This window comes from Mauremys mutica, chromosome 25 (genome assembly GCF_020497125.1).
Source record: "Mauremys mutica isolate MM-2020 ecotype Southern chromosome 25, ASM2049712v1, whole genome shotgun sequence".
NCBI lineage: Eukaryota > Metazoa > Chordata > Testudines > Geoemydidae > Mauremys > Mauremys mutica.
Window position 1 is genome coordinate 11,508,332 of NC_059096.1, and position 144,179 is coordinate 11,652,510.

Consider the following 144,179-nt stretch of genomic DNA (forward strand, 5'->3'; position numbering starts at 1 on the left):
TGCCAACCGTCTGAGCCAGCTTGTTCCCCGCCCCCCACCTCTGGCTATTCTAACACTGGAGCCATGGAAGGGAGTTTGGCCACTCCTGGCACCAGGTTATCTGCTGCAGCCTTTCCCTCATGTTCTCCCAGACTGAACCAAACAGCCGTCAGGGACCAGCTCAGACTGGACTTGTCAGATAAGCTTCCCCTCTACTCGCCGTTCTCATCAGTGCTTGAGAAGAGGTCTCGGTGCCAAACTCAGTGACCAGGGACTGAACTGGCTGCTGATTTTGGAGGCCTGGGCTTCTGGGTGTCCAAACCTGGGCCTGATTAAATATATATATATAGAGAGAGAGAGATACCTATCTCATAGAGCTGGAAGGGACCCTGAAGAGTCATGGAATCCAGCCCCCTGCCTTCACTAGCAGGACCAAGGACTGATTTTGCCCCAGATCCCTGGGTGGCCCCCTTCATGGATTGAACTCACAACCCTGGGCTTAGCAAGTTGATGCTCAAACCACTGAGCTGTCCCTCCCCCTGGTTTTTATGGGGGCTGGGCACCCATCAGGCCCGTTGCCATCAGTGGGTGTCCATCACCCCAAGGTGCCTCGCGCTGGATGCCTGGGAGCCAAGTACCCCCCAGCGTGGAGGCCACTTTGGGGATATGAAGCATCACATCAGTATTCGATGTGAGCTTAAAGCCAGCATTCCATCTCCTGCAGCCTTCACTCTCCGCAGCGGCACCTCAGCCTCAGGAAACTGCAGGAGACGCTCGTGCCAGAGGGCCACCCTCGGCACTAACAGTTGTCTGATTTCTTTATGCTGTTGCCTGACACGTGGAGAGAGCCACCCAGGCACAGGAGGTCATTAGCGCTCTGCGGAATCCAGCCACAAGAATATACAGGAAACTGAGGACATGCAGGAGCCATCAGCTGCCCGTGTGCTGGTGTCCGGCTCGAAGGATATTTCACATCTCCAATCTGATTTCCAGTTGGCATTTCAAAGCGCAGCAGTGCCCAGCCTGCTGTTGCTGATTGGTGCCACCTCCGTCTGAAATGGATTTGTTCCAGTATCCCAGAAGTTCCCAGGCATTAAGCTGGCTCTTTCTCCATTGCTGTGTCAGTCGGCTGCGGTTCCTGTTCTGTCTGCCTCGACACGTCTCTCCGTGAAACGCCAAATGCGCCACTGATCTTCTTTCGGGCGCCGAATTCAGAAAGGCTGCACGGGAACGTCTGACAGAATAATTGCCTCTCGCTCTCATACTATTTGCACTGTCAAACTGTTTGATCATTGCCACAGTGTGGAGAAATGGCAATAAAGGACGTGATTTTTGAGGACGAAACTGAGCAAGTACGACACTTCAGGAAGCACTGATCTCTCGGTCCCTCACCCTGTGGTCCTTACATGAAAGTGCCGGTGGATCCAGCCCTAGTCATGTACATTGGCTGCCTTCCTTTAACTCAGTGGTCCCCAACCTTTTTGTGGCCAGTAGCACATTCATGTTTTCAGAAGAGCGTGGCGGAGCGCCAACAATTTTTCAAGGCTTATTTTGTATTTGTACATTAAATAATACGAAAAACATCATATTTAATATTCTTCCCACTCTGGGTTGAAATAATACGTACGTTGGCTCTTATTTGAACCACTCATTTTGGAGCAAAATGTTAAAAAAGTAATAAATTGCAAAGCACGAGAAACCAGCAGTATCAGTGCAGGAAGAATACTAACATACAGGCACCAGTGGAGCAAGCAGGTGCCTGCGTCAGCACATGCGATGGGGCAGCATTCGGTCCATTCTGCAGAGGCGGAGCGGTTTTTTGTTTTGTTTTGTTTTTTGGCGGCAGTTCTGGGCAGTGCAGCGAGAAGCCTGAGAGAAACTGTGCAGCCTGCAACCCTGGAGTACTCTGTCCCCAGCAGGCACGGGGGCCTGGCATCTCTCCCCTGCTGGGCACTAGGCGGGCCCCGCGCCCGCCGGGGACAGAGAACACCGGCGCCTGCAGCCCTGGAGTTCTCTGTGCCCGGCAGGCGCGGGGCCGCGGCTTCTTTCCCCTGCTGAGCACTAGGAGGGCGCATATAAGTGCCCCGGCGGGCACCATGGCGCCCGTGGGCACCGCGTTGGGGACCACTGCTTTAACTGAAGGAATTGGGAAACTCTCTAAAATCAGCAGAAGAACAGAAAGCAAAACTGGACTGTATACTCCCTGTGAATTTCAATTTCTTTGCTTCTCTTTTCACCCCTGTTTAAATGTGCCCTGGCAGACTCACAACGGGTCACATGTATCCAGGGAACTAGAGCTGGTTGCAAATTTCACATCAAGACTTGTTTTGGCAAAAATATGGGGATTTGATTCAAGGGAAATGCTCCCAGGAAGCGTATGCTTGTCTCAAAACGTGTCCTCTTTTCTCTGGCAAACTGAAAGCCTGGAGACTGAAAATTTTCAGATGAAAAACAAACATTGTTTGGTTTCCAGCCAAATATTTTCGGGGTCCGATTGCTGAAAAATGGTGGGGGCGGGGATCAGATTTTTTGTTCTCAACTCAAAGCTGGAATTTTCCACCAATAAAAATGATTGATTAGATTTTTTTTTCAGAATTTGCTTGTTGGCTTGTTTTCGAAATGACCCCCTTGGTGAAATGCCAGGAATTCAGGACATGTTTCAGTGTCACCGAATCTGCTTCTCTTCTCTTTTTTTTTTTTTTTTTTTTTGGCTGAAAAAAGGTTTTAGATGAAAAATTTCACTCAGCTCTATTCACAAATCTCATGCAAATAAGTCCAGCTTGAGAAGGGTCATCTGATCCCTAAAAGGTTCATTGCAAACTGCTCACCCACTGCTAATCATTCAATGAAAGGAATTAGCAGCAGCTACAACTCTGCTGTCACTTGGCCAGGGATAGCTATTACTGCTTCATTTTAGCTGACAGCAAACCTGCCTAGAAACCAGCAACCCTCATGCATCTGAAATGCTCCAAGATCTGAACCGCAGAAGTTTTACTGTAGGCTGGGGATTAAAAATGTCCTTTCTCTCCTGGAGAGGTAACGACTCCTGAAAGAGTTCCTCGTGCTGGCTGCCCTTGTCCTGCATGAACTCTTGCTGCAGATGTCTTCTGGATTTGGAAACAAACTCAGATCACTATGGGGAGCTGCAGCTCAGCCCTGTCTCAGAGAGGGGCTCCGTCGTGGCAGCATATCAGGGTGCAAGGCCCAAGTCACTAGTCGCAGGACACAGAATCATGAAGCTAGAGACAATGTCAAGAGGAGATGGAAACCACCAGGCAGATGCCTCACACCCTTCCTATAGCATGGTTGTCCCTCATGTATGCTGCACCAATTCCATGCATGGAGCTCCTGTAGCCATGAGCAGAGGTTCTGAATGACCGGCGTGCAAGAGACTCACTAGACGGCTCAGAGAGAATAATTCTGCCAAGTGACTGAGGACCTGCTGAGGCTCCTCGGAGTCTTGCGTGTCCTTGTCTGGCAATGAGCTTGTAACACGCGTCCTTGTCTGCATCTGTGAACAATCCTTATCATGGAATCATAGAATATCAGGGTTGGAAGGGACCTCAGGAGGTCATCTAGTCCCACCCCCTGCTCAAAGCAGGACCAATCCCCAACTAAATCAACTTAGCATGGGAGATTGTTAAGAGCAGGTTGGACAAACATCTGTCAGGGATGGTCTAGGCATATTTGGGCCCGCCTCAGTGCAGGGGGCTGGACTAGATGACCTCTTGAGGTCTCTTCTAACCCTATGAGTCTATGGTTACGAAGCATGGTGCCCCCTTGGAAAGTGACACAGATACACAGGGCATAAAGGGTACAAAAGGACATATGGCACCATAATTTTGTCTAGTTTTATATCAGTTACCTCACATCTGACTGTCCTGCATTCCAGCTATGTGGGACATTATTCTGCCTTAATTCTGCTGGGAATTAAGCAAACTGAGAAGGTTTCGCATTGAAGTGCAAGGTGGATGCAGCTGGGGGACGTAGTTTGCTTGGGGGCATCAGAGGGAGGCGGAGAGAGTCCCAGAGCTCTGGAGCGAACTGGCGACAGCAGGGCTGTGGGCACTAGGAAGGTGCAAAAGAAAGTGCAAGTTTTTCCCATTAACGTCTTATTTCCCTGCTTTTCAGGGTTTGGGCAGAAGGAGTGTGTCTGGCAACAGCCTTCCCTCTCACTGATGCAGTGGTTGGGTTTTATACTATACTCAATATACTTAGCAACCTGCCTTCAAAATGATTGTGTGTCGATATGTGACGCGAATCTAACCGTCTTCTCTGCTCCATCCCCACCAAATGCTCTGCTCAGCATAACGAAGGGCTAGTCTGCATTAAAAGTGCTACAGTTGCATTGGTGCAGCTGTGTCACTGGTGAAGACGCTGTCTGCGATGGGCGAGACCTCCTGCCAGCATCATAAAACCACCTCCCCGAGAAGAAGTAGTTATGGCGGTGGGAGAAGGTCTCCTCCCGACAGCGCTGTCCACCGTGGCACTTAGGTGGGTGTAACCGACGCTGCTCAGAGGGGTGGCTTTTTCTCACATGTTACACCAGGGGTAGGCAACCTATGGCACGCGTGCCAAAGGCGGCACACAAGCTGATTTTCAGTGGCACTCACACTGCCCAGGTCCTGGCCACCGGTGCTGGGGGCGCTGCATTTTAATTTAATTTAAAATTAAACTTCTTCAATATTTTAAATACCTTATTTACTTTCCATACAACAATAGTTTAGTTATATGTTATAGATTTATAGAAAGAGTCGTTCTAAAAACATTAAAATGTATCACTGGCACGTGAAACCCTATATCAGAGTGAATAAATGAAGACTCGGCACAGCACTTCTGAAAGGTTGATGACCCCTGTGTTACACTGACATAACCTGCAGTGTAGACAAGCCCTGAGGGTTCTGCTGAGGTTTTTTAAGCAACAGCATTGGCGCCTCCGTCCTAGCAGCCATGGCTTGGGGCTTTCGTTACCACGGACTGGGCCCGGTGACTGGTCAGAAACAATGCTGCCTTCGGCTGCCTGCTTCTTTCTGACTGGCCTTTGAGCAGGACCTTGGCTCCAGGGCTAGATTGAGGCCTGAGAGGGTAACGCAGGCAGGCTGGAGGACTAGGGCTCAAGGCAGGATCTGATCCAAGGGCACTCTTGCTATTAATTGCCTGCAGCGTCCTGACTCAGCAAGCGGGGCCAGGGTGGGGAAGGCTGCCCTAGGCTCCACTGACACAGCTTGCAGGAGGGATGCAAGGACGGGTATAGAGCTGTCACTTGCTGTTGGCTTTGGCAAAAGGCGCCTTTGAAAAGTCAGCCTGACAGCAGTGGTGCAGGCGTGGGGTAGGCATGGAGCCTCCCCTGGAAATCACTGCAGCTTTATCCTGTTAATCTTTGCCACGTGCAAAGAGCAGAGACTCATCTCCTCGGCTGGCTGCTCCCCTGGCAGTAACGCAGCCGAGTGAGACTTCAACAAGGCTCCAGCAGCTCAGAGCTCCCTGGGTAGCCCTGAAATGCAGCATCCTCATTCCAGGGAAAGGCTGGTTAGCCAGTGAGGTATTGAGCCATTGAAATAGCGCACTAGTGTGCAGACTAAGCGGGATATTCCAAGCCAGCAGGGCAGGATGGGGCAGGGACGGTGCAGTTGTGAACTGCTGAGTCAGCAGCTTATATGGGATTGGGTATTGTCAGTCTGGCCCAAGGTGCCAGAAATCTGTGGAAACTTAAAGCTGGCCAGTGTGCAATGCCCTACATCAAGGAGGAGGAGGAGGCCCCATAACAAAATCTAAAACTGGCTCTTTATTAAGTGAATTACATTACAGAGAAGCTGTAACAGCAGCTGGCATTCCAGACATGTGCACACAGACTGACTTTCGGGTGCCTCCTCCAAACTCTTCCCTCCTACAACCCGTGTTCCTCCCTCCAAGTCCCATGCAGGTGGCTATATCACAGGAGCAATCGCTATGCTCCATTCAGGGGGGTGTGAGCAGCTAAGAAGCCATTTAAGCTGTTACAGAGTGGGATGAGGTAGAGTCCCCATCTCCAGCTTTCAGGAACAAGCAAATCTCCAGGTTTTTCAGGACCAGGAGCATAGGGTCCCAAGCAGAAGGTCCATCACCCACGAATGCTTCTGTAAGGGGGCTCTGAAAACAGGCCTCCTCCACTTGGCTCACTGCCTCACTTCTCCAGCTGGGGGGTGGAGAATGAATCAGGGAGCGAGACTTCTTTCAGCCCTGCTCCCTCTACTCAGATGCTGGGAAACGGCGATGCTTATGCTAGGGAAATCATCCTGGCTCAGCGTGAATAGCTCTCTCTCCATGGCCAATCAGCTCTTTGCTTCGGAACTTTCTCCTCTATTCAGAAATGCACCTTCCCGTCCCACAACCAACCCCAGAAGGACCCACAAATTTGGAGGAACAATATAAAGAATGGATGTGGTCAGCAAATGGGGGGTTGTTTTCCACAGAAAAAGGTTGTCCCGCTCTCTGTCTGGCCCAATCTCTAGCCAGTGCCACCATGAGTGACAATGAATAGTCATTGAACCAGAAAAGAAGAACAAGAGTGACTCTGTAGTCCAGGGGTTTGGGTGCTTCCCTAGGCTGTGGAAAACCCAAGCTCAAGGCCTTCTTCCCTTGGCTAGTTAGTTTTCTAAAAAAAAATAGAGCGGCTTGCAAGACATGCTTCAGAATAGCCCAAGTTCAAATCCCTTCTCGGCACCAGGGATTCCAGGCAAGCGGGAACCGTTGTGATCATCTAGCCTGACTTCTAATAACACATGCTGTGGGACTTCTCCAAAATCATTCCCAGAGCAGAGCTTCTAGGAAAACATCGATCTCAATTTAAAACATGTCAGTGAATCCTCCTCGATCCTGGGTAAGCAATGGGCTTAAATTGCAGCAAGGGCAGTTTAGTTTGGACATTAGGAAAAACTTCCTGTCAGGGTGGTTAAGCACTGGAATAAATTGCCTAGGAAGGTTGTGGGTTCTTCATTATTGGAGATTTTTAAGAACAGGTTAGACAAACACCTGTCAGGGATGGTCTAGATAATCCTTGGTCCTGCTATGAATGCAGGGGACTGGACTAAAGACCTCTTGAGGTCCTGTCCAGTTCTGTGATTCTCTGAATTTGTTCCAAGGGTTAATTGCTCTCACCGTTGAAAATTTACACTTGAGGCAAAGTAGGGGAATTGAACTGTTGTCTAGTACAGTGAGTGCTCTAACCACTAGCTCACACCCTTGTTGGCTGTTTTGTGAATCTGGCCCTTTAAAAATGCTCCAAACAAAGCACTTTGGGTCAAGCACCGTTTCGATGGACCCAAAATGGATTTTTTTCCATTTGCCAAAATAGTCCACAATTTTTTTATTCAGTTCGACCCAAGTCAATTTTTTCCCCGGGAAATGCCAGCAAATGGAAAAATCAGTTCTTCCCCCAGCTCAAATCGTGGCGGGGCCTGATGCCTTTCATGGTATGAGGCCAATCGAATCCCCCCTTCTCTCTCAGGGTGGCTGTAACGGAGGCCAGAAGGGACCACTGCAATTATTTAATCTGACCTCTTGCATAGCACACAACAGAGAACCCCCCTTGGATCACACCCGTAACTCCTGATGGAGCCAGAGCATAGCTTTCCCACGGACACATCCAGGCTTGATTTAAAGACTCCCGGGGATGGAGTCCACCACATCCCTAGGGAGTTGTGCCAGTGGTTGATTACTCACACTGTTAAAAGGCCCCGTTTCATATCTACTCTGGGTAATTGTCATTCATGACAAAATGTCGGGCCGGTCTCTGTAATGGAGTCGCTCAGCCGGTCTCAGCTCTTTCGGTGTCTGATGTGTTCGACTTTCAGGCTCCAAAGGATCAGCGGAGACCCTGCCATATTTCAATCCCTTCTCACTCTGAACGCAGCATGAGTCTAAGACTGGGGGAGAACAAATTACCATTGGGCACAAACCGTTTTTCCGTCAGGGATCTAACCTGCCAGTTGATTAGGAGCGACGTACATTGTGTCGACGCTCTGCTGGCTTACCTAGTAACTGCAAAGCCAGATTCATGCTACAAGAAAGGGGAACATTATGCCTCCTGCCGGGGTTGCTTAGGACATGTCTGGCCTCTCTCTGTGCAAACATAACCAGTAATAGACAGCCAGCCCTGGCCACTGTCCTAAGTGCAACCTCACTGCCTGGGAAGAAAGGTCTGACAGCCAAGAGAGTGGACTGGGATTTCAGAGATCTATGATCAGTTCCCAGCTCTGCTACTGCCTTCCTCGGTGTTTTACCCAAGTTCCTTGATCTGTTCCGCTTCTGTAAAGCAGTGCCAATACTCGTCTGCCTGTTCTGGGGAGAAAATACGAGCGAGTTAGCGCCAGTATGGAGAAGCAGTGAGGGGCGCCCGGCGGGACCATGGGCAAGGGAGAGAAGCCAGTTAACCCAAGGGGACAGATTCTGCCCCTAGACACTGCTCAGGTGGCAAATACAGACTGTAAATGTGTCATGGCAGGTCTGGGCAGAATCCCTGACGCTGGCCCTCCCCTGGGCAGGGCGGAATATGTCCGGGGGGCCTGTCCCACTCAGTGCTGTGGGGACCCGGGGCTCTGCCCCAGCCCAGCACAGGTTGGGGCAGGAGTGCAGGGCTCAGATGTCCAGTGGACATACGCCCCCAGAGCAGGCCTAGGTCTGCCCATGGATCCACCCAAGTATCAGAGGGGTAGCCGTGTTAGTCTGTATCCACAAGAACAACGAGGAGTTCGGTGGCAGGCAAAGTCATCCCGGAGTGGCATGGGAAAGTGTCCTAATGCAGCTGAAGAAACAAGGCTGCCCTGCCTAGAAATCTTGGGGAGTGCCATAGGCGGAGGCTGACGTCTATGTTTGGGGTGGGGGCAGCTCCAGTCAGGCCAATGGAACTGCAAGTGTAGGGTTGGCAAATTCCACGCCTGCCCAAGGCTTGCAGTTTGGGGGAGCAAAGTACGCCCATGGGGGGAGGAGGGCAGAGGATGTCCACGTAAGTTTCACTGAGATCTCTCAAGAGGATAAAAGAGACATCCCTTTTTCTTTTATTTTGCTTGGTGACTTTACTTTGTTCTGTCGGTTACTACTTGGAACCACTTAAATCCTACTTTCCGTATTTAATAAAATCCAGGGTCCATGTTCTGCTGTTCTCCTTTCTTCCTTTGGTCAGGATCCTGAACTCGACCATCTCATGGTCTCTGCTGCCCAGGTTGCCACCCACTTCTACTTCCCCTACCAATTCTTCCCTGTTTGTGAGCAGCAGGTCAAGAGGAGCATGACCCCTAGACAGTTCCTCCAGCACTTGCACCAGGAAGTTGTCCCCAACACTCTCCAAAAACTTCCTGGATTGTCTGTGCACTGCTGTGTTGCTCTCCCAGCAGATATCGGGGTGATTAGAGTCCCCCATGAGAACCAGGGCCTGCGATCTAGTAACTTCTGCTAGTTGTCCAAAGAAATACTCGTCTACCTCATCCTCCTGGTCTGGAGGTCTATAGCAGACTCCCACCACGACATCACCCTTGTTGCTCTCGCCTCTAATCTTAACCCAAGGAGACAGCGGACCCGAGCCAGCTGTGGGTATTTAATTGCCATGTAGACATACTCTCAGCACTCCCCTTAGCGCTGTCAAACGTTTCACAAAATACCCAGGATGTGCAGTGTAGCCAAGTTAACTCTGCTCTGGGATCTTTCACTCTGTTTTTCCTGGACTTTTCGTTATCGCAATATGGCAACCTGAGCCTTACAGCGGCACTGGGGCTTTTAAAAATTTCATTCCATTGTTTGCCTTTGTACAATGCCCCTAGAAGAGTCCTGGTTCCCAGAGGGTTTGATATTCACCGGGAGTGGAGAGGAATGGAGTGAGTGACGTGCACTGTTGTTATAGTCGTCGTTACATTCCTCCAAGGGTGAGTCAACAGGCCAAGAGCGTGCTGGTTTCCCGCGAGGTGGCTGTATTATTAAACAGGTGTGTATAGACCAGACCAGCCTCTCCTTGGGGCTGTAACTTTCCATTCTTGGCCGGGCCCCAACGTCGATATTTTGTAAAGCTGCTTTTCAGCAAGCGTGAACCAAAATGCATTTGTGCCATGGGAAGAATTCTAGCGTTGCTCGTCTCAGGCCCAGCTAGAGCAAAGAGGGATGAAGGATTTGGGTGATGGGTTTCGTAACCATCTCGTTTCGGTCTGAAGGATTTCCATTGTAGGGAAAGGCACCTTTATCCTAGTGCAATGGGGCCCATATTGAGGGTTGTACCGATAGAACCGTTTGGATTAAAAAGAAAGTCCCATCCCTAAGGGAAGTAGTTAAACTGATTCAAACCCTGGGAGTAGAGCAAGTCTTAGGGGCATTTGAAGAACAGGCTGGTTAAATAGGAACGATTTTGAACCCTAAATATAGCAAGTGACGTATGACACGATAACATGTATTTGGCTGCAGCAAGAGAGATAATTGTGCTTCCCTGTGACTGCCTGGATGGTGGGTAGAATAGGCCGGGGAGGCTAAGCCTCCCCTAACCTAGGTCATGGCCCTCGCTTCCCTCTCCCCCGAAGCCGGTGTGGGCTCACCTCAGTTGGCAGGGCTCGGGCCGGCGCTCCGGGCCAGCCTAGGAGTCGGAGCAGCTGGCTCCCCAGGGGTCGGGGTGGCTGGACCCGTGCTTGGGTCAACCGGTGGCCTGGGACAGTTTGGCCAGGGCTCCTCCAGCTGTGGAGGGACGGTGGGGGGCTCCGGCGGGCAAGTGGGGGTGAAAGGGGCGGGGCAGGGACTCGGGATGAAGAGGCGGGGCTGGGGGCTAGCCTCCCTAAAGGGGGTGTTCATACGCTGCCTGTGTGTGGATGCTTTGCTATATAGCAAGAATGACGCGCACAGGAGCCCTCCCAAGGGTGATGCCCAGCTGAAAAGAACCAGCGGCCCGAGGGTGCTGGGCCACGGCTGCAATGACCAGCCATGGCAGGACTGCAAAGGAGCCGGCAGACCCTGGTTTTACATCTCATCCACAGGGCAGCTCCTCCATCGGCACGGCCCCCCCACGCCCTGGGCTTCCCTCCATTCTGATGCAGAGGAAAGCGATTGCTTTGCTGCAGGTCTCCTGGCAGAAGGCTGACCACATCCGACCCTCCTTAGCTTGGGAAACAAGCTAAGTCGGAAAAAACCACCCAATTTCCCAGCGAATGAGACTTGAAAAACAGTCCTTCCGGCAGCTCCCATTTGGAAATTCACTTGCTTTAAAAGAAGGAGACAGGCCCCGGCCCTGTGCAGGAGGAGTCGCCGAGCTCCAGCCAAGCGGAGCGAGTCAGGGCTCACCCCGGGCCCCCTCCCCCAGTGCTGTTACACACAATCGCGGCTGCTTGGCTGCGTCAGCAATTCTGTTCCGTTACAGTCACCGCTGCCCTTGGCGGAGCGCGGAGGCCAGTTCAGGCTAAACGTCACTAATAATCAGTAACACGCGGGCTGCAGCCCAGCAGCTCCACCGCCGGCTGCTTCCCAATCCAAGGGATGTGGGACAAGGCCGGAGAATTACAGGCCCCTGCTCTGCTTCCAAGCCTGGGCGTCGTTCCCGCCCGGTACCGATGGGGACGATTGGGCCATCCACCTTAGCCAGGAACAGTTTCAATTCTCGAACGTCTCCATTGCGTTTGGTGCTTACGGAGGAAGAGCTGCCGAGGTTAAAATTCAACCCCAGGGTCAGGTTTGCATGAGGCAAACAAAAAAAAATGTGTGTGTGCTCGTGTGCCTACACTTCTAACGAATTTGCACCAATCCCCGGTTACACCGTGGCCCTTTTGCACCACTTGGGCAGGGTCAAGTGGTCTCAAAGTGGGGGGCAGTTCCCCCCTAAGCACACCCTCTGCTTGGGGCAGGGCAGGCTTCCTAGCTGATATAAAGCTTGGTGAAGACCCCAGCACCTGTAGGAGGAGCAGAGAGGGGTACGGATAGTGCACTGTGCTGTAGCTATTCTCTGCTCTCTGCATAAAAAGGGAGAGCTCAGTGGTTTAAGTATTGTCCTGCTAAACCCAGGGTTGTGAGCTCAATCCTTGAGGGGGCCATTTAGGGATCTGGGGCAAACAAAACAGTTGGGGATTAGCCCTGCTTTGAGCAGGGGGTTGGACTAGATACCTCCTGAGGTCCCTTCCAGCCCTGATATTCTAAGTCATAAAGTAGAGCAGCCCTGTGGTTGCACTAACTTACTTGGGTTTTACACAGCTCTAGAATCCAGGGAGGGTAAAAGTGGCTTAAAGTTGGGCGATATTTCCCTTACCACCAAGGGCAACAGCAAGCAACCCTTCCATGTCACTTATCCACTTTGAAAGCAGCGCGTGAGAAACGGAAGAACTAAGGACGCAAGAATATAAAAGCCATACGACACCACCTGCACAAGGTCCCGTTACTGCCCAGTTATTGTGATGACATAGCCACACGATACAGCCATTGCTATATGCAGGCTCCTCCTGTCTCGAGGAAACAGAGTGAGGTTGGATGGCAACGTGACAGTCGTTTGTTTCTGGAAGGGAAAGGTCAGTTAGGCCCGAGTGAATTCCCCATTCTGCTGCGATAAGATCTTTTTGCAGATTTCTATTTCAGGAGGATTAATCTTTTTTGGCAATCACACTCACGCTCTGGGGGAATAACACTTTCCTTATCATTTATTAATATTTGCTATGGCACAAAAACTCCCTACAATAAATATCTGCCGATCACCACGGAGGTCAGCATTTAAGATCACCCTTATTATCACTTCAGAGGAAAGTTCACTAGAGGCCAACTCCACAGCATGTGTTTCCAGACTCTGGTTTTACTGCAGCCAAGGGCGGCTCTGTGTATTTTGCTGCCCCAAGCACGGCAGGCAGGCGGCTTTCGGCGGTGCCCCTGCGGGAGGTCCGCTGGTAATGCGGATGCGGCCGCGCCCCTGTGGGAGGTCTGCCAGTCCCACGCCTTCAGCGTACCCGCCGCCGAATTGCCACTGAAGCCGCAGGACTGGCGGACCTTCCGCAGGCAAGCCACCGAAGGCAGCCTGACTGCCGCCCTCACAGCGACCAGCAGGCCTCACCCAACGGCTTGCCGCCCCAGACACCTGCTTGGTGCGCTGGTGCCTGGAGCCGCCCCTGATTGCAGCATCTCTCATTTGCAGTCATGCCGAGTTTCTCCGGTCCAGCTGCTGTCCAGGACGTATCATGTTTTTGCTGGATAAGCTTTTGGCCTTAACTCCACGATAGGTTTTTGAAATTTTCTTGCTCGGTTTCTTCCAGAGCTGATCACTCCAACCAAGCTTTTGATTCCATTAACTGGCCTGTGCGCTGTTTACCAGAAGAGCAGCGGTATGTACAATTTGCAAGAGCCTGAAGTTTTGGTTTTAGCCAAGGGGTCTGGAACTATTAGCAATGAGGGTTTCTTAGGAACACAGGTCCAGGACCAAGATCCTCAAAAGGTATTTAGGGTACATCAACACGGCAAACAAACTAAGAAACACACCCGCACGGCCCAGAACCTGGGTCTACACTCTATGCTACTAACAACAGACATGGAGACAGTCTGGCTGGGGCTGGAGCTTGGGCTCTGAAGCCTGGGGCGGGGAGTGGGTTCAGATCCCGAGCGGCAACATCTGCATGTAGTGCCAGCCCACATCTGTCAACCTGGGCTCTGAGTCTCACCGGCGTGGGAGTTTTATTGCAGTTTAGACACACTGGAATGCACAGGAGTTTGGCACCTAAATACCCAGGACCAAGTCGCTGTCGCAGGAAGGGGCGTCCCTTAGAGTGAGCTGGACTTAGCTTCCTGCTGTGACTAATCAGCTGTCTCCCTGCTCGGGGGCTAAAAAGCCAACCAGCAGCTCACTGAGACTGAGATCAGGTTTTAGAGGGGTGGCCGTGTTAGTCTGTAACAGCAAAAACAAGGAGGAGTCCTTGGGGCACCTTGGAGACTAAAAGATTTATCTGAGCATAAGAGTTCGTGGGCTAGAACCCACTTCATCAGATGCCTGGAGTGGAAAATACAGGAGCAGGTGTATATACACGGTAGATGAAAAGATGGGAGTTGCCTTACCAAGTGTGTGTGTGGGGGGGTCAGTGCTAACGAGACAATCCAATTAAGGCGGAAGTGGCCTATTCTCAACAGTAGAACACCAAGGGAGGAAAAATCACCTTTGCAGTGGTACTGAGGGTGGCCCATTTCAAACGGGTGACACGAAGGTGTGAGTAACAATAGGGGGAATTAGTTTTTGGAATGACTGAGAATTATACAGGGTGTAAGGGGCAGCGGGCAGGAGATCCTGGGCCAGGAAAAGCACCAGGAAAGGAGCTTGCCACTGCAGTGAGGTGAAAGGCTGGGCTGGAGATACCTGCTGGATAAGCAGCAGAAGCGTGCTGAGGCTGTAGGAGAAGGTTGGCTGCCGTTTCTTCGTTTGGACTGACTGCTCAGTGTCTGTGTTTTCCTGGGGCAAAGGGACAGAAATACCGAGCTTGGCGGGAGTGTCCGTGAGGCAGCGGTGGTGAGCTGGGAGGCCGGCTTGCAGGAGAGTGAGGCAGCAAGGTAGAGGCAGGCTCTGACGCTGAGTTTGGGAAGAGTCCTCTTTCCCCAGCTGTCGGCTGGGTTCACACTTCGCCCCTGGGCCATTGTCCGTGAGCTGACTAGTTCTCTGGCTTCCAGAGGGGTGGGAAACAGGCATCAAAGCAGAATTTTCAAAGTTTAATTCATGCCCCAGCCTTTTCACATCTGATTCACCACCACGTTCCTCCAGCTGTACGCCAGCAGAACTCTGACTTCAGTGCAATCACTCTGGCTTAAAACCGACGGACCAGGAATTGCCAGCCTGCAGCACAACCAAGCTCTGTCTAGTCCAGTACGTGAAGCTGTATATTCCTCCCATATCTGAAAAACAATGGTGGAACAATGGGTTAAAGGAATTTCTTATTTTTTTAAAAAAACTGAAACCCAGCAGTCTCCAGCTTTCTGGACAGTTTGATGATAACAGGCTGAGATGGTCTCCTACTGTGCAACTGAGAGGAGAGTACTAAAGGCGAGGTTGGGTTTTATGTCCGTTGGCTTTTTTATCTTTGCTTTTAACCAGTAGTTTGTCCTCGTGCACAGGAGCTAATGTATCAGCAAATCAAATAGCATACGTGCCGAAGAGCATGAATCTGAGCTGGATGCCGGGGCCTGAACTGCAATTGCTGTAGATGAGTTTGCAAAGCATTTGGGGCTAGATTCAGCACACGTCTCCACTCCAGCAGCACAGATATGGGGCTGCAGACGCTCCGCTGCAATCGGTGTACACACTTTGTACATCAACAGAAGAGGTTTTTCCAATGATGTCGTCAATCCACCTGTCCGAGGAGCGGTAGTTAAGTAGACAGAAGACGACTTTTTCCGTCGACCTAGCCAGGTCTACACGGGGGCTAGGTCAGCCTTACTATGTTTCACGGGGCACAGAATTTTTCATAGGCCAGGTCTCCACCTAAAAATTAGATCAACCTAGCCATGTCGCTCAGGGCTGTGAAAATTTTCATGCTCCGTGTGATGTAGTTAGGTCAACCCAACCCCCTATGTAAGTGCGGCCAGGTTCATGGAATAATCCTTCCATCAACCTACCTACAGCCTCTCGGAGAGATGGATTAACTATATCGATGGCAAACCCCTTTCTGTCGACGTAGGAAGTGTCTACGCCACAGCGCTATAATGCCACAGCTGCAGCACCAGAGCGGCCGTAGTGTAGACGCAAAAAGAACAGAAGTACTTGTGGCACCTTACAGACTAACAACTAACTTAGTGTAGATGTACCCACCGCCCTGAGCAAGGTGGCTGGGTGGATCTAATCTTTAACTTCACAAAGGCGGTTTAGGCCTTGCAGCTCCTAGCTCCTAGGTGCCCTGCCCGCCAGTGGAATTCACACCCCTCACAGCGATAGGGGGCTGCGACCTAATGCGTGTTCTGAGAAAACACTGAGCCAGCCGCCCTCCACTCTCTGTGAAGAAGACTTGATGGGGCAACACCAGTCCCCTGCCTATGGCCTCAGAAGCCTGGTGGGTTTTTGTTTTGTGGAGGGGGGGAGAAAGGGGAGAATTGCTGCTCAAGCTGTGCAGGCAATTTCAATTCAACAGGCAGTTGCAGATTTCATAGAATACCAGGGTTGGAAGGGACCTCAGGAGGTATCTAGTCCAACCTGCTGCTCAAGGCAGGACCAATCCCCAGACAGATTTTTGCCCCAGATCCCTAAATGGCCCCCTCAAGGATTAGAACTCACAACCCTGGGTTTAGCAGGCCCATGCTCAAACCACTGAGCTATCCCTCCCTTCTTCAGTCCCGTCCCTCGTGCCTACCTCCCACTGCCGTGCAGCAGCATTCATATCGCACAGGGCCGGTGCATCTCTTGCACAACACCTGCCTGCCCTTTCCATGCCTGATGGGCAGAGGTGGGATCTGCTGCCTAGAAACTGCCGCCGTTTGGCCTATTAGGGGACGGGATCCATGGGAAGCGGGTAGTGGAGGGAGTCTGAGCGCTAAGTGACATCACCTCAGTGCCGCCAACCGCAAGCAATCAAAAATCATGAGATCAGCTTAAATATCAAGAGATTTTTTAAAAATAATAAATTTCGGGTTCTCCTCTACCACAAGGGCTAGAAGCCATCGGCTAGAAACACTCAAATGTATATAATTTAGTAAGCAGACTAGCCCACTAAATGAGAATATACAGCTAAACCGCTGGCCAATTTGCTGGCAAAAGTCAGAATAAGGAATGGTGTCCCTAGCCTCTGTTTGTCAGAGGGTGGAGATGGATGGCAGGAGAGAGATCACTTGATCATTGCCTGTTAGGTTCACTCCCTCTGGGGCACCTGGCATTGGCCACTGTCGGTAGACAGGATACTGGGCTGGATGGACCTTTGGTCTGACCCGGTACGGCCTTGTGTTCTATATGTTCTTATGTAAAAAGCAGATGGACTTTCCACAAAGAGATGAACTTTGCACACTTTCCAGAGGCTTCACAAATATCAGGTGTGAGCAGACCCGCAGGTTCCACATACACAAATAGTAAAGAGGAGGCTTTTCATTCAAAGCTAAAACATCTAATAATAAAAAATGCCACTCGGCCAAGGCTGCCAAGATGAAATATTGCCGAATATAGGCTGAAATATCCATGGGGTAAAATGTGCAAAGGACAAGATGTTCTCAGAAGTCAGAGGAAATGAATATGCGGAATCTGCTAAAAATAGACACCGTGAATTAGCTGCAGCCATAATACATGTGGGCAGAACAAAAAGATACATTCTGAGGGTCTTGAAGATGCCGCTGCAAAGTGAAATCACGCCTTGCCAAGAAAAGCATTAAAAGACCCTGCAAATCTAGTATCTGCACACGAGCATGGAAGACAGCGAGAACATGACAAATGGATCGTGTCATTAGAATAATAAATCATCCCACTACAGGGTTTCTAAAGACAGAGGCTTCCTTTTTCCAAGGTAGCAATGGCTGGAGCTTTGCGTCTGTTCTGTTTCACGGCACACACAAAGAGAATTTTAGATAAAAACACAAAACACTCTTGCAGGAGCATTGCAATGTCACGAGACATCATTGCTTAAAATCCCAAACCTCACCGTACAAGAACCAAAAATAAGGAGAGACAAAGCAGGCTGCTCCCTAAGGCAGAGAGGCACAACTCAAACCCACCTGGCTCTCGGCTGGCTCTTTGCAGACTGATTGCTGAGGACGGATCACATGCTTCCCTCAGAGCAGGGGCACTGGAACGGGGGAGGGGTATTTTTTACCAGACGTAAGGGCGAGCGATGGCGGGGAGAGGCAGAGAGGAGTGATCGGGGGCAAGGTCTTGGTGGGGAGAGGCGGTGTGAGAGGGAGCCTCTGGGGAAGGAGCGGTGAGAGGGCGGAGCCTTGGGGGAATGGGATGGTGAGAAGGCAGGGCTTGGGATGGAGGCTCGGGGGAAGGGACGGCAAGGGGGCGGGGCCACGGTTCGGGCACGGGTGGCCCACCCACTTTTAAGGACCTTCTGCTGCTCCTGCCTCAGAGCCCTTAGCCTGCAAGCAGGATCAGGAAGTCCCTTAGGATTTGAAGGGATAGCTTGTAATTTTAACAGTTTTCCATACACCACAGATTCCAGCTGGAGTTTCATGATACCCAGAAGACCCAGGGCATGGCAGTGCTGGCCAGACAACCATTCTCGGCTGTCAAAGCCTTTTGTTTAAAGCTGGCTGGAAAATGGCAGGGAGGGTCCCATGGAAAATTTAGGTGCTGAGGAAAAATATTTTTGTTTCCTCTAATATTTTAATGGAAAAAAAATGGACTTTTCTTGGAAAACCTGGAAAGCCCAAAACAGAACAGTTTTTGGCTGAAAATGCAAATGAAAAATAGAAGGAGCGCAGTCACTCACCTCCTCCCTCCCCCCATACACGCACTTTAGTTGAAAACCCAATTTTCCACCAGAGAAAAGTCTGGCTGGAAATTTCCCACATTTCTTTCAGTCTGCTGACCAAGTCTTGCAGAGATAAAATGCCAGAATAAATCTGACAACCTTGCCCCTTCCTGCAAGAGACGGAACGGTTTCTGCTAAAAGCACGTTCACAATTATCTCTGCACCTAATCTGGCCTCTATCACAGGAGTAGCTGAGCGCCTCGCAGTCTTTAATGTGTTTAGCCAGCACCCCTGGGGACACTGTCGTAGATCAGAGACTTGAACCCTGGTTTCTGGCTAGTACCCAAACCACTAAACGATCTTTACTTTCTGGGGAAAGCTTTTCCTGCTCGCACAGTGCTCAGGAGAGGCTGTGAGAGGATGGTCCATCCAAGGATACTATGCTGGGCTCCTTGAAGCAGTCACACCACCGGCCCTGCAGCCACGGGTCCTTGGCGGTCACAGACACAATGTCCCGCTCTTGGGAAAACTGCCACCGTCACTACTGAGAAGCACGGCAGCAGATTAGGTTAAGCATGACAAGTTGTACGTGACGCCCGCTCTTTTGGCTAACGCGCCGAGACTGAACCGAGGGCCTCAGAGCGAACCGTCTGAGCTGCTGCAGTTTGACAGGCGACACTCCCCAGGGAGCTGCTGTAACGGACCCACATCCTCTGTGCATCGGGCTCAGCATCAAACCTGCAGCAAGAGCTGAGAACATTTTTTTTTTTACTGAAATGCTATTGCAGAATAAAAGGCAGATTCGGGGGAACCAAAACATTTCACCAGTTTGGGCTGATTCGGGGGGATTGTTTTGGTCAGAAAAAAAAAGTTAAAAAAATCCAAATGACTGTTTTGAGTTACCATGACTTTTCGTTTTGAAATTACCACATTTATTTTATCACTTTAAAAAAGTATGGGGAGGTCCCTCAAAATTTAAACAAAATGTTTTGTTTGGGGTTGACAAAAACCCTTACTTTTGACCCGAGATAACTTTTTTGACTTTTCAATTTGCCAAAAAGTCTGGAAAATTTTGTTTCCTGGTCAGCCCTAACCTATTTTTTATTCAAAGTTTTGGAATCACGAGAGACCCAAAAAAATCCATTGTTCATCTACCTGCAACACACACTCACTAGTGGGTTACACAAGTTCTTCTATTTATATGCACATGCGAGTGTCTCATCATGATTAAGACAATTTTTTTCAATGCAAAGTCAACATGGGGCCAGGTTTTAATGGTACTGATCCAGCCAGTCAGAGCACAGGGATGGGTAGTAACTGACGCATAACCACAGAGTTTTGTGCCAGTTACACAATTCCCAGCCCTCAGGTTCTCCCTGGGCTCTGATCAGCTCCCGCAGTCACCGTTTTCAAGCTGATTACCGGAGAAGCTACCTCAGCTCCTTGCTCCCTGCAGCTGCCGGAAACATAAAAGAGAAGGCAAAGAAATGCCGAGAAGCAAAGAAAACTGGGTCATTAAAATAGCTTACAAGTCGGGTAGTTAAATGTCTGAGTACTGCCAATTTCCTTGCAGTTCATGCCAGTAGAGATAATCAGCTCCTGGAGGAGTTTTTTGCCACTCATTCCTTTTTTAAAGAGAGGAGATCTACTGGGCTAGATTCTGGTCCCTAAACTTCAGCTGCAAAGCAGCTACCTGGGGATTTCCTTTGCATAATGGGCATTCCGGGGGGGGGGGAGGCATAGGGCCTGCCTTGTGTCTTCATGCCACACCATCAACTCGGGGAATGGGGGAGTGGGTTGGGCACCTCTCCACTGTGGCTCTCTATGGCTCCCAAAGTGGCTATATATGTATATGCTGCAGAAGAAGAAAAAGAAAAAGTCTCAATAAAGGTATTTGCCTTTTGAGAGCTAGCATGAGTAAAGAATCCAGCTGAATTCTCCCGGTTGCTTTCTTCCTTTCAGCACAAGTGTCATGAAAAGGTGCATAAACAGAACCTAAGAGAAAAGCACCCCCTACAGGCTGCCAGTGGCATCCAAAGGTGTCCCTGCGTGACAGCCAACAGGGCTAATTACCACAGCTCATCCTCTGAGTCTCTGCTGGGCTGGAGAGACTCGGAAATGGGTGGTTTCCCCGCAGTAGAGTGCTTGGCTTGTTGAGATGTCTGGGAAGCACAGGTTCTGGACATTTCACGGGAGTGGTTCTGTTCCAGGGAGCAGCTTCGTTTCGAGTACAGTCCGGAGGAGACGTGATGGCTCATTTCAGAGGGGTAGATCTGTGCATGCGCCCCAAGTCCACCCACTCCAAACATGATTGTCTCTGGTCTCATTTATCATTAAAAGAAGAGTGGGGAGTGGCTGACACACGGGCTTGGAACTGAATCATGGAGCCAGTGCTTCTGGGTGACAGGTCACTGGCCACACCTGGGGCACTGGAGACGTGAACCTATTGGTATCTGATGGCCATGCAATGCCCAGGATTGAACGGGTTGGTGGGCTTCAGTCTAGCTCCTGCAGACCAGTGACTACGTCATAGAACCCAGCACAAGCATTGGCAGGAATGAGCTCTCCTAAACGTATTGTCTTGGCAGAGCTGTTTGCGGGAAGCTTGTCCTGCTGGTGCCTGGACTGTCCCCTCTGAGGGGATACATTGAGGATTCAGGCCCAGGTTCTCTCCTGCCTTGCACCTTGTATGGTTGTTCACGTCTGTGCAAAGCGACTGTAAAACACCAACTCAGAATTCTCCATCCACTCACACCTGGGGTCACGCACACTCACTTCCGTGCAACACAGGGGAGAACAAGTCACAACGGGCCATGCGCCTTGTGCCCTCATTTACACCAGTGTGAGGCGGGTGTGAAACACCACCATTCCCATCAGGGAGCATTTCACTCTTGTTTTGCACTGGGGAAGGTGACAGAGAATCCCACCCTCTGTCTCTAGGCTGCCACGGTGCTACAGCCCACAAGCACTACATTTATTACAGCAAAGAGCTAAGCGTCCTAACTCCTGAAGTCCAATTTCAGTGTTCACAGCCACGTCGGAGAGATTTTCCTCCCACCCCCACAGCCAGTCGGGAATCCTCCCCTGACGTTTGTGGAGTTACAGCAATTTAAAACGAGTGTGAGAGGAGCGCTAAGGACTTTGGCTGCTAGTTGCCAGCGAGAGTGGATTTGTACTGCTGAGTTATCAAGCCAGGGAAGCAGAAGTGTGTGTATATAATAGGCAACATGCAAGAGACTCTCTGCCTTCCCTGGGGGCTGCATCTGGGAAGGTTTGTGTGTTCCAGGGATCCTCAGAGTTGTGCCAACAGGAGTTTTTCACTCCTGGTAGAGTCACCCAAGCCAGACCGGGCAAAGGGTAGGGACCAGGTGATAAGCAGTACAACTAGTCCTGCAGGTTGGGGATTGAACAACAAGCTAACAACCTCCCCTGGCTTAAAAAGAGAGTTATAGAAACACAACAAGGCTGCCGATCCAGCACGCAGCATGACAGGGGTGGCGGAGCCTTGTCCGTGCCCGAAGCAATGTCTGACGGTGCAGGAAGGGCGCAGATTCAGCAAAGGTGCCCTGGATTTTCATGCAGCACTCTGCTGCAGCTGCTGCTCTCAAACAGCCATTGCAATATTCCGCCTGAAGCATTCGCCTGAATTTTGATTTCCCAGCTGGAAAACAGCCCCTTGTGTCCGGTAGCTGTGCGCCTCCTTCCCTCTTCCTCTCCAAGGTGCAGTGACGGATGCTGACTCCTGATGGGCTCACAATAATGCTGGGTTGAGACAAGCAGCACCCGAGAGCTGCCAATCACACTCAGAGCTGGTCCAGCATTTTGCCCCGGTGAGATTTACCCAATGGAAATATTAAATGCGAATCTGCTGGAAAGCACTGATGCAGATCCACTGGACAATTTCCTGTGGCCCAAACTCCTCCACCGGATCGCAATGCAACCAAAAGACTTTGAACGGTGCAGTCAAACCAACCCCAGAACAGCCAGGGGGGTCAGCCAGGCTGCTGGCACCAGCCCTTGTCACAGATCCCCAGGACACGTACGTTCTTAGGAATACAAATACAGTTGTCAGTGATCCTTCTCCTTTTCATCTGTGACGCTGGCAGACACACACGCTTGTGCCCAAAGCCAGAGCGCATCCTGAGAGCCACCCCTCTGTGTTTCAAGCTCCTTCTAGCAAAAATCTCAGGTATGCACAGGAGGCGTTTAGTTCACTGGCTCCCTGCAGTCCTCTCCTCTCTCTGTCGGAACAGCAGGGGCCAATACACAACAGAGAAGAAGACAGAGGTAAAATGCTTTTCTGCAGCAAATCTGGTGGCGGGTCTAACCCGGTACCAGTACGTGAGTTTCATGCTGAGTTCTCGCCCGCTCTTTGCCAACGGGAGAACGTCTATTTGTCCGTGGCAATGGAAAAGGCTGGGCAGTTCAGTCTGGATGAGCTCCCGAAAGTTGAGATGCTTATCAGAGGCTTATCCGGATCTCCTTGTTCTGCCAAACCAGGCTGGGAATGTCATAGAAACAGCCTGGTCTCCCTGTGCTGCTCCTTGGAGCTCCTGGCACTGAGCTTGTCGGCCTGTGGGAGCAGCACCCGGCGAGGACCAAAATGTGTTTGTTTGGAGAAACTCCTAGAGAAGTGAATATTCTAGACTGTGTAACACGGCAGCATGGGGTTAGCGGACATTACTTACCTGATGGGGCAAATTTGGAGGGTATAAGTAGGGAATTGGAGGCCAGATACACCCACGCAGGAGCAAGAAGATGCATCTTGCCCTGTCTCCCGGGCCTGCTTGGTCAGATGGGGAATTCCTCTGGGGGATGGCAGTGCTGGCCTGAAACTGACTTTTCCCACGTTTCTGCCAGGGGAGGCAGCTTTAGATTATGTCCTTAAGAGCCCTGCCTGGAGACCCTGCCCAGGACAAGTCCAGACTCACCCTGACACAGCTACCATCCAGGGCTGGTCCGGCCCACTTTTGGGGTTTTGCCGGCCATCTCCTGGCAGAGCTGGGGTTGCAGGGAGATGGAGCCGTTCCATTCCGATGAGGTCATAGCGGCATTTCCCCGAGACAAAAACTCGGGACATTTTTGTTCAGCTCTATGCATTGTTTCATTCTCTTTAAACTCCAGTTTCTTTCCTGAATCAGCAGCTATTTATTAGTAGTAAAAACAATTCATAATGATTGTATAGGATGTACATAGATGTATGAGGTGTAAAGACCTGTCCATAACAACTTCTGAATCCTCCCCAGGCCAGTTTTATCTCTTGAAACACTTTTCTCTGATAAATCTTTTTCTAGTCTTGGTTGAGCTACATCAGATCTGATCCATTTAAATTCAGCGAGTCTCGTCTTTTTTAATATCCTTCTCTGCTGCCCTCGCTGCTGCTGCTGCTGTGGTATCCTCCAAGGACTTCTTCCTCATGACCATCAAACCGCTGCTTCCTCTTGACAGGTCAGTTTTATTAAGTTGGGTTTTCAGAGAACTTCTCATTTATGTGTCTGGAAGTATTAACCTCAGACTTCATAAACGTATTTCAGATCTTCATGGCTTGAAAACTGATATGCAGAGCTTGAAATGTGCCTTTTACATTTTCTTTGGAGAACTCATTAATATTTTGTAAGGCATAAGCATGGGTAGCTGGGCAGATATTGCTCCTTTTGTTTTCATAAAGTCTGGGGCCAGATGGGGCCATTGTGGGATGATCTCGTGCTCATCAAGTGATTCCTGCATCAAGCCCATAACTTCTGATTGTGCATCTGCACATATATCACTATTCTGCGGCAAAGGCGGCAGGTTTGTATAATTTTTGATGGGGCCCAAAATGGTGGTGCCCCCCCCCCCGCTTCCGCCCTGTAAGCCGATATAAAATGAAGCTACAACGCGTCAGCGCCACAAGATTACAAGGGTCAATTAAAAGTGGAAAGTCAGAAGCAGCACTTGCCTACTTCAATATACGGTATTATATTTTGTTGCACCTGTTGTGATGAAGTGGGAATATTCTTAATATTTTCTCTGAATACTGTGTGTGTGCCTCAGTTTCCCCTATAAGATGCTACTTGAAGGTGTTGGGGACAAAGAGATCAGGTGGCCTCCTTGTCCGGAAGAGACACAGAGGCCAGAGGAGGGAGTGTCAGTTTGGAGCTGGCTGTGGAAATGGGGAGAGACCCAGAACTTGGTTCTGGGCTCCCCACCCCGCAAGATGGACCTGATAGAGGGGTTCTGTTTTCTGTACCAACAAGCTCTGTTTAAACTGTGTTCCTGTCATCTAATAAACCTTCTGTTTTACAGTCTGGCTGAGAGTCACATCTGACTGCGGAGTTGGGGTGCAGGGACCTCTGGCTACCCCAGGACCCCGCCTGGGCGGACTCACTGTGGAAAGTGCATGGTGTGGAAGGGCATGCTGAATGCTCTGAGGTCAGACCCAGGAAGGTGTAAGCTTCTTGCCCTGGAGACAGTCTGTTCAGAGAGGAGGCTCCCCCAGAGTCCTGACTGGCTTTGAAGGAGTGGTTCCAGAGCATCCCAGCATCCCCTTCCACCCCATGCACTTCCCAGAAGTCCGCACAGGCACTAACACTCCCTCCTGTGGCCTTTGTCAAGAAGGCTAACAGCATTTTGGGCTGTATAAGTAGGGGCATTGCCAGCAGATCGAGGGACATGATCATTCTCCTCTATTCAACATTGGTGAGGCCTCATCTAGAGAACTACGTGCAGTTTTGGGCCCCACATTGCAAGAAGGATGTGGAAAAATTGGAAAATCCAGTGGAGGGCAACAAAAATGATTAGGGGGCTGGAGCACATGACTTCTGAGGAAAGGCTGAGGGAACTGGGATGGTTTAGTCTGCAGAAGAGAAGAATGAGGGAGGATTTGATAGCTGCTTTCAACTACCTGATAGGGGGTTACAAAGAGGATGGATCTAAACTGTTCTCAGTGGTAGCAGAGGACAGAACAAGGAGCAATGTTCTCAAGTTGCAGTGGGGGAGGTTTAGGTTGGATATTAAGAAAAACTTTTTCACTAGGAGGGTGGTGAAACACTGGAATGGGTTACCTAAGGAGGTGGTGGAATCTCCTTCCTTAGAGGTTTTTAAGGCCCGGCTTGACAAAGCCCTGGCTGGGATGATTTAGTTGGGAATTGGTCCTGCTTTGAGCATGAGGTTGGACTAGATGACCTCCTGAGGCCCCTTCCAGCCCTGATATTCTATGATACTCTAAACTGACCACCAAATTTAAGTTGCGTGTTTTTCCTGTCAGGTGAGGACTCTGGGGCAGGGCTGGGGATAAGGAACTTGGGGTGCAGAAAGGCTGCCCCAGGGCTAGGGTCAAAGAGGACTCCCCTCCACCCTCCCTGGCAGCAGCAAGCTCCAGGGGAGGGACCCCTCCTCTCCCCCGCAGTTCACTGCACATGCTCCTAGGGTCCCTCTCAGGTCCAGAAAGCCCACTCGCCTCCCCTATGGTGGGTACCGAGGGGGGAGGTTGCCATCACGTGTGGCCTCCCCTGCTGCCACCCCTCACCATAGCCGCACTGGGGATGGGGCTGCCCCTTGCTCAGCATGGTGCAGGAGTGGGGACTGCAGGGTGGTAGCTGGGGAGGGGCAGAGTATCACAAAATTCACCCAAGCCCCAGCTGCACAGGTCTAGGAAGCTCCCCTCCCCAGTGGTGTAGCCAGGTTCTAACATCAGGGGGAGCGAACACGTAAAAAAAGATGCCAGCCAATGTATCCAATTACTAATCAGGTAGTTCTATAACAGGCTATAACAGGCTGCCCTGGACCCCATCACCCCCTGAAGCACAAGGTAGGGGTAGGCACCACCATGTTGTGCAACAAACACTTGACAAAATTACTGGACTTAGTGATGGACAATGCGGGCAGGTGGGTATTATGTCATTCAATCATTCAACCCATAACATTGCACACATTTTGCCTCAGTGAAATTAAATATCCAGAGAATTACTGGGCCTGTGATGATGATGATGACCAGGGCTTGCTCACCTGTGGCTCCCCCTCCCTGTGCTGTGGAGGCACAGCCAGGCAGGTCTGCATCTGCAAGCAGGCACCCTGCCTCATGTGCAGCGCCCGCCCATGGGCCCTGCTAGCCACTAGACTGGGAGCCTCCCGGCCAATGGAATGGGCTGGGCTGGGGGGCGGAAGGCAAAGGGGGAGATTGTAGGGAGCTTTGGAGGAGGGGAGGCAGTGGGGGAGGGGAGTGGGCTGGCACAAAGGGGAGGGCTCTCTGGAGAGGAGTGACAGGGACACAGGGGTCATTGGGAGTCTCTCGAGGGGGCAGAGGGTTGTGTGGGTCTCTGTGGGGCAGGGGGCTGTGATGGGCAGAGCCAGCTGCAACCTAGGTCTGCTCTGCGGGGAGTGTTGCTATAGTCCCCTCAGGAATCCCCCCCCCCATCCTGTGTATTTTATACCAGCCCCGGGGTGCCCATTGCTGCTCCTTTCCCCGCCCATGGCTCCATCTGTCTGTCCCACAACCCCCGGCTGTGTCTGTCTGCCCCCACCACCCCCTGGCTGTGTCCGTGTGTCTGTCTGTCCCACCATCCCCGGCTGTGTGTGTTTGTCCCCACCAATCCCCCGTCCCCGGCTGTGTCCATGTGTCTGGCTGCCCCCACAGCTCCCCGGCTGAGTCTGTCTGACAGGCACAGACCCTGCTGCTGCTCTGCTCAGGGCTCAGACGCTGCCTGTGGCTCCCTCCCCCTCCCTGCTGTGGAGGCGCGGCCAGGCAGCTCCGGCACCGCCCCCGGCAGCTCCCATTGGCTGGGGTTCCCGGCCAATGGGCTGTGAGCCCAGTCGCTGCTGGGGCCTCTCCCGGGAGCTGCCGCTGCGGTGAGAGCGCCCGGCAGTGCGACGCGGGGACCCCCGGAGCACAGGGCCTGGGGCCCAAACATTGGTGGAGCTGGGCCCAGCTTCAGGATTATTGGTGGGGCCTGGGCCCCACGGGCCCATAGAACTCGCCGCCTATGTTCTGCGGGGCTAATAGCTGACCCCCAAACTTATTCACTTAGCAACTTAAAGACCTAACTAGAATGCCTTTATATTTATACTTAACAAAGCAGAGCAAGAAAACAACTCTAAAGCTTTCTCTCTACTATACCTTTAAAACACTACAAATTCTTCCCAAGAGCAGAAGCAGCTCTCATTTTCTTCTGAGTTGCAGAGTCAAAGATACCCTTTGCCTTCCTGCCTTCCTTCCTTCAGGGAAAACACCTCAATAATGTACAGTCTAGGTTGCTAAGTGCACTTCAAGACCCTTCCTTAGACAGCTCAAGCTTTAAACAATATGGAAATCATAAGCTAAAGTTACACACCGGGTTCCAACGTCCGTGCAGACCATTCCTGCCTTGATGCAGGGGACTGGACCAGACGAGCTCTCAAGGTCCCTTGCAGTCCTACGAGTCTAGGAATTAAGAGAGACAGTCTCACTGACTAGCACGCCAATGACCTTAACTGCTCCTGGATTTGGGAGGATTTTCAGGCCCAGTCCAGCGTCTGTACTCTGTCAATCCAATCTATGAATATGCGATTGCAGCCTATGGACCCTTCATCTCCTATAGACCATTTGTCATCTGAAGCTGTGACAGTTCAAACTCCAGGCTGCCATGATCAAAGCCCCCTGAGAAGTTTGGAAGCACACGTCCCGTTAAAACACAGGCCTTCGCTCTAACCCGCATGGCCCCGCTCTCTGAGCACGCCGCCATTCTCCGGGTCTCGCTCCCCTGCCTCACAGGGCTATCGGGAAAGGTGCCAGTGTCCCCACTTTACAGAGGGGAACTGAGGCACTGAGCGGCTAAGCGACTTGCCAATGCTCCCACAGGAAACCTGGGGCCACGCGGAGAATTGAGCCCAGGAGCCCCAAGTGGGCAGTGGACCATCTCTGCTCTGCAGGGGCTCCTTGGCTGTTGTCAACGCCAGGTCATGTGAGCTCAGCTTCCCCCTGCCCCTGACATGTGCTTGCAGTCAGACCTCAGTGCCAGGGTGTCCACTGGGGTCACACACTCCCCAGCCCCTCAAAGACAAAACCATGATCTCAGGTAAGCAGGTGAGTCCCCAGCATCTCTTGTGGAATCACCTGCTGTATGTATGTGCATGGCGTGGGGGAGACATGACACATGCAGCCATGTGACTGTAGGGCATGTGGGTCTATGTGGAAGCATGCAGTATGCGTGGTGGGACACACCTGAGCATGGCGTGTGCCTCCTGCTGCCCAGGTAGCAGGGCTGCAGATCTGGGCTCAGGATCAGTCCCGCGTCCAACCCCCCTGGGTCTCAGCACTTCCTTTGCCCATTTGTCAGTGTCGCGCTGTGGGAGCAGTTTCCTCCAACCCGGCGCCCTCCAGGCTCAGTTGGCTAATGAGCTGCACAAACGTTCCTCCCATAAACAGCATTTAGTGGCATGTTAATGTTCCAGGCAGCAGTGAGGGCACATGCTAATCCCCATAACCGCGGTGTTTACTCACACATTAAAGGAATAGATGGATATCAGGACTTCGAAAAGGCCATTTGTCCCATCAAAGCTTATCTGTTTTCATACACTGCTTCCCTCGGGACATCATCTAATAGCTTCCTGAATGATCCCAATGTTCCTCCCTTGACAGCTGCACCCCAGGGGACTTTATTGGCATTAATTATGGAAGTTTAAAAGTGCAGCCTTGTGTTTGCGCAGATTATTTTAACTCACTCTTGTGCCTCCTGGTACCGTGGGCCCAGCATATCCAGTTTAATGTTACAGTTCTGAGCATTTGGCCAATAATCATCCCTAGCTCTTACCTAGCTCTTACCTAGTGGTTTGGCCACCCCTGGTATATGCCTTTAAAACATTCATTTTGGGAGAAGTGGGTCTAGTTCTCTACGTTTCAGCTGGAGAACTGAAGAGGCGTTTGGCGTGTCTAAACTGATTATATATATTTTTGCTCCTCACACTAAGCATGACAGTTTGTGCTGACCCTAGCAGCTGCTGTTTTAATGTAAGGGGCATAATTTTGTGATCTGGCATAAACATTCAAATTAAGATATGAGCCTGCATTTGTTTAGTATCTTGTGATATTTGTCTAAGCCTGGGTACACGGACTTGCTCTGCTGAACGGGGTGTATGATAGTCACGGAGTCGTGAGTTCTTACCTTGGCGGTTTGCGAATGGTTGTACAAAAGTAGAATTTGTATAACTTTTGCCCGAATAGTAGGAAAATAGTAAGGCCAACCTTTTGGAAAGGAGTCACTTATTTTTGGTTTCTCAAGCTGTGAGGCACCTGAGCACCCAAACACTGAAGCGCACAGAATCTTTGGCCACTTCTGAAAATACATCCCTTGCAAAGCACTGTGCCCCATGGGTGAAATGGGAATGGGTTCTCTACGGAGGTGGAGGAATCTCCTTCCTTAGAGGTTTTGGGTGGACTAGAACCTTCTGACATTCCTTCCAACTTACAACCCTGATCTTCTATGATTCTATGGCATGTGCTGAGAGCTAACATGGAGCAGCTGTTGGTGCAGAAGACTTTGCTGGCTCTCTATCCAGGAGTGGATTTCCAACTCACATACACAAACCCACACTAGCCTTGACCCAGCCAGTGCACTAAACACAGCAGTGTGAGCACGGCTGGTGAGACAGGCCAGCTGCCCAAGCACAGACCTAGGATTTCAGATGTGATCGCACTCAAGGCAGCTAGCATTACCTGTGCCACCATGGTTAAACCTCTGCTCCAGTGCAGAGATACCCGAAGAGAGAACGTTAGGTGATGAATCCTGTAGTCTTAGCTAGTGGTTTCCGTAGAGTTTCATGCTTGGGACCCTGATAGCATGTGAAATGTTGGTTTGTTCTGGAATGCCCTGAGCAAGGATAGCTAGAACATAGCAAAGGGTTTTCCCCTGGGATTGATCACCTTCACCATCCCTTTGTCAACTCTTGTGGCTGAGACCCGAGGGCTCGATCCCATATTCTCTGTGCACTGAAATCTCCTAGGGAAGACACTTGATGTGCAAGAGATGCAGGATCCATCCAATATTTTCAGTGACAGAGGGACAGTGAATTCCATTCCCTCCTGCCCAGGCTTTACAAATTGTATCGTGCTTCCTGCATTCGTTTCCTCTGTTCCTGGCATGCACTCTGCCAAACCACATCGTCCCCTCTCGGGAGAGGATCCATCTTTTATCCATCTCTTTTCTTCATCAAGCAGACAGGAAGCATCTTGTCAGACTCCGGCCCCCGGCCCCATCAGCAGGACAGGCTGCGTCAAGCTCCGTGGTTCATTCGGTCCAGCTGCTGGCTCCCGGCTCGTCCATCTGGGGTCTGTGCACACACCGGTGCTTTGCTGCATTGCACTGATTTGGGGCTGAGGGTAAATCACCCGTTTTTCTGGAGGGAGACAAGAGGAACACCAAAGTGCCTTGTGAGGGTCAAAGCCAGGTTGGAGACTTGGGCTTGGGAGCAAAATCTGAGCACAATCGAGGTACGTCTTTGACATCCTGGACCCAAGGCCACGTGCAGGGAACTGCCTCACCACCACTGAGCCTCTCCCGCTGCATTCTGGGGAAGCATCACGCACCAAGGGCTGGGCTCTCCCATTGATATGTGCACGCGACTCCTAGTAGGACCGCGTGACTGGTCCTATCAGGCCTTCTCTCCCCACTTCTGGAGGCGCTGGTGCCCTCACACCCCCTGCCTAGGAAACCCCCCTCAGGCTGGGATACCAACCAGGCACAGGGCTCCAGGGACCTGGGAGAGGCGAGAAGAGACCATAACCATTCAGGAGCCAGCGGGCAAGTTAAGCGGGTTTGCCTGCTCCAACAAGGGAGTGCTGGGACTGGGGCAGGAGCGGAGCCTGGGTCAAGGCTCACGTATGGGGGCGGGAACCAAGCGATTACCCGGTTTCGTGTTGATTTGCACACTTAAAGGCACAGGTCACCAAATGTTGAGCTCAACCATTCACGGACTGACATGGAGCTTTCCACACCAGTCACCTTGCTCCAGGCCGGAAGCAAAGGAGAGATTCCCAAGAGCACTCAGCACCCAGCAGCAGCCTTTGTTCTCAGTCGAGCTGCTGAGCGTGGAGCAGTTTTGGAAATGTGGCCAGCAGAGATTAGACCTTGCAGGGCTCATTCCCACTCCCTGCATCTCTCCTCCAGTGACAGAGCCCCACTGTTCCACATGCACCAGGGGAGGGAGAGAGAGAGAGAAAAGGAAAAAGACTCATGAATGGTTTGGGTCTGTTTTTACTGGACCTTCTCTGCAAGTCTGGCACCTGCTTCCCCATTCATCCTTGCCCATGCTCTGCCTTCTCCTCCCACCAGTGCAGAAGCCCCTCTACTTTCCGGTCTCGCCTGGGTTCTGATCTGCTGCTCAGCAATACAGGAATTCCCCGTTTCCTCCCATCCTCTGCTCCTCCTCTCACATCTACTCTGCAGCGCTGCGGGGTCTCTCCTGCTTTCCTCTTGCCTCAGCCCCATGCCTTGCTACTCAGCTCATCTTTGTGTTGCAGAATTACAAGACTGTTGCTGCAATGACGCATCCAGTCCTGGTGTCCAGGCTTCAGAAAGGATGTTGACAGATGGAAAAAGGTTCAGACCTCAGCCGCAAGCCCGCTTCGAGGTCCGGGAAAGCCACCTTACAGCGAGAGACTAAAGACGCGCTCGTTAGCTTATGCAAGGACAGATTAAGAGGTGCCTTGGTCGTGATTTATAAGTACATCCGCGGGGAGAAGATTTGAGAGCAGAGGGTTCTGTAATCGAGCTGACAAATGCAGAACAAGAGCCAACGCCTGAAAGCTGACGCTGGACAAATTGAGACTAGAAAAAGGTGCAAATGTCTAACAAGGTGGTTAATTAACTCTTGGAACAACTTACCTAGGGAGGCGGTTGATGCCCCATCACTTGATGGCTTTAAATAAATGCGGACGTCTCTTTCTGGAACACACACTGTAGCTCAGACAGAAGTGGTGGCCCTGATCCAGGAATTACTGCAGGAATTTTTCTGGCCTGTGCAATGCAGGTGGTCAGGCTACATCTGAGGTCCCCAAACTGTGGTGCGCACCCCCTTAGGGGGACGTTCTGGGGGCATGGACGGACCCAGCCCAGCCCCCATGGGGGAGAGGAGGGAGCGCCACCCAGTCCGGCCCCAGCCCCACCCCCACCCCCGGCCCTGTCAGTGAGGATAATGTGTTACGCAGGCCTGTACATTTGCCTGAGATGGAATTTTGGGTCTCATTTGCCCGTTTGATTTTTGATATTTTTATATTCTTACTAATACGTGTGAACAAAGAGCAAAGACTCTGGGCGCTACGTCGGCCCACAAGCAATTGGGTGAACGGAGAGAAGAGACAGAGCTTCAGTGCTGCTGGGCAGAGTGGGAGTGTCGTACACGTGACGGACAGCCCTGCCTCAACTCCCCTCCCGAGACAAGGTCAAGCAACCAGTGGGGGGGCAGGAGGATGGGAGGGGAAGGTATAAGAAACACTAAAAGGCCAGAGAAATGCCGGTCCCTGACCGAAGCACAACCTCACTCCTCCCCGAGATACAAAAGGGGTGGCACCAACCCCCCACCCCCACTCAAGACCGTCCAAAACGGAACTTGACCGTAAATTGTAAGGGGGGGGACCAGGGGCGTGCACTACAGGGATAATTATGCCTGCTAAGGAAGAGGAAAGGGGGAAGACGTTCAGCGGCATCAGAACTATGGAAATGCTTGTGTAACGGGGCGTCGGTGGGCAGGATCGAACCGGGGATCCCTGGAGTTTAGTGCATCAGCTTCTACCGCATGAGCTAAAAGCCAGCTGGCCGCTGGCTAAGGCTGTGGAGACTCATTTTATCTCTAAGGGGTCTCGGTGCCACTGGATGGGATAGAGCCCCACCCCCAGAAGGTGTGTGGGTTCCACTGGCTTGAAACGAACCCCAGTAACCCTCACGTTGCCTGCACTTTGGATTTCCGGTCTTCCGCTTTCTGTCTGCACGACAAGAATCAGGGGTGGGGTGAAGTGAAAGCCCCCAACAGACCCCTAGGCCTCCGCTCCCAGCGTCTGCTCCTGGCCATGGCCCCAACCACATCTCCAGCTCCAAACAAGCCCTGCTCTGGCCCCAGCTCCCGACTGCAGCTCCCAGGACCGGGGGCGGGGGGAGGCACAACTTAAAAAGTTTGGGGACTACTGGGCTAGAGGATCTCTGTGGTCCTTTCTGGTCTTAAATTCTGTGACTATGAAGTAGCTCCCAGACACTGAATCTGAGAAGGGAGAAATGCTTCTACGCGTGTCTGATTCACCCTCCCCTCCACGGAGCTCGATACATGGCGTTCAGCCTGGGGTCGGTCCATTCAGGCCCCCGTTGTGGTGGATGTGTGCGTTCCTTATGACACCGCCTGCCAAAGCATGCAAACCTCCATTGCAGAGACCTGGAGGGTGATCCGGAGTTCAAAAGGGAGCTAGATAGAGTCATGGTCCATCAATGGCTAGTAGCCAGGACGGGCAGGGATGGTGTCCCTAGCCTCTGTTTGCCAGAAGCTGGGAATGGACAACAGGGGATGGATCACTTGATGATTCCCTGTTCTGTTCATTCCCTCTGGGGCACCTGGCATTGGCCGCTGTCAGAGGACAGGATACTGGGCTGGATGGACCTTTGGTCTGTCCCAGCATGGCCATTCTTAGGTTCTTATGACCCACCCTGCTCGCAGCTTGAGCCAAGGCAGAGCTCCTGGAAACGTGGCTCTCTAGCAGAGTTAGACAACGGCAGAGCCAGCCAAGCTGCTGGGACAGCGGAGCAGCAGGACTGTGTTCAAATGGCACCGAATGCGGAGCGGAATCCTGTACAGGGAGCCCTCTCCTCCGCATCCCAGCTGAGCCCATCGCAAAGGCGGATTTTCAAACCCAGAGGCCAAGGGAGGTGTTTCTAGGGATGTGTGTGTCTACATTGCAATCAGACTTCCAGGCCCGGCCTGGGACAGCTGACTTGGACTGCGGGGCTATCAAATTGCAGAGTCTTGGAGAGGGTCCCCGAGCCTGGCTCCAGCCCAAGCCACAGTGTCTGCCCTGCAGTGTCTGCCCTGCAGCCCAAACCCAAGCCACCTGACTTGGGCCAACTGCGAGTGCTATAATGCAGTGTAAAGATGCCCTGGGAGGCTTCAGGACAGAACATACGGTCGGATCTTTCCACTATTCGAGCAGTCAGAAGGCAGTGGGAAGCCACAGAGGAGTTCTGAAGAGAGTGCAGTTTTAATAGCCACATCGTTTAGACAATGGATATTCCACGCCCCTGAGAGATGTAGCCGTGCTGCTGTAAGTATTCGGCATAGTCCAGCCCTGAGTGTACATCGGAGTCTTGTTTGGGAATTTTCCATTGTTCTAACGCCAGCCCCCGGCAGATGGACGGTGGAGAGAACACGTTTTCCCCTGGGCGGCAGTTACTCAGGTGCTGGCAGGCCTCAGCGATCAGCGATTGACCCAGGCCTGGCAGCGATGGGCTTGCAGGATTGTGGGGTTGCCCGGACATGGAGGCATTCCCTGGTGCCGCAATTTCATAACAACAACGCCCCGATAACGTCATGACAGTGAGCACAATTCACGAGCCCAGCCCCAAATCATCGCATAGGCCTCTGCAGCTGGCACGCGCAGCATAATTGGGCGCTGCAGGTCAGAAACCTGTCGCTCGGAGGGGATCTGTCCCCTGCTCCATCACCAACGGATTTCCCCAGCGTGTCAGGGCAGCCGAACACTCTCATTCATACCTGCCTTTCAGGACAGACATTTTAAGATTCTCAAGTAGATTTCAGCCGCTTGAGGCACTTGGGGTCCTTCAGTGGAGCTCTGCCGATTCACCCACCCGATCTGGTCCTTCCTGTTCTTCAGCGTGCAGCCTCACTTCACGGGAAGCTCTGGGGCGCTAACCTCTCTGCGGCTAAGAGGAAAGACTCGATGCTTTAACCCAGCTGACGAGGTCACAAATTGAGCAGTAAAGATAACACTCAGGATATGCCTACTCTGCAGTTAGATACCCCTGGCTGGCCCGTGCCAGCTCACTCAGACTCACGGGGCTTGGGCTGAGGGGGTGTTTAACTGCAGTGCAGACGTTCAGGCTCCGGCTGCAGCTTGAGCTCTGGGATCCTCCCACCCGGCAAGTTTTTAATTGCAGTGTAGACAGCCTCTCAGTCAAGCAGCCGCCAACTGCTCCACCCAAAATGAAACAATCGAGCTGTCAGAGTGAATGACAATGGATCCTTCTCCTTTTCAGCGCCACAATAAACACCCCCCTGTGCAGCGCTCTCGAACCAACGCTGTACAAATATCGCCAGCTTGCGGCTGCAGAATTAGAGTCTGTTGCCTGGGCATGTATTTCTTCTTTAACGGATGGAGCAATTCAGCACCCGGCCATTCCCCCTTCAGACTGTGCGTGGGGACTTACTGAGAAATCAGCCACTGGAGCCTTTGCTCCGGGGCGCTTCGAGATGTAATATCATTGCTTGCTAAATTAGGCCCGTTGCCAATTCTACCCCTGGCTCTTTAAACAGTGAGCCGCTTGCACAAATCTAATTTGAGTGAAAGCGATTTCAGAGGGTGTTGGGCTTCGCCGAGTTTTGCTCATCACGGCAGCGTTACGCTCGCATTTGCAAATTCATTTTTTTCCAATTTGCAGGGCTACGTTTCACAGGCCATCAGCCGGCACCCCGGGGAGAGCAGAGCAGCCGCGGGAAAGATCCACGTGGCTCTGGGGATTTGCAATGTCTTCTCAAGGGAGCGCAGGGCTCCTGCAATTCAGGTTGGGAAACGGAGGGCTCCCTGTGCCTGAAATATTGGGTGGACTTTGGAAGCAGAGGGTCCCCATGGAAAACTGAGCCCCTCGGAAGATCTCACGGCTGCTCCGGCTCCCGAAGTTCAGCCGAGCTGCCACGGCATCTGTGGCGACGTCCCACCGCGGGGCGAGTTAGGGCACGTGCAGGAGGTTGAAAGGAACGAATGGTGCAGACGCCAGCGGCACGGAGGACGTCACAGTTACTGCAAAGCTCAGCCTGGTAGCTCCCAACCCAGCCCCTAGGGTTTTACAGTTAACTCTGCCTTGTGGGGAACCCTCCACACTGGCTCCTTCTGCAACAGGGTGCGTCTGCACCCCGCTCTCCGCTCCCAGGCTGCCGGCTCCCCAGCCTTCCCTCTGCAGCCAGCTCCTAGCCTGCTGCTTCTGCTCCCACGCGGCCTCTGGCTCCGGCCTGGGGCTGGTCCCGGGTGAGCTCAGGTCTATCTCCCCTCCCTGGTGCATCTGCCCGTGGAGCCCTCTGCTGGCAGAGGGGGGCGCTCATAGGAATACCCTGGCCACCCACCCGCTAGCATTTCTGGATGCTGGGAAGGGGAAAAATCCATCCACTGAGAACCCGCCACCCCCTGCAATGTCTGTGGGGTTTAAGGTTGATAACAAGGCTCCCGGCACCAATTCCTCCTGCTGCGTATTTCTCCCTGTGCCGGAGCAGTGCGCTCGCCTGCAGCTGGGCGACGGCAAAGCTCCCTTAGACGCCGGCGCCAGGACTCAGCGCCGGTGATGTATCTCCATTAGAGCACCCGGCAAAGGGGGCTGGATTTGAAACGCAGCTCGCCTCACCCACCGCAGTGCCACCGCCTGGCTCCCATCACTCCAGTCCCTGAGCAGCTCACAAACTTTAACGTCTTTAACCTCACAGCGCCCCTGTGAGGCTGCTCTTCCTAATTCACAGGCGGGAAACTGAGGCACAACGTGACTTCCCTAAGGTCAAATAGGACATTTGCAGCACAGCAGGCAACTGAACGTGGGTCTCCGGAGTACTAGCCTTAGCCAGCCGGCCACCCACCCCCTGCTAACACATGCTACTAGGGCTGGCTCAGGAGAGGGTTCGCGGGGTCCCTCCTGCCGAGGGAAGCAGAGGAAGGACTTCACATTTGCTCTGGTTTAAAGGGTTATTAACACTGAAGAGGCTTTAAATCTAATATCTGTGCAAGATTTAAAGTGACCGAACGTGTTAAACCAGGGCATGCGGGAGGAGAACAGAAGAGGGCGTAAGAATCTATAGCAGTGATGCTCAAACTCTTGCACTGGTGACCCCTTTCCCATAGCAAGCCTCTGTGCGTGACCCCCCTTATACGTTAAATACACTTTTAATATATTTAACACCATTATAAATGCTGGAGGCAAAGCGGGGTTTGAGGTGGAGGCTGACAGCTCGTGACCCCCCCCATGTAATAACCTTGTGACCCACTGAGAGGTCCCGACCCCCAGTTTGAGAACTCCTGATCTATAGCAACTGGGTTGTTTCACTACAATTCATCCTGGACTAAGCTACGAGAGAGCGGCTGGGTCCATAGAAATCCCACTCGGGAAAGAGGCGGTACCATTAGCGGCAAATTGCTCTGCGCTGGTGCTGTTATATTGTCACTTGACAGGGTAATTGGCAGCTCGCTTTTATTACACGTTATAAGGATCATTCTGTGCTTTAGACCCTCGCTGACTAATTCGCGTGTGGGGCTGAAAATCAAGCCTGTTCCTCTTAACAACTGTGTATGAGACAAAGGCCAGGCACTTTCCAGAGCGGAGCTGTCAACGGCGGAGCTCTGAGGGGTCAAGTGAACTCCCTGGGCATTTGCAATCCAGTTTTAATGCCGCGCAAGGTGGTTAAAGCTTTGCTGTTCCAGAAAGACGATATTTCAGCTAGTGCTTGGGATTGCAGGACTCGACTCCTGGAAAAGGTCAGCTGCATTTCCACAGGGCTTTCTCCAGGCGGCAGCCAGCTCTCTGGAGCTACAAAGGAGAGAGCTGCGTTCACTGCTGTGGTGTGTGCAGTGCCAAAAGCTATTTCTTATGTTCCCGTGCTTTGCACCTTTCGTTGTCTAAGGGTGAGTCTGCTCTGCAGTCCGAGAGGTGACTGCAACATGTGTAGACACATCCCAGCTCTCTTTGCTCGAGCTAGTTCAAAGCCAGCTAAAGGAACAATAGCAGTGAAACTGGGGCAGCATGGGCGGCTGCCCGACTGGCCTGGCCCACCTGGGAGCTTGGGTAAGTGCTTGGGTGACTGCTGCCTGGACCCATGTAGCTAGAACAAAGCTAGCGCGGGTCTGTCGACGCGTGCTGAAGTCACACCTCTAAACTGCAGTGTGGACAGACCTCGTGTCAAGGGACGGCTGCCATTTTGTTGTCAGAGTCACTGCGGTGCACTACACAGGAGACATACGCAGTGCTGTGTGCTCTCATAGAGACTTTACGTTTGTTCTTTCTTCTCATTTTCTTTAGCATAAAGTGAAGTCACTTTAGACTGAATTTTGCTCTGTGGGGATCCTGTTCTGTGTGGGCAGTCCAAGAGGCACAGCACGAAAAGCACGGTCCAGGGGCAGTCACACTGCCTTTTCAGCCTCCAGATAGTGGGTGGTTCAGGGAAGCACATATGCAAGTTAGAGCAGTCCCTAGCTCTCCTAACTGACAGCAGCCCTTGCCAGGCATCCATGCAGCGCAGTATCACCCTAACGCCATGCATTATGGGCCCACCCCTACGTGCCCTCAATCCACATTCCTTATTCCAGGGCCTGGGATACCATGGCACAGGGCTGCCTGGCCTTATTCTGGGCCTTCACCGGGTGAATCCTTTCCTGCCTAGTCGCTGTGCCTCAGGGTCCCCTGTACGCAGCAGGAACAGGGCACAGAATCCGTCCAGAGCATGGAGAGACAGTAGCGATGAATCCCCGATTTGCACGGTCCCGTTTTCAGCCGGAGCCTTGAAGTGAGTTTGAGTTCGGAACCGCGCAACTATTTCCTGGCGGGTGGGGGTTGAGCTCTTATAAATCCAGATAAAACTTGGTCTTCTAGAGGCAGATCTGGCCGCTGACTGGCCCCCTCCTCGAGAGAAACTCGCTATGCGCTATCGGAACCTGCTCCTGTATATGTGGGCAGACTGCTCCCTGGCGAGAGCCTCCCCCACACTGAAAGCTTGTCTACACTAGAACATTATTGCAAATGAAGGGAGGGGTGGATTTAAAGCCCAATATCTGTTCCGGAACAACTCCAAGTGTGGATGCTTGTAGCGAGGTCGAAGATTCACTGGTGCGCGGCGCCTCCTGCTGGTCATCTGGGAATTAGCTCTTTTCCTGCCTTGGCGCGCTCTCTGCTGGCTGGTGTCTCACCTGCCTCAGGCCCCGTGTCCCTCTTGGACCCCGGTGCCCCTTTTCCTCAGGGTTCTGCCCCAGCAGTACCCCCCAAACTCTGGGTCTCCCCTCCCTGGGGAACCCCCAACCCTCTGAACCCACCCTGCCTCAGTGCTACTGCCAGTCGTCATCCAACCCCTGCTCTCTGGGGCAGCCTGCAGCCTGTCATGGCCACTCATCACTGGCAAGGGGGTTGGACCAGCTGCCTCTGCCTATTCCTAGGCTGCCCCTCTGTAGCCCCAGTACCTTCATAGGCCTTCACCGAGGCCTGCAGCCTGGGGGTTTACCAGGCTGGAGCTCCCCAGCTCCTCCTGCCCTTCCCCAACACTGCTCTGCTCCAGGCACCTTCCTCTCCGGCAGCCAGGCCCTTCCCCCTCCAGGGCTAGGGTGAGACTCCTCTGTCTCCTGGCCCCACAACCCTCTTATCCAGGCCAGCTGGGGCCGACTACCTCGCCAGCCTCCCTCAGCGGCTCTTAATCCCTTTTATCTTGGAGCGGGGCAGCCCCACTCCAGTGCTCTTATTCCAGAACACGAGTGGCGCCTCTCTCACGCCCTCCCTAGACTTTCAAAGTGGATTGGGCTAGACAGGAACAAGGCACGTGTGTTCTGGAATAAAAGTGTCCACGCATGGAGTTAATCAGTGTCATCAGCTTCATTCCACGGACGCTTGCCCAAGATCACCCCCCGCCCCCCCCCTCCCCCAGTTAGTGACAGGGCTGTGCATAGGACACGGGTTTTCTGACTCCCTGCTGGCTGCCTTACCCACAAAGGTATCTTTCCTCTCAGCTTTGCTGGGGACACAAGACATGCACATTTCATAACTCCTGTTAATCATGAACTATAAAGTCCATTTCCACAACCCGTTCACTCATCCAAAGGCTGCCAACAGGGAAGCCAATTGGAAGCAATTATACTGATGTTTTTAGCAGCCAATTTTCCCTGGTAGATATTAAGTCAGGCCGAAAGCAACGAGCCCTGAATCCAACCTTACTGGAACGGCTCGTTACAACAATTCTCCCCCAACTGGGTGGCTTGTGATGGTTTTATTCCTTTCTCCCGTCGACAACGGTTGTCGGCAATCTGGCAGCTCGGAGCACCCCTGAACAATTGCCGTCATTGTTGTTTCCCCGGCTGAATCTAAATGTATGAATATGAATGTGATTCGTGTTCGCCGTGAGGTTGACAATATCAGGAAAGCTTTTCTCCCCCGCCTCCCCGTCCGCATTGTCCTGCCTCTGCATTGTTATCCCAGATTTAGAACAGTTCTTAGCCTCCTAAAGAAAGGGATCTGCTGTGAGCCGGATTCCTTCCAGCTGCCAACAAATTAAAGTGAGGGGGGAATGCAGCACGTGCAGTAACACAGCCCGAGCAGCAGCAGAGAGAAAGAGAAACACGTTCTGCCCAGACCTGTGCTGAGGACCGGTGTCAGCAGCTGCATTACTGAATTTCTACATAAACCACCTATTTTTTGCCATACAGAAGATTTACGTAACACCAAACAGAGCCCCCCTAGGGCAGCGTCCTCCCAGGACCCATGGACACCAAGGAAGGAGCATTTTGAAGGATCACTAAGCTATGACAAAGCCCTGGCTGGGATGATTTAGTTGGGTTTGGTTCTGCTTTGAGCAGGGGGTTGGACTAGATACCTCCTGAGGTCCCTTCCAACCCTGACGTTCTATGATTGAATGCCACTACGATTGCCTATGGTGGAACTTCATGCCATGGGGTGTGAATATCCCTGCCAAGATTTCAGAGATCACTGCAGAGCATCATTTCATGCAGCAGGGCTGGCCCGTAGGACCCCTTCTCCCGGCATTAGGAGTGTGCTCTTGCTTCAGAAAGCAGCGGGCCAGCAGAGCAGGGGGCTGGCTGGTGCATGGACTGGCCCTGGAGACAGACTGGGTCCAGTTGGTGCAGCCACCCTGCTAGGGAGAGTGGGGTTTGCAGCCGCACTCCCAGCTGTTTGTGTTTAGAGCCATTTGGGGAAAGAGAGTTTAGGGGCATCAGGAAGCGGCCCGCAGGACCCGACAAACTCTTCTCAGTCAAGGGAGCCAGTAGCAATGCAGCCAGCAGTTCTGATTGCTCCTGTCAGCCCCACCTTGGTGCTCTCTGGATGGAATCAGAGGCCTCTCCCATTTACACAAACGCCAGGAGCTGGCTAATCCAATCAGCTGCATCCCAGGGGTTCTAGGGAACCAGAAGCCCAGAGATCCACACCCCACAGCTGTTACCACCTCCCCTGCCGAATGCAGACCTCAGACAAGGGATTGCCAGCTAAGCCACCACTCAGGACTCGTTTCATTGGAAGGAAAGAACAAAGCAACTCCCAGCCGATCCATCTTATGTGCTTATATGGCTTCTGTTTCCCCCTGTATCTGAACACCTCACCTGTGAGGCGGGGCAGGCCTGTTATCCCCATTGCACAGGGGGGAAACTGAGGCTCAGAGAGATGATGTGACTTGCACAAGTTCACATAGGAAGCCCATAGCAGAGCAGGGACTGAGGTCTCTTGAGTGTCAGGGCAGTGCTCTAACCACTGGACCATCCTTCCTCTCTGAATGAGGTCCCCTCCCTTTCTCCCCGCCAGGGGTCTGTCTGCACCTCCACATGGTCAAAGGCTTCTGGCAGAGAGGTCAAACAAAATCAGCAGAGCTGGTCAGCATTTTTCAACCAAAACCTCCCCCCCACCACCAAAAAAATGGGGTTTAATCAAAAAAACACTATTTTCCCCTCAGGAAGAGGTCATTTTCAGTGACATTTTTCAATGGGAAGTACAAATAGAAAAGTTTAAATTAGAAAATTTGCATTCAAAATGGAATGAAATTTGTTTGAGTTTCTCAAAAAAAAGAAAAGAAAAAAGAAAGGTTTGGCATTTCAGAATTGGGGATGTTTGTTTCTCCCCCTGTCAAGGCTGAATCCCCACTCTGGCACTCCGAGTGCAGAAGTGGGGCCCACAAGGATTCTAAAAATTAATACTGGCCACTCCAGGCTTGTATTAAACTCCCAAGGTTACAGCTTTTCCCTGACCTTGGCTTGGTAAACGCTGCCACCACCCAAATGCAGAAACCCCCTTGGACCCAGGAAGGAGCACTTGGGAATTCCTCCCTGTGGGGCACCCTCAAGCCCTTTCACGCTCCCCTCCCCCCCAGGGAAGAGCTGAGAAAGAAAACAAAGGAAATTAGCTGTTGCCACCAGCTAATCAAACAACATGCGCAAACCTCTTAGGCCACCAAAAATCCAATCCTGTTCTTAAAAAAAGGCAAATTTTATTAAAAACAAAAAGGAAGAAAATACATCTGGAACTTCGGCTTTTGCTAGATTTTAAAAGAGCAATTCCAAAAATCAAGCACCCAGAATAGCTTTCTTGGGGGTTCAGCTTAAAGGTTATAAGCAAACAAAGGCATCTGGGGTTAGCACAGAGGAGTCCACAAGCCAATAGGAAATAAAAGAAATAACCCTGATCGTGTCTTTTTAGACATTCCCTAATGTTACTTACATAGCTGAGGCTTCTGATAGGTAGGTTCGAGGTATGAATTGATCACCTATAATCATACCTGGCTTAAGCTGCTTGCAGCATTGCTGCTCCGTCCCTGCAGCCCAGAACAACAGACAAAGGGAAAGTTTCTTTCCCAATTTTAAAAAAGTTCTACCTTCCCATTGGCTCTTTTGGTCAGGTGCCCACTCCTTGTCTTTTACCTGTGGGCTTGTTAACCCTTTACAGGTCAAGCAAGCAGAGAACAGACCAAGAGGGATTTTACAGCTAACTGATTGCCTGGGTGCCCATCAAAGGGAGCTACTCCCACCCCCCTTCATGTATCATATCCCCTTTCTCCCCTTTTTTCTACAGAATTTTTATTATTAATAATAACAATAGTAATAGGTGCTTATCTAGTATTTTTCATCCGTAGATTTCAAAGCACTGTACAAAGCAGGTCAGGAACAGCATAATCTTCATTTTACAATTGGGGAAACTGAGGCACGGCACAGGGGAGTCATTTGTCCAAGGTCACCCAGCAGGGCAGTGGACCAGAAATTCCAAATTTTCAACTTTTTTGTTCTGATTTGGAACGAAAACATGTTTCCAAAAGGTCAGAATTTCCCACCTGACAGAAACTCCATTTTCTGGCCAGCTCTAAACACGCTTTTCCATTTGGAACCCCAGCCAGAATGACAGAACAAAACTCTGCTGGCAAAGAACCATGCTTGGTCTGCATGGAAAACCCCAGTCTGCTAGTGCCAGCAGCCGGCCGAGCACACAGCTCAGAAGTTAAATTTAACACGAGCTAGAAGAGACATCGGGAAATGTGCTTCCCCCACCACAAGTGACTGCAGCAATAGGAGCAAGGGGGCAGCTGGGTTTTCTTGGCCCCATGTCTAGGTCAAGCTGACAGCATTCAGGCAGGCCGGGCGATGATAGAGCAGCAGCTGAATAGTGACAGAGCTGTAGCAATAAAATCATCTTTGCATGCAAGCGATGTCACATCTAGCAATATTCTCTGTAGGGAGTGATGTCCCATGTTGCTTTTTGTGCAACGCAGACTCCTCTGCCACAGAGTGTTGTGACAGAATCTCCCATAAGGCTCTATGGAAAAATGCTTAGAATGTGTTTTATGCTACATATGCCGTGTAACATATCTCGGTAAAGCTTATGATCTACTGAATGTATTAAGCCTATTTTCATGCATGTATTGTTTTTCTATTCGACGTTATGAATGTTGGCTACGTACTGGTTTGATTTCTAAATAACCTTAGTAGAGCATTTGGTCAGTTCCTGGAGAAAGGAATGTTGAAATTAAGTACCTAATGAAGAAACACTTAAAAGACAATGAATCTTGGAAGGCTCCAATCCACATAAGACGTCTACTTGAGGACGTTCAAGGTAGCATGTGAACCATGGATGCTACCTGTAAAATCTGTGAGTCATGCATGGACATGTGGCTTGCCATCCTAAATGCCATCTTGGAGCTGGACTTTGCATAGGAGTGAGGAGGGGGTCTCCACCCACAAGAGAAAGTCTATTTAAACCCCTGGGAAACCCCTCCATTTTGTCTTCAGCTGGCTAAAGAGAGAGCCTCTCCACCCCCACAGGATACTTGAAAGAAACTGGAACAAAGGACACTGATTGCAAAGGGCGTGAGTGATTGCTGGACCCAGGCTAAAAGGAGATTAGCCAGTAAAAGGGAGCATTCTGGAACTGGTGAGGATCTTATCTGTATTCGGTTGGTTTAGACATAGATTTGCGCATTTAATTTTATTTTGCTTGGTGACTTACTTTGTTCTGTTACTACTTGGAACCACTTAAATCCTACTTTCTGTATTTAATAAAATCACCTTTTACTTATTAATTAACTCAGAGTCTGTATTAATACCTGGGGGAGCAAACAGCTGTGCATATCTCTCTATCAGTGTTATAGAGGGTGAACAATTGATGAGTTTACCCTGTATAAGCTTTATACAGAGTAAAACGGATTTATTTGGGTTTAGACACCATTGGGAGTTGGGCGTGTTAAAGACAGGAACACTTCTGTGAGCTGCTTTCAGGTAAACCTGCAGCTTTGGGGCAAGTAATTCAGACCCTGGGCCTGTGCTGGAGCAGATGGGTGTGTCTGGCTCAGCAAGACGGGGTGCTGGGGTCCCGAGCTGGCAGGGAAAGCGGGGTAGAGAAGTAGTCTCGACACATTGGGTGGCAGCTCCCAAGGGGGTGTCTGTGATCCAACCCCTCACAGGTATGAACGTCTACGATGAAGAGTCATAGCTGACAAGAAAGAGAATGTGTCTGGGGCTTGTTAGTCTATGTACTTATATGGCGCTCATCACCATGGTCTCAGCCCCTCACAATGGCTTTCATCCATTAGTAACGGGGATCATTCTTCCCATGTGCTAGGGGCTTTGTGAACAGCCCTGAACAGCTGGGAGGTACGAAAGGTTTATTCTCACTTTACAGAGTACAGCACCTACAAAGTCACTTGCCCCTGACTGGCAGAAAAGGGGTTAAAAGCAGCCCTAGGGAGGCTGCGCTGGAGGCAGCCAATTAGAAAGGGGCTGAGAGGAGCAGCCAATCATGGCTCGGCAGGCTCATAAAAGATGGGGTGCAGGGCAGAGCAGAGATCAGATGCTGACTGGAGCTCGAGGGGAGAAGACAAGGCTCCTAGCAGGAGGAAGGAGCGCCAGCACCTGGGACAGAGCAGTGCTGCAAGCAGGGACCGGAGGAGCTAGAGAGAGCTCCTGGCTGGCTGCTAGGGTCTGCAGGCTGAGGCCCTGAGGGAAGGGCAGAAAAGGGTGCTGGGGCCACATGGGAAGTGGCCCTGGGACAAAGGACTGTAACTGCCACTGAGGTAGTGGCTGGGCGGAGATTGTGTTCTCCCCTTCCGGGGAACCTGCAACGTGTGGCACAGCCGGAGGGCAGTGTCACTGAAGAGAGCTCCACGGTCCTGGGAGTGACATGGGTCCCCGGAGCAGAAGTGACAGCGGCTAGACGCCACCAGAAGAGGGCGCATCAGCTAGCAGAGCTGATCTCTGGGACATCCAGCAGGGGGTGCTGCAGTGGTGAGTTGCACCCCGTCACATGGGGACATGAGCAGGAGCAACCCAGTTTGATGCTGCAGGAAAACGTTTGATTAGGACACAGTCCCGCCAAAGGCGATGCTTCCTCTGTCCCATGCCCCTTCTAAGTCCACCTGCACTTCCAGCTAGCTCCCTCCCTGCATTGTAAATCCTCACTCTGTGATGGCCGTGTCCCCTGCCCGGGAGCTGGGTGTCACACACAGAGGACTAGATCCTAGGTGGGGGGAAAAAGCCAGAGCAGCAGAAAGGCTCTTAGATGCAAAGATCCTCCGTAAAAACAAAACAGGGTGAGAGGAAAATGGCCATTTTAAAAAGGTAATAATTGGAGATATACCATCCTCCTAGAACTGGAAGGGACCTCGAAAGGTCATCGAGTCCAGCCCCCTGCCTTTACTAGCAGGACCAATTTTTGCCCCAGATCCCTAAGTGGCCTCCTCAAGGATCGAAATCACAACCCTGGATTTAGCAGGCCAATGCTCAAACCACTGAGCTGTCAGTCTGACCCCCAGCATCCCTGCCTTGGTGCTGGGCATCGCTGGGTCGATCTGCTACGGCAGCATGTAAACCCCGGCTGGATGCTGTCAATCCGTCAGTCAGCCTAATGATTGACATGCTTGGACAAGATCAGCTCAGACCATGTGGCCAGTGGAGATTATGGTTCAAGGCATCCTAGCCCATGCCAAATAAAGTGAGGCACCTGAAGCATATGGTGCCAGCTCGTCTGCTCCTACCCCGTTGTAGGGAGCAAATAACTAATCGATCGCTGCAGGATTTAAACTCTCGGTCGAGATACATCACTGCAACACGCAGCCATGGAGGGAGGTTGATGTGAGGAGGAGACGGCTGTGCCGTCCATGGCCCGGAGAGGCAAGGCCTGTCCGACTGTCTCGCGCTCTCTTGGTGAGTTTACACTTTCACAGCACTACAAATGACAGGGGTTCTGTTCCCTTTGTTTCTTTCAGCCTCGGGGGTGTTGAGGCAGAGTAACACCCCAAATGCAGGGAATGGCTGGCGGTCAGCCGTGCGGATCGGCTGCTGTAATCGACGTAGACGCGTACCAGGTGGCGGTGAAGGGTTTGCGTTGGAGTACAAAGCTGATGCAGCCAGGGGGTGTGTTCCTTTGGGCTCAGATGGAGCTGGAAGGGGAAGCCTCCCGGCGCACCGGAGCGCGTTATCAGGAACTGACTAGTATTACCCTGCTTTTCAGGGTTTGGGTGGGCGGGCATGTCGTGCAGCAGCCTCCCTTGGCACTAGGCTCCGGTGAAGCTCGCTGGCGTACAGTGGAGCACCAGGCTCTCCCAGATCCTCAGACACAAGGCTGCCATGTTTGGGCAGCAGAGACAATGTTGGCTGGTCTCTTAGTCACACCTCTGCCTCACTCCGTTATAACCCTAAAGTTTTGTACCTTTCATTGTCTGGCCGCTTCTTAGGTGGGAATTGTCTCACTTTGGTTTTGTGCTTGCCTCCCCACCCAGCTTTGTCATAGGCCGGGTCATGTAGGGGGCAGGGCACTGGCCCTGGTAGTAGGAAACCTGCTTTCAATTCCCGTGCAGCCAGAGCTTTCCTGTGCCATCTTAGGCAAGTTACTGCAGCAACCTTGTGCCTCAGTTTCCCCACCCAGAGAAGAAGTATAATGCTTCCATATGGCATAGGGGTGTTGACAGGATACAAATCAGTCACTAACTGGGAGATGCTCGGATATTACAGCAGCAGGGGCTGCCTACGCGGATGCCTCTCCTCTGAAGCCTGTATCGCAAGCCTATAGTGCAGAGCCGTTCTCTTTGCTGTGTGTTTGTGCCGTACCCAGCACAATGGGGCGAAGAGCCGCAGCAGTACAAGTTAATGAAAATAATGGCACGGCGCGTGCTTTATGCACCCTCGTGGGTTAGCGAGTCTCCCCTGTTGGCTGTCGGATGAACATCGAAGAGCCTGGAAGTCTTGCTTCTGATATGACGTGTTTCCATTTACCTGCTCTATGGTGTATCCTGCTGTGGAACCTAACATCCCCTAGGTGCGTTCAGGTCTCTAGAGGCCTGTGGCATCCGTGCGCCAGGAATGCCTCCTGCCGGAGAAATGGCAGGCTGCCCACCTACATCCAGCTTGGCACATGCGCCCTGTCAAGTTGGCAGGTCGCCTGTGTGCACAGGCACAGGGCCATGCTGACCGCTGGGCCGTGTAGGCCTTGCATTTCAGCCCCATTTACTTTGTATCTAAGTAAGCAGGGCTGAGATGCAAGGTCTATAGGCTGAGGCCTGTAAGATTTTAGCTTAGCAATACTCGGCCTTGAAGGGAAAAAAATTGCTGCTATAAGTAACCCACCAAAGAATAACCTGATGCCCTAATATTACGGGACAAGATGTGCCAATGGGTAATATGGCAAAAAATTAACAGTACAAGTAATTGTTTGCTTACAAGCTACACGAGAATCACATTTTTCTAGCCCAGGCCTTAACCGCAAAGTGCACTCTGTGCCGAAATGCTAATAAGGTATCATCAGAATCACAATAGAAAAGAGGGTGCCTGAAGCTCCCTGTGGAAAACTCCAGTAGAAACCATCCCTCTACCGCTGATCAATCCACGGGAGACCCATCAGACCCTGGTAAGGTTGTGAGGATGACTATATCTGGAACTTGTGCGTATTTCTATATGTTTGGGTAATCATAACTTTACCTGTAACTTTAATAAAACTAGACCTTGAATGTGTGTGTGGTCACTGCCCTTGGTCTTTATGTGTCCCTAGAGATTCCAAATTTGAAGCAAGTAGCAAAGGTGACTTTCACTCTGTTCAGTGTAAAACTGTAGCAACCAGAGCCGAACCCACGGTGGGGTAATACCACATTACAAAATGCACTTTAAATAAAATAAAAGGCTGCAGGCAAAAGGGGAAGGAGACAAAGGACGGCGTAAGGGTATCGGCTAGATTTGAGGAAGACAGACTCCCTAGCCAGCCGTGTCAGAGCAGCAGCCGCAGCACCTGAGCTTCCTCAACTGCTGCCCTGGGAGCCATCTGCCAGCGGTGCCAGAGGGGATTAATGCTGAGAAAAAGGACAAAGTCACTGCCTCATGCAGCCATGGATGGGAGCATGGCTTTGTGGGCACCATCTACTACTGGGTTCTACTCCACGTTTTGCAGCTGGGTGACCTTGTGACATCCTGGCCTCTTTCCATGCCTCAGTTTTCCCATCTATAAAATGGAGCTGATGATACTGGCCTCCTTGGCACAGAGCTACTGACGAAAAGCATTAGCTGAAGGTGGTATTGTTACTAGTACTGGGCTAGAGAGGGAGGATAGACAGAGGGTCAGGGGCTAGCCAGGACTATAGGAGAGTGGGGCTTAATTCCTTCCTTTGCTTCATGCGCCTTGCGCAACCTTGGGAAAGTCCCTTTCTCTAGGCCGCAGCTCCCCAGCTAGACAGTGGGGGTAACAGCATCAACGGGCAAAACTTGATTTTGGGGAAACTCAGACAGGTGGGAAAGTCCTGCCCTGATCTTAGCAGGAACGCACCAGGGGCGGGGCCAGGCCAGGCAGCAGCATCCCCACAGGCGCTGGGGTGGCCCCCGCATCCAAAAGCCTTTCTGGGTGAATCACAGTGAGAGACGAGGTTGGTGGTGGTAGCACCCCCAGGCTCTGCCCGCCGCTGTGGAGTGGGGCGACCAGCCAGCAATGGGGATGGAGGGGTAATAGGCGCTTACGTAAGACAAAGGTCCAAATATCGGGACTGTCCCTATAAAATCGGGACATCTGGTCACCCTAGTGTGGAGGGAGCAGCAGGCTCTTGGGCTTGTTGAGCCCTGGGTGCGAGGGAGGGAGCAGGGAGACTGCGTGTGGCTCAGGGAGACCGTAATGGACGTGACGCTGGGCACCATGTGAGGCTGCCTGTGTGTGACTCGGGGCGCACCGGGGATTGGTCTGTGACTCGGGGCGCACTGGGGGCTGGTCTGTGATTCAGGGCGCTCCGGGGGCTGGTCTGTGACTCGGGGTGCTCTGGGGATTGGTCTGTGACTCGGGGTGCACCGGGGACTGGTCTGTGACTCGGGGCGCTCTGATGGTCGCTCATTTTGAAGGAGCTTTCCCAGGAACCCTGTTGGGGTGCTCAGGACACTCTGCCAGTTGTATAGGCTCAGGGGCAGCCTGGATGTCTGGGTTATTTTTACCTCAGAGATGGCAGCCCTAGGCCCAGCTGGGGGGAGCTGACTGGGGCGGGGGGGAGGGTGCAGTGCCCAGCTGGGGTGGGGCTCATAGTGAGGATGAGGGAATACCCTGGACGCGCTGCAGATGCTGAGGTGACATTGCTTAGCTACTTAAGGCCATTGGCATATTTTTCATGGGTACCCACAGTATCCGCACACGGCCCTCTGCCCCTGCACACAGTCGCGTATGCTCGGTTCTGTACAAGCAGGCGGCTTGTTAAAGCCAATGGCTGCAAAGCACTGTCTTCCAGGTGCAACAGAAGAAGCCAGCAATCCCCTTTCTCTAGTAAAAAGAATTAGGGGGAGAGGGATAGCTCAGTGGTTTGAGTATTGGCCTGCTAAACCAAGGGTTGTGAGTTCAATCCTTGGGTGGGCCAATATAGGGAACTGGGGCAAAAATCTTTCTGGGGATTGGTCCTGCTTTGAGCAGGAGGTTGGACTAGATACCTCCTGAGATCCCTTCTAATCCTGATATTCTGTGGGGATTCCACCCAGGGCACCAGGCCATGTGACAGGTCTGAGCTAAGCCGCATGGATCAAGGGGTGTCCAGGGGGCTGGGATATCTGTTGCAGGCAGGTCCCAGTCAGGAAAGCAGGTTGGGGGGGTGGATTTTGCCCTAACACAGGCAAGAATCAGCTGAACTCAAAAGCCCTAACCAGCCACCATGTGACTTTGCAACTAAGAGAAGATCTTAGATTTACTAGAAGGCACCAGAGGAAGTTGCCCTTGTAAACTGTGTGTTTGTTTGCTCAATGCCACTACCGGGTTTCAATTATGTATAACAAAATAAGACATCACAGTTGTATGTACAAGCAGGGGGTTGTTATCTAGGTTGCCAATAAAATATTGAAATGCAAAGTGTCTTTCTGCCTGGGGAACATTTCCCAGCTTTTAGCTTGAGTTTGTAACAACTGGTTCCTAGGGACTGGGCAACCCGATTAATAACCGAATGGTTTCTCTCATTTATGACTCTGGTGCACAGGGAAATTTGTCACTCACCTGCATTTTACTGGCTCTCCTGTGTCTCTCATGCACAGAGTCACAAAACGCTTCAGGGTTAACGGCAGGCCCTGGGGCTGAAAGCGTGTGGAGGGTCAAGCGATGGAAAGGACCCATGCCAGAGCGTCACAAGCGCTGGAGCGGCCCTGCCTGTGATGAGTGGTGAGGAGAGGCCTAGACTGAGACGCTGAGGGCGTGGGGCAGGGGAAGTCAGAGGGGAAGATGGAGGTTGTGGAGCACAGGTGGGACGAAGGTCACTGGAAAAGCAGAGAAGGTTGCCGGAGTGAGGCCATGGAGAGCTGTGCAGAGCAGGAGGCTGAGTTTGAACTGAATCTGAGGAGCCAGTGAGGGGGATGGAGGAGAAAGGGGATGGGCGTGGAACCAGCAAAGGGGACAGAAGGTAGCTGGGAGTTTAGACAAGAAGGCAGCAAAGCTGGGGGAGGAATGGACCAACCATCAGGCCAAAGGAGTCACAGGATCATAAATGACACCGGCCCCAGGATGAGAAAAATCTGAGATGGTTTAGTGTCTTTTTAGGAGTCGGGAATACAGGGGGAATCATCCCCTAACCTATGTGGACAATGATCAGATGAATCAGAAAGCCCTGATCAGCCACCAGACACGGGGGAATCCAGCAAAGGGGCTGGAGAACGGAGGCACGGGCAGTGGATGGAAGAACAGAGACGACGAGTGAAGCAAATCTATGGAGGGCCGTGAAGGAGATAGATGGAAAACCAGTAAAGGTGAAGCTGGCTTTACCAATGCAGGGACCCTTGTTCTGATGCTCGGTGCCCCCAGCATGGATGTGCCCTGCAGAAGGTCTGTGGGGCCCACCCCAGGAAGGCGCCTGAAGGCGAGAAGCTGATGAACATGCAGGGTTTGCGTATTCCTCCCGGCCGGACACGCAGGGTTTTAAGACGCATAAAGAGAAACAAGCAGCACACCAGAGAAGATGAATCTTGTCCACCCTGTCACTATCCATCTCCCAAAATGTGCTCTGTGGGAATTTTCATTAGCTTTCAGAGGGGAGTCGCGCTGTTCAAATTAATTGACAATTATCTCAAGGGATGCGCGGTATTAGTTGTGTTACATGGTTGTCCCCTTTGATGTCAGCAGCTTCATCAGGCTGTCTGACTGAAGCTACACTTTTATGCTAATGTGTGTTCTTTTAAATTGTATTTTAATTCAGACTGCGTTCCGGAGGAATTACAGCCACGTTCAAACTGATCCTCTGTGAGCTTGAGATCTGATCTTAGAAGTTTGTATAAGGATCATGTATAGAGCAAAAGAAAACAGAGGGCTGAGGATAAGGAACGTAGGCCCTGATCCTCAAAGGTATTTGGACTCCTAACTTCCACTGATCTGGGCCATCCACCTACTGCAAAATTCCCCGGTGATCTCACACTCTCCCGGGGTCCAGTCCCCTGGACATCGGTGGGAGGTACATGGTGAAAGGCTTCCAGGGTTGGACCTCCCACATGCATGGGATTCTCACTGAGGTAGCCCAATGCTATCCTGGCTTACACCTCCCCTGCTCCAGTGGAGTCCCTGGAGCTGCAGATCTGCCGTAGGCACCTGAGAAGTGACTTCTCCACTGATTCCGCTGAGAGAGGAAAGCAATACCCACTGCAGCAGAAAATATTGCTCCAGGCGCAGCTCCTACACGACCAATAATGAGGCCTGGCTTTGTTCACTGTGGTATTGCTTGGTGGCTTTATGCCAGCGGAGACGCTCGCTGGGCTGGAGCTGGTGAGAAGTGCGGAGCAGGCATAGAGGGCTGGAGGCTCAGACCCAGGGAATATAGAGGTTAACCGTTTCTCTGATAGGCTGTTCAAATCCATGGAGAACTTGATTAGTGGGGATCTTATTCCCCAGTAAATTCTGAGGCTCCCACAACCCACAGAACAGTGATCACTTTCCATTAGATTCTGTAACACAGCAGCTACCATACATGCATCTCCTCGAGTCCAGAGGCCTCGCTGCAGATAGCCTGCCTCAGTTTCCCCTCTTCACGTCTCCTTAATAAACTCCATACAGGATTCTCCCTTTGCAGACACTGCTCCTTGGGGACTGGGTTAATTAACGTACAAGCTCAGAACAAAACTCAAAGTCTATAAAGTCAAACCTATAGCAGGCTGCTGTCAGCCCTACCTGGCTGGAGTCTTGTTCCCCTGGCATCTCACAACGCTCCTGCACCTTCTGGTCTCAGCAGCAGCCTGGAGCTTTCTTACTGTTTCTCACACCGCTTCCTGCCACTCCACACTGATCCCTGAACACCCCCCTTTTTCATACAGCTCCCTGCTGCTCTTAATAGAGGGTGTCTGCCCTGTAGCAGGCCACATCCCCAGGCTCTTAATAAGGCAGAAGTGGACTGGAGCAGTTCCCTTTTAAAGGGCCAAGAGGTTCTAGGATTTTTCCATAAGCCTGGATATCAAAGCCAGAGCAAAACTGCCACCTGGGGCCAGAGACTTGAAGCCACTTTATCAAACAGGGGAAGTAATTTGCAGGATCAAGATCCTTGGGGGCAGTTTCTTGGTGCAGGTTTGTCTGCAGCCCGCTGTCATGGGAAATTAAATGCATAAAGCAAACCCATGCTCGAGCCCTTTCCTTTGAAATCCCAGTGCAAATGGAATAACTCAGTTATCTAGTTATTTAGCGGCTCCAGCCAGACCTCACGCGCAGAGGGGTTTAAAAACAAACTCCTGGACGCATTAGAAAAACCCAGGCAATTTATCTTGCTCCAACACTCTTCAATTTGTTCATGGTGAGCCATGCTGCCAATTATGAAGGGCGCAACATTCCTAGGAACATGTGCGGCTGTAATTCACACGTGCGCGCCCAATCCTGCGTGTGCACCTGGGAAAGGTCAGCTGTGCCGCAGGACAATATCTAGACAGAACGACAACCCCCTTCGGGATGCCGGGGTGGGAAGCAAGCTCGCTGCTGGCATCACCCCCGCATCCCCAGCTGCACGCTAACCTCACCCTGGCCAGGCCCACATGGGTGTAATCCATGCACAGCAAATCTCAAGCCCCCTTTGGAGAGGGCTGAGTATCCACACGGAGCATCGTCTACAAACACAACTTTCCATCCAGCCATCTGTACATTGCAGACGGGCACTCGAGCACAGCTGCAGCTGGCATTGGGCATAAGGACACAAAGATGTGGGCAGGGATACCAGGCCACAGGAACCAACAGGGGCTGGCATCTGTATGTTACAGAGTGACCTACACAGAGAGCAATGTTCAGCCTCCAGTGCTCCAAAACACCCCATCTTTGCTCCTGAGAGGAGAGTCCCACCCAAACTATTAAAGCTTTTGTACCTCCACAGCTCCTACAATCTAAGGATCTTCAAAGCCCTTTGGAGACATTAACGAATGAGGTCTCCATACCCCTGGAAGGTCGGGATTATTATCTCCCTTCTGAGATGAGAAAATTGATGCTCACAGAGAGGAAGTACTTGTCCAAGGTCACAGAGCAGAATTGAGATTAGCCAGAAGGTTGACTTGCCCTACCGTAACTATGGTTCTGGTGTGACCAGGACGTGGGTGGTCTCACCTAGTTGTCAAAGCAGGAGCCAGGCCAGGTCAGATACCAAAACTGAGAGCCAGGTGTCAGGCCATCTGGAGACAAACTTCAGAGCAGAACCACAGATCAATAACCAGCATCAGGATACCAGGTAGTCAAGCGAGGGAATGGGAAGCACCAGGCACACAGCCCAGGGCAGAGTGGATCCCAGGTGCACAGCTGGCCCACAGCTGGGTTTAAATAGGGGCTATGGACCAGTCAGAGCCCACAGTGTTCTGCCAATCAGTTCCTAGGACCGGGGCTGAGTTCAGCTCCTATCCTGAGCCTAGTTAGCAGCTCCTTGACTGGCAGGGTGGAACCATGTTAGTGCCACAGAGTCTGGAGATGCAGGATTGAAGAGTCATCCCCCCACTCCAATCCCTGATAGGCTCTTCGAGATGCAATTGGTACAAACCCCACTGGAGGGGCACCTGCACTGGAGATCAGACTCTTTTGAATATCACAGCTGCACCTGTCCTGTGCTGCCTCATGTGCCAGAGCGACTGTGACCCTCCCTCAGGCCTTGCACAAGTCAAAGTCCCTGACAGGTGAGTACCCTGAAAATGAGGATGGAGCAGGTTGCAGGACTCACAGTGACAACATCTCCAAGAGTCCCTGTTGCTGTAGGGTAAGTAACTATTCTCTCTTCTTCCAGTGTGGGCCCTGCTGCAGCTGACTGGCAAGCTGCACCCCATGAGGGTGGGATGAGGACCACCAGCTGTGTCAGTCACACAGCAATTGTGACACTGCTCTCCCAGCTGGGGCATATGGAGATATATACACCTATCTCATAGAGCTGGAAGGGATCCCAAAAGGTCTTTAAGTCCAGCCTCCTGCCGCCACTAGCAGGACCAAGTACTGATTTTGCCTCAGATCCCTAAGTGGCCTCCTCAAGGACTGAGCTCACAACCCTGGATTTAGCAGGCCAATGCTCAAACCACTGAGCTAGCCCTCCCCTGGGGGCTGAGTCCCGTGCAGGTGTTTGAGGAAGCTCAGCGGGTTACTCCATATTGCTGCCTGGCAGATTTCGGAAATTGGTCCTTGGGCTCGGAGGAGTGACCCCGATGCTTGGTGGGAGCAATACCCCAGGCAGCAGGGAACCCAGCACAATTATTATCCGCATAGACGTGCTTTGCGATGAGACAGCCTTTGGAATGGCCAGCCTCAGCCGGGAGTCAATGGAAGACCTGGCTCTGTCCGGGTAGCAAAGTGGTGCTCTGGAAATGTCCAGCCCACGCAGCGTCCTGTCTCCAAGCGGAGAGCGAGCTTTCAGGGAGAACCCAGACAAGTGAACTGCTCAAGTGAGAGGGAAACTGGAGATGACCCTGGGAATGAATTTAAGGTGAGGTTTCAACACTGTCTAGTCCTTGCGACACGTTGGGCAGGGACCAGTCGGCCCGGAGCTCCCGCACTCTCCCAGCTGATGCGAGAGTGACTAGGACGTCTGCCTTCAGCGTAGGATGAAATAAGGAGCCTTTTGACAGGGGCTTGCAGGGAAGCCCCAGAAGTCTCCAGAGGACAGTGCTGCAGTCCCAGGCAGGAGCTTGGAGAACTTGCAGTGGACGCTTGGAGAACTTCGATACCACTGAGTGAGAGAAGACAGAGCGCGACTGTACAGGCAGCTGTTAAGCGGAGCACACGCCGAGGTGAACCGTAATGGAGCGGAAGGGAACGCAGCAAGTTGGCGGGGATCTTCAGTATTGTAGACTGCACAGGGTCTAAGCCATGCTGGGCCATCCGTACAGAGAACCTCTTCCAATCTGACGGACAAGTCTTTCTGGAGGGCATCTTCCAACTCTGTATCAGGATCTTCTGGAGCTGTCCAGAGGAGTCCCTGTCCATGGCACTTAACCAGCCAGCACTGTCAGGGGCAGGGACTTCAGCCTCTGCATGGGGTATCTGCCCATGGTGCTGTGAGATGCAGTCCAGACATCTGCAGCAGATCTGACAGGCAGAACTGCCTTTGCAAGCAGGGAGCTCTGAGAACAATCCATGGTTCTGTTTCCTTTGACTTTGGATATCACCCTGAGGATCACAGAGCTTGGCGGGAAGGAGGCCTTGAGTCCAATGCCGAAGGGAGGCTTCTGGTAATGATCCTGCACTCCACGCCCCCTTTGGAGCAAAAGTTCTGACGGTGTCCGTCAGCCAGGGGGATGAGGCCACTGCAAGATGGACAGGATGGCTTAGGGTCTGCCACATGAGCCACAGCTGGCATGAAGTGCCTTCTCCTACTTCACAGGGGGCGGGAGGGGGGTTGTGCTGGGGGTTAGTCAGATTAATTTAGATTTATTTATTTATTTTGGCATGCCAAGAGTAACCAGACACAGATGGAGGACAACGATGCTCTTCACCGAAGATTTCAGAATAACCAAGAGAGTAGCAGGTAGATCATTCGCTGGGTCCCATCCAGCTGCCATGGGCAGTAAGAGGTAACTGAGGGAGGGTTGTGTCCCCTCTTTAAGCCCTCACATGAATGAACAAGGAGGCACCGGGTGCACACCTAGGACACAGCTATTCAAAAGCCTCCGACCTGCTTGCACGGGGCTCATGCATACCCAGGGGCGCTCTGCTGGTCGCTGCGAGGGCAGCAGGCAGGTTGCCTTTGGCGGCACGCCTGCGGGAGGTCCGCCAAAGCTGCGGGACCAGCAGACCCTCCGCAGGCAAGCCACCAAAGGCAGCCTGCCTGCCGTGCTTGGGGCGGCAAAATGCCTAGAGCCGCCCCTGCGCACACCTACAGCAGAATCCACACCGACATGTATTTGAAGAAGAGCCCAGATCTTCCAGATCATGTTCCCGTGCTGTAGCAACTAGACCAGGCTTCTTTGTGGATTCTTCCTGAGGTAACACTGCTGGCCCTTAGGAATGTGACTTTGCATAGCCCCAAAGCTAATACTCCCTCCTAGGGAGCAACTGCATCGAGCGTTGTAGACGGCAAGAGAGCAGAGCTGGAGACAAGATAGATCCGGCCTAGTTCTAATTCTCCTTTGCTTCTCCAGTTAGGCCATGGCAGGACTTGCTATTAGAGTGGGTCCAAAAAAATCAGGATTTTTCTTGTGAAGATTTGGGAACAAAAGGCCTTATTGCTAAAACCGCATGAACATTTGATGTTTTGGTTCGGTGGGCAGACCGGGGGGGCGGGGGGGGAAACATTTCAATAAACCCAAAATGAGAACGTTTTGAATTCTTCGGTTAACCAAAAAAGTGAAAAACATTTTGCCTTCAACCTGAAATGTTCTGCTTTTGAGGGCTTTTTCCTTTCCTTTTAAAAAATATAATGAAACTAGCCACGCCCTGAGTCAGTTTCCCAGCCCTGATGAAGAGCTCTGTGTAAGCTCAAGAGCTGGTCTCTCTCACTAACAGAAGTCGGTCCAATAAAAGATATTGCCTCCCCGGCCTTGTCTCTAACATCCTGGGACTGACACGGCTACACCACCACTGCATAGTCCTGGGTAAATGGGAAGCCAACTGATTGCACTGGGAATTCTCCATCAGGCCAAGTCTTATTTAAAATAGCAAATGGAACGAGCATCTGCTGGTGTAGGATTTAGAGGCGCTAAGGCATAATTTTCACTAGGAGGGCGGTGAAGCACTGGAATGGGTTCCCTAGGGAGGTGGTGGAATCTCCTTCCTTAGAGGTTTCTAAGGCCCAGCTTGACAAAGCCCTGGCCAGGATGATTTAGTTGGGGTTGGTCCTGCTTTGAGCAGGGGATTGGACTATCCTCAGGTCCCTTCCAACCCTGATATTCTATGATTCCTCAGATGCATGGAGTGAAAATGACAGATGCGGGCATTATTATACTGACACATGAAGAAAAGGGAGTTACCTTACAAATGGAGAACCAGTGTTGACAGGGCCCATTCAATCATGGTGGGTGGGGTCCACTCCCAATAATTGATGAGGAGGTGTCAATAGCATTTGCCAGCACACGAATGTTCCTTTGAGCTGGTGACAAGTGACCCACTGAAAGTTTGGAGGTTCCATGTGGAGAAGCGAGGTCCCAGATTAACCTCCTGTGAAGCTCTGATATCAGAAGATTCCTGGTACGTGCTGCTTCCGTTTAGGCATCAGGATGCCATGGGGATGGGCTCGCTTGCCTGGCATCAGGCTCCAGCAGGTTGATTTGATGCTCAGCAGCACTGACACTGGGAAAAAAGTTAACTAGTCCTTTTCTGCCCTCGGACAGGGTTGTGTTGAGGTTTTGGCTCGAGGCTTCAGAAGGGCCTGGTGAGGAGATTCCGCCTCTCCTCCCCACCGTAGTCACCCTCTTTAGCAGAGCCAGCGTCAGCAACAGGAGTCTGCAGGAAGCCAGCCCCAAGGCAGGGACATGAGTGCTGCTGACCTTAATCACTGAGTGTGAGGAGCTGAGGCTAGAGAAGGAGACCTGGCTAATCCCCAGGGGAGGAGGAGAGGGAACAGGAGGAGATTGTGGGTGCTCTGTCCTGAGGCTGCTTGTGCTCCACTGGATAATAGGGTCCCAGAGCCCTGGGTATTCCCTCCATCCTTAGCGCGGTCCCGCCTTTCTCTGTTTATTGTCTCTCTTTCTTTCTTTGTCTGCAGGGTCCCAGCTGCCCTGCACATGTGCTGACCCTCACGTGGGTCTATAGCAAGTACCTGCCTCTCCCGCACACTGGGGGTTTCCCTCTTTTGAATAAAACGCTGACACCCCTGGAAATCTGGGGACGTGCATTCTGACACCTATAAGGGCACTAACAGCCCCGAATGCAGTGATCCTCACTTACGCCAGCATGAATGGGGGTGAGGGGAGCGACAAAAGCTGGCTGCTGCTTCCAGAGCCTGGAAGGAGCTTCCTCAGCAACAGGCGGGGGCAATCATTGTGCCTTCTCTGAGCAACCTGGTGGGACGTGTGCCACGAGCCGCACGCCATTAGAGCTGCCTCCTCGTCATTCCCTGCTTGTGCAAGCTGTAAAACAGAGGGAGGTTTTCAAAGCCAGCATGGCTGTAAAACAGGCCAGTGCCTACAAGTCATCCAACGACTCATCCTGCTCCTGGAGATAAAGCACAATCGGCCAGTCAGTCAGCTGAGGGATGGCACCAGTTTTTCTTTTTGCAAAGTGGCCGCACACAGGAGGCGATATTGCTCAGATTTATACCGGCGACTGGTTCTTGGCCGGAGGCCTCTTTGGAAGCAGTTTGTCGCTAGCCTCCGTTATTCAACATTCAAGCCTCGTTGGACATGTTAGGACAGATTTCCGAAAGTGTCCTGCGATCAGCAGCTCCTGTGGAGAATGACGCCGCCCAGCATGCTGAGCACCATTGAAAACACGAGCCACGAGAGAGGCAGTTAGGTGCTGAGCTCCCACTCCAAGGCAGATGGAAAGGTTCCTGTTCCTTATCTATCTCCATACTCCCCCGTGCGTATAGATACCCACACACAGGTACAGCGGAGGTGCTGAGGGCCACTGAACCAAACAGTAAACCTGGTATATGATGGAAACCGCTAAAAGCCAAGGGGTGCGGCAGCCCCCCTGCAGCCCCCCTAGTTCCAGCACCTATGTCCATAGCCACACAGACCCTCTCTATATCACCCTACCCATCCCCATGCATACCCCTGTCTATCTATCTATCCCCATCCAGCCATCCAGCTAACCCATAAATCTTCCTTCCTTTCTTTCACATTTCTACCGATCACGTGGGTGTCCGAATGAACTCCCGTTAAGGGGTTTGGATACAAAGCATTCACTGCAGCCGCGATTGTCTTCACCGGTTGTTGCCCGTGTCCATGGAGCAGCCTGCTGAGAGAAGCTGTTTGTTTCATCTCATCATCAGTTGCCACGACAGTGATTTATGGGCCCATGGAGGAGCTGCATGTGCACCCTGCTTCAGAGGATGTTTTATAGCTTTAAAATACACCCAGGCAGCTGGCAGCCACGGTGTGGGTTAGGACCCCAGGCTCAGGGATGCACTTGGGGTTTGGGATGGGATTGGCTCACTGTGCGTGTTGCCTATTATTAAATTCAGAAACAATCTCCATTCTAGGGGCAGCTGGGCTGCTGTCAGGGAAGTGAATTATGTCTAATGAGCAGTTATGCTTCTTACGCCTGTCGATAATTTCCCCGCTTCCAGGCAGGAGGGATGGGTTTTACCACTGGCCCTGCTGCTGCCGCCACGGGCACAATCCAGTCCAACAGGCGCTAAGACAGGGATTCTCAAACTGGTTTTGCTGGGACCCCCTTTGAAAATAGTTCAGGCTGTGATGACCCCCCTCCCCAAAAGTGGTGACCCCCCCATACCATGCCGCCCTTACCCTTGTGCCACTGCTGGTGGCGGTGCTGCATTCTCACGACCTCCCCATAATAGTCTTGTGAGCCCCTTTTGGGTCACACCCCCCCCTCCAACCCCACACCCCCCGTTTGAGAAAGGCAAACCCGCAAGCAAAGAAAATTCGACACCTGAGTAGTGCCGGGAAGGGTTACGAGAAAAAAATGCAGAGAAATGCCTAACTTCACAACCTGTCTTAGCTTTAAAGCAACGTTTCGCACCACAGGCTTCCAACAGCATTACTGACCAGATCCTTCAGGTCCAGACCACTCCCCCTGAGCCCAACAGCTGCTTCCTTCAGGTGCAGAGAATGAGGGGGGCGGGGAGAGAAAGAAGAGCTCCCTGTGAAGGTTCCCCCCCCCTTTTTATGGCTTCAGTCCCTCTTTGAAAAGAATTTCCAGCTGAGAACCAAGAGACAGGGAGCGGGGCTGGTGCAGGAAGGAGACCTCATGCTTTCCTTTGCTAAAATGCAGATCTCTTTGTTCCTGCCCCCTTTTCTCTTTGTTCCTGCCCCCTTTCTTGCCAAAGAAGGTGCACTTTGATAGGTGATGGCCCATTAGCTTTGACGACACTTCATTGGGGTGTCAGCTTGTCCTTTGCCACTCCCCAGACTTATCTGGGAAACACGTCAGTCATGATTTCAACTTACGTTAATAACACTACACACAACGTCGCTATGTGCAGTTTGCCATGATACTACTGGTCAGCAAGTTATGAGTTTTCAGATGATACCTCACAAGACATGCCTTGTACAAAGAGTATTGCAATAGTGTGTAGGGTGTGAATACAGGGCTGCATTCCCTCGCAATGGGATTTTAGTTTTATTTTTAGTTCTAGAGGTCCCTAGTTCACACCCGGGTTTTGGCCAAAATGGCACCGTCACACTTTCTGAGGCAGCAATTTGTTATTTTCCCATGTGAGAGACCACAATGTGTATGACTCTGTGTGGCAGCTCCCTCTGAGGACAAAATGGCTGCCACCTCTCCATGCAGGCATGTTACAGAGAAAACCAAAGGCCTAGCACACATGTCACAAATCGGGGAGGCCTGGGCAAGACCGATTAATAACTCCCAAGACCTGGTTCTTCTCTCCCTCACATAGGAAAATCTCCACTCCAGTCAATGGATGCATCAGAAGGAGGAGAATGAGACCCTTACATCAGTCCCACGTGGATCTGTCCCAGTGGCAAATGGCTGCAGTCAAAGACTCTGCTTCTGAACGACACAGGAGCAGTGGCCTTGTCTCAGCCTTTATTGCCAATACAAGTAACTATAAACATTAATGAGCCATGTTACTCAGGTCTTTGCCCAACGAACTTAGCAAATACCTGCTCTGGTGCCAAAGTATATGGGTGAGATTAGACAAATCTGCAGACACGGCTGTTCATTTAGTCTTGCTGCCAAATCCTACCCCTTCAGGGCAAATAGGAAAGATTGATGAACAGGGGTGGAATCCTGGTCCCTCTAAGACAAGGGCAAAACTCTCAATGGAGCCAGGATCTCCCTCTAGGTGTCTAAGGATTTGCTCAGCTGACGCAGGGCCCGTCAGCAATGCAGCCCTGGGTGGAACTGTGCTTCAAGTGGCCCATTTAAACCCAGCTATGAAGCGTAAAATCCAGCTGGTGCTGACAGCTGCAGAACGGCCCAGTGCTGTCACGGTGCCAGTTGAATGCAGCTTTGCCAACTCTCGTGGTTTTATCATGAGCATTGCGATGTTTAATGCTTTTCACAAAGCCCCAGGGTTTGGAGTCACAGGATCACTCGGGACTCACATTTTTTATTTAAAATAAATGGAAGCTTGATAACGTGATAACGTGCCCTTCCCTCAAAAGCCCTAGCACCAGAAGGCACATTTCCTAGCTTGTTAAAGTTTCGTGATTTTTTGTGCTCATGGTTTCTGAAGAGGTGTGTCAATGAGGATCAAGGGAAACAGTTTCTTAAAGACCCTTTAAAATCCACATTTCCTCCTAAAACAGGAGCCTAGAAATCAGAAATAAACTAATCACACACACTGAGGAGCCCGGGTGCTATCGTCGAAGCCGTCGGATAATGGCAGACAAGAGGAGAGGGGCGTGAACTATATCTCAGTTAAGAATGGGCCACCTTAACGAACATGATTTGACTAATAAACGAGAAAGCTGAGTCAGCGGTGCATGGGCCGTGACTCGAGCAGGACTGATCCGAGGAGCGATGGAGCGATCAGCGTGTGAGGGGCTCTGAGCTGGGCCCGACTGTCTTGCAGCCTCGGCGAGAAAGGTTTTTCTCCTGATCTGTTTTGCCTCTTGAGCTCAGCTCCAGTCAGATTCAGGGCTGGCACAGAACCGCTTTGCTTTTTTAGTCTCATTGCAAATGGCTTTTAAAGCACTGGGGAACAAGCCGGGCTACCCCCAGGATACAGGGTCAGAATCACACAGGGCTTTTCCATCACTAACCCCCGTGGTCCTGACTCAGGAAAAACTCCCACTGTCTGCGCTCCTTCCGCCGGGCACATCCCTTTTCTGCCTCACTCGCTACCCATGCTGCTAACATGACCTGTTAGGTCCCATGGTCCCATTTATTAGCTTTGTTATTTATGTTCCATTATCAGAGAATATTTTATTCACTAAGCCAGAATTCCCAACTTCCCCAAAAGAAACCCCCACCCCAAGGAAGATGGGGCTCCATGGATGCCTAACTGAGCTGAAAGCCTGTTAAAACCCACAGATATGAGAGACGAGTGGAATAGGGTGGTGAAGAACTGGAATGGGGTTACCGAGGGAGGTAGTGGAATCTCCTTCCTTAGAGGTTTTTAAGGTCAGGCTTGACAAAGCCCTGGCTGGGATGATTTAGTTGGGTTTGGTCCTGCTTTGAGCAGGGGGTTGGACTAGATACCTCCTGAGGTCCCTTCCAACCCTGAGATTCTATCCCAGGGTCTGTCTAAAGATAGGGAGCAGTGTCCAGTGGCTAGGCCTTCAGAAACCTGGATTTGAGTCCCTGCTCTGCCCCCAGACTTTCTGCCTAATCATGGACAAATCGCTTAGTTTTTCTGTGCCTCAGATCCCCCATCTGTAACATGGGGAGAATAAGAACATACGCTGCTATACTGGGTCCAACCATGGTTCATTCTGCCCATTATCCTGTCTCTGACAGTGGCTTCAGGGGGGACTGTGGAGAACAGGGCAATTTGGGAGTGATCCACCCCTGTTTTCCACTCCTGGCTTCTGGCACTCAGAGGTTTGGGGTCACTCTGAGCATGGGGTTACATCCCTGACCATCTTGGCTAACAGCCATTGATGGTCCGATCCTCCATGAACTTATTCTTCATTGAATCCAGTTATTCTTTTGGCCTCCACAACATCCCCAGCAATGAGTTCCACAGGCTAGTTGTGTGAAAAAGTACTTCCACTTGTTTGTATTAAACCTGCTGCTCGTTATCTTCATCAGGGAACCCCTGGCTTTTGTATTGTGTGAAAGGATAAATAACGCTTCTTTATTCACTTTTTCTATCCCGTGCCTGACTTTAGAGACCTCGATCATATCCCCCTTAATTGTCTTTTTTCTGAGCTGAACAGCCCTAATCTTTTCAGTCTTTCCCTGTACGGCCTGATACTGACATTAGGATCACCAGCCAGGATCTCTTCTGGAGCCTTTTCAAAAATGAGGTTACATTAGCTACCCTCCAGCTAGCTGGTCCGGAGGCTGATTTAAGCAATAGGTTACACACCACGGTTAGTAGTTCTGGGATTTCAGAGCCGAGTTCCTTCAGAACACTCGGGTGAATCCCATCTGCTGTTGGTGATTGATTACTGCTCACTTTACCAATTTGTTCTAAAAATCTCTTCTACCGACACATCAGTCTGGGACAATACTTCAGCCTGGTCTTCCAATAAGACTAGCTCTGATATGGGTGTCCCCCCCACACCCTCTGCAGTGAAGACGGATGCAAAGAATGTATGTAACTTCTCTGCAATGGCCTTGTTTTCTCTGAGCGCCCTGTTAACCCCTTAGTCATCTCGCGGCCCGACTATCTGTTTGGCGGGTTTCCTGCCTCTGATGCACTTTACAAACATTTGCTGTTAATTTGTGGGTCTTTAACAAGTTGCTTCTCAAACTCTTTCTTGACCTGCCTTATTCTACTTGTACATGCTACTTGCCCCAGTTTGTGCACCTTCCGAGTTTCCCCATTAGGGTTTGATTTCCAAATGTTAAAGGATACGTTTGTTGCCTCGAATGGCCACCATTACACTGCTGTTTAGGCAGGCTGGCATTAGTTTGGTCCTCCTAATGTTCTTTTCTGATTTGGGGTGTATATTTAGGCAGAGCCTCTAGCATGGAGTTTTTAAGTAGTCTCTGTGCTGCTTGCAGGTATTTTACCCTTCTGACGGCGCGTCTTAATTTCCATCTAACTAGTGCCCATGTTCTTGTGTAGCTCTTCTTTTGAAAGGCAAACGTTACAGTGGTGGGTTTTTTCCCCCTGCCAGGATGTTTAGTTTAATTACACTACAGTCATGTAGTGCAGCGGGCACTCACCGCCACGGCGCCTCCTGCTGGCCAATCCGGGAATTAGCTCGATTCCAGCCTCAGGGCGCCTCCTGCTGGCCAGTCCGGGAATTAGCTCGATTCCAGCCTCAGGGCGCCTCCTGCTGGCCAGTCCGGGAATTAGCTCGATTCCAGCCTCGGGGCGCTTCCTGCTGGCCAGTATCTCCCAACCGGTGCCTGCTTTCTCCTGATCTCCACCACTTATAGCACTTCAGGCCCCACATCCCTCCCGGACCCCAGTGCCCCTTACCTTGGGGTGCTGCCCCACAGCAGTGCCCCGACACTCTGAGTCTCCCCTCCCCACGGAACCCCAATCCTCTCAGCTCAGTGACCCACTGCCAGTCCTCATCTAGCCCATCCCTCGGGGCAAACCGCAGTCTGAAGTGGCCACTCATCATCGGCAGGGGGGGTCGGACCTGCTGCCTTTCCAGCCCCAGCTGCCTCCCTGCGGCCCTAGTACCTCCCCTGGCCTTTAGCAAGGCCTCAGCCTGGGGACTCACCAGGCCAAGCTCCCAGCTCTGCCTGCCCTGCTCTGCCACAGGTGCCCTCCCAGGAAGCCTAGTCCTCCCTGCTCCCCAGCTGGAGCAAGAGTGTCTCCTCCCAGGCTCTCAGCCTGCCCTTTTATCAGGGCCAGCTGTGCCCTGATTGGGTGTGGCCACACCTGTGGCTGTTACCCAACCAGCCTCCCTTGGCTGCCTTTAACCCCTTCCTAACCGGAGCGGAGTGTCCGCCCTGCTACAGGTCACTATTACTGAGCAACTCAGCTCTAGTGACCATAGTCTGTGCTCCATTTAGGACACAATCGAGAATTGCCTCTCCCTGCGTGGGTGCCAGGACTAGCTGCTCCAAGGAGCTGTCATTAATGGTGTCTAGAAATGTTATCGCTGCATCGCGCCTTGAGATGACATTTACCTAGTCAATATGAGTGAAGCTGAAATCTCCCATTATTATTGCATCTTCTGGCTGTGTAGCCTCTCTAATCTCCCTTAGCATTTGACAATCACAGTCACCATCCTGGTCAGGCGGTCGGTAGTAAATTCCAGCTACAATACTCCTATTGTTCAGCCACAGCATTTCTATCCATGGAGATTCTATGGTGCAATTTGATTTGTTTGAGATTTTTCCTATATTAGACTCTTCTCTTTCTTACACAGATAATACCACTCCCCCACCAGCACGATCTACTTTGTCATGCTTATTATGGACGTTGAACCCACGTCCCATTGATTATCCTTTCCAGCACACTTCAACAATGTGGGGAGGGACAGCTCAGTGGTTTGAGCTTTTGGCCTGCTAAACCCAGGCTTGTGAGTTCAATCCTTGAGGGGGCCATTTAGGGAACTGGAGTAAAAATTTGTCTGGTGATGGGTCCTGCTTTGAGCAGGGGGTTGGACTAGATACCTCCTGAGGTCCCTTCCAGCCCTGATATTCTATGCCTATTATATTAATATACTATTATATCAATGGCCCTCCCCAGCTTCACAGAAGTCTTACAAGAAGCTACATTAAATATTATGGCAAGGGAGGCCAGGTAAATATCTTAGGTGACGCAAAACTTACCATTTTCCCAAAGCAAATTCACAATGGACGCAACACAGCAAATTCTCTGGATAAGGCAGGTCAAATCTGCCCCCAAGTCTTCAATGTCACTAGAATGAATTCATTCCCCCCCCAACGATACAACCTCATATAATCTCCCAGTAGAAGTAGCTGATGATAATAAGAGTAAATGAACAAGGATCATCTGCTATTAGGCAAGAAGTAATTTTCGTCTTGCTTCTTGTCTTCTGTTCCTTGGCCTGAAAATTGTCAGCTAAAAATGTGTTTGCATCCCTGAAATAGAGAAACTGCATTTCATAGGCTGGTAAAACAGCATCAAACAGCTCAGGGCATTTCCGTGAACATTTTCTCCCTTTTTGGGGGTGTCAAAATCATCTGTAGAGATGGACGGAAAACAACATGTCCTAATATTGGCGTCTTAAACTCCAGGACTAGCATGTGTCTGGCTCTCCAATGGTCCATGGAGGAGAAGGCCCCAGGCCCTTATCTCTCCCTTCTGCCTCTGCTCATGGGCCAGGTCTAACTGCAGCCAGGAGAGCACAGGGGCTGCTCCTTGCCAACATACCCTACACAAAGGCTGTGTCTACACTACACACCACTGGGGATGGCATGTCAGGTATAAATAGCTACACAGCACAGTGCAAAGCAAGTTGCTTCCATACATCAGTGTGTAGCTGCATGCAATGGTGAAAGGCTCGGGTAGGGGGAACTGACGGAGCCTTTCCCCTCCGCCGGAGCCTTTCTATAAGGTGGGCAAAGACTCTGGCAGCAGGACAGGACACGGCTAAAAGTAGCCATGTAGACGTGGCAGGCACTGCTTGGATGTGTAGCTTGCCATGTAGGGTACATACCCCAGGACTCTGGCGTGTCGTTACTCGTCTAAACAGGGCCCCACAGTCTACACTGCGATTTATACCTGTGCTGGGGGGGAGGTGTGCTGCGTCTGTACCGTGCACGCTGTTGCAAGGAGTGTGCCGTGTAGGGTGACCAGACAGCAAATGTGAAAAATCGGGACGGGGGTGGGGGGTAATAGGAGTCTATATAAGATAAAGACCCAAAAATCAGGACTGTCCCTTTAAAATCAGGACATCTGGTCACCCTAGTGCCCTGTAGACATACCTACAGAGGGCAGGGAAAAGACAGAGCCACCCCCACTCCACCGCTTCCGTACTGGCCAATGCAGCTGACTGCCAGGGAGGGGAACCACACGTTGCACCTTGCTGCGGGGACCTGGGTGCAGCGGGGGGGATTCAAGGAGCACTGGCAAGGGGTCCTGGAGCCCCCCCTGTGGGGGGCAGCTTTGTAATGCCCTCACTCAGGTGTGTGCCTTCGTGCCCCAGATGAACGCCAGCCTGTGGGTGAACTGCATCCTGCCACAGGAACCACTCAGCCACTGATCAATTGAGTAAACACAGCAATTTGTATGTGCCCCACTTCACCGAGCGCTGTCAGCTTTTGCTACCCGTCTGTCTGGAAACAGAGTGCAATGCAAAAGTTCCTGCATATGTGTCTGTGCACCACTGCCCTCTGGAGCGTGCTGGGCGCAACGTGTCCAACCTGCTCTGGTACCTGTCGGAGCTGCTCCATTAGTTCTCCTCACTCAGACACCTGCGCTGTCAGGGACAAATAACCCGGGCTAAACTCATCCTCAATCTAACACTATTCAAATTGGTGGTGTTTCCCCCGGCTGAAATGAGCACCCTGGTTCTTTGACCCAGGCGCTGCATGGATGCAATTAGCCGAGGGCTGCTACAGTCGCTCCTGCAGATTGGACAGTAACACTCCAGCGAGGCTGATTTAGAGATGTTCCAGTAATTGCTCCTTGCTCCCTAGCAGGCCAATAAGAACCATCGACACCCAGCGCCATTATGGGTCATTAACACTGGACCGATTCTCTTGCTTTTATGCTTTTTTAATGAAAGGCTTTTAAAGGTTTATTGAAGTCTCCCAGGAGCCGACTTCATTTCAGAAAGAATAACACTGTGCGTTGGAGAAAAATCTGCTCTTAATGCACTGAAAGATCCATATCTGCAAATGGGACACAGCAGCGAGACTCAGCAGTGGAACTATCCAAACTGGAACGGCTGCAGAGAGGAGGGTAAGTGACAAGTACGGTATTTCTTGAGCAAGCTCCTGGGCTGGATTTTGCAGGATCCTACAGAGAGACAAGGGATTTAACAGCCCAGATCCTCAAACGTAGTTAGGCGGAGCTGGCCACCTAATGAGGATCTGGGCTTTAATGAGCTCGATGAGGCCAGGGTTTCACACTTAGGGCTTCCTTTCATGCTTTACTTCGTCAAAGCGCTTTAGCTCATCCTCACAGTCCCCTGGGGGAAGCAGGTGAGTGCACTTATCCCCACTGTCTGGATGGAGGAAGTCAAACACAGAGGGTAAGGGATCTGACTAAGCTAGTGTCAGAAACAGGATTCAAAGGCATCCTTGAGGCTCAGTCTTGCGCTCTGTCCACTAGACTATGCTGCCTCTCTGGCTGCTGAGCAGCCCCTCCCGTGCTTGTGGCCAGAGCAGATGGGGTCGCCCCATCTCAAAAAAGATATATTAGAATTGGAAAAGGTTAGAAAAAGGGAGACAAAAATGATTAGGGTCTGGAACAGCTGCCATATGAGGAGAGATTAATAAGACTGGGACTGTTCAGCTTGGAAACGAGACGACTAAGGGGGGATATGACAGAGGTCTATAAACTCATGACTGGTGTGGAGAAAGTAAATAAGAACGTGTTAGTCACTCCTCATAACACAAGAACTAGGGGTCACCAAATGCAATGAATAGGCAGCAGGTTTAAAACAAACAAAAGGAAGTATTTCTCACACAGCGCACAGTCAATCTGTTGAACTCTTTGCCAGAGGATGTTGTGAAGGCCAAGACTCTAACAGGATTAAAAGAAGGACTAGATACGTTCATGGAGGGTAGGTCCATCGATGGCTATTAGCCAGGATGGACAAGGATGGTGTCCCTAGCCTCTGTTTGCCAGAAGCTGGGAATGAGCAACAGGGAATGGGTCACTTGATTACCTGTTCATTCCCTCTGGGGCACCAGGCATTGGCCACTGTCAGAAGACAGGACACTGGGCTAGATGGACATTTGGTCTGACCCAGTACGGCCGTTCTTATGTTCTTATATCATGATACACAGACTCTCAGTCCAACTCAAACATGAAGCCTTGAGTAAAGAAAATAGCTACAGACAAACAAGCAGGTTTCCCCACAACTTGAGTCCCAGCCTTGTCTGCCTCGTTTACCAGGGACCGTGTCCTGCCTGAAATTCTTAACAGCACATAGAGACATCTAGTGGCTGAATAACATACTGCAAACACATGTCATTACAATGCACATTAGAGGTCAGACTGTCAGAAGAGCTCCACCCCGAGTGTGCACCCTCTGGGACACCTGGCACTGGCCACTGTCAGAAAACAGGCTATTGGGCAGAGAAGCCAGCAAAGCTGTAGGCAGCAGGGAGGAAACATGCAGCAATGCTATTGCCATCCATGGTGGCCTAGGTGACAGTGCCCCACATAGATGCAATTGATCTGGGGTCTTCCCCAAGACGGGGCATCTCCTGGCTGTGGGTTCCCAAGGCCCTGAGGCCCAGTACAGGGTGAGGAGCACAGAAAACGGAAACCCTGAGACAAGCATTCAGCCCTAGCCATTGGGTTGTATTTTCAAGGCTGGGGAGCTACTTTTTCCGTCTGTCTTTGATGAAAGCTGAGACGAGTCCCGGAGATCCCAAATGGCAGAAGGATGAAGGGACAAAGGCTGATTCGGCCTGCAGCACTGGGCTTCTCCTGGTCTAGCCTCTGGTCTAGGAGGGAATCAGTTAACTGTGTGCCAGGAAAGCATCTCTGTTCCCTTGGTTATCAAGAGGCACAGGGGTGTCCAAAAGCTTTGTGCCCTGCCCTGCTCTACCCATGCTGAAATACCGGGACGACTAATGGAGGGAAAGAGCAACCGTCTCGTTAGGGGCCTGCTGCAGGAGATAAGGCGCCAGTTGCTTGATGGTAGGCTGTGCTCAACACAGAGTAAGTGGTCTGGGGCCCAGATGGAGGGCCCCACGCAGGACAGCTGCACCAGAGCACTAAATGAGCCGCACGTCCCCCGGAGGAGCTGTGTTTAGGTGCTATCAGGCTGGCCAGCCGCAGGATAAAGTTTCCTAGACCAAGGAGGGGAGCCAGGTCTGAATGGACGTGCTCTAGCTAGGAAAAATATGACCGTCCCTCACTGCTATAAAATGCCCATGTTCCAGCCCAGAGGCGGCTGCATTTCAATGCTGGCTCCAGGGCTCCTTTTGGAGACTCTGCGTCCAAGTACGTAACACGTTTTGGGATGAAAAGTGGCAAGCGCTTCTCTCCGGGGGGGTCTGCGGTTAGCACAGCAGAGGCGGCAGTACCACAGATCCTATGAGCGGAGAGTTCTGGGTTCTTAATGGCACTCCTGGTGCATGGCAGATACGACGATCCTATTATTACAAATGTCACATTTTGAATAATGATGATCTTCTGCAGCGAAAATCTGATTTGAGTCATTAACAGGCCAGTTAGTGTCAGTGCAGATACCCTCTGCCACAGTCAGCTGAGATACTGAAGATTTCCCCTGGCCGTTCTCTATTATTGTAATGTGTTGCAGTAGCTCTCCAGCCCAGCCCTGGACTGGAACTCCGTTGTGCTAGGAGCTGTACAAACACAGAGCAAAAAGATGGCAGACAATAGCCCCAAAGAGCTGGCAATCTACGCTGTGCCAATATGACGTAACTAGTAGCGAACACCCATGTCACACGGCTGTAAGCCACAAAGTCATGTGTGTAAAAAAGGCAAAAATGACTGAGAACTTTAACTGGGTGATACCAGACCATAAATCTGGGGTTTGAACCTGGGGATATTCTGAACAAAAAGAGCCCTCAGCCATGCTTGAAACTGTTTCCATTGCTTCACACTTTTTAGGGCTCAGAGTGATGTTTGCAGTCATTGCGTGTGCTGGTTGTGTTGTTATGAAGGTCATTGTGTTGTGCTGAGAGCATTGGATTTGTGCAGGTGGCAAATGAAGTGGGGGTGCTACAGTGAGGAGCTGTGTATGTTTCGGGTTATTGTGTATGCTAGTTGCATTGTTGTGGGGGTGGTTGTGCTGATTTGTGTCTGAAGGGTTGTGCTGGAAGATTTGCGCAGGTAGTAAATGATGAGTGTGTGCTGCAGCAGGGGCTGTGTGTGTTTGGGGTTACTGTGTGTGCTGCTTGTGCATGGGTTGTGTTGTGCTGGGAGATTTGTGTTGATTCATGCAGGTGACAAAGTAGGGGGGGTGCTGCGATAAGGGGCTGTGTGTGTTTGGTGTTATTGTGTTTGCCGGTTGTGTTGTTGTGAGGGTCATTGTGTTGTGCTGGGAGAGTTGTATAGATTTGTGTCTGGGCTGGTTGTGCAGGGAGATTTGTGTCAATTGCGGGGGGCGAATGAGGAGTGTGTGCTGGGGTGTGGCATTTGGGCCAACGAATCCACAATCTGTACAGTGTCCATCATACAACCAATGAAATTGTTGTGTGCAAATTAGCTGCAGAATAAGATTGGTGATTGGTCGAGTTACCTCTGCTATCACAGCGGTCCAGGACACTTGGCATGGCATCGATACATGCCTTACTCAAGCATGGGTATCATTTGTAAAGTCAAACTAGCTGGGAACTTAAAAACTGGATGGTAAAAGACCCAAAACCCAGGGATGTTTCAGCCTGGGGATATTCTGAACAATAGAGCCCTGAGCCATACTTGTAGCTGTTTCCATCGCTTCACACTGACTCAACAGTGGGTCAATAACAGATATTACCTCGTCCACTTTGTCTCTCTAATCCCTTGGGACCAACATGGCTACAGCTACATCGCATACCGACTCAACAGGCTTCCGCGTGAGATACAGACACAGCGACAACCCTGGAATCTTACCGCACAGCTCAGTAACTCAGGGGACATCTGCTTACTCAGGGGGTGACCTTCATAACACCCCTTCACCCCTATGCTTCTGGCACCGACTCACGGTGGATTCAGACCTGACTTGTCATCCAGGGGTGCTGCTCACGTACATTCTTGTTAGGTTTTTAAGTCTGTTGCCGTGGTATCTCACAGCTCCTCCTGGAAGTAAAAATAAACTGATTGACAGCTGTCAGCCTGACGCATGATGCTCCCCAGCGGGATCGAGGGCATGTGGGGCATTAGAATTCTGACCTCATGTGCTGTGCTGTTATTTGGGAGGCCGGGGGAAGGAGGGAGTTTTGGCCAGGGTTTTCAAAGAGCAGAAGGAAGGTAGATACCCAAATCCCACTGAAATTCAATTGAGCTGGGTACCTCGCTTTCATAGGCTCCTGCAAACTCCCTCTCCGCCTCCCCTCCCCCCAGCCTTTGCATTTGAACCAGCAAGTGCTGAAGTTTATAGTAGCTTTTAGTTCCTGTGGGCATGAGTTCCACAGTCCGGAGCACTGCGTCCAGTCTCCCTTGGAGTCAACGGGCCCATTGTCTGTGCAAAAGGAGCAGAGCTGCCAAGGACCAAGCGTGTAACGTGTCATGGACCCAGACCATTTAGTTCCTTGAGAATGAACCCGATGCAGTGCTCTGTAGACGTGGGACGACCTGCACTGCTGATAGTGCCCATGAGAGCCCTAGTGTAGACAAGGCTGCAGCGGCATCTTGCAACTGTACAAGCACCAGTGTCATTACATTGCTGGAAGCTGCCGGATCCCTCCCTCATCAATGCTAGTGAAGCCGTGCCAGCTCTACTGGGACTTTTCCCCCATTAAATTCCCTAGTGCAGGCATGCCCTGTGTGGTGGGAGGTGGTATATTTGAGGCAAGAATTGGAAACAGAGATCAACTTTACGTATGCCAATACAGCAGTGCGGTGCAATTCCCCAAGTATTAATGCTCAGGAAAAACTTCCTAGCTGTAAGAGGAGTCGGACAATGGAACAGACTGCCCAGGGCAGTCATGGAAGAGTCTTCACTGGAGTTTTCAAAAGGAGGCTGGAGAGTCATCTGTCTTGGATGGTTTAAGATGCAACAAATCCTGCATCGTGGCAGGGGTTTAGACTAGATGGTCCCTTCTAACCCAGTGATTCTATGCCACAGTGATACCAGTATAAAAGTGATTATGTTGGTGTAACGATTCCCATGGAGGAAGTGGAATAAATTATCCCAGAATAAATAAGGCATCTTTGTATACCAGTAAAGAAAAATCTCACCTCTAACAGACACGTGTGTGTGTGACCGGGCCTAACCTCAGCGGGGGATCTCCATTAAGCACAATGGTTGGGGTACGTAACTTTCTTCCCCAAGACACTAGGCAAGTTTCATTCGGGAATTGTGCTCGTTTGGTGGATGCTCCAGGAACACTAAAAATGGGCCCACATGCTTGAATTCTGTACTTGCCACATAGAGTATTAACCTCAGTTATATGCCACTGACACGCTGGGCTTCAGCTTCCCAAGCATAAATGCAATGCCAACCTCCAGCATTCAAGTAGCACAAGTCAATACACTCCCAAAAATATGAGATTTTTTTTAAATCATGCTGTTCAAAAAAAATCATGATGTTGGGGCTCTTTTTAAAATTAGATTTGGGGTTTTTTGAGCCTTTAGGGGTCACTTTTCCAAGATTTTTTCAATGACCACAAAGGCAAGAAATCAGGGGGTCGCCGCATTAGGCTGTATCCACAAAGACAACAAGGAGTCCAGTGGCACCTTAAAGACTAACAGATTTATTTGGGCAGAAGCATTCATGGGTAAAAAACCACTTCTTCAGGTACTTAAAAAAAAATGAAATCTGACATTCTCACATAATCCCATGACTCCAGGGGGTAGGGATTTCAAAAACCCCTCCAAAGAGTGTGAGAGTTGGCAATACTGCAACATTTATGAAGCATGCTTCACAAGCAAAGGCACCGTGCAAACACATATAATAGGGAACAGGTTCACACAGGCAAAAGCAGAAAAGTGTGTTTCATCCAGAAGCGAGGAGTATAATTTTGTAAATGCTGTACACTGGAGGAGGATGCACTGTGTTCTTGGTCCAGGGGAAAGAGATTGAATCACTGTTTAAGTGCAAATGTCAGTGCAGCCTTATCTGTCACTGGATCCAGTCACATTAGCTGGATCTTCATGCTGAAATATACTGCAGCTGACCTGTCTTTGATGAAGTGGGGGGTTTTCTTGGGGTTTTATGTGTTTTCCAGTGGTTTGCATGCACAGGGGGTGGGACTCAGTGTCCCTGGGTGTTACTGGTTTAATGAGGTGAGAGGAGAGGGAGTTTGTTGTTACAGAGGACCAGAGGGGGACTCGGGACCCCGGCTGCTGGCCTGGAGGATGGAGACCCCAGTGATTGGTGACCCGGAGACCCGGCTCAGGAGACACAGCCAGTTCTGGCCAGTGGGAGGACAATGGGCTGCAGAGAGAGGACCCTGGTGACCTGACCAGCCGGTTCCAGCCAGAGAAGGGCTGAGAGGAGAGGAGACCCAGGCCTGCCTGTGTACGACCCTGTTTACCTGGAGAGAAGACAATGGACAGAGGCGGGCTTGAGGCCAGGGATATCGGAGGCCCAGCTGGGAAGCAGGGGGGCTCGGGGCTGGCGAGGGGAAGCAGGCAGAGCCCACCTGGATGCAGGTAGACTGGGATGTGCTGTTATTGTGAGAGGCTGTGTTGTGTTCAACTGTGTTCAACTCTCAATAAACCCTCCTGTTTTATGCTGGCTGAGAGTCACTCCGGTCTAGAGAACAGGGTTGCATCAACCCCTTCGGGGATGAGGAGGCCCGGGGGGTCCAGGGTGCGTGGACTCCCTGGTGAGGCCCAAGGCGAGAGACAGACGTGCTGAGGCTCAGAGAGGTGCGGCTCCAGGAGGTGGAGGGGCCTGACCCCGAGAGAGAGTGGACCCCCGAGAAGGGCTGTCGCACTGAAAGGGGCACCCCCCACGGACCGCACAGGGCCATGAGTGGGCACGATCTGTGAGTCCGTGACACCGTCAACAATGGTGACACTAAGATTGTGGTCTTTAGGTTTCAGAGTCAACAGCCCGACTTTTAATAATGGGGCAGGTCACACCTCTTGGAGCTATTGTTTCAGGCTGCCTTTACAGCTACAGTAACTGCATTCATGTCACATTTTCAAGGTTTTCATTGCAGCTAGGAACATAATTAGACCAGGAACGTAATAAGGGCAAGGACCATCATTATTTTTACAATGAAAGTAGAGATTCTGGAGCATCCATTCAATAGCAAATATATTCGATGATGACAATTGGGATGTAGATGGAAATGAGTATGACTCACAGTATTAATAATTCAAGAACGAACATATTAATAGCACTTAAAGGTGGCCCATATGTTAGACTTTGCAACAATCTATTTGTGAGTCAGTTTCCAATTACCCAAACTCAGTACCTGGGTGAAACGAAGCAGAAAAGTTAGAGGAGAAATTTCAGAATGTTTACACACTGATAAACCAACACATGGATTGATTTGCCATTTCATTCTGGCCCCAAGGGGAAGTTTGTGAGTGATGTACTATTATCATGGTCACTATGGGAGTGGCTGGAGACACTACAGCACTAGCCACTGACCAAACACATAGTGAAAGCCAGCCCCTGCCGCAGAGTCTACAAGTTAATAGACAAAGGAAATGGGGAAACAGAAGCACAGAGAAATACAGGGATTTGCCTAAAGTCATTGGCAGAAGAACCTGGGTCTCCTGAGTTGTACCACAAAGCGACACCCACCAGATCATAACAAATCTCAGATAGGTATTAATATTAGCACAAGGCTAACAAAAAGGTTCCCTCTCTGTCCCATCCCGCCCAATCTAAGTATAAATTCCACCCAGCCTTACCTATGGAGGCTCTGTAGCAGCTCCTGCCATCGACTCTAGCCAGTATTCTGTCTGCCGAATTGGCCCGATGCATTGCACAAAGTATGCAAGGATGCCAACAGATACGCAGGAAAAGTCAGGCCCTGGAATTCAGCTCGAATGTTAAGCCGGTGCTCCTCCAAGAGGCCGAAGGGCTCAGTGCTTTGTTTGAGGGAATGAATTCAGACAGCAGCATGTCAAGAACAAGCAGAACTCTCCCTTAGTACAAAGTGCTGGTGCAGGAGGCAGTGGCCAGGGAGGACAACACAACACACCTGTCAGCTGTGATTTCGGTGATGGAGCGGGAGTTCCCCTGCATTTGTGCTTCAGCAGCTGCAGCTGGCAGAGGAAGCTGCTCCCGGCAATTCACTCCATTCCATTTTCTTAAGCAGCGGCAATTAAAAAGGATACTGTTAAAATGGGACATTTGGGTTAAAAGCAAGTGACTGCGTGTGCTGGAGTGCGGCGGCCGGCTCGTGGGGGGAGTGAAACCGGAGAAAAGGAACTGGGAAAGGTTTGGGTTGGCCGACCAGTCTGGGGATTTAGGGCCAGTCTCCCCATAGCTCAGCGCTCCATTCCCTCAGCAGCAGATGCGTGATGTAAATGCGGAGCAAATATGCTGTAGGGAGCCCTGCATGGCCCTTGAGTATGGGAACCTGATGGCATTGGAGCAGCAAAGCCAAGGACCCAGGTGCTTTCAAAATACTGAAGATGGGACATGCTGGGTGTTGAGAGGAAGGATGGTCCAGTGGTTAGAGTGCTAGCCTGGGACAAGGGCCACCCACAGCCAGTTCCCTGCGGTACAGACTCCCTGGCTGCCTACACTGCACTGTATGGGAGCCGGGCTTGTGGACTCGCTGGTTCCAAGCCCGGGCTTGAGCGTCCACACTACACTGTAAACCTGGCTTTCCTATTGCTGGGCCTGGGTCTCGCAGCTGTGCTAACGCATCCACACTGCACCACGCAGAGCAGGTCTGTGGCTTGAGCTGCATCCACACTGCAAAATGACAGGGCCTGGGCCCAAGTCGCAGTGGAACCCAGGCTCTGACCCACCCAATCCAGCAAGGTCCTAGGACCTGGGTCCTGAGTGCTAGCTGACCCGAGTCAGACTGATTTGTGTGTGGACGGAAAGGGAGCCTGGGCTCAAACCTGAGACAGAGCCCAGGCTTAGGATACGTCCACACTGAAATTAAAAACCCGTGGCTGGCCCATGCCAGCTGATTCGGGCTCATGGGTCTCGGGCTAAGGGGCTGTTTAATCCCAGAGCTCTAGCTGCAGGCCGGCCCCTACCATCCACACCACAATAAAACAGCCCCTAAGCCTGAGCCCCCGGAGCCCCGGTCAGCTGGCAGGGGCCAGCCGCGGATAGCTAACACCAGCATAGAGATACCCTTCGTCTCTGTGCCTCTGGCCCCCATCTATAACACGGGGGTAATAGCGCTGCCCTGTCTCACAAGAGCGTTGTGAGGATAAATACATTAAAGAGTGTGAGATGCTCAGATACCATGTTAATAAGGGACCAATAGCTCAAATTCACATAGTCACAGAAGGGAAATTGTGACAACTGATGGTTCGGCCCTAAACTCATCACGTTTTCCGAGATCCCAGGTGGAAGGCAGCCGAAAATGGTTGTCATCTGCACAAGATCATCCCAGCAGAGCAATTCTGCAGCTTAAAGTAGACTAAACTCCCAAGTAATTATATTAGCAAATGATCTGTTTGGGTCTGTGTTTCCTATTGACAGTATTAAGCTTATTCTCATTAATATTTCACTCTACAGGGAAATTAAAATTTAATGAAAAAGTGTTTACAATACTGGCTCGACAAGCTGAAAATGAAAATAACATTAAGACTGAAGCGGTGTGAATTATCCCTTGGAAATCAGCCCTCCGCCAAACAGAGCCCTTATCTGACTGCAGATCATTTCCGATCCGAGGCCCAGTTTCTGGAAAGAGATTCATTATCGGCAGGTATTTGCTGGTTTATGGACAAATATTTCAGCCTACACTGGGGGTCAGGGAGTGTCCCAGCTAAACTACTCACTACTGATGATATGAGTGATCATGGGATATCTTTTCCGCTCCCCGACTGGGCAGCTGAAACATTTAAAAGAGGAGAATAAGGAATAACAAATGGATGGATCTTTAGTGGGCTGGATCTCGGACCCGGAGCCAGATTTTTAAAACAGCTCTGCAGATTTCCAAGCCCCCACTGTGACACGTAGCACCAGATGTTCAGAAGTTCTCAGCAGCACCCAGCGTGCACAAAACCTGCCTCCGAGCGAATGGCCAATAGCGAATTGATACCTAGCAAAAAGGTAATCATTGTTCACACACAAGCCCCCTGCACTAGAACATTATTCCCTCCCACGCTCTGGGACGTCACATTCCCGATTGCTGTTGGCATGACAAGCTCTACCATTCACTGTGTGCAGCCCCCGATGGACCCCCACCCGCCAGAGAGCCCCAGAAAACAGGGTTCCATTCCTCATCCCCCAGGAGCACGTGGGGCCAACACCTCTTCAGGGGTGGCCTACAGAAATGCTCATTCTCTCAGGGACGAAAGAGACTGAAGAATGGCAACAGGAAGAGAGAGCAGACCCTCCTGGGTGGTCATGGTCCCAAGACAAGGGGACAATGCACCCAGCCCCAATCAATGGGGAAGACAATCTCCCGCACCTGCCAGGGTTGGCTGCTAATACAGGTGGCGTATACTCTTAGGGCTTTCTTTAAACCATAACCAATCGAGCCAAGGTCCTGTCGGGAAAAAGTGCTGGATTAACAGTAGAAACGGATGAAGTTTGGGAGTTGACACTTTTTTTTTTGTGGCAAAAAATGCCAGTTTGGTGACTCCAGAACGTTTTGCAAATTTCTGTTGGTTTCGCCGAGTTGTCCCTGTAGGGAAAAAACCTCCAAAATTCTAAAAAAATAAAAATAAAAAAAAATGTGTTCATTTTTCAGGTCGAAGCAACTTTTCATTTAGAAATTTCCTTCAATATTATTTGCGAAAATGAAAAAATCCCCTCCGCACCCCCTGCAAAAAAAAGCTGGTAATCTACACAACACGTTTCCTTCAACTGAAACAAATTTTCCCCAGCATTTTGATTGGCCAAAAACTTCTGAAACGTTTTGTTCTCAGGTTGACCCCAGAACTTTTTTTTTTTCAAAACTGTCAGTGAACCAAAAAACTGTGTTGTTCACCCAGCTCTGATCAAGAGGCCTAGAGGCTGTAATTGGCTTTCAGCCTTCGACACAGATTCAAGCCTGGATCAACAGACTCGGGCTTGCAAGGCTCTTGCCACCAGGCTAACAAGAGCAATGTAGATGTTGCAGCTTAATCTAGAGCTCAGCCTCTGAAGCCCCATGTGCTTCAGGCTGGACCTGAGCAGAGCTTCTGAATTCCCTTCCCCAGTTCGGGATTGTCTCCAGCCTCAGATTTCCTGCAATGAATCCCTGGCCCCCAGCACCCCAGGGTGCCTGCATCTCATTGTTTGCAGTGTCCTGGCTGATTTCTGTGTAGCTCTGCACCTGATCCATTGCATTCCTCCCCTCCCCTTTCTCTAGCCAAGAGTCCAGCAAGAAACGCAACCACATGGGGTGAAACATCAAACATGGCAGCTTCTCAGTTCAGTGAAGGATCTTGCCAATGACACAGCAAAGCACCAATGTGTTTGCGTGGGAGATATGGGATCTTTAGCAGCCTGATAGCGGTTTGAGATGGAAAGAACCGTCCGATCTAGCCCTCGGGCTGCCATTGCAGGATGGGTCCCTACAGTATGTTACCAAGCGCTCACGTAGAGAAGACAAGGACACATTAGCAGAGCAAACAAGGGGATTCCGAAGCTCATCTATCTGTTTCTTTCTGACAGTCATGTATTGTTGCAACATACACTATATGAAACATCATTTGGACTCTGAATTAATCCTGGGCACTTCCAGCTTTCTCTGTCTCTAGCTTCCCCTGTTACCTGAGGATCCAACGTTTCTGAAACTCAGCTCCCACTCCACATTAAAAGAATATTTTTCTCTATCTCTACTTGACATTTCATTTTTTCTAAGACAAAGTAACTAAGGGAGTAACTTATGGGGGAGCTGCAGCTGCAGCATACCAATGTTCTCTCTCCTCCAGACATTGTTTGCTGGTTTTGTGGAAGCTGATGAGAGGAAATTAATTAACTTCTTGGAAGCTTTCCTAGCCGCCCACCGCTACTGGTGGAGAAAACCTGCTCACAGACAAAGCATCTGGTGTGCACAACAGCTCTTTGCCTTGTCTCACATTGTCCCTCTCTGAGTTGCAATGGATGCCAGTCAAGCCTGGATGGAGCTCACTGACCAGCCCTGGGCAGATATTAGAATGGGTGACACTTTCACGTCTTCACTGGTATTTATTTGTATTCCTGTAGCCTCTAGAGGTCTCCTTGTGGTACGTGCTGCACAGGTAGTGAGAGCAGCCCTGCCGGTGAGTCCTACCTCTGTTCAGGGAACATCTATCCAGGACCAATTCCTTGTTCTGGGCCTTCACCCACATCCCTCCACTCAGGTCTTCATCCTGAGGGCTCCCCACAGCGTTCTGCCTTCTACTCTGGCTCAGGGCACATCGCTGCAGGGTCCACCCCTTGCTTCTGGGCTTGACTCCCCCTGACCAAACAAGAGCTTCTCCTTTTGCCCAGAAACCACTGCCGAAGTCTCCCACTCAGAAGTGGGTCACCGGTGGTTCTGCTCCAGCTCCCATCTGAACTCAGATCTCTCTGCCAGGTCTCCTGATGCATCCTCACTCTCTGGGTTCTCTAGTCTGAAGCAGCTCTCACCCAGCACCCTCTTTTAAACCCAGTCACGGCTCAGCTGACCAATCACCGGGGCACAGGCCTGTTCCTCCCTAAAGGGTCCCTGTTTTCCTGTGACAGAAGCCTGCAGGGGCAGCGGGATGGAGCTTTTGCACCTTTCAGCTTCAGCACAGAGTGATATGACTGGAGCAGCAGCCTGTCTCCACCACTCCTCCTGCCTGCCCCTTCTTCATGGCAGTCACGGGGCTTCGTGATCTAGGAGGCCGAGGGCGTGTCTACGCTGCAGAAAAGGTGTGCTTTCGATTTGGGTTAAAAGAGCAGTGAAAACACGCCGACTTGGCTTTTAACTTGCGTTAACGGCTTGAGTTCAACCACAGGCTGCCCTGTAGGCTTTGCCCTGTAGGCTTTAACTCCGTCTGCTAACCCAAGGGAAAAGCCAAGCTGCCATGTCTTCGCTGCTCTTTTAACCCAGCTTAGCTAATTTAGGTTAAGAACACCCATTTTTTGCAGCGTAGCCAGACTGTTAGCATCTCCCACTCCCTGCAACCCTCTGTCCCGCTCAGCCACAACTAGCTGTTGATGAGCTTGCTACAGTCTTGTCTCTGAGAGCTGTGTGGTGTAACTCAGACAAGAGACACTCCTGCTTTTAGAACCAGAATTCCCAGGTTCACTCCCCCAGGACAACAACCCACCCGTGGCTAAGCATGAAAATATTTGTCGCTGTCTGACACTTTCTCAAGCCAGGACCTGTGAGCTACTTAGTTACCCCCGTGAGAGAGAGACTCATTGGTGCTAAACTGGTGTCCACTCCTCAGAAGCTCTGTCAGCCTATACTCCTCCTTGTAATTTACACGTGGGGTACCCCAACCCCTGAACACCTCTCCCTGCAGTGTCCAGCCCCGTCACCGGACACACACAGTCATTACCAAGCCTGCTGTCTCCAAGAAGACCATGTACACACAGCTGGAAGGTTACAACTCAGGGTCAGTTCCTTTGTAGCTGCATCACACTGTAATCTATTGACAAAGACAAATCTATTAACAAAGAACAGAGGTTCACAGATTCAAGTGAGTATTGAGTAAGAAGAATGGAAACAGAAACGGTCACAAATAAAACAAAAGCATAACGAGCTTCTACAAGACTGATGGTAACTGACAGGTTATGCTCCTTTGTCTGAAATAGTTTCTCACCCTTGAAGTCCTTTGGCAGAGCCTGATGATTTTCAGTTAAATCAGGATCCAGATTTTCATGACACCCCCCTTCGCCCAGGGTGATCCTCAGTGAATGGGAATACCAAGGGCGTCTTTGGCCTTCTTCTTATAGTTTATCAGCCTTTGAAACTATCCTTTCCAAGGGCCCCTCCCAGATAAGCTTTCTCCCCCTCCCCCCCGCGGCGCTGGCTCTGTGGTATCTCCGCACCAGGCTGCCTTCACACACCCCTGTTCACTTACTCTTCCTTTTCACTTCACTCGCAAATGTAACTTTGCAGCTGGCTTCCCAATGCTTCATTGGCATTAGCAGCGGGGAGATGGTGCCTTCCCCCAAGTCTGGAGGAAACCTTGCTTCTTCGTGTGTTTGGTCATGGACTTTAGAGCATCGGTAATTATCCACAATTGCTCATACCATGGTAATACGTACATTTCTCAATGATATTAATGACCAGTGTAGCGCTGGTTTTTATTTGATCTCACCCAACGTTCTTGCTAGCTAAATACTACGGCAGCCGTGTGTGCCAGGATCCCCAGGGTGCAGCCTGGAGCTGTGGGACCACTGTGCCCCCTTCACTCTCCAGCCTGGGCTGTCTTTCATAATGTTTGCTAGTGACAAGCAGCAACCCCCTCCAGGCGCTGTGATCACTCAGCACAACAGCATGTGGAACCCTCCACCCAGATTGCATGAATGCTCCCAGAGCCACATACGAATCACACAGAGAAAGGCACCAGCCAAATCCCCTCCCCAGCTCCCAGCCTTGTACCTCAGGAATATACCGTCTTGCACTGCACAAGATGAGCAGTGTGAGTTTATTAATTGGTTCACCACTTCATCAACATACACCCGCCTTTGTGAACCTGAGCAGATTTACCAAACACTTCAGGCAAACTCACTGGTAAAGATAAACATTCAAACAAGTTTATTGACTGCAAAAGAGAGATTTAAAGTGCTCATAAGTGATAGGCAAAAAGTCAGAGTTAGTTACCAAAATAAAAGAAAATGTCAGCCCACAGTCGAAACTCTCAACCCTGTTAGACAGGGGAACACCTAGATTCAGCAGTTTTTCTCACCCCACTGGATATTGCAGTTCACAGGTTTCACCCTTGAAACCTGGGCCCGTCTCCTCTGTTGGAGTCGTCTGAGTGTCCTTGTGCTTGTAGCGTAGGTGGGGGCAGGAGCAAAGGCCAAGCATGGGGTCTTTGTGTTCTGTTTTATACCCTCAGTCCATGTGCTGTTGGGTCTTGGTTGAGTCATTGTGCCTCCCTGTAACCAGGCGCAGACTCACCCAGCAGCACCTCCTGCTGGTCGTCTCCAGGAATGAGCTCTCCAGCCGTTGGAGCGCCCTCTGCAGGCCGGTGTCACGCTACCGCTTGGCCCTCGTGTGCCTCCCGGACCGGCGCCCTGTTGTCTGGGGTGCTGCCCCCTGGCAGTAACCCCTCACAGCTCTGAGTCTCCCCCTCCCAGGGGAATCCCCACCCACTATCCCCACTTTGCCTCAGTGTTAGGCTACTGCCCAGTCCCCATCTAGCCCTCATTCACTGGGGCAGCCTGCAGGATCAGCCACTCATCACAGGCAAAGGGGTTCGGACCTGCTGCCTCTACCTACCCGTGGGCTGTCCCTGCCACCCCAGGACCTAATAGGCCTTATCAGGCCTGCAGCCTGGGGCTTTCCTAGGCTGGAGCTCCCCGGATCCCTTGGCCTTTCCCCAGCCGTGCTCCACTCCAGATATCTGGTTAACCTCCCTGCAGCCAGGCCCTTCTCTCTCTGAACGCAGAGAGAGGCAGCCTCTGCTCCTGGCTTCCCTGGCCTTTATAGGGCCAGCTGGGTCTGTTTGGGGCATGGCCACAGCTGAGGCTGTTTCCCCAATCAGCCTAGTAGCTGCTTTTCCTGCCACAGCCCTCTCCCAGGGCTGTTTTAAGCCCTTCAGGGCAGGAGCAGGGTAACCACCCCACTACACTCCCAAAATGAGGGAGTGTAATCGTTCGCGCCGGGGCTCGACCCTCCTGAGGGCAGGAGGGGAGCCACACCGACTCACTACACGTCCTCTGTTGAATGGGCTGAGCAACAGTACACGGCTCGAGGAGGCTCAGGCCCCTGGCGCAGGGGATGAGCAGCAATACACAGTACAAGGGGCTCAGGCCCCTGGTGCAGGGGCTGAGCAGCAAACAGTATACAGGCCCAGGTCCTTACACCTGAACGTTGGGTGAGGGGGAAAACTGCCACCCGTGAGTGGGGTGGCAGGGGGGGCGCAGGCCCACCCACTCCACTGCGTCCCAGCCCGGGGCCCTAGCAGCGGCTATCACCGCTGCAGGTCAGTGGGGTTCTGACCGCAACACACTGACATGGGCACGTCTGTGTCTGCAGCCTGACTGGGGTCGGCTACCCTCGGGCTATTTCCAGCTTCCCCCCTCAGGGCCTACCTCGTCCGTGGCACCGGTTCCAGGCCCGTCAATGAGAATGGGCTCCTCTCGACCTGGGCTTGGTGGCAGGTCCGGCAGCTCCTCGGGGAAGTCCAGCCAGGCGTTCTCGGGCGGCTCCTCCGGGTAACAGCAGGGACGGGGAGGCTCTGACGGCTCCTCCTCGTTGCGGGCACGGGGGAGTTCCAGCGGCTCCTCCCAGTAACGAGCTCGGGGGAGCTCCAGCGGCTCCTCCTCGTAGCGGGCGCAGGGAAGCTCCGGCCAGTCAGGACAGCAGCCTCGGGTCCTGGAGGATTCCCAGTCACGAGCTCCCGGGGACACGTCTGCTCCCGGTGGCGGCTGGGTTCTGACTGAGCTCTGGCGGCCGGCTTTTATACTTCCTGTCCCGCCCCTTGACTTCCGGGGGGTGGGAACAGGCGGCGGTGGCTCCGCCCACTTGGGTGTCTGCAGGGGCGCTCCCTCTGCTGGGCAAGAGGGGAGCCACACTGACTCACTACAGGAAGGTTGTATTCTTTCTTTTCTCCTACCGTGTCTGTCCCCTCTCTTTAGATTGTAAACTCGCCAGCATCCAGACTTGCCCCACAGCGGTACAGTGCCCAGAACAATGAGGCCCTGGTCTCAGTCTGTAATAAAAATAATTAATAATAATATTGATAGTCTAGCATGGCTAGGCCTAAATCCCGCTCCCTGTACCCCAATCAGCTGGCTGGAGTGAGAGGAGTTCTTGGGGTCAAGATAAGGGACTTTCCCCCATGATTATGGAGCTGCAGTGAAGTCACTCTGCTGTGGCTATGCGCTCCATCCCTGTGGATCCCTCTCTCTCTCTCAAAATATGTTCATCTGTCATACACTTCAGCCCATCACCACAGTATCCAAGGGCCTTCCATGTAACACCGATAGCAATAGCAAAGTTGCCCATTGGCTTCATGGAGTCTTGGGCGCTTCTCAGGGTGGAAGCTCTGCTTGCAGTAGGGTTGTCATTTGGATCTTTTAGAGTTTATTCATTTCCTTTGTTTGGGTTGTTTCTTTTCAGTGGATTTGTTGCCAGATCATTTTTCCTGATGGGCCCGTTTGCCGGACAGGGCGCGGTGGGGTCCAAGCCTGCTGGTGTTGAGATGCCTGAAGGTGGTAAGGCCTTTTTGATCAGAGGCACTCTGAGAGAGGAGTCGGCTGTTTGAGCCAGGGATCCCAGCCAATTCACCAACAGTTGCTTAGTTCCACCTGGCAGCTAATGCTCAAAACTTCTGAAAAACCTGGCAGAAGGCTCAGCTCCTGCATCAGGCTGAAGCGGCTGGAAAGGCATCATATGGAGAACAGCTCTTTAGACGATTACACTGGAGTCCACTTAACGGATCAGAACCAAGCAACCAAATCCTTCCACCGCATGCTGAGCCCTGGGCAGAAATGCTACAAAGCTACGGGAAAGGAATCGCTGGAAAAGGGACCAGCTGCTTTGGGCAAGGAACAAAACAACAATAATAATGAATCCTTGTGTAGCTCTTAAGGGACAGACAGGGACTGGGACTTCAGAGAGCTCAGCATCAGCTCCCACTGGGAAAATCCAGCTAGGATTTAGAAGCCTAAATGGGAGTTGAGCAATCTGGAAAATCTGGCCATTTCAATAAATAGGGAAGGGGGCCGCATGCTGCATTCCAGACAGGGCTAGAGTGGGTGCACTCCCTTCTCCACCAAGGCGCTCTGAGAATACGGCATACCCAAGGCCATGCTGATCCCAGCGATCCCCTGAGGATGGAGGCTTGGTACGACCCATTCCCAGCACAGTCCAGTGCCTATAAAGCAGGAAGGAGCCATAGAATGTCACCATGTTCCCCATGGAACAGGACTCCTCACACAACCCACCGTCAACCTGTGGAACTCCTCACCAGAGGATGTTGTGAAGGCCAAGACTATAACAGGGTTCAAAAAAGAACTAGATAGTTCATGAAGGATGGGTCCATCAATGGCTGTTAGCCAGGATGGGCAGGGATGGTGTCCCTAGCCTCTGTTTGCCAGAAGCTGGGAATGGGAGACAGGGGATGGATCACTTGATGAGTCCCTGTTCTGTTCATTCCCTCTGGGGCCCCTGGCATTGGGCACTGTTTGAAGACAGGATACTGGGCTAGATGGACCTTTTGTCTGACCCAGTCTGGCCGCTCTTATGTTCTTATGACTCTGCTATCCACTGAATAGCTGCGGGGTCACAACTGCAGGGCACGCCCTTTATTCACCGATTCATAGTAGGAACATCGGCCTGGGCCCTGGCGTACTCAGTTGCAGAGTACTGTGCACCGGTGTAGACAAGAAGCCCCTAACCAGCCCTCCATACAGTTTCAGAAACCCAATGTGGCCCTCAGGCCAAAAAGTTTGCCCGCCCCTGATCTGGCTCCACTTGCGAGTGCTCAGCACTATTGAAATTTGGCCCCCAAATGCATCGATTTTCCATTTAAAAGCAGCTCTCCGACTGGCTTCCCGGCTAGGCTTGTCAGTCCCTCTGCCAACTAGCGACGAGCTTGGTAAGCAGAACATTTTTTTTAAAGTTTACTTTGCTTTTAAAATCTCCCAAGCTGAATTTTTCCCTTTGTTTATTTTGATTCGTAAATAAGTGTCCTGACGCCGCCAGCTGTTAGCAACGACATTTGGAATAACACTGACGGCTCCGCCTGTCAAATGCTGCGTGCCGGTAACTATTAGTTCTTTAGACGCACTCGGGCTCAGCATTCAGCGGCTCGGGAAGGCAGCCACCCTTTGCTGTCAGAATATGTTTTCAGATGTGTAAATGGACTGCAGCAACTTTGCAATGTTCAATTTCCGCTCATTAGCTGCAGCTGTCTGCTCTGCTATCAGCTTGATAAGGTACTACAGGTAATGCCTGGGGTCGGTGGAAAATTGTGCCAAAGGCCACCAAATTGCAGAAGTTGTGCTCCATTTGTTGTCAAAAATTGCAGGAAAATGCTCCCCGTTCTTCTCCAATCACAGGCATTAGGGGTTTGTTACAGGAGTGGGTGGGTGAGATTCTGTGGCCTGCGTTGTGCAGGAGGTCAGACTAGATGATCATAATGGTCTCTTCTGACCTTAAAGTCTATGAGTCTAAGTCCAGTCACCGGCGCAGTGGAGCTAAGGCAGGCTCCCTGCCTGCCATGGCTCCACACGGCTCCCGGAAGCAGCAGCATGTCCCCACTCTGGCTCCTATGCGTAGGGAATGCCAGGGGGCTCTGCATGCTGTCCCCGCCCCAAGCACCAGCTCTGCAGCTCCAATTGGCTGGGAACCATGGCCAATGGGAGCTGCGGGGGAGGCGCCTGCGGATGGGGCAGCACGCAGAGTCTCCTAGCCATGCCTCCACATGGGAGCCAGAGGGGGACAGGCCACTGCTTCCGGGAGCTGCTTGAGGTGTGTGCTGCCCAGATCCTGCACCCCGACCCCCTCCTGGGCCTCAACCCCCTGCCCCAGCCCTGATCCCCCTCCCACCCTCTGAACCCCTCGGTCCCATCCCGGAGCACCCTCCTGCACCCCAAACCCCTCATCCCCAGCCCCACCCCAGAGCCTGAACCCCAAGCAAGAGCCCTACTGACAGAACTACTGACCGAACATCCAATGCCTGGTTACTGTGGGCAGGAGAGGCGGGGAGGCACCGGATCATCACCCATGCCAGCCCCTACTCATCCGGGGCCACTTCCTACCTGTATCGTGTGACTGCAGCTCCCAGACCCGGCTCTGCAGGCGAATCCCTCCTGACCTAGGCCAGGGGAAGGGGGAGAGGAGAAAAACAGCAAGCGACGGGAGGGATGGGGAAGAGAAGTGGATGAGGTTGGGGCCTTGGGGGTGTAGTAAGAAGAGGCCTGAAACATAAGCCCATGTATCAGAGGCCTGGTATGAGGCCTGAGGCCTGGGCTAAAGTAGTCAAAATTTTGCTGATATAAAGCAAAGTGAAGTAGTGAGCAAGAGGCAATTTGGCAAGCACAGGGCTGATATTGCAGAAACATATATTCCTAAGTAGTGCTAGGTACAAGAATATATTTGCAAATACATTCCTGAAGGGTGGTACCAGAACACCCTGATACTAGTACATTCCCCAAAGATAACAGGAACACACTGACCCATCCTGAACATAAGGTCAGGACGGCAGCATGATGGATAGAGATGTTTTGATCAAACCAACATGTACAAGGCAATGGGTGGCACCATGATATGTCAGAGGTGCAGTACATAACTTGTTTGTATCGGAGTATAAAGATGTATCTCAGAGGGAATATATTTGTCTGGCCTTAGGGATGAGCGGAAAGTCCTGCCATTCACTGAGCCAGTCCATTGTCACAGGCATACATGTATTAGTGGTCCAGTAGAGTCTGAGGGATACTACTACCATGCTTCCTCAACAATAAACCTGGCTGGGCACCTTCATCCCTTAACGGATCTTGTGGTCATTGAGCGGTTCGCTCCTGGTCTGCCATGCCAGCTGTCTACGCAGAGCTGGGACAGCACACAGGGAGAACACACACACACAGCTGAACATCTAACCACAGGGGGGAAGAGGTGGGGCAGGGGTGGGGCCTGGCACGTGGGGAACAGGCAACACAGGGGAGGTTCTGGCACGCCTGCTGGAGTGTCCGGTTTTTAAATATTACCAAATCGGACACTGTAGGCTGAGGCCCGGCACCTCTAGGCTTGGCAGTTCATAGGCCAGGCACTTCTGCGCTTGCTGCATCAATTATGAATGTAAAAAAAAAGCAGCTTGAGCTCCGGCACCTCTTTCGTTACAAATGAAGCACTGCAGCCATGGCTCTGTAATGTAGACAAGGCTCAGTGGGTGTGATCGTTTCTCCCAGTTGTGACTGGGCCCAAGAACTATAACAGCCTGTTCCTTACTGTGGGCTAAAGGATCTTACTGAAGATGCAAGGTTTAATTCCTCCCCTGTGACCCAGGTGCTTTTCCCCGCTTTGTATCCACAGTTCATTATGTTGGCAGAGCCCTGGCACTCTGTGATCATGCGGTACATGGACTACAAGAAGATGGGCAAACTCATGTCACATGGAGCAGCAGAGCTTTGCAAAGCAGAGTGAATTATATCGAACATCTGTGGAGACAGGATGACCTGGGAGTGGAAATGTGTTATGGAGATATGCAGCTTTTAAAAAAAAAAAACTTTTCAAGGATGCTGCTGCATTTAATCTCTGTATTTTTAATACATGACAAAGACGCCTGGTGCATTGGATAGGGGGCCATGAAAATCTAAATTAATGCTCGTTGGCCGGCAGCCCAAGCTTGGTAGTAAATGGAAGCTGCTACCATCCTCTGGCTTTATGGCCCTGTGAGATTTACGGACTTTTATAAACATATTTTTAAAATGATTTCTAGCCTGCAGCCTTCCAGCTTTCAGTTCGTATATTTAACCCAACCAGCGAAAACTGACTTAGCCTGTAGGGTGGCGCATTGGCTCGAGGACTGGAGAGTAGAGCTGTGACACATTCATCAGCTGAAACATTTGGGGCTGAAAAATGCAGATTCAGCAACACCAGAATATTTCACATTTGTGTTGATTTTGCCAAATTATTTTAGTCAAAGAAAAAAAATTTACAAATCTAAAAAAAAAATCAGAAAAAATAGAAAGGTTTTGATTTGAAACAGCTTTTCCTTTAATTTTACGAACATGTTTTAAACTATTGAAAAACTGCTCAAAATCAAAACGAAATTTCTCCTTTTGGGTCCAATGAAACGTTTTGTTCGACCCAGAATGAATGTATTTTTATTTTTCGATTTGCTGAAAATTAAAAAAAAAAAGTTTTCAGTTTGACCCAACTTTTTTTTTTTAATTGCCAGCAAATTGCAAAATCCATTATTTCCCCCCCCCCCCCCCAGCAGTGAGGAAAGATGGTCCAATGGCTCGGTGCTACCCTAGGGCTAGGAAAACCTGGGTTCGAGTCCCTGCTCTACCAGACTTCCTGTGTGACCAGAAGCAAGTCAATTGGCCGCTCTATGCCTCCGCTTCCTATCTGTACCATGGGGATAATAGCACTGCCCTGCTGAGATGCTATGGTGGGGGCTATGGAAGTAGATAGAGAGAAGGTCCCAGGCACCGTGATTTCATCTGAGCCTTGAATTTCAGGCTGACCCCCAGCACCAGCTGCAATGAATATGCACAAAGCCGGAGGAAAGAGAAAGGAGCAGCATGGGGAGAGTCTGGAAGAGGGGCCCCTTGTCAAGTATATCAGACCCAAAGATAATTTAATTATTGGCTGCCCTGCCAGGGTATTGGGTAGCTTCCTGCTCTCAACGATGGTTCTGCTGCCAATAACACACGAGATGGATGGGCTGAATTACAGGGGGCACCATCCATTCCAGCGAGCGAGCCCAGCAACGAGATGCAAACCTCCCTCCGGGCTGGCTGCGGAGAAGATCTGCCCTCAGGAAGGGGAGGAGGCTACACACAGAGGGAAATAACCACAGTCGTCAATGGGAATAAGACATTGTAGAGAGAGGCAATCCCCTGCTAGTGCCAGTCACAGGGCCCTGCCTGGAGACCTCCCACTGCACTTTTGCTCTGGGCATTGTTCAGAGGCTGGGACAGAAAGACCGGCTGGAGCGAGGGTCCTTCCTTGTCAGTCTGTCAGAGCCCCTCACAGCAAAGGCCAGGCCTGCTAGGAGAAAAAATTTGGATAGTTTGCAGAGCAGCTGGTGGCGCAGGGTGGATGGGGACCGTGGCAAGGCCATTCTGTCACGTAAGGGACTGGGAGGTTCCTGCCAATCCTGGGGGGGGTTATAAAGGGAAAGAGGCAGTGGATACAAAGGAGGCTACCAAAGGGGAAGGATGTTGCCTGTCCCCTCCCAGCCATCTGAGGGATTGTTACTGGAGTCGGGTGGGAACTGGGTTCCCAGTTTCCTCAGGATCGTCCCTTATTTTTTAAGAGCGCTGTCGCAGGTGATCTGTAAGTCCTCCGGGGACATTCGAAGTCCCCGTGTTTGTCAGACATGCCCCGCTGGTTCCCCCAGCCCTTAGCGGCCGTTGCGGAAGGAACCATGGGGCAGAAGGGCCTGCATAGAGGGAGCTCCCCCTCTGGAGTATCTGGGAGGCATGGGGGGCTCAGGAGGACTGAGTGGATAACGGGGAGCCTGGGGCTAGCAGCACCCAGTCATGGCCGCACAGGTAGGGCTGCCAGGCACCCGGTTTGTGTGTGTGTGTGTGTGTGTGTGTGTGTGTGTGTGTGTGTGAGAGAGAGAGAGAGAGACAGACAGACAGACAGACAGAGAGACCCGATGTGCCCCCCCCACACACACGTGTTGCCTCAGGAAGACGTGGCACCAGGTACCAGGAGAGGTGGGCCCGTCCTGGCGGCCCAGCCAGGCATGGACAGCAGGGAGGGTCAGGTCAGTCGATCACCTGCTCCCGCCTTGTGTGAGAGAGGTGTACGGGAGTGTGTGTGTGTGTGTGTGTCACCTCTCCCTCTGTGGGGGGTAGGGGTGGGTGTGTTACCTCTCCCCATGCGAACTCTAAAGCCTTAAAGATAAGATGGAACAGGGGCTCAGTCAACTGGATGTTAGTTTGAATGTTTGTACTGCCTAGTTCTGATTGATTGTCGTTGATCTCGCTTGAATGCGAGTAATTTTACCAGGTGTCCCGTATTCAGCACAGGGAAATGTGGTCACCCTGTAAGAGTGCAGATCTTTAGTGTAAATGTCCCTTACTGGGACTGTCCAAACCATTTAAAACCCCTTCTCTCTGAATGAGGAAGCTGCAGAAATCAGGCTGTGACTTCAGAAAGGGTGCGGCAGCCCAATCAGATTCCCTAACACACTGTCCCATGCTACAGGATTGGAAGTCACCAGATGTCACTATTGCACATGGCCTGGTGAGTTCTGTTGATCAGAATGCATGGGAGTTCAATCGTGAACAAATGTCCATTGCCAGCAGCTGGTGTGCAATTCCTTTTAGCATGCCGAGCATGTCACCACTAAATCCTCTTCTGCATTAAACCCCCTGGCTATGAACAGTCGACAAGCAAAGCTGCTGTCTGGGGGTTATACCCATGCAAGGAAAGAAGCCCACGGCACGGTGCTGAAGCTGGCACGTTCTATTTGTGGTGTTAGGAAAGCAGCATCGGGATGACTGTATAACCGGCCCTGACTGGGGAAGGACTGAAGTGGCGCCTTGGCAACATGAAAGGTAATAATTGGAGATATACTAATCTCCTAGAACTAGAAAGGACCTTGAAAGGTCATCTAGTACAGTCCCCTGCCTTCACTAGCAGGACCAATTTTTGCCCCAGATCCCTAAGTGGCCCCCTCAAGGATTGAACTCACAACCCTGGGTTTAGCAGGCCAATGCTCAAACCACTGAGCTATCCCGCCCCCAAGAGGGTAAGAACTAGGGTATTTAAATGCCTAACTCCACTTGAAATCAGTGGGACTCAGGCACCTAAATACCTTTGAGCAGTTGGACCTAAAAGAACCAAATCAGAACAGCCATATTGAGTCAGACCAATGGTCCATCTAGCCCAGTGTCCTGTCTTCCACAATGGCCAGTGCCAGATGCTACAGAGGGAATGAACAGAACAGGACCATTTGCAATGATCCATCCCGTGTTGTCCAGTCCCTGCATCTGGCAGTTAGAGCTTTAGGGCCACCCAGAGCATGGGGCTGTGTCTCTGACCAGCGTGGCTAATAGCCATTGATGGCCCTATTCTCCATGAACTTGTTCAATTAGCTTTGATGCAGTAGCAGGCACATACGTCCCTATGCACGGAGTAGCCACTAGGCAGGGGGAAAGAACCACCCTGTTTTAGCATGGGTTAAAAATTACCTTTCTGGCAGCTACTTAATGACACGCCAGTTTCTTACTACGCGCCTCACCATTGGACCCCGCACAGCTGCTTAGAGCTGGCTAAAAAGATATCGGTGAAGAGCCGATGAGGGTTTTAGTGTCATCTGAGTTTTCACCAGGTTAATTGGGGGCGGGGGCTGTTTCGGTGAAGGAGCCAGAGCTGGCACGGGCTGCCCGGCCTCTGCTGGGGCACGATCCAGGGAGCGAGCGTTGCTGTGCTGAAGGAGACCCTTGTGCACATCGCTGTGGGGCGGGTGCAGGGCAGGGCTGATCTCTGCATTGCAGAGGATGTAGCTGGCTTGCTGGGCTCGGTGAGCAGCAGTGGTTCAGCCATGGGCTCCTGCAGGGCGCGGTTGTGTCTCGGCACATCCATGGAGGAATGGACAAGTAATGGCTGAACACTGGCCTGGTAAATTTGAGAATGAGCTATTAAGAGAGTGAAATACTGAATTAAACGCTGGCTTGTCCCATCTGGGAACAAACCCTGGTTCTTTGCTGTCTGTGTGCGTGAGGGGTGAGGAGAGTGTGAAGAGGGGACTGGAGAACCCCTTTCGGCTCCTGCGAGGAACACAGAGCACGCACATCACACCCGGCTTCTGCCCTTTGCTTGCTACAGCAAAGAGCTGGCTGGGGTGACACTGTGGCTGCCCTGTTCCTCCTTCCCTCCAGCTCCCTGCCTTTCGAATAGAGCACGTTGTGAGTGTGCTCTTGGCTCCAACACCGAAGGGCACCAGCCCCAGTATGGACCCTGGGAGACAGGGCACCGGCCACCAGGATGGACCCTGGGAGACAGGACACTGGTGCCCAATACGGACCCGGTACCCAGGTCACTGGTCCCCCAATATGGACCCCGGTACCCAGGTCACTGGTCCCCCAATATGGACCCGGTACCCAGGTCACTAGTCACTAATATGAACTGGAACACCTCAGGCCTTAGTCCCCGGAGCCCCAATACGGACCCAGTACCCAGGTCACCGGTCCCCAATACAGACCCGGTACCCAGGTCACCGGTCCCCAATATGGACTGGAACACCTCAGGCCTTAGTCCCCAGAGCCCCAATATAGACCCGGTACCCAGGTCACCGGTCCCCAATACAGACCTGGTACCCAGGGCACTAGTCACTAATATGGACTGGAACACCTCAGGCCTTAGTCCCCGGAGCCCCAGTATGGACCCTTCACTTGAAAAGTTTCAGATTTGCTAGCGAAGTTTTTTGGTTCAAGTGACCCCCATGTGCGTTCTGCTGGGCGAACCCCAATGGCCGGCGAGTCTTCAGCAAAGACGAGAAGCAAAGGCGCTGTGTTGGGATCAGACCTGGCGTGCCGGGCAGCAGCCTGGAGGCTGTTTACATGGCTGTGTGACAAGCCCCTGAAATCGGGGGTCGGGAAGGAAAACGCTGATACACCGGTAAGCGCTGTGCAGCGCGCGAGCGTATTTGCTGCCATAAGCTGACCTTTGCAAAATGCCAGCACGCTCCTGGCAAGACTCTCCCTTCATCATTCATTAGTTGTAAGCCCAGCTATAAAACAGGCCCCATCTCCGACAGCTCTTCGGCGCAATACAAGTAAACAGGCTTAACATCCCCCGCCTCCTCCACATGCACATTAACCTCGGCGACTCGCACTGCACAGCCCAGGACCTGGTTTCAGTGGGGGCGCAGAACTGGGCGTTAACGCTTATCTGCATGTGGCAGAGGTTTTTACAAGGCTCCAGGGACACTTTTTCCTTCTCTAGTTCCTCCCACCCATCATGATCCACCTTCATGACTGGCAGCCAAATTCAGTCCCCATTGAGATCAAGGGGCAAACTCCCCTTCAAGGGAGCGAGGGAGATTTAGGTGAGAGATTAGACAAAGCTTTCTACTACAAGGGCAGTGAAGCTCTGGAACAGGCTTCCAAGGGAGGTTGTGGAATCCCCGTCTTTGCGGGGTTTTAAGAACAGGCTGGACAAACCCTCGTTAGGGACGGTCTAGGTTTAACTGGTCCTGCCTCAGCGCAGGGGGCTGGCTAGATGACTTCTCGCAGTCCCTTCCAGCCCGACATTTCTATGATCCATTTCACTGGGATCAGGACTGAAGGGTATAACTGACAGCTTGGCTGAAATGTTCCTTGCCTGGCGATCTTTGAGGTTAATTGGTTGGAGTGGGCGGGAAGGTTGGGGGCTGAAGATGATGCTAAAAAAAAAATTGTTGTTATGCAAAAAGGTGCTGATAACTGCCGGCGGAGCTGTCTTGGCTCCAAAGACAAATCACAGAGCTCTTGGAAGCCAATGGCTGCTACGCACCCTTCTTTAGGCTCAGTAGAAGGAGCAAGCCAGGCCTTTTACATAGTAAAAACAGCTTCAGACCGTGGTGGCCGCCCAAGGCTCCAGGCTGCCCAGCAAGTCAGAGCTAGGCTGGGTGGCCAGAGGGGTTCTCCAGATGGCAAACACGGGGGCTAGGATATTCGTTTGGCAGTCTGTCTCAGCTGCAGGCAGAAAGCCCAGAGAAAGAGTTGTGAATGTGACTCTGAGACGAAGCAGAGAGACATAGCTTCTTGGGCACAGAGCCTGCTGGAGGGGCAGACGTTGGGATCTCTGAGCAACGAAACTACCTGCCTCTATTGTGTTCAGGGAAGCAGGACTCTGTGTCCGTTCTTGGTAAATAACCAAGCCTATGCTAAGAATAGACCTGACTCATAGCGTCGATTTCTCATCCCAGTGGCAACAGCCTGGGAAGGACCAGAGAACTGGTGAAGCCACCCAGATCAAAAGGGGCCTCACAGTTCATTATTGTTAGAGATCTCAGGGGCCTTATTCAGGGATCAGGGCCGCATTGTGCCAGGCGCCGCACAAACATGCATGGACGTGACAGATGGGGGGAAGCGTAACATTGAGACAACCTTGGTCCCTAGGACAAGCAGCAGTCACAGCTCACCAATGGCCCAACCAGTGCTGAGCGCTTGTGGCCTCCCCAGCACAGGGGAGCGTGACGGAGGACAGCAGAGTAGGATTTGAAGGACATTCCCATACACGTGCTGTCCTTATCCAGGCCCAAGGAATAGCAGGTCCTCCCAACGTGCATAGTAGAGAACACAGCCCTATGCCCAGGGAACATGTGGGGAGCTGCCTGTATTGGGCTCTTTGGAAGTTACGTGAATATGGCAAGAAGGAAACCAGAGGGTTAAGGGCAGTTCTCCTAGGCTCTCCGGAGCAGGCCCATTGCTCCCAGCGGAGTGCCTGGGGGCACATCTGCCCTGCAGCTGGAGGTGGGATTCCAGCTCGGGTAGACACACACATACTAGCTATGGTCAAACCAGCATCCTCGAAACAGCTGTGCAGCTGCAGCGCCACGGGCGGCAGGATGAGCTAGCCACCCCGAGTACGTACCTAGGGCCTTGAACAGGACCGCGGGGCAGCCAGCCTGTAAGGGTGCGGGTCTCACCCCTGCGGCACCTCCTGCTGGTCGTCCTCGGGAATTAGCTCATTTTCCAGCCAGGAGCGCCCTCTGCAGGCCAGTGATCTGCCTTACCTCACTCTGGCCCCCACGTCCCTCCCAGGACCCAGTGCCCCTTCACTGGGTTTCTGCCCCCACCCCTCAGTCTCAGGGTCTCCCCCTCCCAGGGGAACCCCCACCCACTATCCCCACTTTGCCTCAGGGTTTGGCTACTGCCCAGTCCCCATCTAGCCCCCGCTCACTGGGGCGGACTGCAGTATAAGCCACTCATCATAGGCAAAGGGGGTTCTGGACCTGCTGCCTCTGCCTACCCATGGGCTGTCCCCTGCAACCCTGTACCTAATAGACCTGTCAGCAGGCCTGGAGCCTGGGGCTTTCCAGGCTGGAGCTCCCAGCCCCTCTGGCCCTTCCCCAGCCCTGCTCCCAATCTAGGTTCCTGCTAGTCCTGCAGCAGCCAGGCCCTTCTCCCTCTAAGACAGAGGGAGACTGTGTGGGCTCCTGGCTCACTGCCTCTTATAGGGGCCAGCTGGGCCTGATTGGAGCATGGCCACAGCTGAGCCTGCTTTCCTCCAATCAGCCCAGGCTGCTTGCCCCAGCCACAGCCCTCTGCAGGGCTGTTTTCCACCCCGAAGAGCAGGAGTGGGTAACCACCCCGCTACACAGCCCCTCTCACCGTCCATGCTGTTGTGGCTACACTAGCTGGATTAAACCTGGCATGGGGGCATGTGCCCCCCCTACTCCCCAAGCTGGGACGCCCAGCTCCAAGGGCTGCGAGAGGAACAGCTGCAGCATGCAAAGGGTGGGGGGGAGAAAAATGCGTCCTCACCATTTGTTTGTAATAATGAGCACGTCAATCCCAGACCTAGCTCCGTGAAAACGCCTGCCACTAAATCTCTTAATCTTCTTAATGCTCCCACTCACATTTCTCCGTAGGTAGGAAATACAGAGCCCTACATCAAAGGGGAATTGAACTGCCAAGCCGTCCTGCCAGCACGAGAGCGCGGCTGTCTCTGTCTGACCCCGAGGAGAAGCCTGGCTTCTCTTAACGACTGGGGGTGCTGTTCCCACCAGAGCTTCGATTCCCACTTCTGCATTCCCTGATTACCCTTTTACAAACCCGGTCTTCAATTACCTTCCCCCTCGGTCCCTGCGGCCAGCAGCCACGTCTGCAATGAGTAGCAACCTGCCTGGAACTTGGAGGGAGGGCCGCAGGTTGCAGGAGGGAAGATGGCTTGTGATCAAATGCCCATTTGACAGTGAATCCCTTGAATTCCGCTGCAGGCTCTGTTACATCTATAAAGAGTTCTCTCCTTGAATTTCGTGGGACTTGTTTACCCACATGAAACCATTCCCCTGGGTGGGTCATCAGCTGTTATCCAAAACTGTAGCAGATTTATCAGTCCTTGTATGGGGCCCAGCCACTCCTAGAGGCAGAATGCTGCACTCAGTGGGTGCGAGATACCTACAGTGCTGGGATGAGAGTGCCTGACTCCCATAGGTCCCTCTGAGAATCCCAGACACAGCTACGAACAGTAAAAACTTCAGTGCAGGGCTGGGTGAAAATTTTCCATCAAAACCATTTTTCCAAGGGAAAATTGGGTTTGTGACAAAAGAGAATTTTTTTGCAAAAAATCTCTGCTCTCCAGGGGAAAATTTGATTTTGTGGGGGGGGGGGGTGTCAAAAAACCAAAACCCCCCAAAGTGAAAAAATTTCAGTTTGGAATTGCTGCCAGAGTGAGAGTTGTTCAGTAGCCTCATGTCTCCATTCTGAGACTACATCTCCCATGATGCACCATGGCCAGGGATTCCAATGATGCACTGCCTTGCCACACCAAAAGGGGAAATACTGGTGCATCATGGCGGATGTAGGATGTTCAGGGAGTCTGTCTTATAGAGGAGATTAGGAGCATGCTGCACCTGAACTACAATGCCCACGAGGCACCACCGTAGCATTTCCAAATCAAAATGTTTCTGTTTCTGCTGAAATTTTCCAGCATTCAAATTTCCAGTAGGAGAACTCGGCATTTTCTGCAGAAAAACACTCCATATTTTGATGAGCTCTGCTTCAGAAGGGAAACAGTTCTGCTTCAGCCAAAATTCACACGTCCTAAACTCCAGAGGAAATCAAAGTACAAAGGGGCCCTTCACAGGATTGTACACACGCTATGCAGTCTGCATCCAGCCGAAGCAAATGAAATGTGGAGGCATAATTCACTATGGAAATATGAAGTCCTGGATATCTTTGTGGGGTGGGTGCACAGACTCTGCGCTTGTTAACGGACATAATGCTGCTTTGTGCGGCTTTGGAGATGTAACCCAGCCTTTGGCTATGCGAGGAGATTGACTTTCTGATTTTATTCTGTGGCTTGAATGGAGATTGTGACTCAGATGGTTTCCCACGATGTCTCACCCTGGCCTAAAACTACCCTTTATTAGTAATTTGCAGCTTGCCGAGGCCTAAAGCAATTCAGGTCAAGATGGAGCACTGGATTCTAAAACCCCAGGCAGTTGCACCTCTCCATTAAGGGTCACAGCCATTGCAATCTGTTTCTTTTTATGATTATGTGGTCGCCCCATCTCAGAAAAGATATATTAGAATTGGAAACGGTTCAGAAAAGGGCAACAAAAATGATTAGGGGTGTGGAACGGCTGCCATATTAGGAGAGATTAATAAGACTGGGACTTTTCAGCTTGGAAATGAGATGACTGGTGTGGAGAAAGTAAATAAGGAAGTGTTATTTACTCCTTCTCATAACAGAAGAACTAGAGGTCACCAAATGAAATTACCGTAATAGGCAGTAGGTTTAAAACAAACAAAAGGAAGTATTTCTTCACACAACACACAGTCAATCTGTGGAACTCTTTGCCAGGGGATGTTGTGAAGGCCAAGACTATAACAAGGTTCAAAAAAGAGCTAGATAAATTCATGGAGGACAGGTCCATCAATGGCTATTAGCCAGGCTGGGCAGGGATGGTGTCCCTAGCCTCTGTTTGCCAGAAGCTGGGAATGGGAGACAGGGAATGGATCACTTGATGATGACCTGTTCTGTTCATTCCCTCTGGGGCACCTGGCATTGGCCATTATCAGAAGACAGGCTACTGGGCTAGATGGACATTTGGTCTGACCCAGTATGGCCGTTCTTATGTTCTTATATCATAATACACAGAATCTCAGTCCAACTCAAGCATGAGGCCTTGAGTAAAGAAAATGGCTACAGACAAACAAATAGGTTTCCCCACAACTTGAGTCCCAGCCTTGTCTGCCTTGTTTACCAGGGACCGTATCCTGCCTGAAATTCTTAACAGCACATAGAGACATCTAGTGGCTGAATAACATACTGCAAACACATGTCATTACAATGCACATTAGAGGTCAGACTGTCAAAAGAGCTCCGCCCCAAATGTGAACCCAATGTGCTGAGCACTTCTGAAAATCTGGCCCTGAGGCCCAGCTCCTCAGGGGAACTTAGGTGCCCAACTCCCCTTGATTTCAACTCTGGAAGCAGTTGGCGAATCCTTGTAAAAGTATCAGCTTGAACGTGCAAACACTGCCAAAGCAGAAAGAGCCAGGTTGCACAGCTCCCACCTCCTGTGTGTGACTGGTGTGACGTACAAGGAAGACTTCAGAGTTAATATGAGGAATCATTTCCTGGAATCGTCTGCTCCGTCCGGCCCCCAATCCAGAATGAGGCAGGCAAAACTTGTTACAGTCACTTAAAATGAGCCCGATCAAAGTAATGGGGAATATAGAGCTAGAGAGAATGCTGCCTGGGCTGGAGACATGAGCTAGGTGGATAAGCGGAAATATTTTTCCACCTCCAAGTTCTGTGTTTCAATAATTGCTCAGAAAGCTGGGGGGGAGGCGGGTGTTGTCTGTTTGGTTTTTCTGTCTGTACCTGCTGCCATTAGCTACTCTGCCATCTTTCACTGCTGCACACGGCACAGCTCATTACTCACGTTTTGTGGAGAAGGATGGGTCAATATTTTAGTTTTTTATGGCCAACTCGACACCAACAAGACAAGTTTACGATTCCAGCCGGATTTCCATCTGCCTTGGGAGGAATTCATTGAGGGACTGGAGTTCTCCACGCGCCATCTGTGTGTAGGTGAGGGGGACCGGCCTCGTGCGATCAAAGAGCCGTTCAGCCATTAAACCTGCAGGACACTTGGGATCCTACAGGACAGGAAAATCACTGCTGGTGCTGAAATGCGGAGCGCTCCGGAGAGGGCGGGGAAGGGAGGCTCTAAGGCCTGGTCTACACTAGGGTGGGGGGGTCGAACTAAGGTATGCGACTTCAGCTACGTGAATAGCGTAGCTGAAGTCGAACTACCTTAGTTCGAAGTACTCACCCATCCAGACGCTGCGGGATCGAAGTCCGCGGCTCCCCCGTCGACTCCGCCACCGCCGTTCGCGGTGGTGGAGTTCCGGAGTCGACGGGAGCGCGTTCGGAGTTCGAACTATCGTGTCTAGATTAGATGCGATAGTTCGAACTCCGAGAAGTCGAACGCTACGCGTCGACCCAGCAGGTAAGCATAGACCTGCCCTAAGAAAGGACAGTGGGGACCAGACAGAAAGTTTCTGGTTCATCTCTTTTTGCTTCCTGGTGTCACCTGCAATCATTACCTCCTGGGTATTTAGTTCGCTCTGCAGTGAGTGAAAGCAGTAATCACAACACAGCCCAGAAAAAAGTAAACCCTTCTTAGGGTACGTCTTCACTACCCGCTGTATCGGCAGGTAGCAATCGATTTCTTGGGGATCGATATATCGCGTCTCATCTAGACGCGATATATCGATCCCCGAACGCACTCCTGTCGACTCCGTAACTCCACCAACCCGAACGGCGGTAGCGGAGTCGACATGGGGAGCCGCGGACATCGATCCCGCGCCGTGAGGACAGTAGGTAAACCGATATAAGATACTTCGACTTCAGCTACGTTATTCACGTAGCTGAAGTTGCGTATCTTATATCGATTTTCCCCCGTAGTGTAGACCTGCCCTTAGACACAAAGAAGCAGCTGAGGGGTTGTGACAGCTGCAAAGGATGGGGAGAGGCACCTGAAGAAACCAGCAAATTTCTTTTGTTCACTGTCTGCAGCCTGCAAACCTGCCAGGAAAACTGAACAGTGGGTGTGCTATCCCCCCTGTATGGGCTGAGCCTGAGTCAGCTTAATAGCAGGGTTGGCTTGTCCCCAGTTACCCCAATTGGGGAAGACTAAGTTGTGGGTTCAAACCTTGTTGTTGATGCCTGTGGGGGTTAAGACGCATGAGTAAAAGATAGTACAAACCACTGCCAGGCAATACTTTTTAGGGGGGTTTTATATTGTATTTAGAAAGGCATTTGTTTGTTGGATGAATATTTGCTCTCCTGTTGCATTTCCAGGGTTTGTATTGTAGTTGATGGGAGCTGTCCCTCTAAGAACACGATGGAGCGGACCGAGAGCACATTTGAGTTGCATGGGAGACTTTGCCTGTGCCGAGGGGGGGAGACCCAGCCTATGTCAGGTCCGGAAGGATCCGAACTGAATGTAATCAACGTACCTGTCCAGAAAGCATCCTCATTCTCAGTGGTGTGATGTTAGCAGCTGGGGGGGACAGGACTCCTCAGGGTTTTGTGTTACTCATCAGAGCAGGGAACTCTGAAATGCTCAGTGGGGGAGGTGTGCCCCGAGATGGTTCTCATTATTGGGCCAGAGCTTGTATTGCTGGTGATTATTACAAGAGTGCTCTTTAAAAGAGGTGACTGTGTCCATGTAGCTAGCTCATCCCTGTGTAAATGGGCCAGTAGACAGCACTCAGGAATATGCAACATTGTTCATAGGTTTGGTGGAGCAAAAAAAGCAGTTGTTGCTATGCCTTGCAAACGGGTTCCAGTGCGCTGCTCCTTTTTAATGACTGTTAATGACTGTAGTAGTGCAGAGGAGCCCACTCAGGATCCAGGACCCCGCTGAGCAAACACGGAACTAAGGGGCGCGTGCGAGTCCGTGACATGCAGCTCTGAACGGTGATGACATGCAAAGCAGAGCGAGTTTGGCTTTCCAGGCCCAGGCAGAGTCTGCCGAGCTGACGGTTAAAACAAACAAACAAACAAAAATCTTATGCCTTGTTGGGGGCGGGATAGCTCAGCGGTTTGAGCACTGGCCTGTTAAACCTCAGGGTTGTGAGCTCAATCCTTGAGGGGCCATTTAGGGAATTGGGGTAAAAATCTGCCTGGGGATTGGTCCTGCTTTGAGCAGGGGGTTGGACTAGAACCTCCTGAGGTCCCTTCCAACCCTGATAGTCTATGATACCTGATTGCACTCACCCTAGGAGTCATGGGGCCAATAAATAAATTAATTTGACATTATATAGCACCATCAGTCCACAAAATGGTGTCCCGTCCCGTTTCAATGTATTACTCTGAGTGTCGGGCAACCAAGAAGAGACATGAGCAAATGATCTCTTGCACAGCAATGTGAATGTTGAGATGGATGAGAGGGGTAAGCAGGGGAAAGACCCCGTGAGGAACGTAGATGTTAGAGACAAACTGAGAGTAACACCCCTAAACAGGGCCGGTGCAAGGATGTTTCACGCCCTAGGCGAAACTTTCACCTTGTGCCCTCCCCTTCCACCCTGAGGCACCCCCCCCAAGCTCACCCCTGCTCCGCCTCCTCCCCGAGCACGCCGTGGCTGCTTCAGATCTCCCGCCTCCCAGGCTTGCGGCGCCAATCAGCTTAGGCACTGCAAGCCTGGGAGGCGGGAGAAGTGAAGCAGCCATGGTGTGCTCGGGGAGGAGGCGGGGAAGGGGTGAGCTGGGGCAGGGAGTTCCCCTGCGTGCCATCCCCCTACCTCCCCCTTACTCACTGCAGGCGGCCCTCCCCATGCTCCCCTGCCCCAGCTCCCTCCGCCTAAATGCCGGCGGTGACCGGGGCGGCCGAAGATCCAGCCACCGCGGTCACTGCCGAAGAAAATGGCGCCCCCAAAATCCTAGTGCCCTAGGCAACCGCCTAGGTCGCCTAAATGGTTGCACCGGCCCTGCCCCTAAATGAAAAAATGGGGAGCGCAGGCTCAGACGGGCTGGTCCTGTAAAGCACAGTGCTGACAACGACGGGAGTAGAGAGTCCAACAGACGACAGCTGAAGGAAAAACACAGCGACGCCGCCCCGGGAAGTAGTGATGGGATGACGCAAAGGAAGAAATGTCAGCATATGGCATTGACCAGGGCACTTTGGAGGGGAAGGCCTTGCAGAATGGACCCTATTGGACAGGATTAAGGCAAGAAGAATTGCGAATATTACCAGCCGCTCCCTGATCTGTGCCATTGAGGTCACTGGGAATACTGGAGGAATAGGGTTCTAGGTAGTATAAGAGTTACAAAAATAATCCAATATAATTAATGCGGAAGCCCCCAAATAACATACAACAAACCCTTCTTGAGACTTTACACTCCTCGGGAGTTTTGCCTGAGCAAATGTAACCCACAGCTGAGTGTGTTACGTGTCCCCCTCTGGCCCGGTCTGCGGAGGGTATGAGTCTGTCACAGCCCTCACTGGGGAAATTGGCCCTCTAGCTTCTGCGGCAGCAACTTGTGCTTTTAGCTCTGGAGATCCCTGGTCACGTAGGCACAATCCAGCTCCCGCTGGCTCCAGTGGGAAGATTCACACGGGCTGTCAGCAGGATCGTCAAGCTGCCGTTTCCCCCCAGCCCCTTCCTCCTTCCGGGTGAACGATACAAACCTCAGCGCCCCGAGCAGATGAGATCCCAGCCCCACGGCATGTCAGGCAGCTCGGTGCCTGCATTGCCGGCTCACTGGGTAGCCTCTGGGCCTCCTGGGATTTGTTACAGACTAGTGTTGCCAACTCTCCCGATTCCAGCTGGGGCTGGGGCTGATCTGGCAATGACACGGGTGAATTTGTGGGAAAACCCTTTGGATTGGCTGCTTCCCCACTGCCCCGCCTCAGGGGGCAGAGCAGCCAATCAGGGCTGCTGCAGGAGGGAGTAGAAGGAGCCCAGGTGGCTCCAGTCCCTCTTGTCCCAGCCCCTCTGGTGAGCACCAGGATGCTCCTCTGCTCCCCCCCGATTCCCTGCAACACCCGCCCTCAAGAGGAGCAGGGCTGAGGCTGCGACATGCTGCTGGAGCGGGGAGAGCAACATGAATTGTGACACATGCACACACGTGGGGGGGGCGGGCGGGGGGAGCTCAGAAATGTAAAGACGGCCCCAAACGCGTGAGACAATCCTTTAAGAAAAAATCATGATATTTCGGCCAGTCTCCTGATTTCTGGGGGCCGACTCGGGATCTGTCCTTCAGGGCAGGGGTGAGCATGGCTACAAAGCCTGGTCCAGCCTCGCTCGCTGATGGGCTGAGGACCGACTTGTGCTCGCACACCCCAACCAAGCGGACCGTCATCCCAAGGCAAGCTGGGTTTATGGCTTCCCCGTTAGCAGTTTAAAGCCCAAACTAACAGGGGCGGCTCTAGCTTTTTTGCAGTCCAACACGGCAGTCAGGCAGCCTTCGGCGGTGCGCCTGTGGGAGGTCCCCGGTCCCGCGGATTCGGCAGCTTGCCTGCGGGAGGTCCCCGGTCCCACGGATTCGGCGTACCCGCCGCTGAATTGCTGCTGAATCCGTGGGACTGGCGGACCTCCCGCAGGCAAGCCGCAGAAGGCAGCCTGACTGCCAGCCTCACAGGGCCTGGCAGGGCACCCCCCGCGGCTTGGCACCCCAGGCACGTGCTTGGAGCGCTGGTGCCTGGAGCCGCCCCTGCAAACTAAACTCTTTCAGGTTCAAGCCTCTGGGGCAGTTACAGTTAATTTAATTTAGTGGAGGACTGTGAATGACAAAACAAGTGATAGAATGGAAGATTTCATTTAAAATAAAATAATGAGTTAAAGCGAACGGACATTACAATATAACCACACACTGCATTGATACTCCCAGTCCAAGAGGAAATGGTGCATCCAGGGGTGAGAAGAATGGGTATAAAATCCTTTCTCTAGCGGTACCTTGACGCTAGATGCACGTGTGCATCTAAAATTAGCATTCGTCCATTTTTATAATCAATTATATCATCCCTTCCTTAGCATTATAGCATCCCGACCTTTTATCATATCTGTGTTTCCGCTCCCACAATTAAATATTTTCTACTTTCTCATTAACTATTTAATGTTAACCATCATCCTAATTAATATCTGCGTAAATATCAATCCAATGACTGTCAATACAGAGAGCATTCTTCCAAAGTGTTCACGTTTTTGTCTGAAACGTTTGTTAAAACCAAAACATGCTTACGACATCACCCAGGGCTGTGTCCCAATTTGTCTCTAACGTGCCTCTGAAATTGTCTTACGTCACTTGTATTTTACTGGGCCTCATTATTATGAAGACCAAATGTAGGGCCAAAAATCTATTCTCTGCTTACATGTCAGCATTGTTCTGTTTACCGTAAGTAAGCATCATCTCTAGAGCCCTGCCAAATTCACAGGCCATGAAAAATGTGTCATGGACCGTGAAATCTGGTCTCCGACTGTGAAATCTGGACTTTTGTGTGCTTTTACCCTGTACTACACAGATTTCACAGAGGAGACCAGCGTTTCTCAAATAGGGGATCCTGACCCAAAAGGGAGTTGCAGGGGGGTCACAAGGATATTGTAGGGGGGGTCGTAGTATTGCCACCCTTATTTCTGCACTACGTTCAGAGCTGGGTGGCTGGAGAGAAGCGGCTGTTGGACGGGCACCCAGCTCTGAAGGCAGCGCCCCATCAGCAGCAGCACAGAAGTAAAGGTGGCAGTACCATCCCATGCCATCTTTACATCTGAGCTTCCTCGTCTCTATCTTTCCTTTGCTCGGGATGGGGTCAGGGAAGGAGGATGTGGAGATGGCTCTGGAGTCATGTTATTATTTGTTTGTATTGGGGTAGCACCGAGGAACGCCAGTCATCATGGATCAGGGCCCCGTTGTGCAGACACAGAACCAAAAGATGGTCCCTGCCCCAACCTAAGGCTGTGTCAGCACAGCAATCTCTCACATGTGCTGCAATCACATACCCTAAGTCTAAGAAAGGAGAGACAGACAGACAGGGCGGGAGGCACAATGAAACAACATGACCATGGTTGGCAGGGGATTGTGGAGTAGGAGGCACACACTCTAATCCACCCCTTTCACTGTCAGCTCCTGCCTTGAAGCATCTAAGTGAAATGGCACCACCTCCCTAGTAGAGCTGGGAGTTAAAAGCTTGCTGGGGGGAAAGGGGCGGTCTCTGCGGCCTCACGCCCGCTTCTCAGCACAGAGTGTGTCAAGAATAATGATGTGGCATTTCATTAGTCTGTCACTGGCTTGGTCGCTCTCAGGCGAAGTCTCAGCAGTGCTCCTGGTCTCCATCCCTCAGTGCCTCGTCTGCAGTGCATGCGAGATGATTGGGAAAGTGTCTCTGGCTGGTGCCTGGTGCGTTGCAGCGTGAGCAGGGAAATGTCCCCCGGGCTGGGGGGATATTTAACCCTTTGGAAACGAACTAATTCCCAGACTGATGTCACTTGTGGCCTTGGTGAATTTCCTGACAGCTCTGGGAGCTTCGAGGATCTGAGTGTAGGGCAGAACTCCCGTCTTAGTAAACATGGCCACTTCCACTTCTGACTGCTGCTGCAATTGAGCAGATGCGTTCAGAGAACTATCCGCAGCGACTCCGAGATCTCTTTCTTGGGTGGAAACAGCTCATTTAGAATCCATCATTTTATATGTATAGCCGGGATTATTCTTTCCAAAGCGCGTCACTTTGCACTTGTCAACGGTGAATTGTATCTGCCGTTTTGTTGCCCAGCCACCTAGTATTGTGAGATCCCTTTGGAACTCCTTGCAGTCTGCTTTGCGTTTAACAACCTTGAATGATTTGTGTATCATCTGCAAACTTTGCTACTTTATGGTCCATGCCCTTTTCCGGATTATTAATGAATAAGGTGAACAGCACAGGTGCCAGTATAGATCCTGGAGGGACCTTACTATTCACCTCTCTCATTATGAAATCTGACCATTTATTCCTACCCTTTGTTTCCTGTCTTTTAACCAGCTACTGATCCATGAGACGATCTCACCTCTTATCTCACGACTGCCTACTTTCCTTAAGAGCTGTTGGTGAGGGACCTGGTCAAAGGCTTTCTGAAAGTCCAAGTACACTCTATCCACTGGGTCATCCTTGTCCACATGCTGGTTGACCCCCCTCAGAGAATTCTAACAGATTAGTGAGGCATAATTTCCCTTTACAAAACCTGTGTTGACTCTTCCCCAACAAATCCTGTTCATCCATGTGCCTGATTCTAGTTTCAACCAATCTGCCTGGAACCGAAGTTAGGCTCACCAGCCTGTAATTGCCAGGATTGTCTCTGGAGCTTTTTCTAAAAATTGGCATCACATTAGCTACCCTCCAGTCATCTCATGCAGAAGCCGATTGACGTGATGGGTTACATACCACAGTTAGTAGTTCTTCGGTATCATATCTGAGTTCCTTCAGAACCCTTGGGTGAACACCATCTGCTCCTGCTGAATTATTAGTGTTTAGTTTATCAGTTACAACTATTCAATTAACTTATCCTTGCAGCTATGCTGGAACAGGAGCAGTAGAACTTGCCAGCCCTTGGTTGTGAGAGGCGAATTCTCTGCCCTCTGGCTGTTGGTTTCTCCATGGTGCACGTGAGATACACAATGAGACGCTGGTCTCACCCCTGGGCTGGGCTGTTGTCACTCCCAGCCAGGGCAGGACTGGCAGGGAAGGGCACTGGAAGGAAATCCCCACTGCTGGGGGTCCAGGGAAGGGCTCTGGAGAGGTCTCAGGGTGGCAGCCTGTGGCTGTAATGGGTTACCGATGAGCAGTGGGTTCACCCACAGCTAACTATGAGAGACAGTTACTGTCACTTCCCAGAGAGATGAACTGGCCTCACAGGGCTGTTTGCCCCCCAGTGCCAATGATTTGGGATGCTGCGGAGGAGGAGGTGAAATCCAGCAGCCTAGAGATGATGATGCCTGTTTAGTGGGTTTGGTGCCTGCACTTCAGCAAGGAAACGCCAAAATAATACCCGAGAGCCTTAGCAGAAGCGGGGCCAGGCCTGGCCAACATGATGTGTGGCTGCCAGAACCCAGCCCTTAGTATCTGCACTATGTATAGTGACCAGCTCCCTTCCCCGTCGTTGCAGCTGCATGCCCGGCCCACCCACTAAACAACCGGAGATAAAATACTGTGCAAGATGGTCTCCATGCAGTTCTGCTCTACAGAGTGGCTGCAAAAATGGCAGTGTAGGGATCTGGGCTGTCCCCAAGGAGAAGTCTCCCCCGGGCTTTTTCCATCTCCTGCATCATCGCAGGAGACAATGGTTCTACAGGCCACATAAGGTCCTCGCGGACACCTTTGCTAACCCCGTTGGCCTCAGCAAATCTTAGCCTGTAGAACTGGTAGCTGCAGAGTGAACCCAACCATGCAAGAGTGATCTATCTCCGTCCCTTAGAAAGGCGGCGAATAAGAGTTAACCTGAAGGAAGTGTGTAAAATAACAACGGGTCTAGAGAAGGCCACAGTCCATGAAACTGAAAAGTGGCAATTTCAGAATTGCAAAAAGGAAATGTCTGTTTAGACCACACGTGTTTGTGAAACTCCCTGCCACTGGATGTCATGGGGGGCCAGTAATTTAGCAGGATTCCTGGAGGGATTGGGCATTTCTATGGATAGCAAGAATACCTGGAGTTATTCGAGGTAATGCTAAGAAAGGGGTATCAAACCTCGTTTAAGCCAACCTCTGATTATTAGAGACCAAGATAGACCTAAGCGGCTGGGAAGCAGATTATCCCACATCTGTCTTCAGTGCAGTTCTTACACCTTCCTCTGAGGCCTCTGGTGCCAGCCACTGTCACAGACAGGACACTGGACTGGATGGACCTCAGGTCTGATCCAGTCTAGCAAGTCCCATGTTCCTATGAGTGGTTTTATGGTTAAGGCCTGAGGCTGGGACTCAGGAAAACCAGATTCAATTCCATCTAGTGTCATAGACAGTATGACGTTGGGTCTTATGTGCAGCTCTGTGCCTCGGTTTCCCCATCTGTAAAAGGGCGACAATGACACTTCCCTTCTTCACAGAGGTATGACAGATCATTAATGTTTGCAAAGTGGTCAATTACTACGGTGATTTGAGGGAGGATGGGAACAGGACATCAAAGTAGATGGCATGGGGTGTAGTACGTTCCAGCACCAGCTACAGCAGCATTCCTTCAGCGGTCCCCCAGGATTCAGTACGACAACGCTTGCAATTGCTAATATTATATCAGCGATAACAGTGTTAACATTTCCAGTCTTATTAGATTGCTAGCTGCTGGTGGGTTATTGGAGACAGTAATCGTCTCAAAGTAATGCCACACAGACTGAAATGGCAATTTAATGCAAATAATTTCAAGGGTCTAATGGGCTAAGAGCTTTAAATATGGAGACATTGTTACACCTGACTACTGCTGGCCATAAAAAAGTTTATGTTTTCCCATAGCATGTAGCCTGGTAATTTGCTAAAAGCCAAAGAATATAATAACAAATATTTGTAAGGGCCATTTTGCAGACGAGCTAACGTAGAGCGTGTTGGAATTGTCTTGTCAAGCAGCTTTTGGGTAAGGCTCTAAAAGAGACTGCTGGGTTTGAAAGACTTTTTAAAATGCAGCTGGCCTTGGGAACGTGGGTCACACCAGATCGGGAAGGAAAAATAAAAGCAGCATTGCCAAATCTTGCTGTATTCTCTCAAGTCTCCTAATAGTCAACGTTCTTCTCCAAGCTCCAGCTCCTGGAGTCATGTGAATATGTGAGAATCTCAGCTTTCATTTTTTAAAAAAAGTGGCTGTGGTTGTGAAGAAATGCTTGAAAACGTGGCCCGAGTGCACGCTAAACCAGAAGTCAAATAAAATGAACCCCACATTTTTTATTTATTTTTTTAAAAAGCTCACGAGTTTTGAATGCTTGAGCTTGACTGTAATGTAATGCACCTCACTTCACATCCCTTTCCTCCAGGCTTTATTTCCAAAAACAAAACTCAAAATCAGAACAAATCATTCCAACTACTGCCTAGACCTGGTAGGAAAACAGACTTTTGACCTTTCATCTCAATTTGGGAAGAAAGGTTGATATGTTGAGTGTTTTCATGGAATGGAAACTCCAAACTATTTTAATTCAGAAACATCTAAATGGACTTAGCAAAATGGTTTGTTTTGATGATGTTGAAACGTGATAATATTAAATATTAAATATAAGTATAAACCAGGGGTAGGCAACCTATGGCACGCGTGCCGAATGTGGCACGTGAGCTGATTTTCAGTGGCACTCACACTGCCTGGGTCCTGGCCACAGGTCCGGGGGGCTCTGCATTTTAATTGAATTTTAAATGAAGCTTCTTAAACATTTTAAAAACCTTATTTACTTTACATACAACAATAGTTTAGTTATATGTTATAGACTTATAGAAGGAGACCTTCTAAAAGCGTTAAAATGTGCTACTGGCGCATGAAACCTTAAATGAGAGTGAATAAATGAAGACTCGGCACAGCACTTCTGAAAGGTTGCCGACCCCTGGTATAAACTATATTAATAGAACATTAAAATTGAATTAAAAAATGAAGTCGGAATGAAATGATAAGAAACTAAGCAAATCAAGAACATTGAAACAAAATACCCTGTTTCCGTTCGAATCACCCTGAAATTCAACATGCTCCCATGAGACGTCTCAATGAATCAGCATCTTCTGATGCAAGACTGGTCCCTCAAAACTTTTTCAACCCACTCTACTACTGGCTATTACCCTCCTGCCCAGTTAACCTTCCCCCATCAGCGAGTATGTAGGAGAGTGGCCCCAAAGCACAAGCCTCTACTAGTGACTTGAACTAAAAGAGTAACCGGGCTAGCAGCAAAGCTCACATCCGCTTAGCTAGGGAGTTACTGCATCAGAAACTGGGACAGGAAAGTTACACTGAATGCCTTCCCCCGACACATCCTCACAAGGAATAAAAGTTGTTTTGGGCCAGATTCTGCCCTTGGTTCCACTCCCATGACATACACCCACACCCCGTTGCCTTCACCGTGTTTTGCAAGAGGTGTCACTGATTGCAGCTTAGTCAACAATTCTGCTGGCGACTTAGGAGAAGGACGAGACTCCAGACTTGCTCTGCCATTCCGCTGCTGGCTCTGCAGAGAGGAGTACAGGACGGTCAAACCTCAGGTGTGACACTAAAGGCAGCGGAACTGATACACAAAGGGAGCACAGCTGCTGTGCAGAAAGGGGCAACTTTGCACATACACTTCTCAGAGCAGAACGGCACCTTCATATTTCATACAAAGATCATTAAGGAGCTGGCAAACTTCTCCCTTGTAAATCCCAGTGTGAAATATGCTGCTTGAGTTTGGGACATCTCGGATTTATCGTTAGCAAATAAATTAGAAACTGATGAAAGGGAAGCAAAGAGATTTGTTACAATGATGTGGGCCAGGATTGAATCCATTACTCACACCAGGATGGCTTTGAACTTGCTTCCCTTGAACTTCTTCAGTTATAAGAGCTGAGATAAGCATCTCCTTTGTCTCCATCATAATTAAATGGGCATTGATTAAAATAAGCCTGCGTGTGAACCGTCACATATTTCCAAGTGACTGGAGCACAGTAAAATAATGGTGTTGCAAATGTCAGACAGATTCGGGCGGAGGGGGTTTGTGGAGGAGTGGGGTCCCCCAGAGAATAATTTATCACCCAAGACTGAACTAATTATATCTCCTCTCAGACTCTGTGAAATGTTTGTTTATTCTCTCCTAATTCCAAGCAATCTGTTATTACAACGATCCCACATTTACAAGGCACTTTGCAGCCAAGTGGATCCAAAAGCACATCGCCAATGTTGCTAACCGAAAAGCAGAACAAGCACCACCAGCGGGAAGCTGAACCCAGACTAATTCAGATCAGAAATTAGGGGCAAATGTTTAACAGTGATTAACCATTGGACCAAACTGCTAAGGGAAGTGGTGAATTTTTCTCTTGGTGTCTCCAAATCCAGACTGGATGCTTTTCTGGAAGATGCTTTAGCTAGGATGACCAGACAGCAAGTTTAAAATATCAGGATGGGGGTGGGGGTAATAGGAGCCTATATAAGAAAAAGCCCCAAAAATCGTGACTGTCCCTATAAAATCAGGACATCTGGTCACCCTAGCCAGGCACATGTTATTGGGATTAATACCTATGCAACTGGGTGAAATTTAATGGCTGATATACAGGAGATCAGACTAGATAATCTAATGGTCCCTTCTGGCCTTAAATTCTATTAATCAATGAAGACCAGGGCACCGGCAAGCCTCGATGGGCCAAATTTCCAAACATTCAGTGCCAAGAGTTAGGACCTGATTTTTAGAAGGGCTCAGCACCTCCAGATTTTCAAAGATACTCGTACCCTATGTGCACCCAATGTGCTGAGCTCTTTGGGCCCAGGCAGCATTAGGGATGGATCCATTTAGCATGTCTGACCTTCTCAGCAGAATTGCACTCCCACCAAGCTCCTTCACAGCCCATTTACTCCGGCTTCCTCTAGACTCAGGACGTATCTGCACCACAAACGTTTGCTGCCGCAGTTAGTATATCACTTCTGCAGGTGCACACTTGTCTCCTTGCATTGGCACTGAGCATACTTATCAGGAGTGCGTGAGATGATGCACAGCGTGGTGCACCATGGGTAGGTAGCCCGGTGTGCAACTCACCACCGTGCCAGGCACCATCTTTTGGGAATTTTGAGCAATGCATGGTGAGGCAGAAATAAGTTGCGTGGGGTGACTGGCTCTGTGGGTCAAGTTCCCATCATGCAACTTTTCCCACCCCATAATGCCATCTCTATCCATAAATTTTTGCCCCTCTTTTGAAAATCCCGTGAACCCATACAGGACTTGTAGTTGTCAACCATCTCTGAGAGAAGCATGGAGCCTTCACAGGTCTGCACTGTTACCATGAATGTTGCAAGCGCTGGATGCACAATCCTCTGGCATTTGCACGTAACCCTTCTGCCCATCTGAGTTGGCAGCAACAAGGGCTGGGTTCAGAATCCAGGGGTTCCGTTTCAATAACGCAATGCAAAACCATCTCGAGCCCCCACCCAGTGACCTGGGACAATTACATACCATCCCCTGGGCACCTCTAAGAGGCAATACTTCCACTCTCGCAAGCATGGAGTCTGATTGTAGCAAAATTCTTTTAATAAAGTAGGGAAACAATGTGGCATTACGTTGGGGAAACACCACAAACAGGATTCATAACATAGAGCATGAGCAAACGACCCACCCCCATGTAAGTTTGGCAGTGTCTTTTCCCCTCAGGGTCTTAAGTCCAGCAACCCAAAAAAATCAAAGTCCCAAAAGTACCACACCCCAAAAGTCTCTGTCCCTCGTCAGTGCAGCCCCAGAGTTCAAAAGTTTATCTGCAGAGTTTTACCTCCCAGCCTGGGGGTGGGGGAGGGGGCAGCACAGAGGTGTTAAGGGGCAACTTACGTGGTCCAATGCCAACTGCCCTGCCTCTCCATGGGGTTCTGCTGCAGCCTTCACCGCAAGCCACTCCAGCAGCCGCTCTGCTCCACCAGCCATCCTGTGAGCCGCTCCAGCCGTTCCACGAATTGCTACATTCCACCAGCCGCTCAACAACATATCTTCAGGCCCTCTCACAGCACTCAGTGATTTCAGCTCTTAGCAATTTTAGTTCTTTAGTGATTTCAGCGTGTAGGGGGAGAGCCTCAGCATTGGTGCGCCATTGGCCCAAAGTGAATTCAGCTCAGCAGCCTCTAACTAGACTCCTAATGGAATTAAAATGAGCTCTGATATATCATAGTAGGAGATGGATGGCAGGGGGGGAGACAGAAACAGCAGCACAATTGGTATTTCAGGCCCTCAAAAGGGATCCATACTATCAGGCACAAACACCTACCCCCACCCTCTCTCAATTCACTGGGTTTTGGAACCCATGTCCCTTGTGTAGCAACTGCTACTTAGTTGATGGCGAGTCCCTCTGTCATAAAACAGTGTCATTGTCCTTGATTCACATAATCAGGATAACAACACTTTATTATTCCTGTCCCAATAACAGAGAAACTGGGGATCTCACAGAAGCCCAAGTGACCATTTGGGCTGCTGTGGGCTCATGCTAGGTGGGGTGGGTGTGCCTATGCAAACAAGATCAGCCCCTGAAGTTCTTTTCTACAGCTTGCCACAATTCACCACCAGATGTCAGAGTAGAGCTCATCCTGACTCTGCTTACATGCAGAACTTCAAGTAGAGCAGGGGGGAACATGACAGCTTCCTGAAGGACAGGTCGCTGTGGGACACAGCGAGAACCAGTTCAAGATTGTTGGTGGTGTTCACGCAGCAGCTGCACTGCGTGGAGCACCACTTCTGGGCCCGAAAAGCAACACTGACTGGTGGGATCGCATTGTAGTGCAGGCTTGGAATGACGAGAAGTGGCTGAAGAACTGTTGGATGTTCCAGGCCACATTCCTGGATCTGTGTGTGGAAATTTCCCTGGCTCTCCATTGCAGGGCCATCAGAATAAGTGCTGCAGTGACAGTGGAGAAATGAGTGGTGATTGCACTGTGGAAACTTGCAACACCAGATTGCTGCTGGCCAGTGCAAAATGATTTGGGAGCTGGAAAATGCACTGTGAGTGCCATTGTCATGCAAGTGTGCAGGGCCATTAATTGTCTCTTGCTACACAGGACTGTGACTCTCAGTAATATGCAGGACATAACAGATGGATTTTTCAGCAATGGGGTTCCCAAACTGCAGTGGAGGGACAGACAGCATGCATATCCCTATTTTGGTACCAGACCACCTTGCTGCAGAGTACATCAACAGAAAGAGCTATCCTTCCACAGTTATGCAAGCGCTAGTGGATCACCTTCTCTGACATCAGCGTGGGCTCGTCAGGAAGGTGCATGATACTAACATCTTTAAGAACCCAGGACTGCTCAGAAAGCTACAAGGAGGCACTTTCTTTGCCAACTGGGGGAGAGATAACTTAGTGGTTTGAGCATTGGCCTGCTAACACCAGGGTCGTGAGTTCAATCTTTGAGGGGGCCATTTAGGGAACTGGGGTAAAAATCTGTCAGGGGGTTAGACTAGATGACCTCCTGAGGTCCCTTCTAACCCTGATATTCTATGATTACTATTGGTAATATTGAAATGCCCATAGCAATCCTGAGGGACCTAGCCTATGCCTTGTTCCCATAATTCATGAAACCATATACAGGCCTCCTCAACAGCCCCACGGAATGATTCATCAGCTTAATGTGCCTTTGGTAGATTGAAGGAGCGCTGGCGTTGTCCACTCACCAGCGTGGACCTCACTGAGGAAAAACATCCCCATGGTTATAGCTGCCTACTGTGCATAATTACTGTGAAGCAAAAAGGGAAAAGTTGCTGCTGGAGTGGAGGGGCTGTCTGCTGAGTTTCAACAGCCAGCCACAAGGGCTATTGGAAGAGCTCAATGAGGAGCTATACGGCTCAGGGAGGCTTTGAAAGAGCACTTTAATAGCAAGCCACAGTAATGTATTGTAGTACTGCACTCTACCTGGCTCTGCTGTTTGGGGGCCTGTTAGGAATTGTGTGGTGCTTGGTGCACATCTATGACAGTGTCACTGATCCTGTGAGTTGTGTCAGACTGTACAATAACAGCTAAATGGGTGCTTTCACTACCACCAGGCATTGTGCACCGTACACTGGGAACCAATAAAGATGAATTATTTTCTAAACAATAGAGTTGTATTGAGTAACAAAAACACTTCAGAACAAAATTCTATGCAAGTAAAAAGCAACTACATCAAAACTTTAATACATTTATTGGACACCTCTTAAAGAAGAGGAAGGAACATTTGTGTCCATTTTAGCTACACATACATTAACCATGGCTCTCATGGGTCTTTAATGTCCCCAGTGTGGACCGGCTGGGGTAGGCTTGCGGCCCCTGAGGCCAAGTGGCATGTTGAAGGATTGTGTAGGGAGTGCTGTACTGGAGTTCTCTATGGGAGGTGAGCCTGGGATTGTTGAAACTGTAGGTCCAGAAGAGTCTGCAGCATCCTGTGTTTGCTGCCAGAGTAGCCCCATAATGTCCTGGTTTAGCTCCGAGATCATGGGGATGCTGCCTATTGGGTCTGCAGTGGCTGGCACTTCCCTGGGCTCCAAGTGCATTGATGACAATTCTGCCATGGCTACTAGCTAGCAGGGTGGACGGGTCAGACACCAGCACCTTCCAGACCCGGCTTTTAGGCCGTACAGGGAATGCTGGCAGCAGCGATACAGCCTCCCCTCCACAGCTCGGCCAGTGCCTCCCATCTTGTAAATTGCCTGCTAACAGCTAATCTCGAAGCTCCTCACAGCCCTGCCAATGCATCAGTACTGACCTGCACCATCCCTTGTCTATGCCCGTTCGGCTTCCCAGCTCAGCCAGTGCACCCAGGGATGAATGCACAAAAGGATTTAAGTGGTGTGGTTCTGAACCTCTTAGCAGGATATCTCAGTGGTTTGAGCATTGGCCTGCTAAACCCAGGGTTGTGAGTTCAATCCTTGAGGGGGCCACTTAGGGAACTGGGGTAAAAATCTGTCTGGGGATTGGTCCTGCTTTGAGCAGAGGGTTGGACTTAGATGACCTCCTGAGGTCCCTTCCAGCCCTGATATTCTATGATGCCTGGAAAAATCCCTTTGATTCACAAAGCCCAAGCAAGACAGGCATCCAGGCTCCGGTACAATGAATGGGGAGAGGCAAGTGACCAACTCGCATAACCCAGCAGGCTAGGCAGGGAGCCCCCTAAACTTGCCTGGGGGAGAAGCTGACCAGCAGGGGGTGGGGTTTACTAAGCCCCACCCCTGTCTCAGAGGCAAGCACTTACGCCCAGCTGCAGCGGGGCATCTAGTGCTGCTTGTAGTTCTCAGCTGGGAGCCCTCAGCTGAGTCTGGGTACCTGTGCTGGGTCGGTGAGGGGAGTAGGGCTCTCTCCTGACTTGTGTCAGCCATCAGTGTCGTTTGGGCCAGAGGGAAGGAGCAAAGGTGAGAACACACACTAGTCTGAGGATGGCTCCCTAGCCTAGTGGTTAGAGCACTCACCCGGGCTCTGACAGACCCCAGAGCCAGTTCCCCCACTCTAGCAAGTCTCTCGTTATTTAGCCAGAGGGGCTCCCTGTCCCACAGCTGCATTGCTAGAGCCCACGTCATCAGATGCAAGTAGTTTCCAGGGGCAGGTGTATATATATGCAAGCAAGAAGCAGGCTAGAGATAACAAGGTTAGTTCAATCAGGGAGGATGAGGCCCTCTTCTAGCAGCTGAGGTGTGAAAACCAAGGGAGGAGAAACTGCTTTTGTAGTTGGCAAGCCATTCATCGTCTTTGTTTAATCCTGAGCTGATGGTGTCAAATTTGCAGATGAACTGAATGTAATGTACGCCATCATATGCCAGCAATGCCCCTCTGCTATGTACATCGGCCAAACTGGATAGTCTCTACAGAAAAGGATAAATGGACACAAATCAGATATTAGGAATAGCAAAATACAAAAACCTGTAGGAGAACACTTCAACCTCCCTGGCCACACAATAGCAGATCTTAAGGTGGCCATCCTGCAGCAAAAAAACTTCAGGACCAGACTTCAAAGAGAAACTGCTGAGCTTCAGTTCATCTGCAAATTTGACACCATCAGCTCAGGATTAAACAAAGACTGTGAATGGCTTGACAACTACAAAACCAGTTTCTCCTCCCTTGGTTTTCACACCTCAACTGCTAGAAGATGGCCTCATCCTCCCTGACTGAACTAACCTCGTTATCTCTAGCCTGCTTCTTGCTTGCATATATATACACCTGCCCCTGGAAATTTCCACTACATGCATCCGACGAAGTGGGTATTCACCCATGAAAGCTCATGCTCCAAAACGTCTGTTAGTCTATAAGGTGCCACAGGACTCTTTGCTGCTTTCACAGATCCAGACTAACACGGCGACCCCTCTCATACAGAAACATGGGCACTGAGGGAGTTTAAGCACCTGCGGGGCCCAGCTTGGGGAAGATGTGGGGCGGGTTGTGTGCCACAGTAGCCACCAGACTGGGACTCAGGTACCTAAACCAGGATTTAGGGCCTGACCCCTTGTGGGGATTCAGCCCCTAGCTCCTACCCTGTCAACCTCGGCTCCACCAGCAGAAAGCTGCCCTGCAGCAGTCTCAAGCCGGCATCGCCGACTCCCCCAGAGGATCCGCAGGGCAATTTGGTACATGCTGAACCTTGATGATCGTGACCCAATTTAGGGAGCCCAACAGGAGCCCTGCCTGGGCTACCTGACTCTGATGGAGGATTGGGGGAGAGGATGTCAGTCAGTGTCGAGACACCCCGAGGGGAAAACAGGCACCTGGAACCCCAAAGAATAAACAGCTGAATCAGCCGAGGTGTACAACATTGTAGTGCTACAAAGACATGTCGAGTGAGATCTTTTAGGAAAGCTTGTCATGTTCTGATCTTCATCATCATTGGGAGCCGTGGCTACAGAGTGTGGTGCGGAATCTCGCGATCCGAATCGATAGAAAACTGTCAAATGGAACAATGGCGCGACTCCCGCATCACCTCCCAAAAGGGCAGTGAGCAGTCAGACAGGGAAGGGCACCTCCCAAGCCAGGAAATGAGATTCAAGTGCGCCCCCCAAAGCCCAGCCCAAGAAAGGACAATGGTGGATTATTAAAATTAACGGAAAGCCATTGAGACACCCCAGCTCGTGAATTAAGAGCAGCGGTTCTCAAACTGTGGATCGTGACCCCAAAGTCACTCGTGGCCCCATTTTAATGGGGTCGCCAGGGCTGGCTTAGACGTGCTGGGGCTCAGGGTTGAAGCCCAGGCCCCACAGCCCTGGGTGGCGGGGCTCAGGTTACAGGCCCCCTGGCTGGGGCTGAAGCCCTCGGGCTTGGACGCTGACCCCTTCCCCACCTGGGGTGGTGAGGATCAGGCTCTGCCCCCTCCCCCCCGGGGTAGTGGGACTTGGGCAGACTCAGGCTTCACACACACCCCCTGGGGTCGTGTAGTAACTGTTGTTGTCAGAAAGGGGGCACGGCGCAGTGAATTTTGAGACCCCCTGATTAAGAGAAAAAATAAAGAGAGAAAAAAGGCTTTTCAAAAGCAGGCTGGTGTCAGGTTTTGGCATCTAGACACTGAGAGCCGGCCATGGGTGCCGGCCATGAAACGCTGGATTCTCCGTGTGGCTAAGGGGGCCCGCTGGAAAACGGCTCAAAGGCCACAGGTAACGTGTACTACAGAAGGGACTTTATCTAATGTGGAAGTATGAAGCCTGAGGATGCGTCTTTATGTTTCTTTTCTATGTAACTCGTACGTCTTTGCTCTCCCCACTCCGCCATTTCATCATTGAATCTGGGATTTTTCTATCAAATAAACCTTTTTTTTTAGTTTTCCCCCAAGCACGTCTCTGGTGTGCAGGCTGTGTGCAGCACGTGCGCCAGAGGAAGCTGGTGTCTGGGGGGGGGTTGGATGAACCTTCAGGGGTGGATGAACCAAAGGGGAAAAGTCCAGAGTCTGGTGGGTGAGACCTCGGGAAGGATGGATTTGGGGAGACTTGTGCCTGGTGGGCTGGGTTAGGAGACCAGAGACAGAGATTTCCGCCTAAAAGAGCTTCAGATTTTTTCTCCCGGCAAGACGTCTTGCCTCTCGTCTCTGTAATGCAAGAGGAGAATGAGCATTTCTGAACCCACCTGTGGGGCTAATTTACCTCTTGGAAATCTATTTTGTATTACAGTAAATCCAAACCAGCCTCCAAATCACACCTTTCATCGGTTTGATTTCTCGGCGGTGATTTATTCCGGACACAAGCACAGCCTGTGAGGCTAGAAATAGGATTTCCAAAGCATGTTACGCTCATTAACGTTTCTTTTCCCCAGAGATATAATTCGAGTTCTATCGAACGATTTTTGCAGCAGGCAAGTAACTCTGTGACCTTCCTGCTCAGGGGACACGGCGTGTTATTGATTTATCCATCCCGCAAGGGGTATTTGACATAAGCTCTGTGGGACAGGGACTGTCCTTCTGTTCTGTTTGCACAGCACCCAGCAGGATGGGGTCCTGGCCCCCGTTAGGTGCTACTGTAATGCATCTAATAAATAATAATAATGGTGGGTAACGGGAGTGAAAGTTAACATCCATTTGTATGTGCCAGAAGCTGGGAATGAGCGACAGGGGATGGATCACTTGGTGATTCCCTGTTCTGTTCATTCCCTCTGGGGCACCTGGCATTGGCCACTCTCGGAAGACAGGATACTGGGCTAGATGGACCATTGGTCTGACCAGTATGGCTGTTCTTATGTTCTTAGGTGTGTGTCTCTATCTATGTGTCTGTGTGCAAACATCTAGGGTTAATTTATAGGAACCTGAACTGCATGGACTTTAAAATGCACCGGGGCCAAGATGTTGTGGTAATGGGAGCTAGAGAGACTGGTAAAATGCGTAGGCAATCCAGTATAATGCCCACAGAATTAGCCAAGAAAAGCTCATCCTGATTTTTGTTATTTCTAAGTCCCTTCCTGTGGCATTTCTTCCCCAGCCGGCACATGTTCTCACAATTTATTGTTGCATGGCAGGGTTATGCCGGGGCAGGGGTTGGGAGTGATTCAGGGCCGGGTGAGAGGAAAGCTTTCACTCAACGTGTGCCACCCACAGAAGCAAAGCAAAAAAATGATGCAGACTATTCTAAGCATCGGAAAAAGCCACGATTCAAGTCTATTTGAATCTGATTACGTATGGAGTGTTTTGTCTCCAGCACAAACAGATATGAATCTCGCCCAAGAATATCCTAACCATGCAATCTGCAAAATGAATTCACGTTCCAAAGAGCTAATGTGTAGCAACCCAATACCAGGCTAACTTTATCACTCAGCAATGACGGCAGATCCCATTAGCATTCCAGATGACTAACCCGCTGGTGTCCGCCAGTGGAGCAGCTCAAAAAGGGATTTGGAAGCTAATGTGTGAGTGTTAGTAATTTGGCCAATGCAGTTATTGTACATCACACTTGAAAAGCAATTTCCATCAGTTGCACTGCAATCCGATCTATGGCTGTGTTTAGTTAGCATTAATCTTCCACTCATCGAGCCTCGCTTCGCCAAAGGATCCCCTGGTGCTTCGCACACAGCCAACGTTTTGCTATGAGTTAAAAAAGTGCCTTTAAGATTCCCAACAGGTGTGTTGGGCAGGGTGTGTGGGTCTTGTTTAAAAATGGAATTACCCATTATCTTAATGCAATTTGCTCCCTATCAGCCTGAGAAATCTAAGATGTTGACTCCTAGACCTAGAGGTTGACATCACAAGAAGCTAATGATCTGCAAACATTCCCTTCAGACCCCCGAAAAGATGCTCCCAGGAATGAAATAATCTAATCCTCCTTTAACGTATGAATTCGTATATGTACCAACTCTCTGCCCATACAAACTGATTCTGCTCAGTTCTTCTGCCTCCACTGGGAATTTATTCTATTTACCATTCGCTCCATAAAATGAGGTCGCCTTGCATTCTTTTTACTTATGCTCCTGCTTAATTTAATCTTGTGTTCCCCAGTGCAGGCCTGCCTAACAACCTCACAAATCCATTTTGTAATTTCAGTCCTCTTCGCAACCACTTAATTTGCCCTTGCAACCGCTTAACTATTTCTCAAGACTACATAATCCCCGTTATTCAGTCCCACCTCGTATCAGAGTGTGATTTTGTGCAGTCACTGGAGGAAATGGAGGAGGACTCCAGCAGGTGTTTCTACATGACCTTACTCCTGGAGCATCTGAACTCAGTGGGGTGCTGCTTCTGGGCTCAGCTGACCTGCCCTGAGCGTTACGACAGGACAGCAAGGCTGACCTGGTGTGACGCTGTATGGAATATGTGGGACACTTAATGAGATTGCTGATACCAATATTATAAAACTGCAGGGAATCTGACCAGATATGCCATGTAAGGTATCTGTGAAAATGTTATAATTTGCCAAGTATGATAACCATGTTTGTATCATCTTTGTATTGTGAGCTATAGATATGTAGGGGATATCTGTGTTTCTAAACTCAGGCTGTGGTTCTGGGTGACACCCCCAGACAGCTTGGCATCAGCACTGCCGAGCCTGTTCGATGGCCCATCACGGGTCATCAGCCCAACAGTGACCCCATTGACAGGAACTAGGGGATACAGCTTAGGAGCCAGCAAGGCACGTGGGGCAGGCTGGTGGACAGAGAACTCTAAGGCTTTTCCATGCCACGTGCTGGGCAGCTTGTGTTTGGGAGAAAGGAAGTACCAGCCGCACGGCAAAAGGAATATAAAGGGCAGCTGCATCCTCTCCATTTTGTCTCCATTCCTGCTTCTTTTCTCTGGAGTAACTTTTCTACAAACGAAGCTCTGAACAAAGGACTGAACGACCCATCCAAGCTGGGGATCTGTTCCAGAGGGACTTTCAAGCCAGCAAACTCACCAATACTGCTCAGAACCTGATCTATGGACTTTGACGTCTCTGTGTGTATGTGATTGTTTTACCATTTAACAACTCTCTTCTTGGTCTTTCTTTTTTTCCTTATAACAAGCCTTTCGTTTCAGACACTAAAGGACCGGCTGGCAGCGTGGTATTTTGGGTAAGATCCAAACTAATATTGGCCTGGTGGCGTGGGTGACCCTTTGGGGTCAGAAGAACATTGTGTACAGTGAGCAGAGGTTTTAAATGACTTCTCGCTGCACTGGCCCTAGGTGCTGATGGGGGCAGAGAACTGGAATGCAGCAGAGGGGGCTGTGATAGATATATATTGGCTTCTTGATAACTAGTGTGAAGAATCAGCAGCACAGTTTGTGACTGACTGGGGAGTTCACTTCAGTGTTTCCCACCAGTCTTGGGAGTATCTTCTCCGCCTTTTCAGCCTGCTCTGACCTTGGCATTTCCAATGAGGGCTGCCCTAGGAACCCAGGTCACACCTGGGATGACTGGCACGGGGTGCAGAACTGCCTGCCACCTTCCTGGAAATGTGTGCTGAGTTCACTGCCTCCCTGCAGCACCATATCACCACCAGGAGGGTCCCTCGAAGCACGTGGTGATCACCATCCGGGCCCTGGCTGTCCCTGTTGCTGGTGTGGGGAAGTCCACAGATGGGGGCACTGCACTGGTATCAGGGACAGGGTAAGGAAGGAGAGGAAATGACAACTGAGTGTAGCTACTAGGGTGCTGCCTGTTGTGCTTGCAAAGCTAACGCAGCGCCAGACGCTTCCTGTGTTTAACCAGAGTCAAAAAGCGAAATGCCGCGTGAAATGCTCTGGCTACTCAAAATGGGACATAAGTGCCCTGGCCACGGACACCTCATGATTTCTGCCTCGCTACAGCAATAAACAAGCTGCCATGGGATGATGTGGCTGTTTAACCCTTATTTTCCTCTGCTGCTTGTGCCTTGCCGCCCAGGGAGGGACAGAGAGAAAAGGAAAACTGGGACTGTTTGAACACCACCCTGGGGGCGCTGCACCAGGTATCAGGTACAGAAGTGTTCAAGACAGCAAGTACCCCCCTCACGCCAGGGAGAAGGAAGCAGGATAGAAATGGACGGCTTCTCTGGCACATCTGCAGTCTGGTCGCCCTAACAGGTGGATGTAGAGCGTGAGGTGTGAAAGGTGTTGTTACTGTCCTTCGTGGTGGCGTGTCTCTGCGGCAGCTCTGTGGTTTTGCTCCGGCACTGGAGCCCACCTCTGTTATAGCCGAGTTCTAACATTTGTTCTTGGTGCTGTCAGTGCATCTTAGCCTGCCAGTGAAACTGGGTGTGCTCCTCTCCGCAGACGGCAAGAAGTCCAGTACCTCTGCACAGGACCACACAGAAGCACGAGACATATTGACCATGATTCCATGTGCTTGCAACGCAAGCAGGTCACAAATCCCCTTGGGCATGTGTGAACGGAGGTAGCAGGAGGTCCGTCCACATGACCCCAGAGCAGTGAAGTGCAGGGAGATCACAGACAGGTCTCTTCAGTTATGAATGGATGCAGCATGGGATAGCAGTGGGAGGACTAAATGAACCAGTGTTGTCATGTTGGACCGGCCAAGCACCCACATTGCCACTAAACTGATTTAACGCCCACTGAGATGAAGCGAAGTCCATGTAAAGGGGTTTGATGAAGGTTGCAGATGATAAAAAATTACTCAAGATAGTTAAGTCCGAAACTGACTGCAAAGAGTTACAAAGGGATCTCACTAAACTGGGTGAGGGTTAGGGTTAGGGTTAGCTGGGGAGAAAGTGAATAGGGAAGTGTTATTTAACAAGAACCAGGAGTCACACAATGAATTTAACAGGCAGCAGTTTTAAAACAAACACAAGGAAGAACTTTGTCAAACAATGGACAGTTAACCTATGGAACTCATTGCCACGGGATGTTGTCAGAAGACAGGATACAGGGATAGATGGACTCTGGGTCTGACCCAGTGTGGCTGTTTTTATGTACTGTGGTTGACACAGAATGAGGCAGCAATTTAAGACAAGCTGCATGGACACAAGGCAGAATCAGGAAAGTTCTACTAGTGCAACTGTCTTGTCTAGACAAGGCCTTAGACTCCCAATTCCCCATGACTTTCAGTCAGAGGCTGGTTCCAAACTCCCTTAGGCTTCTTTGAAATCACAGCCCAGATTCTTCCCTTCTGCCATTATCATTAATGCCGTGCAATGCCCTGCGTGGGTGCTGTTTCTGCTCAAGTGCTCCCCGTCTCACTTCAACACATTCCGTTTCATTCTTCACCTCTGATCCCCATTTGCCTCATCCAGCACGATGATCCAGCACCTCCCTCACCTGCTACCTCAGCATGGCTAGAAACAGAACGAGCTTGTGAAAACGCAGCGCGAGTTCCACCCTTTTGTATTGGCTCTGGGCCTGTATCCCCTTGTGGAACCTTCAGGGGATTTCAAACAAACCCATCAAAATCCTTAAGTTGCCAGCCGAACTACACAGGGGTCACTTCATCCAGCAACACAACCCCGCCAAAGCATCGGCCTTCACCCGTCTGTGAAAAGGGGATATAATCACTCCAGGCACAATGGTGTTAAGAGATGCATGACCACTGCAGTGACCAAAGCCATGCGGCTGCACAAGCAAACCCCAGGCCCAGCTCTGCGGGACAGGGGATGAGCCTCCAATCCCCACTGCACTCACCCTGTCTGCCTGCAAGACTCTGTGCTCAGCCACATGCCAGTTCTCCCCCACCGCCAACCTCGGCTGCTGAGATGCCCAACTCCCCTCAGCGGGTTCCTCCTAACCAGGACGAGAGGCTGGAAGCCCAGTGCAGGGCCCCACTGGAGGGGATTTCCCAGCAGCACGGAAAGTCAAAATGATTCACCCCAGGAAAAAGACCTGACTCATTTCCCAGCAGCCAGAATCCCACCCTCCTCCTGGCCCACCACCATGAGCTCCCCAACCCCTTATTGTTATGCTGGAAGGTGTTAATAGCTGTTGGCGGGACCTTCCTGGATCTACAAGCAATCACAGACCTCATTCAAGCTGATGGGCATGCTGCACCCCTCATTCAGGCTACATGGAAGAAGCAATTAAGCTCCTTTACAGAGTAAGATAGCTGGAAACAACAGAAGCCACCGCCGAAGTCACTGGGCCCAGGGGCGGCTCCAGGCCCCAGCACGCCAAGCACGTGCTTGGGGCGGCATGCTGTGAGGGGTGCTCTGCCTGTCGCCAGGAGGGCGGCAGGTGGCTCCGGTGGACCTCCCGCAGGCGTCCCTGTGGAGGGTCCGCTGGTCCCGCGGCTTCGGTGGAGCATCCGCAGGCATGTCTCCGGGAGGTCCACCGGAGCCGCGGGACCGGCGACCGGCAGAGCGCCCCCCCGTGGCGTGCCGCTGTGCTTGGGGCGGTGAAATGGCTAGAGCCGCCCCTGACTGGGCCATATGCAAGGAAGATGGGCAGCTAAGCCATGCAGGCCAAGGGGTTCCCCTGCGGGATGACTGCAAAAACAGGGGCTGGGGCATTGACTGGTTGCTGCTGTATGTGGCTTTGTGTGCCAGAAGCAGAACGCCAGGTGCCAGGGGAAAGAAAGAGAAAGCCAGCAGGTTGCAAGTGGAGAGCGTGGCAGGAGCGGAGACAGTTGTTTTTGGCACGCGACTGGCTGGAGAGGCAGGCTTGGAAATTGTGAGCCAGGAAAGCGCCTGCTGTTGTATGTTCCTGCTGTGTGCAGGGAAACGGGGCTTTGTAAATAAACAGTTTGCACCAAAGAAATGCCTGCCTCAATCATCAGTTTCTCCTCCTAACGGAAATAGCCGGGCAAGGCCCCAGATATTGGCTAACTGCTTAGGCTAAAGGGCAACATTGTTATTTCCCGGACTCCAGTGATGGACCAGGACCCCATGGCGCTAGGCGCTGTACAAACACAGGACAAAAAGACAGCTCAGCCATTTCCCAAGTGCCTGGGGATTAGATCCTTCAAAGTTGGCTCCAAAGGCCCGACAGTGATTCAGGCCTCGGAGCTGCTCTCTCTCTTTAACCAGGCGCTCTTCCAGCACCACAGCATATGGCGCCCAAGACCTTTCAGCCGTCAAGCATGTGGCAGAAGGCAGATCAGGGACACAAATGTTTTCTTTCTAGCCTGTTACTTGTGGAGTTTTGTCCTGGAGACACATTTAAATCTATTGTATATTAATGAGCCGACAGAGGTCCATAAACAGGCTGAGGCCGGGGAATATTCAAGGGTACTTAGGTACTTCTGAAAAGACAAGGACTTAATGTGCACAGGCCCAGGCCAAGCTGTGCACAGGACTTTAGAAAGCAGCTGATCGCTCAACACTTGCTTGCAAGTCAATTCAGCCTCACGCTTCTCGACTCTGGTTTTCTCTCTCTGCCCCGTCCCCCCATCCCTGCCCTCTGGTTCATTTTCCTTTGCAGAGGCTTTGTGGCATCAAGACTTAACCAACTCCTGCCGCTCTCTGTGTGCCCAAAGTCATGCCCCTCGCGTTGTGACATCACCATCTATTCCACACTGGGATGTCACAGGGCCCGGGTGGCAGCAGAAGGAGCAGATGATCACAAAGGCAGCCTGTAGAGGGATGGGGAAGGGATGGGTCTGTGTGCACTTTTGTGCTTCATGGTGATGGATTCAGAGGACCTGAATTCCCTACTCTGCATGTTTGTTTCATGCTTGACATTTATATTTGAAGTCCAGGCCTTGTCTCCCCTGGTTTTCCCAGAAGAGTCTATGGACCCCTGGAGAGCTACCAGGATTAGGGTGACCAGCCAGCAAGTGTGAAAAATCGGGCCAGGCGGGTAAATAGGAGCCTATATAAGAAAAAGACCCCAAAATTGGGACTGTCCCTATAAAACTCAGGACATCTCGTCAACCAGGATTATGACATCCCAGAGGCCAAGGAAGTGAAAGCCGGGTAGAGGAAGGGATTTGTATTCAGCCTGGTTGAAGCTCTCTGGGGTTTGTTTGTTCTCCGCAACACCTATTGAATGAAAATGGATGGGAGAAAAGCGTTTGCTATCTGCCCCACCCCCCTCTTCCATTCAAGTCTGACACCTTATTTACACGTCCCTCGGGGGTGGGGGGGTGAATAAGCCACCCCCCGGGGCGATCTACATTACACTGACCTAAGCGCCGGTGTGGACAGCTTCTCCTCCCAACATAGCTACCGCCTCTCATGGGAGATGGAGTAATCGAGGCGGCAGGAGAGCTCTCTCCCATCTGCTTAGAGGGTCTTCACCAGCAGTGATACAGCAACGCAGCTGCATGGGAGTCTCTGCACATAGCCACCGAGCGCTTCCAATCCACATTTCTAGATTCTCCCAGGAGCCCTGCAGGAAACCATCTTTAACAAGACCAAGGAAACCTGTTCAGTCCTCTTGTATCCGTCAGAAAGGAGCAGAAAGGGACAGACACCCAATTTTTAACTCCGCTTCAGGATCCTTTTAAAGGTGAGATCCTGATTTTATACAAAGGTCGCCAGAAAATATTGGACCAAGGGTAGATGTCACTGAGATCAAGGGAGTAGCCCCTGTTTACTCTGGGTCAGAATTAGTGTCCATCGACTCTGCATTTCTCCGAGGTGCCGCAGTCTCTTTTACAAGCAGGAATTCTCTCCCAGCAGCATTAAATGGCCATCATGTTTTATTTAGAGTATTAACCCCCGGGACAGGCCAAAGAAATCTGGATAGTAGCTAACATATGGGCACCACCTGCTTGCTCGAGCAGGCTTCCTGGTGTGTCTCGTGCCAACAGCACTCTGCAGGAAAGGGACATTCCTAACCTTCCATTGGAGCCCATGTCCAGCGCTCATATGGCCACCTGGTTTCCTTTTGGGCTGCATCCTTGTCCTTCTGGTGTCACTAATGGCTCTGTCGCTAATGTCTCTGTTGATGATCTTACAGGTGTCCTATTACCGGCATCTTCCTCTAGCAAATAACCCTAATTATAGAACAGATGCCAAGCTGCATCTGGGGAGGAATACGGAAACTCACAGCAGCAACTGAAGCCAAGTTAGTCAGGGGTGTGTAGCGAAGTGAAGACTCACCCGTGTGGCGCCTCCTGCTGGGAATTAGCTTGATTCCAGCCTGGAGCGCCCTCTGCAGGCCGGTGTCTCACCTGCCGCTGGCCTCCATGTCCCTCCAGGACCCCGGTGCCCTTTTCCTCAGGGTTCTGCCCCAGCAGTGCCCCTCACTCTGGGTCTCCCCTCCCAGGGGAACCCCCAACCCTCGATACCCACCCTGCCTCAGTGGCTACTGCCAGTCGTCATCTAACCCCTGCTCTCTGGGGCAGCCTGCAGCCTGTCATGGCCACTCATCACTGGCAAGGGGGTAGGACCAGCCACCTCTGCCTATTCCCAGGCTGCCCCTCTGCAGCCCCAGTACCTTCATAGGCCTTCACCGAGGCCTGCAGCCTGGGGGTTTACCAGGCTGGAGCTCCCCAGCTCCCGTGCCCTATTCCCCAGCCCTGCTCCGGTTCAGGTACCTTCCTCTTAGGCAGCCAGGCCCTTCTCCCCCCAGGGCTCGAGAGAGACTCTTCCAGCCTGGCCCTGCAGCTCTCTGATAAGGGCCAGCTGTGGCCTGACTGGGGCGTGGCCCCAGCTGTGGCAGCTTCCCCCAATCAGCCGTTCCCCAGCCACAGCCCTGCCCAGGGCTGCTTCTACTATTGGTTCCCCAGGGAAGCCTGCTCCCAGGGCTGTTTTAACCCCTTCAGGGCCGGAGCAGGGTGACCATCCCGCTACCGGGGGCGGGGGAAGGCACAGCTGCCACAATCAATGCAGGACTGGGCCAAATTTTGAAAGCCGTTCATGGCCAGATTTTCAAGTTCTCAGCATCCCAACTGGGGCCACATTTTCCAAAAAGCCCAGCTCTCAACAGGCTGAATTCTTTGGAAAATCTGGCTTGGCTCCTTTTGCAGAAGAGCATCATATTAAAGACAACATTTCATTAGCTGGATTCTTGGTGAACATAATTATAGCTAACCTCTAGGGCAGATTCTTCCCACTTTGTCAGTTGAAAAAACCAGGCCACGCATAAGAACGTAAGAATGGCCATAGTGGGTCAGACCAATGGTCCGTCTAGTCCAGCATCCTGTCTTCCAAAAGTGGTCAGTGCCAGATGCTGCCGAGGAAATGAACAGGACAGGGCAATTGCAAGGGATACAGCCTCTGTCATCCAGTCCCAGTTTCTGGCAGTTGGAGGCTTAGGGACCATAAACAGACCATCAGATCCTCTCCTTCCTAATCAGGGATAGTCACGGAATGCCTGAAGGAGAAGCCACAGGATCTGGCTAGATTGCCACGACACTTTGCCTGCACGTAAGTCTTGGTATGAATGAGGGAATGGGCTTCCTGTAGCTCGTCTGCAGCATTTTTAGTTTCTCCTTTTGGCGGCTGCATCTACAGAAAAATATGGGACCTCTGGTCCCAATAATAACCACTCCCCATGGTGACTTAGCAAAGACTGTGTAGCCTAGAGGATGGAAAGGCTGCTTCATAGCCTTAAACATATCGTGTTCTGAGGCTGTTAGAATGGCAGAACCCAGAGGCTGCACTTCAACTCAAGCGACTCACCCCAAACTGCAGAGATAGAATCATAAAATATCAGGGCTGGAAGGGACCTCAGGAGGTCATCTAGTCCCACCCGCTGCTCAAAGCAGGACCAATCCCCAGACAGATTTTGACCCCAGCTCCCTAAGTGGCCCCCTCAAGGATTGAACTTGCAACCCTGGATTTAGCAGGCCAATGCTCAAACTCCAGAGCTAGCCCTCCCACCTTTCAGTGGAAAACTGACTCAGACCATGTCTATACTTGCAGCAGCATGTCAGGTATTTGTAGCTATACACAGCAGCAGGGGGGAAGGCAGCAGGGAAAGGTTCCAGCAGCTTCCCAGTTGGGGGGTCCACAATGGGGACTGATTTTTGCCCCACTTCCCTAAGCGGCCCCCTCAAGGATTGAACTCACAATCCTGGGTTTAGCAGGCCAATGCTCAAACCAGCGAGCTGTCCCTCCCTTCTTTACCAGCTCCCCTGTGGCCTCAGGCTCCTTCTCTCTCCACCCCACTCCAGACACATCCGAAATCCTGCCCTTCTCCCATCTCTGCTCAGGCAGGGGAGTCACCCTCTTCCCCGGTTTCCTTCCCCCCTCATCCCCTCACCTCACTGGTCACCCCACCAGCCCCTGCTTTCACCACCCTCTCCAGTGCTCCAGCTCAAACCACTTGCTGGTTTTCCCCCACGTCTCCTCTTTTACCAGCGTCCTTTTTATTGAGTGGTCAGTTTGTTTTCCCTGTTGTGAAGTACAACTTTAAATTCACCCAGCCTAGCTAGGTCCTAAGGCTGCAATGTTGTGTCTGTCATTATTTTTATCTTTGGCATTTCTTTGCTTTATGAGAACAACAAGAAACCCTTTTCTAATTGGAAGCTGCACCAGCACCCTGAGGAAATGCCAGCTTTGCTTGGAGTGTACACACGCTGCTTTTGATCAATCTGCATCTGTTTCTGTTTATTAAAAACATATATATTTTTAAATCTGCTTTGCATAGCTTGCTTCATCCGCTGTTTGACATACAACTGCAGGATAAGCGTGTGTGTGGATGTGAGAGAGAGAGTGTGTTTGTTTGTGCGTGTATAGATGCATGTGTGTGTGGAGGGTGTATGTGTGTGTGAGATGTGCATGTGAATAGATATATGTGTGTGAGTGTGAGAGAGAGAGAGAGAGAGAGATGTGCATGTGAATAGATATACGTGTGTGTGTATGTGTAAGATGTGTGTGTGAATAGATATGTGTGTGTGTGTGTGTGTGAGAGACAGATGTGCATGTGAATAGATATACATATGTGTGTGTATGAGATGTGTGTGTGAATGGATATACGTGTGTGTGTGAATAGATATGTGTGTGTGTGTGTGTGTGAATAGATATAGGTGTGTAGGGGTGTGTGTGTGTGTGTGAATAAATATACGTGTGAGTGTGGTGAGTATGTGAAGGGTGTGTCTGTCCAGATGAACATGAGTATGGGGTATTTAGTTACATGAATGTATGTGTGTGTTATTAATTCATAGGCATTAGAATAAAAATGCTGGTTCACAAACATGGAAAACCAAGAGGACCACCGAGAAAAGCCACAAAAACGGTACAGGGACTGGAGAAGAGAACCGAGGAGAGACTGAGCAGGATTCCTGAGCAAGGTCACATTTTCAGCAGGCCTCTGTTTTGTGCATACAGGATCCACAAGCCAATTGGGAAAATGCCTCTCGGCTAGGCCCAGACCCAGGAAAGTACTTAGGGACCTGACTAGTCTAGTGAATTCAGTCATTAAAGTGAAAGTTCTCTGACCCTCCCACCCCTAAGTTCTGAAATATTCATTTTGATGTGGAGTGACCAGTATTCTGGGTAAGGCCGTCCCACTGATTTATATAAAGGTATTACAGTATTTTCCATATTATTCTCTATCCCATTGCTTATGCACCTAAACTAGAGCTGTCTGGAATATTTCTATTTGGTTGGTTGGTTTTGGGGGAAGGTTTTTAATTACAACTGTCTGGCAAAAAAAAATGAAAAGAAAATGTTCAGCAGAAAACTTTTGGTTTAAAATGGAAATTTTTGATTCAGAAATGTCACAGATGAATGGACAGTAAGGTGGATAGAAAACTGGCTAGATGGTCGGGCTCAACGGGTAGTGATCAATGGTTCCATGTCTAGTTGGCAGCCGGTATCAAGTGGAGTGCCCCAAGGGTCGGTGCTGGGGCCGGTTTTATTCAATATCTTCATTAACGATCTGGAGGATGGTGTGGACTGCACCCTTAGCAAGTTTGCAGATGACACTAAACTGGGAGGAGTGGTTGATACGCTGGAGGGTAGGGCTAGGATACAGAGGGACCTAGACAAATTAGAGGATTGGGCCAAAAGAAATATGATGAGGTTCAACAAGGACAAGTGCAGAGTCCTGCACTTAGGACAGAAGAATCCCATGCACTGCTACAGACTAGGGACCGAATGGCTGGGCAGCAGTTCTGCAGAAAAGGACCTAGGGGTTACGGTGGACGAAAAGCTGAATATGAGTCAACAGTGTGCCCTTGTTGCCAAGAAGGCTAATGGCATTTTGGGTTGTATAAGTAGGGGCATTTCCAGCAGATCGAGGGATGTGATCATTCCCCTCTACTCAGCACTGGTGAGGCCTCATTTGGAGTACTGTGTCCAGTTTTGGGCCCCACACTACAAGAAGGATGTGGATGAATTGGAGAGAGTCCAGCGGAGGGCAACAAAAATGATTAGGGGGCTGGAGCACATGACTTATGAGGAGAGGCTGAGGGAACTGGGATTGTTTAGTCTACAGAAGAGAAGAATGAGGGAGGATTTGATAGCTGCTTTCAACTACCTGAAAGGGGGTTCCAAAGAGGATGGTTCTAGACTGTTCTCAGTGGTAGAAGATGACAGAACAAGGAGTAATGGTCTCAAGTTGCAGAATGGGAGGTTTAGGTTGGACATTAGAAAAAACTTTTTCACTAGTAGGGTGGTGAAAAACTGGAATGGGTTACCTAGGGAGGTGGTGGAATCTCCTTCCTTAGAGGTTTTTAAGGTCAGGCTTGACAAAGCCCTGGCTGGGATGATTTAGTTGGGTTTGGTCCTGCTTTGAGCAGGGGGTTGGACTAGATGACCTCCTGAGGTCCCTTCCAACCCTGAGATTCTATGATTCTATGATTCAGCAGTGCACCATGGGAGTTGTAGTTCAGGATTCTCGTGAGCGCCTTCTGTTTGGGCCAGGTTCCCTCGTTGGACTACAGCCCGTGATGCACTGTGATCTTCCCTCTTGCTGAGCCAGCAGATGCATTGTGACAGATCCTGGCAATGGTGCATTGTGGGAGATACTATCCAGCTGGGGGGTCCACAATGGGGCAGGAGGTAACCGAACTCGAGCTCCTATAATGCATTGTGGTGGCATGTCTGACCTGAAATATTTTTTTGCCAAACTTGGTTTTCAGGTGTTTGGTTTTTTGGAGGAAACGTCAACGTTTTCTGCAGACAGCAGGAAAATTTTTCTTAATTGAAAATCCAATGTTCTGCCAAAAACAATTTTGAAGGACAGTATTTGATCAGTACTAACCCTAACATCTTGTTTTTCTGCCCACAGTTACACATTTAACAAATGTCTTTATTGAAATCTCCACAAGAATGCTGTGGCCATTTCCCGGAGTTTCTCGTTAATTCAGAGCCCAATAAGGTGCATGAGCCATTCCATTTTTTCCCCCTCCAAGATGCATTACTTGGCATTTGTGAATTCTATCTGCCACCACGATGCCCATTCAGCGGACTCAGTTAGGTCCCTGTGGATTTCCTCACAGCTCTCTGTACTTGACTAATCTTTGTGTCATCTGCAAATTTTGCCACATCACTGCCCACGCCCCCTTTCCAGATCGTTAATAAATATATTAAATAATGCTGAAAGCTTGTGTTATAGCATCGTGAGGCCTTTGTGGGTCTCTGCAAATTCAAGACAGCCCATGAGTAGCTACCCAAAGCAGGGCAGTGCAATACAAATACACACAGCAGTGTAATACAGTATAATAGTGTAAAACAACGCGCTTTGCAGCTCTTCGACTCCGCACACTATGCCAGTGGTCACAGGGCAGCGAGGCTACCTTGGGGGAGCAACCAGATTTTCTTCATTCTCATTGCATCTTGATAGCTCCATTTCTTAAACTGATTGAAAAACGAATCATGATTACGTCAGTTATCTGCTAGGGATTATTCTGGGGGCAGTTCTCTGGCCTGTGTTATACAGGAGATCAGACTAGAAGATCACAATGTTCTCTTCTGGCCTTGGAATCTATCAAGCTATAAATTAGATGCTTGCTGCAGATTGGGATGGGCAACATTAGCCCGTTCCACATCTTCCATTTCGCTGGACATTGATCCAGAATGACAATGAGCAGATGTTTTACCCCAAAAGTTAACAAGAAGGGCAAAGGGCCAGATTTTTAAAGGCATTAAGGCGTCTGGACTGGGAGTCAGGACACCTGGATTCTATTCCCAGCTCTGCCATTGGCTTGCTGGGTGACCTTATGTAAGTCACTTCAGCGCCCCGTGCCTCAGTTTCCCCACTGGTAAAATGGGGATGATGATACTGATCTTCCTCTGTAAAGTGCTCTGAGGGTGACAGGAGAAAAGTACTAAATCAGAGCTGGGTATTTATAAATTATTAGTGTGGTTTTCAAAAGCACCTCAGCTCCTAACCCCAGTTGATCTCACTGTGCATTGAACTAGGAACTTTTGGAAAAGAGGAACCTAAATACCTTTGAAAATCTCACTCAAAGTTCTTCTCTTGGGATTGTCCAGTGCGTCCCATCTTCCATATTCTGCTCTCCGGTTAGACATGGAAATCTAGGAGTCTCATGTCTGGAGGAGAGCAGACAGTACAGAACTCAGAACAAAATTTGGCCATTAGCCATGGGTCATTGGTAGAGATGGTGGAAAACTCAGATGTTCTAGTGGGAAAGGGGAGTCCACTGGATCCCATCCCTTCACTTCAAGAGAGAGCAAAGAGACCCAGGGATCAGCACGAGGTCGCTGTTGCATCTCCCTCCCAGACGGAATGACGGGCAGCCTTCCCCTTCCTCGTATATGGACCCAAGCTGGTACAACTGGTTGCAAAGTGTCCAGCAATCCCCCTGCCAGGCTCAAAAGCACCAACACCATCTTCCCAGGCCCCACACCTGGTCGGGTCTCCCCCCAGCCTGGCACACCCAGGGGAAAGGTCTTGCTTTTTGTAGCATGTGATGCTGAAGTGAAAGCAGCAAGTATGGCCCTGAGGCTGAAATTTGCCCCCAGCCCTGAGGCCAGGTACAAGGCACCTCTTAAGGGTACTTGGACCTTATAGCTGAATCATGAGACACTTCATGGTCACTCTCCCCTTAAACTCCCATTAGGACTGTGTGAAAATGGAGAGGACTATTCCCATCTCCCTGGAGATGTAGACACCCCCACTGACTTTGGCTGGGCTGGGGGAGATGTGGCTTCCCCTAACCCCTCCCTCAATTCCAGAAAAGCAGGTGGGGTCTGAGGCCAATCTTGGAGGATGTACATCAATGCAGATGGCCCTTGTCTCCATTCTGCTGCAGGGCCCTCGGACAGTTCTCATCATAGATTCCTAGAGTTTAAGCCCAGAAGGGGCCATTAGATCGTTTAATCTGACCTCCTGCTTAGCAGAGGCCAGAGAATGTCCCCCAGCTCCCCTGGTACTGAGCCCAGCAACCTGTGCGTGGCTAAAGCATCCTCCAGAAAGGCCTGCAGTCTGGAGCTGAAGGCTTCAAGTGATGGAGAATCCCTCAGAAGCTACCCCTTCCCTTGGGAGTTTGCCCCTGTGATTCATCCCCCTCACTGTTAAACCTCTGTGTCTAATGTGGCCAGGGCACTAACCTAGGCCTGGGGAGAACTGGGTTCAAGTCCCTGCTCTACCACAGACTTTGTGGGTGATTTTAGGCATGTTACTTAGCACCTCCGGGCCTCAGTTCCCCACCTGTACAATGAGGAGACCAGCATCTCCCTACCTCACAGAGGTGTGTGTGGAGAAATACAGTAAAGGTTATGAGGCTTTCAGACATGGTAGTAACAGGGGGCATAAGGACCATAGATAGAATCTCCCTGCCATGCTTGGAAGCAGAGGAGAACATGGATAAAACCCTAAGAAATTGGCACTAAGGTCTGTCGGGCAGGGGGGGACACCTCCTTCCGCTCTCCTTGTACCCTAGACACCGAGTGCCTGTAGGCAGAACCACCCCCATTGCTCTTTCTGGTTGTGTGTGATTGATCTGTGGGTTTCCACCCTGTCGGCTTCTCTGCTCCAGCTGCCGAAGAGCCCTGATTCTAAAACCAAGCAGTGAAATATGGATCCAGTCATTTGAACCATTTTTCATAGGGAAAAACTCAAGGAAAGGGAGTCTTAAAAACTTCCACTATATTTAATAACTGTCAGATGCCGGCTGATATCTACAGGCACTTCCCAGGCCACAGCCTAAGTGGAGCCGTTCAAGAGTATTCCCAGGGCAATTGATGTAATGCCTCGACAACGGGAGCACTGACCGTTTTACGGCTAGAAACAAGGAAGTTCATAATGTCAGCTATAAAATGGTAGCCGTCCGGAGCGGGCTATTCCAAGCAGCAAGGGCATGGGGGACAGCCAGGAATGCTTCAGCAGCTCGGCACAATTACGTTTCAGAGGCGAGGGGAAAAGACTTGGAATGGCTCACTGTGGCAGTGCCTTTCTGTGCTCAGTAGGGTTGCCAACTTTCTAATCGCACAAAAGCAAACAGCCTTGCCCCACCCCCTGCCCCCGCCTTTCTCCGAGGCCCCGGTCCCACTCACTCCATCCCCCCTCCCTCCGTCGCTCACTCTCCCCCACCCTCACTCACTTTCACCAGGCTGGGGCAGGGGTGCAGGAAGGGGTGAGGGCTCTGGATGGGTTGCAGGCTCTGGGGTGGAGCCGGGGATGAGGGGTTTGGGGCGAAGGAGGTGGCTCAGGGCCGGGGCAGGGGGTTGGGTTGTAGGAGGGGGTGTGGGTTCCAGAAGGAGGTTGGGGTGTGGGAGGGGGCTCAGGTTTGGGGCAGGGGTTGGGGTGTGGTGGGGGTGCAGACTTCAGGAGGGATCTTGGGTGCAGGAGGGGGCTCAGGGCCAGGAGTTCAGGATGCAGGCTCCAGCTGGGTAGCACTTACCTCAGGCAGCTCCCAGAAGCAGCCAACATGTCTGGCTCCAAGCCAGAGGGGCCAGGTAGCTCTGCATGCTGTCCACACCTGCAGGCGCCGCCCCCATATCTCTCATTGGCTGCAGTTCCCGGCCAATGGGAGCTTCAGAGCCAGCTCTCAGTGTGGGGGCAGCGCACAGATCCCCCATGGCCACCCCTACACTTAGGAGCAAGACATGGCAGCCACTTCTGGGAGCCGCGCAAAGCCTGCCTTAGCCCTGCTGCATTACCCACTGGACTTTTAGTGGCCTGGTCAGTGGTACTGACCGTAGCTGCCAAGGTCCCTTTTGACGGGGGGTTCCCATTGAAAACCGGTATCAGTGATTTCTGCTCTGCAGCATGGAACAAGACTCTCAGCTGAGTCTAAGTTAGCTCTTTTATTATCCCATGCAGAGAAAAAGGATCAAATGGTGTCCAGGACCCTTAAACAGGCCCCACACCACCATGTACCAGAACAGTACAGTACCCTACCCATCCCATCCCATCCCTCTCTCTACTCCAGGGGTCAGCAACCTTTCAGAAGTGCTGTGCTGAGTCTTCATTTATTCACTCTGATTTAAGGTTCTGCATGCCAGTAATACATGTTAACGTTTTTAGAAGGTCTCTTTCTATAAATCTATAATATAGAACTAAACTATTGTTGTATGTAAAGTAAATAAGGGTTTTAAAATGTTGAAGAAGCTTCATTTAAAATTAAATTAAAATGCAGAGCCCCCTTGGGCCGGTAGCCAGGACCTGAGCACTGTGAGTGCTACTGAAAACCAGCTCACGTACCACCTTCAGCACACGTGCCATAGGGTGTCTACCCCTGCTCTACTCATTGGGCTTTGGAACCCATGTCCGCTGCCTAGCGAGTGCCATTCAGTTGAGGATGAGTCCCTCCATTGGGGACTGCCAAGGACAGTTCTGCTGCGCTCGGTTCACACAACCAGGATAACAACCCTTTATTACTCCTGCCCCAATAACGAGACTGGGGATCCAACTCCGGCCACAGGTGATCATTTGGGCAAGCAATCCCATCATGCTGAGAGTGTGTGTGTGTGTGTGTGTGTTTTCATGGATTCATAGTCCATTTATCCTACAAGAATTAACTGTTATTGCTCATTCTAATGACAATTACGCTGTCCTACAGAAAAGCAAAATGTATCCAGACACTTAGCAACTGTTATCTGCTCACAGAATAAAGAATAAGGGAACTCTTCATGGTTCAGGCATTCTCACTGTACGCAGCATTTCCCAGGAGAAGTCACTGAGCCATTTCCCTACTGTTCCTGAGCAACCTGCCCCAGCTGGCCCCCCGGTCCTCAATATTAGATACAGAGCCAGCTGGTGGTGATGGCAGGAGACCTGAATGGGAATCATCTTGGCAGTGCTGCTCAGAATTCTGAACAGAATTATGCGCTTCTCTTGCTCATGGTAAATTCACTGAAATTGGCTGGTTTGATCCACTGTAGAAACAGTTCAATAACTGTTCCTGGGAAATCCAAAGAACAATTACAGCGTTTCAGCTATTATGGCTTATCGTATTCTCTGTCATAAAAGCCAGTTAACAAACACCCACGGAAACTCATTGCCAGGAGAGACAGTTCCAGTTCACTAGCTCTGCAGCTGAAATCTTTTATCCCTGAGATTGTATCTGAGCTCAGAGAAGACAAGAGAATAAACAGGCAAAATACGCCACAGTTCTAAAGCCTTTGCTAACCCTTCAGCAAAAAGGACTGCTCCTCTAAGCAGCTCTTTAAAGGGCAACGGCAACCGGAGAATCACAGTTTCTGGCTGCAAATTCTGTACCTGACACAATGACAGGTAGCATCTAAGACAAGCAGAACCGGATTCACTCTGTGCTTAGCCAGTGTCACTCTTTCAGTTACTGTTTTATCATTAGTCCTTGTCCTGTAGTGCCTAGAAGCTCCTGCTGAGATCCGTGGCCGACTGTGTCCAGCACTGTTCATGCACATGTGAGAGACTGTCCCTGCCTCAAAGAGGCAGATAGACAAGGGGAGAGGAAACAGGCACAGAGCGCAACCAGCCCAAAGTCAAAGAGCAGGCGAGTAGCTCAGCTCCAAAAAGAACCCAACTGAGCTGTCAAGTATCAGGGGGTCGCTGTGTTAGTCTGTATCCACAAAAATGACAAGGAGTCCGGTGGCACCTTAAAGACTAACAGATTTATTTTGGCATAAGCTTTCGTGGGTAAAAAAACCCACTTCTTCAGATGCATGGAGTGAAAGTGACAGATGGAGGCATTATATAATTATATCAGCTACCGCCCTCCTTGGCTAGTCATGTTCTCCCTTACTGACACTGCCCTCATTGTGACCTTCCTCACAGGGCAGCAGAAATGATGCATCTAACCATTTTTATAAAGCCATTTTTTAAAATAAGAGGCGATCCTATTTAAAGAAGGCATATGGCTCAAAAACTGGAACATGCATGGCTCTGCCAAAGACCTTACCAGAGGGCTCCACAAGGGTGAGTGAAATCTGATGGGTTGAGAGGGGAAGTGATTTGTTTAAAACTCTTTTTGATGTTGGTCACCTTTACTTAATTCAAACACCCAATGATCAGTGGGAGAAAACAGGTCTTTGTTAAAATGCATCATTCCCCAGCCTGAGGGTGCTTATAGGTGTTACAGAGACACTACAGAAAACAGCACTGCTGTGCAAAATACACATTGCCAAACAAGATAAAATGATCTCCTCCTCCGACCTCCCATTCCCGACCCTTCACAAAAGGAGAAATAGAAGCTACAGTAGTGATTGTCTGAATCAATACAGGACTGCATCCACTGGCAATGCCTTCTGGACAAGACTGTGCCTGTACCATGGCATAGACAGGGCATAGACAGGCTGGCTAGTGAGGAGGGCTTTAAACTAGATTCACTGGGTGAAGGAGACCAAAGCTCTGAGGTAAATGGGGGAAATGGGATACCGGGAAGTAGCATGAGCAGGAGAGTGCACGAGGGGAGGACTCCGGCCTCATACTGAGAAAGCAGGATGATCAGTGAGTTATCTTACATGCCTATACACAAATGCAAGAAGCCTGGGAAACAAGCAGGGAGAACTGGAAGTCCTGGCACAGTCAAGGAATTATGATGTGATTGGAATAACAGAGACTTGGTGGGATAACTCACATGACTGGAGCACTGTCATGGATGGATATAAACAGTTCAGGAAGGACAGGCAGGGCAGAAAAGGTGGAGGAGTTGCATTGTGTGTAAGAGAGCAGTATGACTGCTCAGAGCTCCAGTATGAACCTGCAGAAAAACCTGAGAGTCTCTGGATTAAGTTTAGAAGTGAGAGCAACAAGGGGGATGTCGTGGTGGGAGTCTGCTATAGACCACCAGACCGGGGGGATGAGGTGGACGAGGCTTTCTTCAGGCAACTAGCAGAAGTTACTAGATCACAGGCCCTGGCTCTCATGGGGGACTTCAATCACCCTGATATCTGCTGGGAGAGCAATACAGCAGGGCACAAACAATCCCTGTTTGTTTTTGGAAAGTGTAGGGGACAATTTCATTGTGCAAGTGCTGGAGGAACCAACTAGGGGCAGAGCTCTTCTTGACCTGCTCCTCACAAACTGGGAAGAATTAGTAGGGGAAGCAATAGTGAATGGGAACCTGGGATGCAGTGACCATGAGATGGTTGAGTTCAGGATCCTGACACAAGGAAGAAAGGAAACCAGCAGAATATGGACCCTGGACTTCAGAAAAGCAGACTTTGACTCCCTCAGGGAACTAATGGGCAGGATCCCCTGGGAGGCTAATATGAAGGGGAAAGGAGTCCAGGAGACCTGCCTGTATTTTAAAGAATCCTTATTGAGGTTGCAGGAAAAAACCATCCTGATGTGTAGAAAGAATAATATGGCAAGTAACCAGCTTGGCTTAACAGTGAAATCCTTGCTGATCTTAAACACAAAAAAGAAGCTTACAAGAAGTGGAAGATTGGACAAATGACCAGGGAGGAGTATAAAAATATTGCTCAGGCATGCAGGAGTGAACTCAGGAAGGCCAAATCACACTTGGAGTTGCAGCTAGCAAGAGATATTAAGAGTAACAAGAAGGGTTTCTTCAAGTATGTTAGCAACAAGAAGGTCAGGGAAAGTGTGGGACCCTTATTGAATGAGGGAAGCAACCTAGTGACAGAGGATGTGGAAAAAGATAATGTACTCAATGATTTTTTTGCCTCTGTCTTCACGAACAAGGTCAGCTCCCAGACTGCTGCACTGGGCAGCACAGCATGGGGAGGAGTGACCAGCCCTCTGTGGAGAAAGAAGTGGGTCAGGACTATTTGGAAAAGCTGGACGAGCACAAGTCCATGGGGCCGGATCCACTGCATCTGAGGGTGCTAAAGGAGTTGGTGGATGTGACTGCAGAGCCATTGGCCATTATCTTTGAAAACTCATGGAGATCCGGGGAGGTCCCGGATGACTGGAAAAAGGCTAATGTAGTGCCCATCTTTAAAAAAAGGGAAGAAGGAAGATCCGGGAAACTACAAGCCAGTCAGCCTCACTTCAGTCCCTGGAAAAATCATGGAGCAGGTCCTCAAAGATTCAATTCTGAAGCACTTAGAGGTGAGGAAAGTGATCAGGAACAGTCAGCATGGATTCACCAAGGGCAAGTCATGCCTGACTAATCTAATTGCCTTCTGTGACGAGATAACTGGCTCTGTGGATGAGGGGAAAGCAGTGGATGTGCTATTCCTTGACTTTAGCAAAGCTTTTGATACGGTCTCACACAGTATTCTTGCCAGCAAGTTAAAGAAGTATGGACTGGATGAATGGACTAAGGTGGATAGAAAGCTGGCTAGATCATCGGGCTCAATGGGTAGTGATCAATGGCTCCATGTCTAGTTGGCAGCCAGTTTCAAGCGGAGTGCCCCAAGGGTCAGTCCTGGGGCCGGTTTTGTTCAATATCTTCATTAATGATCTGAAGGATAGCGTGGATTGCATCCTCAGGAAGTTTGCAGATGACACTAAACTGGGAGGAGTGGTAAATACGCTGGAGGGTAGAGATGGGATACAGAGATACCTAGACAAATTAGAGGATTGGGCCAAAAGAAATCTGATGAGGTTTCTATGAGGTTTTTAAGGTCAGGCTTGACAAAGCCCTGGCTGGGTTGATTTAGTTGGGAATTGGTCCTGCTTTGAGCAGGGGGTTGGACTAGATGACCTCCTGAGGTCCCTTCCAACCCTAATATTCTATGATTGTATGATTCTACGAGGTTCAACAAGGACAGAATCCCATGCACTGCTACAGACTAGGGACCGAGTGGCTAGGCAGCAGTTCTGCAGAAAAAGACCTA